The sequence below is a fragment of the Leptodactylus fuscus genome, chromosome 3 (assembly GCF_031893055.1).
Source record: "Leptodactylus fuscus isolate aLepFus1 chromosome 3, aLepFus1.hap2, whole genome shotgun sequence".
Taxonomy (NCBI): domain Eukaryota; kingdom Metazoa; phylum Chordata; class Amphibia; order Anura; family Leptodactylidae; genus Leptodactylus; species Leptodactylus fuscus.
This window is the reverse complement of record NC_134267.1, coordinates 108,568,909-108,713,087: the sequence shown is the minus strand read 5'-3', so window position 1 is coordinate 108,713,087 and position 144,179 is coordinate 108,568,909. Positions and strand designations below refer to the sequence as shown.

The 144,179-nt window shown below is 43.5% G+C and overlaps 2 protein-coding genes across 2 annotated transcripts in view; one reads left to right on the top strand and one right to left on the bottom strand.

Moving 5' to 3' along the window:
- SNX3 (sorting nexin 3) overlaps positions 1 to 8,352 on the bottom strand; it is a 23,703-nt gene extending 15,351 nt beyond the window's left edge. The window contains exon 1 of the mRNA XM_075268115.1: positions 8,113 to 8,352. Coding sequence (XP_075124216.1) covers positions 8,113 to 8,274 — 162 coding nt within the window. The 5' untranslated portion in view covers positions 8,275 to 8,352. The remainder of the gene's footprint in view (positions 1 to 8,112) is intronic.
- A 21,206-nt stretch (positions 8,353 to 29,558) lies between these two features.
- Positions 29,559 to 122,113, top strand: AFG1L (AFG1 like ATPase). The gene is made up of 13 exons (XM_075268156.1): positions 29,559 to 29,697; positions 34,397 to 34,620; positions 49,981 to 50,032; positions 51,078 to 51,179; positions 60,016 to 60,146; positions 83,846 to 83,945; positions 87,898 to 87,956; positions 96,105 to 96,187; positions 100,958 to 101,028; positions 101,285 to 101,385; positions 103,721 to 103,861; positions 120,594 to 120,707; positions 121,879 to 122,113. Exons 1-13 carry the CDS (start codon positions 29,559 to 29,561, stop codon positions 122,002 to 122,004), a joined length of 1,443 nt encoding a protein of 480 aa, XP_075124257.1. The 3' UTR covers positions 122,005 to 122,113.
- Positions 122,114 to 144,179: the final 22,066 nt, after the last annotated feature.

Genomic DNA, 144,179 nt, shown 5'->3' with positions numbered 1-144,179 from the left:
CACTTCATTAAAAGCAACAGCGGGAGAGAGGCATGCAGAGATGAAAGCAGCAGTGACAATCGTTTCGTCCTCTCAGGTGCTTCTTCAAGCTTAGTATGAAAAATTATGGACAAACAAGTCCTACAACACGCGACGGTATGTTCACTAAAATAATGGACATGTGACGGATTTGGTGAAGACTTACACTACTGGACAACAAATCAATTCCCATTGAAATCAATTAGATTTTTAATGGATTTATGACAGACCTGTTCGTGTTCATTTTTAACATTGTGTAACGGATGCTAGCAACAGACGCTTCTAACGGTAGTGTGGTCTCCTCCTAAGAAAACTAAACCATTTAGACTTCCAGACAGCTCACTGGGTTTTTACATCCAGAAGGTGGTTGCTTTTTTTTGCAAGGAAGCATCAGTGCATCCAAGCAGATTTCAGCAGTTGCACGAAATCTACAAGACCAAGATAAGTTCTATAGCAACGGGAAGGAGGCTGTATTACTCCTGCAACTGGGGCTAAATGTTCGAGCCTCACCAACCTTAAAAAAAAAAAAAAGGGATCAGATGTCCTCAAAGGTCTATTATGACCTTATGGAGACACAATATGTGTGTGTGTGTGTGTGTGTGTGTGTGTGTGTGTGTGTGTGTGTGTGTGTGTGTGTGTGTGTAAATAAAATATGTCTATACGAAGCGCTTATTGAAGGTTCTAGACACACCCCTGACAACACCATACAAAATAAAAATTACCATAATGGAGTAAAAACTATTTCAAGAAGTTTTCTTTAGTAGCACTTTGTGTTATTAAATTTAAAAAAAATTAAAAGTGAAAAACCAACACCTTTTCCATCCTCTTTTTAGATTTTGCCAGATAAAAAAAAAATGTAAAAATACATGCAAAAATAAAAATATAAAAATAAAGCCCTATGTGTCACTGAAAAAAGACGCAAAAAATAGTTGAACAACACAAATGATAAAAATGTTACAGCCCTCAAAATCACAAAAAAACAAACAAAACAAACAAAACAAAAACGTGTCTGGTCGAACTAGAAATCAGCCTGGTACTAAAGTGGTTTAAAAAAATAAATAAATAAATAATAATAATTTGTATGTTTTTCCTATATCTGAACACGAAAATATAAAATAAAAACCCGGGATATCTATAGAGCGCTACTGTGTGACAGTAAAACAAGAAGCCAATTGCATGCAAAAGTAAAACCAAATAATTGAGTCTTTATTGATTCCAATTGACAGTAGAAAAATAGGCGAAATGTAGGCCCAGTAGAAAAATAGGCGAAATGTAGGCACAGTAGTTTTCTACTGTCAATTGGAATCAATAAAGACTCAATTATTTGGTTTTACTTTTGCATGCAATTGGCTTCTGTTTTACTGTCACACAGTAGCGCTCTATAGATATCCTGGGTTTTTATTTTGTATTTTCGTGTTCATTAACCTCCACCACCTCACTGGTTGGTGTCCGGGTAACTGCTGCAACTGTTTATCTTCAGCCCCCCTCTGGGGGTTTTTATATACGGGCGCCAGGTAACTTTTTTTCTTCTTGTGGCTTCCTATGTGTGGGTTGATTTCGGGTACTCTGGTTTCCTCCCAAACTCCAAAGACATACTGATAGGGAATTATACTGTGTGCCCTATATGGGACAGTGATTGACTATATCTGACTATATATTTGACTATAACATTAAAAATGTAAACAAAATATTGTACAGAATTCCGCTAGGTTGACATTAGTATTTGCGCCATACAGAATTCCACTTAAAATGGCAGAGAGAAAAGTCCTGCAAGCATTCTTGAATGGTTGTTCATTGTCTGTTTTTTGCGGGAGGGTTTAAGTGTAGATTGTGAGCCCCATATAGAGCTCACAATGTACATTTTATCTATCAGTATGTCTTTGGAATATGGAAGAAAATCCACGCAAACACGTGGAGAACATACAAACTCCTTGCAGATGTTGTCCTTGGTAGGATTTGAACCCAGGACTCCAGCGCTGCAAGGCTGCAGTGCTAACCACTGAGCCACGGTGTTGCCCCCATTGTCTGTTATTTCTCTATATAAACACAGACAGTCAATTTATTGCAAGCCATCTCTCCGTCCTGGAGCATGTAGATTTTTTCCTCTCCAAACCTGTGTAATGTAATATACATTTACTATGTATATTATTTCATCTGCATTTATATTAAATATCTAATAATAATAATAATAACAATAGCAAATAATAATCTTTAATGGTAAAGTCAATGTTTTATCTAGCAAGGCACTTCATAATGTCCTGTCTATCAGTCAAAAAACACCCACTAGCTTGCTGAAGAATCCAGGAAGTGAAATGAAGAAAACAGGTAATTGGTGAGTGGGAGAGATGGGGAAACGTTGGCCACTTTCAGATCAATATTCAAAAGACAAATCTTATTATTTGTCTAATTAAAAGATTGTACAATTTTCCAATATACTTCCTGGATCAATTCCTCACGGTTTTCTAAGTCCATGCTTGCTTTCATTCATTCTTTTTATTCCCAGTGAATAAAAATCAGTCCATGGTCATATGATATACAGTCCATGGACAGAAAAATCACATGACCATGGATGGATTTTTATCCACTGGGAGTAAGAAGAATGAATGACAGCAGGCAAAATCCTAAAAAAAAACGTGAGGAATTGATACAGAAAGTATATTGCAAAATTGTACAACTTTTTATTAGACAAATTAAGACCAACATTGGTCTCTCACTATTAGTCTTAAAGTGGCCAACCCATTTAATGTGCAATCCAGGCAAAAACATAATGTTCCAATTCTGTATGGATCTTACTCACACCATTGGATTGCCAGAAGGTAGGTATAAGGCATGGGAGAAATGGCAGTCCTAACAAACAGAGGAAGAGCAAATCATAGTGTCGGAATCTTTCTGTATTACTGTCAATCACAGTGAAATCACTAAAATGGCCAGTGATAAGTGGGTCATGTATGTGTCGTTTTGGTGACCTCGGATAGCGGCAGTGACAGACGTGCTGATTTCTGCAGAGTGTTTCAGTAGTCACTGATAGGTTACAGCTGAGGACGGCAAATCAGTTTCCTGCAGGTCATGTTTTACAAAGGCTTCTGCAGTCAGGAAATAGTGATCACTTGAGTCAGACTATAAGGGATATATACTCCTTGACAAAAACATAACGCACCAGGGATTTGTTGGGATGTAATGAAGCTGTATGTGAAGGTAATAATTACAATATTAGAATGTGAGGTTGAATGAAAATTGGAGAAAGCTGTACAACTGAAAAGACGCTCTAGTACTGTTGGGCCACCTCCAACATGGATAGAAGACAAGATAGGAAGTATACAGGTTCTGTATAGTATCCTGTGGAACATCTGCACAGTTGCAGCTGCGCCTGTAGAACCTGCACACTGATAGGTTGCCAAAGCTGGTCCCATAAATGCTCCATTGGCAATAAGTCTGGCAACTGCCGAGGCCAAGGATGTTTTGCCACCTGGCAGAGACATTACTGAGAAACTCCTGCCGTGTATGGGAGAACATAATCCTTCTTTAAAATGCCAGTTGTAAGCTGTCATCAGACGCAACATTTGTGGCTGCAGGATGGCCTGTACATATCCCTGAGCAGATAGGCTAAGTTCACATGAGGTTTTTTGGACCGGATTCAGCCACGGAATCCGTGGCAAAATAGGGCAGCTGGCGTCTTTTTCCGTAAGTGGCAAAAAAAATGCTAAGGGAAAAAAAGAAGTGAACGGCTCCAGAAGGGAGGCGTTTTTTTTTTGGAGCCTGATTCCACGTCAAAATCCAGTCCAAAAAATCTCTGTTTGAACGCATCTATCCAACTCATTAGTGTCCCAAATATCATTACTAGCGGTGGCTGAGTGTCTCTCCACAGAAGGAAGGATTGAACCACTCACTACAAAGTTTTGTAGCAATCCAACATTTCTTTTTCAGTGCATTATTTTCTTGTCAATGAGCGTATAATATACATAATAAGGGCATAAATCTATACTAAGTGGAAATCAATGATGTAATAAGTGCTGCTGAGGGGGCCACAAAAAACCCCCAAAAAACAACATTATTCACAGGTCTCGGGCCATTTGTGCCAGGAAATCACAGATCCCCACGGTGACCTTTTTATATCCAATAGTAATTCTTTTCGTATACTTCTCCTGTAGGAACCATAGCAACAACCCTTCCCTTAAGGAAGCATGGAAAACCATGGCAAAACTCCACTAGCCAACCCCATAGACTATAATGGGGTTCGCTGGGTTTCCACCAGAAAAAGGTGGAAAAATTCAGAGGGAGAAGTCGTGTTCACAGGACTTTTTTCTCGGCATTTTTATAGCGGACTGAGCGGAGACCAAGCGGTAGTGTGAACCTAGCCTTAAAGTGACTCCAGCATCAGAATAAAATTATTATATATTGTACAGTTTGTTGCTATTGTAGTTAAAGGGTTGTTCCCTTTCCAATATTGATGGCATTGGCTATACATATTGCAGTACCCCTCTATAGACTTCAATGGGGCATGTAAACATTACAGGAAACCATGGTGTCCCAGAGCAAGTCATCTGCGGGGGTCCAAGCTGTCAAACCACCCAGTTCTAATATGGATGGCCAAACCATCAATATTAGAAAGTGGATAATCCCTTTAATTAGATGCACAGCTGGTTACATTTACTTTCATAGGAATTAAATCACACTTTTTTTTTTCTTTCCTGAATTAGATGAACTTTATGCTAAGGTCACTGAGGAAATTTGGAGGAGATTTGAGGCAGATTCCACTTGAAACCTGCTTTTCATTGTTTTAAATGGGAGGCAGTTAAGGAGGTGTGCTGAAAAAAGAAGAGTCGTGGCTCAATCTTGCTGCAGTTTCCATGGCTGAATTAGGGCAGCGTAAGGCTCATACTCAATAAATCCCATTGTAAATGAGGCAATTCGTCATGCAAACCTGTAGTGGCTTCCACAGGGCTGTTTTATGGAGTGAAATTTGAGAAAAAATAGTCTCAATTTTCACCTATTGCTTCTGTTTGACCATGGCCGTCAGCCATTATGAAGTTGCTGAAGCCGTGCTGTAGATAAACAGAGGAGTCAGAGGTTTGGCCTACGGACTCCACAACTCCTGTTATCCCCGGACATACATTTACCATTTAGCCACAGCTATTGGTGGAGTGAGAAATGACTGCCCGGACACCCACCATCACTAGAAAAGGGATCCAGACACTGCACGTACCAATTTGAACTCAGTGGGGGTAATTTATCAAATGCACCTCTTTTTGGCAAAATTTTGTAGAGTAGCACCTTTTATGCGTCTTACAATTTCCAGTTTACTAATCGGGCATGAGCTGTTGATAAATACCATGCACAAGGGGGCAACAGGGTGGCTCAGTGGTTAGCACTGCAACCTTGCAGCGCTGGAGTCCTGGTTTGAATCCCGTTAGGAACAATATCTGCAAGGAGTTTGTATGTTCCCCCGTGTTCACGTGAATTTCCTCCCATTCTACAAAGACATACTGATAGGAAAAAACAAAACAAAAAAAAAGTACATTGTGATCCCTATATGGGGCTCACAATCTACATTGAAAAAAAAAAAACAAAAAAAAAAACAAAAACCATGTACATGTCGTTGCCGTGTGTTGCGCTTCCCCCACAGTTGCTTGCAATGCGCCAAATTTATCAAAAAGGCACAACTACATTATAAATATGGCAAAGACACAGAACGGAATGGTATCTAAAGAAGCAGAAACAAGTGACTTCTCTGAGTCTGCAAAGATGGTTTCAAATCCATTCCTTGTCAAATGAATAGAGTCTGAGAGCAAACTTTGCCCACAAAATCCAAAAATAAAAATAAACCTTAAAAGAAGAGTGTGGCCAGGTCTGCCGCACACTCTGCCCCCCGCTTACTACGCCTTTGCTCTGCCTTCTTGTTGCAGCCACTTGAGTTGGCAATGCATTTTAGGATTTGACACAAGTAATATACCCGTATTTTCCGGACTATAATGCGCACATAAAATCCTACGATTTCCTCAGAAATCGAAAGTGCGCTTTATAGTCCGGTGCGCCTTATATATGGATGGAAGCGGCGGCACGCGAGGAGTTAAGCGGCGGCCGCCGGCAAAGTCTCAATTGAAGTTAGAGATGAGCGAATACTATTCGAATAGAACGCTCCCATTGCGATGTATGGAAGCGGCATGGAGACTTTGCCGGCGGCCGCCGCTTAACTCCTCGCGTGCCGAGCGCTTTCATTCATTTCATGTGGGGGGTTAAGCGGCCGCCGGCAAAGTCTGCGTGCCGCAGCTTTCAATCACATATAAGGCGCACCGGACTATAAAGCGCAGGACCATAAGGCGCTCATGGGTAATGCTCCTTATAGTCCAGTGTGCCTTATAGTCCGAAAAATACGGTAATATGATTTATAAAATGGTTTTAAATTTTAAGTCTGTTAACTTTTCATAGTTTTGTGCGTGTATTATGCTTGTGCAATTATGGGCTGTAGCCTGCACTGTTTTTTTTTACATGTCTACTAGAGAAAGGTGGGTTTGCGCCTATTTATGTGCCTACTTTTCTCACTAAAATCAGAAAGCGCCAGATAGGGAATTCTCACATAGAAAAAAGGTGCAAAAACGTAATAAATCTGATGTACTGTTGAAAAAGGCGCAAACACGTTGATAAATTTGCCGCAGCGTCCATAAAAGGGTTCTAGGATAAAACAATACCTTTACACTAAACACCCTCCCCATGATTAACTTCTAACTTAAAGGAGTTTTCGGGGCAAACAAAAAAAATATTTTTTAAAAAGGTCTGTAAGGGTAAGTTCACACGTGTTTTTTGGACCAGAATTTGTCGCAGAGGCTGCCTCAGATTCCAGTTTAAAAAACGGTTAGCCATGATTGGATTGCAGTGCACCGGCATCCAGTTGCGGCATTCTGCTCCGGATTTGGCCGAAATGAATGGGCCTAATCGGGAGGGAGGTGTCGCAAGGTGGACTTCTGCAGCTAAATCAACCGCAGAATCCGCCTGAAGAAAGGGCAGGTCGCGTCTTTTTTTCTGCGAGTGGTTTGGAAATGACTGGCTCCCATTGATTTCCATAGGAGGTGGTTTTTGAGCCGGACTCTGACGCGGATTCCGAGTCAAAATCCGACCCAAAAAAACCCATATGAACCCGGCCTTAGTGTTACTAAAGGGGTTCTCCCATCACAGCCTTTCAGCCACATTTTCTAGTTTTATAGTGACATTAAGCTTCGGGAAACTGAATGTCACCAATAGTAACCCCCAGTTCCTGTCCGGATCTTTTGGGCACGAAACATCACTTCACTTCCTTCAGCAGTCGTCCTTCCTCAACAGGAGAAGTAGCCGGCTGCACAGAAGGAAGAGATCTCCGTGCCCAGATCCAAATAAGAAGGACAATAAGACATAAGTATGATGGGTTGGGATGGGCAGAGTTAGTTATTTGGGAAGGGCTAGCTAAGAAAACAGGGAGGGGGTATGAGAGAGGGATCCGAGTGAAGAGCAAGGCATCATGGTAGTTGTAGGATAAAAGAGCAGGAAGCTACACCAGTAAACAAGTGTAAAGGATGCCAGGAGCTGTCAGATCCATTACTCAGTCTTCAGCTGATGATTCTTGCTGCAGGGAGGCACAATCATTACAGCTGGGGCCTGCAGGCAAGGCCATGGGAAGAGGAGTATAAATTTGTCTTCTTGTTTTAATACAATATTGGTGACTGAGGTGGGGGATAATATAGGGAGCCATTTAAAGGCACATTAGATTGTGCATGTGGGTACTATAGTAGTATATATTGAGAAAGGTTCACTAATCTATTAAAACAGAATCGTCCTTCAATGTATAGGGGACTAATGGAAACAGCATTGGGCTAGTCAAATCTCACCATATATCATACAATGGCATAGAGTCCAGCTGTGAGGGTCTTCTGCAGGATCTTATATACTGACAGTGACAGAGCCAAGCCTACATGTGCCCTGTGCCCAGCTGGTAAGCTGCAGCTGTAATGAAGGCACACTAGGAGCAGGGTCACCAGCAGACCCCAGGGCAGTCACATGACCACACACATACCGATGCCCTCCGCCCACCAGCTCACACTGGTAACTCCATAGAGCTCTCCTCACCTTCAGCCGAACCTCGTATGTAGTGTAGCGATTCCGGCCCACCCCGATAGTCTGGGGGTTGCTCACTTCTATCTCCAGGAAATTGCTTGGCGGGCCGTAGGCGTCGTTTAGATTCTGCGGTTTGCTGTGCAGACGGCGGGTATCTGCCACGGTTTCTGCCATGTGTCACAGCCGACAACTAAACGACCAGAATGTAAATGAAACGTAGTCGGTGGCGTCCAGCGAGCTGCCGGAAGTGGCGATCAGGTGACTGAGACTCAGCAAGCACTGCCCCCCCACCTGCACACGTGATCGCGGAGTCACGTGGTTAGCGCGCAAGCGAGGCGGGGCTGAGATTTCTCGGATGAGTAATGTAATAACAGATTGCAGTGTATGTAGTGAGGGGCTGGGTAAAGGCAAGTGCAGCAGTTTTTCTAGGCAAACAGGAATAGATGTGTTTCTTGTCATGAGTTGTTAAAGAGAATTCCTGGATCCGCAGAGGGGCAAGAAAGATCTCAATGGAACAAGTTCCAGATCATCTTGGGACCAAATGGGACCTATTTCAGGACCATGGTCTGCCTTGGACTCCACAAAGTGGAATTTGCCCCTTTGTCTGCTTTAATTTCCTAATTTTGAATATTAGTTCATTAGCACTAGTGATCAGGTTTCCAAGCTGGTTCTGGCTCATGGTCATGTTATTGGGACCTGCACCCTAGTTAATCTGTGATGTCCCTCCTTTCCTGTGGTCAGCAGTATTAGGGCTCGTTCACACGTGGGCAAAGGGGCGGATTTCGCTTCAGAATCCGCCCCTTTACAATGGTGGTCTATGCTGACTGCCGGGCTTCTTTTTTCCGCTAGCGGCGGGCTGCTGCTAGCGGAGAAAAGAAGCGACATGTCCTTTCTTCAGGCGGAAGCCGCGGCGTGCTGGGCCGCGGCTTCCGCCTAGCGGCAGCACGCTCCTGTGTCGGCTCATTCATTTGAGCCAACATAGGAGGGGAAAGCCGCGATGGTCGCGGCAGGCGGGTTTTGACCAGAGAGAAACGCGGCTTGCCGCGTCTCTCTCTGTGTCAAAATCCGCGCGGACCCCCCAACGTGTGAACTAACCCTTAGGGTGCATTCACATGGAGTTTTGTGGCACTGTTTTTGCCACAATAACGGTCCATTCACACGTAGTTTTGTGGCGCCGATTTGGCCACAGAACTTCTGTAAAAAAGCGTCGTAAAGCTGAAACTCATTGAGTTCAATGGGTTCCGTCTTACGCGCGATACGCATTGAAGTCAATGGGAGGCTGTTTTAACCCATTGATTTCGTTCACATTAACACATTGAAAGCAATAGGTAAAAAAGCCTCCCATTGAGTTCAATGAGCAGCGTGCATAAGATGGAACCCATTCAACTCAGTGGGTTTCAGTTTCTTTTTTACACGAGTTTTGTGGCCAAATCAGCTCCACAAAACTCTGTGTGAATGGATCCTTACTCGTGTAAAGAATCAGCGCTGTAAAACAGAATCCCATTGAGTTCAATGGGATCCATTTTACACGCAGTACACATTGAAATCAATGGGTAAAAAGCGTGTAAAACGGAACCCATTGAACTCAATGGAATTCTGTTTTGCAGCGCTGATTCTTTACAAGAGTGTCAAAAATAGAACCATGTGAATGCACCCTTACCTGTACTACAGTGGTCCCTCAAGTTACCTTGTTAGAGGGGTTTTACAACTCATTTATTTATTACTTAAACGGGTTATCTAGAATATATTAAAATTCTAAATATGAGCTCACAAGTTCTGCTCACCTTCTCACCTTACTTCCTTTACCAAAAATAACTACTTTTCTGTATCAATGGGGTAGTCTATGTTCCGTTGACGTTATAGGGATCTTGAAACTCCCCTTCCGGGCACGGAACGTAAGCTACTTCTACCTATACCCCACCCCATCATATGCGCCTCCACTTTTCCGCACACTCTACTGCAAATGGCAACGTTCCTGCTGTATTGCGCAATACAGTGGGCAGCTGCCAGGAGAATGTAGTGCAGTATACACAATCCATATTATACTGTGTGGGAGCCACTGTGGAGCATTGCATACTGTGCTGGGGATAGTGTGGAGCATATTATACTGTGGGGCATATTATACTGTGCAGGGTACACTGTGGAAAATTATACTGTGCAGGGCCACAGTAGAGCATTATATTATGCAGGGGCAACTATGGAGTATACTGCACTGTGTGTGGTCACTGTGCAGCATAGATATATATTATTTACCAAATGCCAACAAATAGTATCAAGAATTCATTGTTGTCCTGGTGCTTTCTCTGTGTGACTGTAATGATGATATATGGAGGTGATTATAATATTACAGCCAAAGTAGAAGGTTATTGAGTGAGTGAGAACTAGGAGTCTAAAGATAGCTGCTGAGGATGTAGTGAGGGGGATAGCTAGGGAAATAGGGAGGGGGAGTGAGTCAGCTCTGAGTGCAGCCCAAAGAATAGAACAGGAAGATGCAGATGTAAAGGATGCCAGGAGCTCCCAGAAAACACAGAAATCACTCAAAACACTGCTAAAGGTATTTGGGTGCAATTATTAACCTAGTAATAGCACTACCAGACCTTTTTTGAAAATTCATTTTTTGCCCGGAAAACCCCTTTAATACTGCTGCTGAGGGACCCTCAAGCATAACAAACCAGTACGCACATCTCCCCACGTCTTTGTTTTGAAAAGCAGCTCTGTTCGTCTCTAGACGTCTGTGATGAAAGGAACTTGTGTATTACTGTATCATTACTCAATTCTATTGTTCATCTTCATTTTTAAGCTGAGGCCCCACGTTGTGAAAACACAGCTTTTTATTGTTACAGATTTTTCAGTGGTTTTTCAAGCCAAAACCAAAAGTGGCTCCGAAAGGAAGTTCTTGAACCTTCTGCTCAATCCACTCCTGGCTTTGGTTAAAAAAACTACAGCAAAATCTAAAACAAAAAAAGCTGAATCTTCGTAATGTGGGGCCTCAGCTGTAAAGTGTGTTTTACTGTTGAGAGACACGAGTATATGTGAGTGTGGTTTCTGCTAAGCCTAAAGTCAATAGTGCTGATGCAATGGCATGTATTTGGGATGCATGGACTGTGTTGGGGTGTGATTTATACTCCATTTTCAATCTGAATTAAGTGTGAGTGCAAGACTAAGTGAGTGGAATGAACTGGGCCATGACAACCACACCCACATCACCTGCTAGGACAGTCCATATACAACAATGTCTGTGACGTCTTGTTTGTGCCAGGTGATCAATACGATCAATTGCATGTTCAGCCATGACATCTTCACAAATCGCAAGTGACTTGAAGTGTCCTAAGTGAAAAGGTGAACACTGAGGCCAGTAATTACCTGCAGTGGTCACAGCCCATGGAACTGTATATAGACAAAAAAGCTGTCAATGCTAGAAACTGAGGCGTGGGGAGAGATGCATATTGGTTTATGTTTAAGGGCCTCATAGAGCAGTATTTAACAATAAAATATGAGTTGGAGCACCCCTTTGATTCTAGGACAACTTCTGTATGTTGAGTCCAAAATGTCACAAAAATATGAAAAAGTTAGACAATGCAACTGCACGGAAGACTTTTCAGTATAAAATTTGCAGAAACCCACTACCATGTTTTAGGCCCTGCATGTTTCTGTCCCTACCATTTTTGAGAGGTTGTGTAGGGCCGGTACTTCTAGGAAAGCTATGACTAAGAAACGATTTGTTTCGAAACACGTCAGCTGGTCAGTCTAAGTCTGTCGTTGACTCCTGTTGTGTTCTCAGTTATCCATACACTGAGACGCGCACTTTATATGGATATGGATATGCATGTATTTTTTAATATGGATTAAATAAAGCAAGAAGTTTTTATCCATGAGGATTTCGCTGGACTCCACATCTTTTTTTGTGCCATGTGTGTTCGTGTTCCAAGCCGGAGGAACCAAGGAGTTTCGTTGCGATTCCCCAGCACGCCTTTAATGAGTGAGTGACCTACTAATACGGACATTGTAATTGAATCTGATACAAAACATTTTTTCGGATTTCAAAATTTTATTTTCTGGCAGGCCAAGTAGGGCTGTGAATGTTCTCAATTTCTGACACACTTCTAGGAAAGCCCTGATTCCAGATATTTATTGTCTACTCTCCTCCGGAGGGATGCTCCACCGTGACCTGCAAATACAGCGTTGGCCAAAAGTATTGGCACCCCTGCAATTCTGTCAGCTATTACTCATTTTCTTCCAGAAAATGATTGCAATCACAAATTCTTTGGTATTATTATCTTCATTTAATTTGTCTTCAAAGCCAAATTAAAAACGGGGTGGACAAAAGTATTGGCACTGTTTGAAAAATCATGTGATGCTTCTCTAATTTGTGTAATTAACAGCACCTGTTACTTACCTAAGGCACCTAACAGGTGGTGGCAATAACTAAATCACACTTGCAGCCAGTTGAAATGGATTAAAGTTGACTCAACCTCTGTCCTGTGTCCTTGTGTGTACCACATGGAGCATGGACAAAAGAAAGAAGACCAAAGAACTGTCTGAGGACTTGAGAAGCAAAATTGTGAGGAAGCATGAGCAATCTCAAGGCTACAAGTCCATCTCCAAAGACCTGAATGTTCCTGTGTCTACCATGCGCAGTGTCATCAAGAAGTTTAAAGCCCATGGCACTGTGACTAACCTCCCTAGATGTGGACGGAAAATAAAAATTGACGAGAGATTTCAACGTAAGATTGTGCGGATGGTGGATAAAGAACCTCGACTAACATCCAAACAAGTTCAAGCTGCCCTGCAGTCAGAGGGTACAATAGTGTCAACCCGAATTATCCGTCGGCGTCTGAATGAAAAGGGACTGTATGGTAGGATACCCAGGAAGACCCCACTTCTTATCCAGAGACATAAAAAAGCCAGGCTGGAGTTTGCCAAAACTTACCTGAGAAAGACAAAAACCTTTTGGAGGATTGAGGGAGCCACACGGTGGCTCAGTGGTTAGCACTGCAGCCTTACAGCGCTGGAGTCCTAGTGTTCAAATCCCACCAAGGGCAAAAAACCATCTGCAAGGAGTTTGTATGTTCTCTCCGTGTTTGCATGGATTTCCATCCCATATTCCAAAGACATACTGATAGGGAAAAATGTACATTGTGAGCTCTATGTGGGGCTCACAATCTACATTAAAAAAAACAAAAAACCTTTTGGAAGAATGTTCTCTGGTCAGATGAGACAAAAGTAGAGCTTTTTGGGAAAAGGCATCAACATAGAGTTTACAGGAAAAAAAAAGAGGCCTTCAAAGAAAAGAACACGGTCCCTACAGTCAAACATGGCAGAGGTTCCCTGATGTTTTAGAGTTTCTTTGCTGCCTCTGGCACTGGACTGCTTGACCGTGTGCATGGCATTATGAAGTCTGAAGACTACCAACAAATTTTGCAGCATAATGTAGGGCCCAGTGTGAGAAAGCTGGGTCTCCCTCAGAGGTCATGGGTCTTCCAGCAGGACAATGACCCAAAACACACTTCAAAAAGCACTAGAAAATGGTTTGAGAGAAAGCACTGGAGACTTCTAAAGTGGCCAGCAATGAGTCCAGACCTGAATCCCATAGAACACCTGTGGAGAGATCTCTTGATGGCAGTTTGGAGAAGGCCCCCTTCACATCTCAGGGACCTGGAGCAGTTTGCCAAAGAAGAATGGTCTAAAATTCCAGCAGAGCATTGTAAGAAACTCATTGATGGTTACCAGAAGCGGTTGTTCGCAGTTATTTTATCTAAAGGTTGTGCTACCAAGTATTAGGCTGAGGGTGCCAATACTTTTGTCCGGACCATATTTGGGGTTTTGTGTAAAATGATCAATGATTTGACTTTTTTTTCATTCTCTTTTGTGTTTTTTCATTGCAAGCAAAATAAATGAAGATATTAATACTAAAGAGTTTGTGATTGCAATCATTTTCTGGAAGAAAATGAGTATTATCTGACAGAATTGCAGGGGTGGCCAACACTGTATATGACTTGTTGGATTGAGGCTTTGGGCAAGCAGATCTCACCCACTAAGTGGCAGATCATATGATCCCGTGCGACCAAGTCCTCTATCTGCATAACATTTCATAAGACTCAGTACAAGATCCAGATGCATTGATAGCACACCCTGGTTCTCCTGCACACTCTTAACCCAAGTGTTCATCCTTTTTGTTGCAGATGCCTTTCGGAGATGAGTAATATGTTCCACATTTTTTGGACCTGTCCCCTGATCCGACCTTTTTGGAGGGAAGTTAAGGCCATGACTAACACACTTTTTCTTCATGGGGTCATGTTAGATCCTTTAGTCTACCTTCTCAATTTGCCACCACGACTCCTTGGTAAAAAGACATCTAAGCTGTTTCTATATATCTTCATTGCAACTAAGATGCTGGTGGTTCTCCACTGAAGGAGTGTACAATCCTCCCAAGGGTCCTCACTTCCACTCTTGAAGCATGGTGGAGGCCTTTGAGTCCATATTGTCCCCTTGGGATATAAACTGTATACTTCAAGGTCTCTGATCTCTCCCACTCTCTGTTCTCCTTATGTTTTATCCTAATGTTCCCTCTTTGTCCTGTGTGTTTTATATCTCTACTAGCTGGTACCCGCGACTTCGTCTGTGGTGATTGTAGAAGTGGGTAAATACAGGCGCGGGTAAGGTTTTCGTAGTGTCTATAAGGTATGGGATATGAAATGTAAGTTTGTATCTTGTTTTTGTTTTAATTCAGAGAATACGTGAGACTTTTGTGTTGAAGTTAATTTGTATTTGAGCTGCTATATGGTGTTGTGAGAAACTTTACATAGTGACTTTGGGACAGAAGTATTTGAAGTTAACCCTTTCCCGCCGATGGCATTTTTTGATTTTCGTTTTTGACTCCCCTCCTTCTAAACCCCATAACTTTTTTATTTCTCTGCTCCCAGAGCCATATGAGGTCTTAATTTTTGCGGGACAAATTTTTCTTCATGATTCCACCATTAATTATTCTATATAATGTACTGGGAAGCAGGGGAAAAATTCAAAATGGGGTGGATTTCAAGAAAAAATGCATTTCTGCGACATTCTTACGGGCTTTAGTTTTACGGCGTTCACTGTGCAACCAAAATGACATGTCCCCTGTATTCTGTGTTTCGTTACGATTCCGGGGATACCAAATGTATATGGTTTTAGTTACATTTTGACCCCTTAAAAACAAATCCAAAACTGTTAAAAAAATTTTTTTTGAAAAGTCGCCATATTCCGACAGCCATAACTTTTTTATACGTGCATGTACGGGGATGTATATGGCATTTTTTTTTCCGGGACTGGATGTACTTTGTAGTTCTACCATTTTCGGGAAATGTTATTGCTTTGATCACTTTTTATTAAAATTTTTATCAGAATCAAAACAGTGAAAAAACGGCGGTTTGGCACTTTTGACCATTTTTCCCGCTACGGCGTTTACCGAACAGGAAAAATATTTGTATAGCTTTGTAGAGCGGGCGATTTTGGACGCGGGGATACCTAACATGTATGTGTTTCACAGTTTTTAACTACTTTTATATGTGTTCTAGGGAAAGGGGGGTGATTTGAATTTTTAATCCTTTTTTTGTTTAATATTTTTTTTACTTTTTTTAAACTTTTTTTTTGCATTTATTAGACCGCCTAGGGGTATTGACATGGGTGGGCGGTGCCGCGGATTGTCAGAGCGGTGGGGGTTGGCAAACATGGCTTCTCCGGAGCGTTAAAGAGAGCCTCCTGGAGTATCATTAAGGTGAGGGGCAAAGCGGTAAAATATATGTATATGAGATTGTGTGGGGTTAGGGGCGAGGCTGTAGAGGGCAATATGAATTTTGTGGCTTGCTATGGTCCAAAGTGTGTGAGATTGCAGAGATGGTGATGTGAGTTTGGGGTTTGTGGGGGTCCTGGGAAAAACGTATGTGCGCTATTGTGACGAAAAGTAGCCTATTGCGCAATCGGGTGTATTAACTATGTTTGTGGAAAATTTCAGTCAAATCGGTCAAGCGGGTTTTGCGTGATTGACTAACAAACATCCGAACACACAAACCCACAAACATCCAAACTCACAAACTTTCACATTTATAATATTAATAGGATGTTGGTTCTTTATTCACAAAGGTTTTGTTATTTTGCTCTGCTTATTGTAGTGTATTTTATTATGGTGTTCTATAATAATTGTAAAATTTCAAAAAAAAAATTACAGTTCCCAAAAAAAAAAAAAAAATGTAGAAACCTGATGGAAACCCAGCAGACCACATTATAGTCTAAGGCTAATGTACTGCTACTGTACATTGCAGCAGGTTAGCCTCTAATAATGTCACAGTGGTGGATCTGCTGTATGTACCTGATATATAATTGGGCTAAGAGAAAAACACTCTGTACTTTAATCTCTAACTACAAAAGAAAATCTTAAACAATGATAACTTATTTTGTAAAACTTTAACACAGTCTGTCACTGGTAGTTAACCCCTTAGAGACCCAAACTAGTTTGGTGCTCAGGCTATTGTCCCACAAGCTGCTTTTTTGTTGCAGATTTTGCAGCAGTTTTTTGCAACAAAACTAGAAGTGACTACAGAATGAATGGGAAATATATAGGAAGCACTTATACTTCTCCGTTCTGCTCTATCCACACCTGGCTTTGGCTCAAAAAAACGTAGTAAAATCCATAACAAACAAAGCAGATATTCAAGAATGTGATGCCTTAGCCTTAAAGGGGTTGTCTGGGGACTGTTAATTTACTTACCCATACCTCCCAACCGTTCCGAATTCCGCGGGACATTCACGGATCCGGTATCCTGTCCCGCGGTCCCGGTCAGCGGGGGGTATGTTCCCGTTTCAACTCATCGGTGTCTGGCTTCTGCATGTGTAGGCGCAGTGTGATGACGTCACATCGCGCCTACAACTATGTGAGTGACCACGGAGAGAGCGGCGAGGGAGCGTTGGAAGGTGAGTATAAGTGTGGTTTTTTGTGTTAAACATTGAGGGGAACATAATGAAGGGGGACCATGAAACTGGGGGCAGATGAAGGGGGGGGACAGCAAGAAACTGGGGGCAGAGATGCGGGGACATGAAACTGTGAGCAGATGAAGGGGGGAACGGCATGAAACTGGGCAGAAATGGGGGGATATGAAACTGTGGGCAGAGATGGGGGGACATGAATCTGGGGGCAGAGATGAGGGGGACATGAAACTGGGGACAGAGATGGAGGGGAGAAATGAAACTGGGGGCAGAGATGGAGGGGGGATATGAAACTGCGGGCAGAAATGGGGGGACATGAATCTGGGGGCAGAGATGGGGGGACATGAAACTGGGGACAGAGATGGAGGGGGGACATGAAACTGGGGACAGAGATGGAGGGGGGACATGAAACTGGGGACAGAGATGGAGGGGGGACGTGAAACTGGGGGCAGATGAAGGGGTTATATGAAACGGGGAGAGATCGAGGGGGGGACATATAATTTATAGGTGACTGTAGGAGAATTATACTGTGTGGGAGCACATGAAAAATGAACGAGAATGGGCGGAGTCAACATAAAAGTGGGCGGAACTAAACTTGCCGTGGCCTCTTTCTGCTCTTCATAAGTTGGGAGGTATGCTTACCTGTCCCAAGTTATTTCAGCTAATGGACCTGGGGGTTCTAGTCACATCACAACTAGAGATGGGTGAAACAGTTCGTAGCAAGAAAGGTTCATCCCAAATATTCCAAAATTTTCGATGAAACCGAACACATGACGATTTGCTTTGGACAAACAAAAATAGCTGAGCTATGAGAAAATGTCCACTGTCATGTGTTTGACCAGGAAATAAGGAGCAGACATGTGCAATGGATCACACATCTGTGATGTGTTAGCAGAAAAATCAGGAATTCCAGCAATACTGTAGAGCTAGGAGAGTTTAAAGAATCAAGCAATTATTACATAGGCAGATCAGCAATTGAATTCAATAGACATAGATAAGACAGGTTCATAGACAGTGACTGGGATCTGTGATGCTGCTGCTTAAACAGTTAACCCCTTCTTTGCCAATAATCCAATATTGTCTAACAGTACTTGCAATAGAGCAATTTCATCTCAATACACTTTGTTTAAACCCCGAGTTTCTTTTTTGACTCCGTTCTCCCAACCCCATATTTATTTATTTTTTTTCGTTCACAGAGCCATATGAGGGCTTAATTTGTGTGAGACAAATTCTTCTTCATAATGGTACCTTTTATTATTCTGTAAAATGTACTAGGAAGCTGGAAAAAAAAATCTGAATGGGGTGGAATTGGAGAAAAAATGCATTTGTGTGACTTTCTTATGGTGTTCACTCTGCAGACAAAATTACACGTCACCTGTATTCTATGTTTCGGTACAATTCCGGGGATACCGAATTTATATAGTTTTATTTTAATCCCTTAACAAAAATGTAAATCTTTGTAAAAATAAAACATTTTTCTAAAAGTCACCATATTCTGGCACCTGAACCATTTTATATTTCTGTGTATGAGGATGCATTGGATGACATTTTTTGTGATGCTTCATGTACTTCTTAGTAATACCATTTTGTGCAGCGTTTATTGCTTTGGCATTACCCCCCCCCCCCTATGGTGTTTACTGTATGGGAAAAAAAAATATATTTTTGTAGACCAGATGTTTTCAGACACAGGGATACCTAATGTTTTTCACAGTATTTTCTAACTTTTATATATGTTCTAGGGATGAAGGGTTATTTAGACTTTTTAGTTCTTTATATGTATATTTTTTTATATTGCATTTATAAAACCCCTTAAGGCAAAAAACCCTAAGAGGCTCATGCCAATTGCCCCATTTCAGGGGAAAAAAAATTCCTTCCCGACTCCAATCTGGCAGTCATTATAAAACCCTGGATCAATGTTTCCTTAAAATCTAGAACTCATAATATTGTTCTATTTGAAAAAGGCATCCAGGACCTCTTTGAACTAGTTTAATGAATCCACCATCACCATTTCCGGGGGCAGAGAGTTCCATAGCCTCGCTGTTCTTACTGTAAAGAATCTCCTTCTAGGTTTACGCACATGTCATGAGAAATTTTGGTCCACTCCTCTTTGCAGATCATCTCGAAATCATTAAAGGGATTCTATCATTAGAGTATCCTTTTTACTTTAAATACACGCAGGAATAGACTTAAGAAAGGCCATTCTTCTCTTACCTTTATTATTCTGATCCACACTGCCATAACTTAGAAATATCTTCTTTCTTCCTTATGTAAATGAGTTTTCTAGCAGCACTGGGGGAGTTTCCCATCGCTCAAACAGCACTGGAGGCATCCCCAGTGCTTTTTGAAAACTCTCCAGCGACGGCTTCTTTCTTCTTCACGGCCTTCTTCTCGCACGATCACCTTCTCTTCAATTACAGTATATCAGTGTTTCCATATGTGTAATTGACATGCTGTAATTTACAAAAACACTACGGTTTTGGAAATTGTAGCACTTCTGCTGCAGTATTTTTCTGCAATCCACTTTGCAGCGACTGTAACATGCTGTGGTTTTTGTTGCGGCATTTCCACCAAACCACGGCAGTTACGCCACATGGGGCTTGTCTCAAGTCTACTTTCCCTTTGCATATTTACTGTACTCTGTAGGAAAAGCTCATGGCACATATATAAAATCAATTTCATAGACCTCCCTTCACCTGATGCAGCAAACTGAAATACAACCAATAAAAAAATGATGCTGTATTCATTTTGTTGATTTTTGGGTGGGAGTCTGGGCGATGACTGCCACTATATGCCTGTATAGTGCTATCTGTTGGAGGTGCTGTCTATGTTGAGAACCCAACAATGGACGCTTCAGTAGAGTGTAGAGTAGCCTACTATATTAATAGATGAATTTGAAGATGCCCTTGTAATAAATTATCTGGTGAGAGGTAGCATAGCATGCAGTATAGGTAGCATACACCATTATTTATACATAGATTTTCTTAATATGGTTGGTGAAGGGATATGTTGGAAAGTTACTGTCATAAATATTTTCCTACAGGATATTTTTGAGCAGCCTGTAAAGTATTGTGCATTTCACTGACAACATCATCATAAAATACTGATGAATGAGGGAGACTGTGTCATTGTCTCTCCTTTTCACAGTGATATCATGAATAACCATTTGATAATATACATGTTCAAAATTATTTATATAGAGACTGAAGAGGAAGAAAGAGTGCACATATTTGGCTACAATCTTGAATGTCACATCATAGTTTGCATTGTTAGGCAGAAGGAAACTAAGACGGTTTCAGAAATCAGATGTTTCCATGGAAGATTACTCTGTGATTTGCTTTAATTATTCATGACATCTCACCCTTCCATATTGTAAACTGCTTTAATAGTAGAAGTAGGAATAAACTGTCTCCTTGCGCGCTCATTGTTCTCAAGGAGACAAGCTCTTTATAGAGAAAAGTTATTTGTTATTTAAATCATTTTACTGAAGTTGTTTATTTCCCTATTTGTGTGTTCTAAAAATACTCCCACAATTGTAAGGCATTTAAGAGAAGTTTTTTGTTTTTTTTCCTTCAAATCACTGCAATCTGTATTAAAATTCATTGCTAAATAGGCACAGGTGTTGATATAAGTCCTAATAGCAAGCAGACAGCTTTACAGTGCACTCAAGTTTTCTTACATTTTTGGCAGAGAGACTTGATGTCTTATTGATTTTTACATTTAGGTGGTCTTGGTGCACTATGAAATAGCTGAAATATCAGAATAGTCTTAAACATGGTCTGTCAGTAAAGTGAAGTAGAATCCACAGCACTTGTCAATAATATGCAGTCAAGTATTTATTAGGAGAAACGTATCAAGGGACGTAACGGTGATGGCATATGCCTCTAGTGTAAGTGTGAGCAGCACTCTCCAGGAGAGTGGGAGCACGATTTCTATAGGGGGCTGATCGAAACCCACCTGATCAATACAATGTTTATAGGAAATGATGGACAGGACTCCATACAGATATTTGAGCTTCCTTGTTAAGTTTATTAATAGTACACATATTCCATGATTTGACAGATGGTAAATTTGCATAATAGTAATACAAGATGTTATAGAAACGTGGGTTTCAAGTGCAACGTTTTGGGTTTAGTAGCCCTTCTTCAGGCTGAAAAATACATAATATGGGTCTTAGTCTATTTGTATCAATGGACCTAAAAACAGAGTGCAACAAGGGGAAGCCCATTCAAAAGAAGAAAAGGCGGAGAGGGGGTTAAAAAAAGGGGGAAGGGATGGGGAGACAAATACAGGGGGTACATTCATATCAGTAGGATATATATAGTGAGGAGACTGCTGAACAGAGGGAAAGTGATGAAGGGCCCAGAAAAGATAGTCCTGGTAAGGAAGCTGGAAGAGAATGAGAAAGAAGAAGCAAAAATGATGAGACTGATGAGGATAATTGAAAATAAGAGTATATAGAGAGTGTGGAAGGATGTCATAGGTAATATCTAGGTAAAATCATAATAAAGGAAATATTAAAGTAAATCATGTAGCAAGGGAAGGCTGAACGTGAGAAGGTGAACCCCATTAATGATTGTATAAAGTATAACGCTGGGTTCACACCAGCGTTCGGTCTCCATACTCAGGTTTCCGTCTTCTGCAAGCAGAAGACGGAAACCTGTCAGACAATGTCAGGCTGTGAGTGCCGGTGAGCATTTTATGCTGTCTGCGGCTAAACCGTTTTTTTTAAACCGGACACAAAGTCCTGCATGTCCTACTTTGTGCCCGGTTAAAAAAAGGTTTCACCGCAGAGAGGCACAAGACGCTCACGGCCGGACACTTTTCAAACCCATTCAAATTACTGGGTTTGAAAAATGCCTGCAGGTTTCCGTCTCCTGCCCAATTTCAGGAAGGAAACGGAAACCTGTATAAACGGAGACTGGGCGTAGATGTGAACGAGCCCTTACAGGTGCAGTAGAGAAGGGGGATACAATGGCACTATTGTACTTAGAGGGAGGGGGATAGTGGGGAAGGGCAGAGAAAAAGACACTGCGTTGGTGGAGGGGTGGCAAACTATAAAGGGAAGATTTCACTGGCATTTTTCACTGGTCTAAAGATAAATAAAATAAAACTTAACTTTTATTAGCAAGCCGATAAAACTAGTAAATCAAACAAAGTAAGTGTTCAGAAAGAGTGTAAGCTAAAATAAACCAACATAGCAAGTTTTATTCCAAAAAAATGCATGAATGAATCAAGACTCGATGCAATAAGCAGGGCATAAATGCATACCTCCCAACCGTCCCGATTTCCGCGGGACAGTCCCGATTTGGGTGACATGTCCCGCGGTCCCGGTTGGAGGGAGGTATGTCCCTATTTCAACTCAGATCTGCGTCCAGAGGACGCAGATCTGAGTTGAACACACATGCGGCTGAAGGAAGGAGCTGACACGGGTCAGCTCCTCGCTTCGCCGCTGCCCGCCTCTCTCCCTGACACACGCGGCTGAAGCTGCTCGCGTGCTCGCTGCGTCTCTCTCTCTCGCTGACACATGCGGCTGAAGCGAGGAGCTGACCTGTGTCAGCTCCTCGCTTCGCTGCTGCCGCCGGCTCCTGGCTTGTAGACGCGATGTACACGCCAGGAGCCGGCGGCAGCGCGTCTGAGCGCTGGGGACCGCCCCCAGTGCTGCAAGAGAACTCATTTGCATACCGAAGAAAAGCCGGATTTCTACTGAACGGCGGTGCGGAGAAGACATCTAAAGATAGGAGAATAGCCTTTCTTAAGGCTATTCCTTCGTGTTTGTGGGAAAAAATAGCATTTTAATGATAGAATTTTTTTAAATTATTGTTTTGTTTTCACACTAGGGATCCTTTGTAGTGTATGGGTACATAAGTGTACAATATGGAGACATTGTACTGTTTAAGGGCCTGTTATATGGAGGCATTAGGGGCCGTTCACACGAAGGAATTTGACCAGTGGCGTAACTACCGCCATAGCAGCAGAGGCAGCTGCCACAGGGCCCGGGACATTAGGAACCCGGTGACAGCCGCTACGGCTGCTATCATTATACTCGGGGGTCTTTTCGGACCCCCGAGTATAATGATTGGCGGACCGGGAGAGGTAAGAAACATAAAAAACACTGTTACTTACCTCTCCACGATCCTGGCCAGGCCTCCTTCCTTGTTGTCTGACGTCTCTGACGTCACATGAACCCGGCCTGTGTCCCGGGTCATGTGACGTCCGACGTCATTGCAGAAGGACGGCAGCGGAGGCCGACAGCATAAGAGCTGGGGGACAGGTAAGAAACAGTAGTTTTTTATGTTTTTATTCCCCTGGGTCTCCGATTATTATACTCTGGGGTCTGAAAAGACCCCAGAGTATAATAATTGTTTATGTGTGTCCACAGTGGGACATAATACTGGGTGCAGGAGCCACTATGGGGGATAATATAAGGTCTTCGGTGTCGGTCGTGGGGGGGGGGGGCATGTCAAAAGTCCGCCACGGGGCCTCGCCATTCCTAGTTACGCCACTGAATTTGACGCTGAATCAGCGGCAGATTCCACCAATATTCTGCCTCCAATTGTTTTTAATAGGAGGCAGAGATGCAGCAGACTGCTAAGCGTCCTGCTTGATCTTGCCATGGATGCTTGAGACTTCTCACTATTTAGTTCCAATCACATGGAGCTAATCAGTGGGGTAAAAGTCACAGGTAGATAGTGGACAGAAAATGAAGAGGAATTCCTTTTCATTTCCCCTGGTGTGAACGGCCCCTAAGGGGGCTATTGTACTGTATGGGAAATAAAGCAGGAAATATAAGGGGGCATTGTACGGTATAGGGGGCCGTTATATGGAGGCATTAAGAGGCAATGATAAGGGGCCATTGTACCGTATGGGGACATAAGGGGCCATTACATGGAGCTAAAAGACATTATTGTACTTTATGGGAACATAATGAGGGCATTATTCTGTTGAGGTATAAGGGGGACATTATACTGTTTGGGCCACAACTACCCAATTTCAGGTGTAGTTTGCTGTGGAGGCTTTTAGAGAGAAACCTTTTACTGCATGAATTGCATCATAAAGGGGCCCATTGACGTTCTCTCAACCAAGTGCCCACACACACCTGGAGCCGGGCCTGTCCTTAGTGGAGTGTTCTAAGGTGGTTAGACATCATGGCAAGGTCTTCCTTGCACTGGAGGAGGTAGGGGAAAGCTTTGATTAGGTCAGTGTTGCTGGAAAGGTTATTGAGCTGGAGGAAGCTCTTGCAGTGATGCGCAGCTGCCCTAGAACATGTCCCCATTGTAAGAGTGCTAACAGCCTGTAGTTATGTAGGTAGTCTTGCCTGGTGAGAGAAGTCTTATGTGTGAGCTCGATTCATTTTGGGATATGACTAATACTATTGATAAATCACATATGGAAGGATAGGAGCATGTCCTATATCAACATGAATGTATAAGGAATACAGTCCTATGAAAAAGTTTGGGCACCCCTACTAATCTTAATCATTTTTACTTCTAAATATTTTGGTGTTTGCAACAGCCATTTCAGTTTGATATATCTAATAACTGATGGACACAGTAATATTTCAGGATTGAAATGAGGTTTATTGTACTAACAGAAAATGTGCACTATGCATTAAACCAAAATTTGACCGATGCAAAAGTATGGGCACCTCATCAGAAAAGTGACATTAATATTTAGTAGATCCTCCTTTTGCAAAGATAACAGCCTCTAGTCGCTTCCTGTAGCTTTTAATCAGTTCCTGGATCCTGGATGAAGGTATTTTGGACCATTCCTCTTTACAGAACAATTCAAGTTCAGTTAAGTTTGATGGTCGCCCCATGGACATTTTCGCTCTGCGCGCCGCAACAAAATTTAGCCACGCCTACTTTTCTGTTGACTCCGCCCATTCTCATTCATTTTTCATGTGCTCCCACACAGTATAATCCTCCTACAGTCACCCGTAAATTATATGCCTCCCCTCCATCTCTCCCCCAGTTTCATATACACCCTTCCTCTGCCCCAGTTTCATGTCCCCCCCTCCATCTCTGTCCCCAGTTTCATGCTGTTCTCCCCCTTTCAACTGCACAGTTTCATGTCCCCCCGTCTCTGCCCCATTGTCATGCCGTTCCCCCCCCTCATCTGCCCCAGTGTCATGCCATTCTCCCCCCTTCATCTTCCTCAGTGTCATGCCATTCTGCCCCAGTGTTATGCCATGTTCCCCCCCTTCATCTGCCCCAATGTCGTGCCATTCCCCCCTTCATCTGCCCCAGTGTCATGCCGTTCCCCCTCTTCATCTGCCCCAGTGTCATGCCGTTCTCTCCCCACCCCCTTCATCTGCCCCAGTGTCATGCTGTTCTCTCCCCACCCCCTTCATCTGCCTCAGTGTCATGCCGTTCTCTCCCCACCCCCTTCATCTGCCCCAGTGTCATGCCGTTCTCTCCCCACCCCCTTCATCTGCCCCAGTGTCATGCCGTTCTCTCCCCACCCCCTTCATCTGCCCCAGTGTCATGCCATTCTCCCCCCCTTCATCTGCCAGTGTCATGCTATTCTCCCCCCCCTTCATCTGCCCCAGTGTCATGCCGTTCTCCCCCCCTTCATCTGCCCCAGTGTCATGCCGTTCTCTCCCCACCCCCTTCATCTGCCCCAGTGTCATGCCATTCTCTCCCCACCCACTTCATCTTCCACAGTGTCATGCCGTTCTCTCCCCACCCCCTTCATCTGCCCCAGTGTCATGCCATTCTCCCCCCCCTTCATCTGCCCCAGTGTCATGCCATTCTCTCCCCCTTCATCTGCCCCAGTGTCATGCTATTCTCCTCCCCCCTTCATCTTCCACAGTGTCATGCCGTTCCCCCCCTCCCCTTCATTTGCCCCCCAGTTTCATGGGCCCCTTCATTATGTTCCATCTTAATGTTAAACACAAAACAAACACTTACACTTACCTCTTCCATCACTCCCCCGACGCTCCTCTCTCTGCTCACTCTACTGACATAATTGTAGGCGTGATGTGATGACGTCATCGCGCCCACACACGCCAAAGCCGGGCATCAGCATTTAAAGCAGGAGCTGAGCTGTCACAGCTCCTGCTTTAATCGCGTATGTATTCAGCTCATCGGCGTCCTATGGACGCCGATGAGCTGAAATCGGGACCGGCAAGTGCTGGGGCGGGCAAGTGCCGGGGGGCCCCCAGAGGCTCTGAGGGCCCCGGCACTTGCCCGACTATGCCCTGTGCTGACGCCGGCCCTGAATGACTGCTGCGGGCGCAAGGGGGCCGGCACACGGTGGCAGGCCAAAACCGGGCCTCCTCCATTTTTCAATTTTGCCGGGCCCCTGACGCCAGTACCAGTAGTACTGGCCTATGGACGTCAGCATTTGCGTGCACAAAAGAGCCTGCTTTGTGCAGGCACTCCCCTATCCCCTGGGGAGTGCCTGTTCCTGTAAGGCATTTACGTTGTTATCATCATTATGGGTATGTTTTCATTATAACTTCACTTTACCTTAGATGGTTTACTTATGTATACCCATTGTGGTCACATCACCCTGCTATGATATATGTCAGACTTGGTTATTTAGTGGTTGATATGTTTATACACTATAACCTGTCACTTATTTAATCCCTGCTTAAGCTTTATAGCAGTTACTCTTTTTTTTTTTATGTGCTCATATATGATACACTATGTGATCAAAAGTATCCAGACACCTGGCTGAAAATGACTTACAAGTTTGTGGCGCCCTCCATCGGTAATGCTGGAATTCAATATGGTGTTGGCCCACCCTTAGCCTTGATGACAGCTTCCACTCTCACAGGCATACGTTCAAACAGGTGCTTGAAGGTTTCTTGGGGAATGGCAGCCCATTCTTCACGGAGTGCTGCACTGAGGAGAGGTATCGATGTAGGTCGGTGAGGCCTGGCACGAAGTCGGCGTTCCAAAACATCCCAAAGGTATTCTATATGATTCAAGTCAGGACTCTGTGCAGGCCAGTCCATTACAGAGATGCTATTGTCGTGTAACCGCTCCGCCACAGGCCATGCAGTATGGACAGGTGCTCGATCGTGTTGAAAGATGCAATCGCCATCCCCGAATTGCTCTGCAACAGTGGGAAGCAAGAAGGTGTTTAAAACATCAAGTAGGCCTGTGCTGTGATAGTGCCACGCAAAACAACAAGGGGTGCAAGCCCCTTCCATGAAAAACACGACTACACCATAACACCACCGCCTCCGAATTTTACTGTTGGCACTACACACGCTGGCAGATAATGTTCACCGGGCATTCGCCATACCCACACCCTGCCATCGGATAGCCACATTCTGTACCATGATTCATCACTCCACACGTTTTTTCACTGTTCAATCGTCCAAGTAAGGCGTCGTTTGGCATTGACCTGTGTGATGTGTGGCACCCAATCACCTGACCACATTCAAAGTCCGTGAGTTCCGCGGAGCGCCCCATTCTGCTCTCTCATGATGTCTGTCTACTGAGGTTGCCGATATGGAGTACCTGGCAGTAGGTGGCAGCACAATGCACCTAATATGAAAAACGTATGTTTTTGGGGGTGTCTGGATACTTTTGATCACATAGTGTATATGCATTTAGCGCCATATGCTAATATTTACATGATATGCATGACATCTTTATATCTTGGCTGCTGTACCCTCTTTTTATACTTTGTCACATTGTCTGCCTCCGGATTCACAACTCCCCCTGGTTTTGTCTGCTGTTCATTTGATTTTCATCATTATTTGTACTATATTTATTAATAAACTTAGTGTATCCTTTTAGCTACTAGTGTCATTTTGAGTACTCCTACTCCTTTCTTTCTTTTTTGTTTTCTTCAGACCATACAGGGACTAGGACTAGGAAAAGGGTTGGAATCCTGTAAAAATGCGTTCGCATCCTGGCAATCAGCTCTGGCCGCTGGACGTAGACCATGTCATTACCGCCTGCGTGGATTACTAACATCACCGCCTGGGTGGTTCTACTAGCATTGACGACCTCCAGGAAGACTTGTTCCCACTTCGTGCCCTGTATGCCGAGCCACTGCACTTGGACATCTCTGAAACCCAGCTGGAGGCCCATCGGCCAGACTGCTGCTCGCTTTGTGGCCCAAAAGACATAGAAATGTCCAATGATCCAAACCACAGTGGAAGACCCTGTAAACTACAATATAAGTTAAAAACAAATGAAGCATCATGGGATTACTAGCTTTTGGGCGTTCCCCCCCCCCCTTTTTTTTTTTAAACTGATAATTAAACCAGGCCTGATTTAACGCCATCGTCCGATGTGCTTCAACCCTTCCACCGCCAAGCCTGCCGCATCGGCTGCTGTTACGGCCCCAATGCAGAAAGAGTGGGTACCAAATTCTGCTGGCAACATGAATCTGGGGGCAGAGATGGGGAGACATGAAACTGTGGGAAGAGATGGGGAGACATGAAACTGTGGGCAGAGATAGCGGGACATGAATCTGAGGGAAGAGATGGGGGGACAGGAAACTGGGGGAAGAGATGGGGAGACAGGATACTGGAGGAAGAGATGGGGGGACATGAATCTGGGGGCAGAGATGGGGGGGACATGAATCTGGGGGAAGAGATGGGGGGGACATGAATCTGGGGGCAGAGATCGGGGGACATGAAACTGTGGGCAGAGATGGGGGGACATGAAACTGGGCAGAGATGGGGGGACATGAAACTGTGGGCAGAGATGGGGGGACATGAAACTGGGGGCAGAGATGGGGGGACATGAAACTGGGGGCAGAGATGAGGGGACATGAAACTGGGGGAGAGATGGAGGGGGGCATATAATTTACGGGATACTGTAGGAGGATTATACTGTGTGGGGGAACATGAAAAATGAATGAGAATAGGCAGAGTCAACATAAAAGTGGGTGGATATAAATTTGCCACGGCACGCTGTGCGCGCCACACGTTTTGTCCCCCTTTCAGTTCTTCAAAAGTTGGGAGGCATGCTTTACGGGTGCGGGCTGCTCCACGTGTGGGGGCTCTAACCAGCTGCAGATAGGAGGGAGACTTATGGATTGCCGGGCTGGTGGCCTGGCCATCCTTGCTGGACTGTTAGTGTGCTCCACTGGCTGCAGAAGGGGGGGGGGGGGCTGGGCTGAATCTCCACTCTCCTGGAGCAGGGACTGTATCCATGCTGTCCCTTTTTGACTTACTCGGTGTAGCAGCTGCTCTAAGAGCCGCTGGTGGTGCTGCTGCTCCTGACCTTGCTCCATAACATGTAGTTGGAAGGTGGCAAGGAGAGGGTTAAGCAAGGAGAGAGAAATTGAAAGCAGAAGTTGCTTTGTCTTCCCCGCCCTCACTGCCCTGGATAAGCCTGTGGGCCGCCCCCTCCCCCGAGCCACCAATGAATGGTAAACCAGCTGATGGGAAGGGGGAAGGGACTGCCATGCACACACAGCCTCTCAATATCCAGCTCAGCTTATGCAGCCAGCCGGCTTGCAGTAACTGTGTCAACTTTTGTCTCCCTTTGACTCTCTGAATAAAGTTATTGAAACCTGCCTTTTCCAACATGGCGACTCCCATTGTGCCCTTGGTTCCTTTTCGCTGTCTGCTGACTGTTTATCGAAGTTGGCAAAGGCTGCAGTATAAAGCTCCATGTTCTCAGCTGACACGTCATACGGTGCCCTGTATATGGGGTGCTGCAACAGGTAAATGGCTCCAGAATCTTTAAATGGCTGTAAGAAAGCTAGTGGGATCAGCAGCTGATCCAATGAATGAGGGACACTAAATGACTGTCTTCCGGGTCACAGGGTTTTCTATTAAATGCCCAGTTTACTGTCTCTGGACTGTATGCAGTTTGGTATAAGGGACGAGCATGTAATATGTAAATATAGTTTATTGAAATGAGCACATACTGTGCATGTACCTGCAAGATATGTTCGTGTTACTCTTCGCAACCAATCATATAACAACTTTCATTTTTATAGTGATGTGGAAACTAAAAGCAGAGATGTGATTGGTAGAGATGGCACATGGTTTGTAAATGGCGTTCTTATATGTGGTGCTAGTGGTCTGTTTATGGAACTAGGTGCAAAAACGAAAGTATCAGTGCATACTACAATAACCAGGCTAGATTCCTGCATTTTGCATTGTTTATAAGTGAACTAATTTGTTGCTGTGAAATTTCTTGGTTTCATGCACGAGACCCTCTGTTTCAGCATGTCTCCCTACTATCAAAGGAAAAATGGAGGGACAGAATGTACAGTGTGCTTTACCTTAAAGAGGACCTTTCATGGATTTGGGCACATGCGGTGTTATATACCGCTGGAAAGCCAACAGTGCGCTGAATTCAGTTCACTGTCGGCTTTCCCGATCTGTGCCCCGGGTGAAGAGCTATCGGTACCGGTACCGTAGCTCTTCATTGTCAGAAAGGCGTTTGTGACAGTCTGTCAGGAACGTCCTTCTGCGCAGCAGCGCCTATAGTGCTGTACTCTGAGACCTGGGAGCAGCGCCCTCCCTGGTCTCACAGTACAGCACTATAAGCGCTGCTGTGCAGAAGGACGTTCCTGACAGACTGTCATAAACGCCTTTCTGACAATGAAGAGCTACGGTACCGATAGCTCTTCACCTGGGGCACAGATCGGGAAAGCCGGCTGTGATATGTGATATACCCCACAGTATAAAGTATAATGTCCCCCCAACAGCTATCCTCACAATTGATTGCCCCTCCCCCTCCTCATGTGACCGCCCCATGGACATTTTCTGATTATCTGGTGACTATCTGTTTCTGGAAACGGAACGTCGTTACTACTCCATCCACCCCATCATACTTACCTATCTTCTTCCTGTCCAGGCTTCCTTCTGCAGGGAACCGCTCCTCCTCCCTCTGTGACGTCAGCCTGTTCGTGCGCAAAAAAGCCAAAGTCCTGGCTTTACACTGAAGCAGGCACTCAATCTCTATTGTGCAAGTGTGGGAGCCCAAAGTAGCTGCCCACACCTGCACAGAAGAGATGGAGTGAAGGCTACAAGCACACTACTGGGACTGCTGTGTACTGGCATACTCACAAAAGAGGAGAAGCCGTTCCCCGCAGAAGGAAGAAGACAGGTAAAGTATAATGAGGTGAGTTGGGAAGGCATAGTATTGGGCAGAATAGCCTGGGAGACAGGAAACTGGTGTTAGATATGGAGGTGGGAGGATTGAGAGGGAAATAGAGCCTACAACTACCAGAATACATTGCATTACCTAAGACAGCAGGAAGATACACAAAGTAAACAAATGCAGAAGAAGCTAGGTGTCCCCAGAGAAACCCATAAATCACTCAATACACTTCTAAAGGTATTTGGGTGCACTTACTAACCCATTAATAGCACTAACCGACTTTAGAAAGATAAAAAAAAGATTTTTTTTGCCTGGAAAACCCCTTTAATGCCTTCCTGCAGCTGCTCCCACAGTTTAAAGGGGCATTTCCATCTCAAGGATCCTTTCTATACTGCTAGCTTATGTAAATTCAATGCTGCTTCGTTTGCCTGTTATGTTAGATTCCTCCCAGCGTTTACACTTCATTTCCTTGGTCCCCCTCAAGTTACCTCGTTGTTATGTACAGCTCTGCGGTCAGGACAATCAGTTCAGATAATTTTAGTTTGCTGATAAAGGCTTGAACAGCGTTGTCTCTCTATGTAAACACAGAGATAACACTGAGTATACTGCAAGAGTATACTTCTCTGTAGAAGAATGGTAAGTGTGCTATACAAACCTGTGGAACGTCATATACATTTACTGTGCATATTATTTGATCTTTCTTTATATTAGACTTATAGTAACAATAAATAATTTCTCATGGTATAGGCAATGTCTGTATATATAGTGAGGTGCTTCATAGTGTCCTGTTCATCAAACAGTCAAAGACCATGCAACAGCTTGCTAAGGAATACAGGAAGTGAGAAAGAGACACTAGGCAAAACTGCTGAGAGAGATAGGGAAACCGCTTTAATGTGCCCCTCCAGCTGGCCCCACAGTTTATTGTTTCCCTGTAGCTGTCCCCACAATTTGATCCTGGAACTAAACATGCATTAAACAAAAACCCTAATACTCACCTGGTCCCCTGATTCCCTGCTGTTCTGTCTGTCTGTCTGTCTCTGGTTCCAGTGGCTTCAGGGAGCTACAGGGGCAATGTCAGTGACATTTCTACATCGCACCTACTACTTCCGTAGCAGAGATAGAGGTTTAATGGTGAAGTAAGGAGCAGACAGCTCATGGCTTCACCATTTCAATTTATCTATGACTTCCAAAGGCAGATGAGTTTAAACTGATATATACCGCCCATCAACTGGGAAAGTGGGACAGGACAAGAAATCTGGTATTGTCCCATTGAATCCAGGGTGTTTGGGAGATATGATTTCAGTTCTTCACTGTTTTCAAAATCTCTCTTTGAATGACTGGGTTATTTGCAGCTAAGCCTAGATTCACACAACTGTGAAACTCAGCCCATGTGAGTTCCAGATTTCCAGACATGAACAGTGCAGGAAGAGGGACTCCTAGAATCATAGATAACTATTTTGCTAGGAGTCCCTCTCCCTGTACAATACCTGAGAAATCTGGCGCACACACTATTGAAACCTGACTGTTTGTTCAAATTGTATGGTTCTCAAACACAGAATTTTTTAGTTTTTTCCAAAGTCAAGAATGGATTTAGCAGAAGAGAGAAGTTTTAAGTGCTTCATTTATATTTTCCATTTCTCTTGAAGCCACTGTTGGCTTTGGCTCAAAAAATAACAGTAAAATTTGTAACAAAAATGATGCATGTGTCTCTAGCCCAGGTCTCATGCCAGTGTGTCGGCCAAGGGCAGGGGTGATTTTACAGTGCGATGCACTTGGAGTGCTTTCCATGATGCATTCTATTCTGTGGGGTCTTACGATCTGTTATGTTCCAATGATAGAGAGCATGACAGGACCTGCTCTATATTCATCAGAACAGAGCATCGCACATAGCCTGCACATTCGGTCTTATGCATTAGGCCTAAGACTAAGGCCCCATGTAGTGAGCCGTGGCATAAATGCACCACATTTTTTCTGCAGCGTTATGCACAGAGTTTTCCTCTGCGGACTTTCTGTTTCCGTTATACCTATACAGAAATTGCTGACGTTTGTGTAGAAATAATTGACATGCTGTGATTTGCATAAATGAAAGTGTTTTAGAAATCACAGCATTTCCGCTGCAGATTTTTTTTCTGCAATGTTAGGGTGCATTCACACTACGGAACGCCAGCGTGTATCACAGCCGTACACGCCGGCGTTACAGCAGGGCTGCCGGACACTTCCCATTCATTTCTATGGGAGCCGGCATGCGAGCGCTCCCCATAGAAATGAATAGAAAAAAGCAGTCTATTCATTTCTATTGGGAGCGCTCGCATGCCAGCTCCCATAGAAATGAATGGGAAATGTCCGGCAGCCCTGCTGTAACGCCGGCGTGTACGGCTGTGATACACGCTGGCGTTCCGTAGTGTGAATGCACCCTTAGATATGATTAGCCAGAATCCCATCCACTTTGTAGGTGCTGTAAAACGCGGCATTTTTTGCCATGCCATTTCTGCTACGGCCAAAAAACAGTTTTTTGTCCGCAGTGTTGGGCTCTGCCGAAAGGTGTTTTTTTTTTACTAATATATTGACTACTGTTTTTTTAGGGTTAGGTTGTTAAATGTTAGTTCAGCAGGGGTTGTGCCACATGAAAACCCCACAGAGAACATGACTGTAGCAATTGCTGAATTCTGGTGATCACTGCTTCTATGTCATGCTCATCAGCCACATGGCCTGTTTGCAACTCAGTCCAATTCAACTGAATAGGTTTAAGCTGTGAAGTGTAGTCACTATGCAATGTGCAGTATTGTGCAAGGTAAGAAGAGGCCACAATGCTCATCTGAATGTTGTGATCTCTTCAAATATTGGTTGGGGTGTTGGGTGTGGGACCCCCACTTATCTGATGTCTGAGTCTATGGACCAGTCATAAGTATTGCAGTTCCACAAAACAGAGAGGTGCGGTGAAATCTCATTCACCAGTACTATAAGTAGCAGGGAGTAAGCAAGCATCTAACTCACTGTGAGTACACCTATTGTGTCCCTAGGCTTAGGGTGCTATTACCTGAGCATTAACAACAGTGACTAATACACAATATTTACAGCTAACTGCTGGGTTGCACATGGTCTTGCCTTTGTTACAGTGGCGTAACTAAGGATGGCAGGGCCCCGTGTGGCCCCTGAACACAGTATTATGCCCCATAGTGGCCCCTGAACATACTATTATGCTACTGCTAAGAACTAAAGTTGGTGGAGGTGGTGAAAGGTCTAATTTAAACTATAGACATGTATTGATTGGAATCTTTAGTAATATTTGTCATCTTTTTTCATTTCAGCTTCTATTAGTCAACTAGCGGAGTCTTCTATATCCAACATTGAAATAAACACAAATTCCAAAGTATTGAAAGACTGTACTGGGCCTCTTCAACATTATGATCTTCTAGTGAAGGACGGTGTATTAAGGAGAGATGAGCACCAGAGAACAGTTATGCAACACTTGCAGAGTCTCCATGAGACTCTCCATGGGTACAGGAAGGAATCCAAAGGAGTTTTCTCAAAGGTCAGGCATAGAAACATACATTTGTTCATTTTTGTATGCTTTTTGCATATATATTTCTTATTCTCCCTGATCTTATTACCTTAGGAACATCAGTGAATGCAACAAATTTGTATTCTATCATCAATGTACTATCCATGCAATGAAATATACAAAGTATAAATTTACAAGCCTTACACTTCAATATGTTCAGAAATGGTTGAACTAGAAGATCCTGTAGGGAACCTGTTACCAAGATAGAGGCCATTAACATTAAAAAAGGCCATTGTATGTCCCTGTCCTTTAAAGGGGGTTGCTCACTTATTTCCAGTATACTTTCTGTGTTACTTCCCCACATCTCTGCTTGCTGTCATTCATTCTGCTTACTACTAGACCATGATCATGTGATGGACACAGGTGCACAGCTCGTTACCAGGCAAATGTCTCATTACTGTGACCATAACGAGCTGTGTACCTGTGTGTCCATCACATGACCATGGTCTAGAAGTAAGCAGAATGAATGACAGCAAGCAGAGATCTAGAAAACCGTGCAGAATGGACACATAAATTATAATGGAAAATTGTACAACTTTTCAATATACAAACAATAACTTTTGTCTGTCAATATTGATCTGAAACCCCTTTAATGAGCTTTTCTGTTTTGGACAATCCCTACTGGTATAATATACTGATCATGAAGTGTTCCCCTGCTAGGGCTCCCCGTTATCACTGTATTTTGAGGTAAATCATGCAGTAATTGCTAAATTCCACCATGGAATCAGTGGAGTAAATCTATGGAAACCTCTTACTCTGCTCCATTAGATTAATTATTAAGATGTAAAACAGGAATTTTTTTACCAGGCCATTTAGTCCATTTGTGAGAAAACATTAACAGTGTAATGTATGTTTGTCAAAATATGTACAATCATCAGAAAATGAAAGCGCACCCTTTTTGCATATTGTGTAATAATATCTGTGTTTCTGGTGAACTTACATTTTATAAGTTGTAGCGATCACAATATTGATGTGATCCTAGTATCTGATGTATATACCGGTATGTGCTGTGGGATGTGCATAGGGAAACTGTAAGTCAGCAGGAAGGTGGGGGATTGCAGCTGACTCGAGACTCATAGTGTTCACAAAAATACCGTACTGTGAATACGTCTACTAATAATATTGTATATTCATTAGCTGCTTGCTCGGATCCTCTTTCCTTTTGACATCTTTCTCTCTCTGCATAGAATGAGTGAGAAGGCTGTCAATCAGTGGGTATATGAGGAAGTCTACAGCTAATGAATACACTGGGCTCTAGGCTCTCGGTAATGGTGTTTATGCTATGACTAATACAATTCAAATTCACCAATAACAATGCAGTTTTACCAGGGAAACCTTTTTGAGCCAACAATCTAAATTTCCTGGGGGTCTTTAATAGGGGTGTGGGCCTCTCAATGAAAAGTATACATAATGCAGGATAAAGTGTCTAATCGATTTAGACACTTCGCATACAGTCCTCTAATTTGATGAAAATTCTGTAATTTCTTCTTCGCATCACATTAGTATTTTACACAAGACCAGACCTATACTGGGACAACACAAGTTACTCCAACCCACACACACAATAATTGTTCTGTTTTAGTTCCCTGACCAATTACATATTACCTAGTTCAGGATGGTACCTGTCTATATCTCGGTACCTAGCATTTCCTCTATACACCCCAGCACAATATCCCTTTAAATGTTGGTCCTCAGCATTGTTCCTATACATCAGTATGACTTCCCTTCTTATTCCTAGTTTCTAGCATGGCTACACTTCCAATCTTAGACCCAACATGGCTACATTTTTCCCTTTCACTGCTAACTTTGACCACAGTTGCTAATGTTTCATCTGAACTCTACAGTCTGGACTTAAAGAATGCTCATTTTGGTTCACATAAAATCTGCCCCACTATTGGCCTAGTTCCCTGACTTGTCCTGGTAAAATTGGGACCATTTGCATGTATGGTTGTGGATTATGGTCTCCAATGTAGGGGGCTTCTGAGGAAGTTGCGCTGTAGTTTAAATTATGGGCTTATAACTACCTTATGCTGTTCTCAGAGAAGGCATTGGGAACCAGGAGACAGATTCACTTTCATTGTTGCACTTCATATTCCAGGATGGCTGTGTTGTGAAATACCACTCTGGTCAGGTGAACCAAATTGGTGTAAGCATTTTACACAAAAAAGGTAAAAGTCAAGGTAAACTATTAGAAATTCCTTCCAGAAACCTTTAGTCTTGCATAGCATTTCTAGTCTTGGTAGCTGTCTGCCTCCTAGGATCTGTCATTAGTCCCATTGTCTCATCTCATTCAGACAGCGTATTGTATGCATATTTAATTGTTTCTATTCCAGATTTAACACCCAGACGACCCACAACACTACTGGTCTGGACTTTTCGCATTATAAATCCCTTCTATAAGTTACTACACTACTGGTCTGGACTTTTCACATTATAAATCCCTTCTATAAGTTACTTTGGCAAAGCCATGGGGGAGGGAGTATGCGTATTACATGTATGTATGCAATATACTATCTGAATGATGTTTTACTGTAATGGTGTTTTTCTGAAAAAAAATTTGTATACATTTTGTAAAAATCAATTGAGACAGTAACGAATGGCTTTCGCGTCACATTAATTTGTCAGTGGTGGATGGATTGGCAAGGTCATTTGTGTTTTGCTTTGCCATGCTGCTTGACCCGCTCTGGAAATAAATGACCAAATCTTCCAATTTTACAGTATATCAGTAAAATAAGATTCTTTACACCGCTCCAATACTCCGACTCTTCATCTTAAACCTTTGTGGAATCTTTAGTAAATGCTCTCATTTAGTATTCACTCAGAAAAAAGTTACATTCAGTGAAGTTTGATAGAATCATTGCAATTTCCATTGCTTGGGCAGTTCAATTCTTAATTCTAAAGAAAATGTTCTTAGGCGATGAAGTGGTCTACTTTAACACAGAAGTGTTCCTTGTGGAAAGTGATATAATGCTAGGGCTTTTTCAGGAAATAATTATAGAGCAAATTCTGGCTAGAATCATCTGTTCCTGATTCTTTAAGAAGATAATGATGGATCTAAGAAAAGGAAATCTTACATTTTAAAAAAACTACTGGCCAGTTAAAGTTAAAACATGTAGGGCTTCTTATACATGTATGGGGATAAATCGTTCCGACACTGAGCTCTTGTCTAAAAATATAATAGGGTTGTTTGCAGTCATTTAAGATTTTGGAGACTGCTTGTAACCTTAGGTGATCATTAAAAACTTCATAATAATTCATCATACATTTTAATGATAGATTATCAATAAGATTTAAGTGGGGATCTGACCCCTGGGACCTCAGCTGATCAGCTGATTGAATGAACTGTGGCAATCGTATGATTGGCTTGAACTATTAATCGGTTACATTGCAGACGGTTTGTTTCAAAGCTTCATTCCATTCACTTCTATGAGATGAAGCTGTAATTACATTGCACGGCCACTATGAAACAGGTGGCATATAAGATATACAGTGAAGAGGTGAACAGCTGATCACTAATTGCCGACTTAATGAAGATAAATCAATTAAAAAGGAACTGGACAACCCCTTTAATAAATCATCCTCATAACTAGGATCTAAACTTTAGGTAAGGGTCACTTAGATGAAAGAACATCTTGTTTAACCTTCATTTAAAGGGGTTTTCCAAGCTAAAAATATTGTGGAATTGGATTGGTGTTCTAAAGGCCGCTTAGCACAGCAGTTTGAATGGTGAAAAGAAGCCAACAGGTTCCCTTTAAGCGTGTGACTTTATTAGTCAAATTCCTTTCATTTATGTAAAAAAGTTTTATTCTCCTCTGAAGACTACCAGGACATGTACATCGTCGCTGACTGATTACTTTGCAATGAACATATTGTAATATTTTTACAGAGTGACCTGAGCTCTTTTGTTTTTTCCTCTTGATTAAGCGAAATTATGCACATGCATTTTTTCCCCTTCCTGTGATTTTGCTCATGACTGAACATTTGCATGATGCATATCTATAAATTCTTCTATAAATAAGTTAAATGATTATTTGTGATTGTGTTACTGACCAAAGACAAATTACCTTTACTTGTGCTATCGAAGGGTTAAAGGAGTTTTCTGGGCAAATTATAATGATGACCTATTCTATCCGCGGTCATCAATATAAGTCACCCCCATCAATTAGCTGACATATGTTCTCCATATAGGGTTTTTGCTGAGTTATCGCAACTCAGATGTAAAGGCGCGAAAAAGGGGAAATAATACGACTAGAAATAGTTAAATAATGTAAACGGGTTCTCTGCCCCTTCAGCCGGGAAAGCTAAATGGCACAAATGGTTTATTGCCGCTTGTCTATGTCATGCTATTTTCTGACAAACAGACTGACTTGTATATACTCATATATGACTCGGGTTTGATGAGTCTCGAAGGGGAAAAGGGCATACTTAATATATAAGTATCATAGCTATATACCGTGTATACTCGAGTATAAGCCGACCCGAATATAAGCTGAGGCCCCTAATTTAACCACAAAAAACTGGGAAATCTTATTGACTTGAGTATAAGCCGAGGGGGGAAAATGCAGCAGCTACTGGAAAATTTCAGCAATTAAAATAGATATCAATAAAATTACATTATCTGATTACCGATCTTTACATTAAAAATGAATTGATAGGGCTGCAAATGCACACACATATAGGAGCTGCTCCATAAATTGCAGCTTTTCAATTTGGCCAGGACACACAGCGGCAAAAGCGACGGCATCTATGTGTACGGGCCCATTGAAATGTAATAGTTCATAATTTTATCCACCATTGCAGATAAAAAGTCTGGCCATGTGTATTACGGTTTAGTAACTCCATGTGCCTCAGGTTAATAGCAGTTAACCCCATCAGGTACCTCACATTAACCCCCTGTGTACCTCACATAAGGGTTACTGATATGTGAGAGACATGGAAGTAATAATTACATTAAACATTATTAAGGCACTTTATTACCGTCACATGTCTCATATATTAGTAACCCTTATATGGGGCACACAGGGGTTAATGTTAGGGACATGATGGGGTTAACTGCTATTAATGTGAGGAACCCCAAATGCCTGACATTAATAGGAATAGTAACCGCATTATATACCTGTGTGTTTTACTTTCACTTCACTCTCCTCTTCCTCTCCTCGATGCAGACACAGGAGCAGGGACCTGCTGCCTCCTGGGCACAGGACTGCAAGGACCTGCATAAATTAAGTGAAGGGGGAGTGTCCTATATCATTACTGTAGCACCCACTGAAGGACACTCCCCCTTCATTTAATTTATGCAGGTCCTTGCAGCTCTGTGCTGCCTGACTCGAGTATAAGCTGAGAGGGGGGGGGGCTTTTTCAGCATAAAAACTGTGCTGAAAAAGTCGGCTTATATCGCTCCCTTTCAGAGTTCTACACAATGTTGGTTTCCCCTTCTCCGGACCACAGACCTTCTTTCTTGTCCAAGTATGAGTTGGATCTCTCCTTCTCGGATGCGGACTGCTCTAGGATCTTGGAACTTGCCCATAAGAGCTCCATGGCCTGCAAATACCAAGAGGCGGGTTACAAGATCCTGACTAGAGGGTACCATGTCCCTTCCCTGTTACACAGGGTTTTTCCATCTACCTCTCCCTTTTGTTGGCGCTGTGGTCTGGAGGAAGGGACACTCCTTCACATCTTCTGGAGCTGCTCGGCTTTGCGGGATTTTTGGGACGGTGTCCACCGCCTGACGACCCAGATTTTTCAAACTTCTCTTCCTAATTCTCCGGAGTGTTTTCTCCTGCATTTGTCTGGGATTCCTCGCAAGGCTTACCGTAAATCTGCAATCCGACATCTGATAAATGCTGCTAGGGCCTGCATCCCGGCCCTGTGGAAGTCCCCCAACCCCCCGTCTCTCCTCCACTGGGTCCGTAAGGTAGAGGACATTCAATCCATGGAGGACCTCACGGCGTCCCTCCGTGATGCTCATGAGGCTTTCCTGAAGGCCTGGACTCCCTGGATCCTTTTCCAGGGCTCTGGGCCATACAGAGAGGTTATGGGTTAGGCAGAGTCTTATGTTCCTGGTGGGTTCCCGGGGGTCCCCCCCCCCTCTCTCGCTGGCAGTTGCTTGCTTCTTTTCCCTCCCCTTTTTTCTTGGTCCTTTTCTCTTTCTTTCCCCGTCCTCCTCCCCCTGCCCCTCCCCTTGTCTTAATGTTGTTGGCACCTCTCTTGGTTTGTTGGTTCTGGAGAGAGCCCATGTGTAGTATTTTCTGGGTTTTGTTTGCAGGGCCCTGTTTGTAACCTGGCCCCTTTTGTTATGTCATTTAATTGCTCGCTGTTATGAACTGCTTTTTCTTCTCCCTGCTGTTCAACTCGGTTTTCATAAATAAAGAATTTATAAAAAAAAAAAAAAAAAAATTCGGCTTATACTCAAGTATATACGGTAAATGCATATATATACATGTTTTAATCAACACTTCTCTTTACAAGTACAAGTGATGTACAATTGCCCAGAATCTAATAGTTAAAACCTCTCAAACTGGGGACACACTTGGTTAGTTCGCAGCTAGTTAGCTGCAGGGAAATTACCAGCGGCTAACCGACTGAGAAGTCTGTGCAAGCTTTTAGATCCTTGTCTTCTATGAGAAAAAAAACAAAGGTTCCCGTCCACTTGGAGAATAAGAGTTAATTTACATGTAACCTTCCAGGGCTGTATCTTTTGAATGGGTGGATGGATTTTAAAAATCTAAAAATGGCAGTTTGATGAAGAGAGAATCGAATGATGTGTATGGCATTTATCATTTTGTTCTTGGTGACGGATCCTCTTAAAAGAAATCCCATACTCTGTAGAAAATACACACAGAACAGTGTCTTCCACTTCTGGTTTTGAACCCCCAGCAAGTCAGTTCATAGCAGTGTGTTTCAACCTTTGCAAAGTTTAAAGAGGATCTGTTACTATGCACAAAATTGTAAAGTCCGTCTACCCTTTCAAAAGATAGGGTCCCTGGAAATCGGCTCTAATTCCTCCAGTGGGTGGGAACCTTTTGTTTTTTTTGCCACAACCAGGTCAACTGCTGGTTGTCTACTATGGGCATCCCACAGTGGACCCCTCCTGTGTTGTCTTAGCCTCCCATGGGACAGGTCAGCAGCATGTTTTACCTGAATTCCACTTCCATAAAAAAAATGCTCAAATTGCTGCTGTATTCTCCTGCTTTTATACTTTATTGAGACTTGGTTAAAGGGGTCATGCAAGGAGAAGCTCACGAGTGCATTTCTTACTCTGCATAAAGGTTTTTTTTTTTGTTTGTTTGTTTGTTTTTTATTATTATTTTTTACTATGTAACCAGGCTGCTCAGAGACCCAATGATGAACTTTGCAGAGAACAGCGGGTACTGGCAGTTTCTTTGTTCTGCTTTCTCTACTCTTCCTTTGGCTCTGTGATGTCACTGACTCCATTCTACACCAACTGCAGGTCCATGGAGTTGAGGCGCAAGACTTCTGACCCCCTCCACTGTAATCTGCAAACCTAATAATCAGGACTCCAGGGGAACGGGTTATATACTTGTAATAAGCCTTATTCCATGCCAGGAATTCACTATGAAGTTTTATTTATCTCTTCATAACCTCATTTGCTTTGCTGCTACTGTACATTGCAATGGGACAGAGAGATTGTTAAAAGGGTTGTCCAGATTTTAGGAATTTATGGCTCATGCTTAGGAATAGGCCATAACTATCTGCTCTCTGGGGGCCTGACAGCCAGCGTCTGCACCAATCAGCTTTCTGTAGCCACTTACAGAGCCCTTACCTTACACAATACAGGGCTGGAAGCAGTTAGTTCTGTTCCCTGTGTAGTGGCTAAGTAACAATACTGCAGTTCCCATTGTGGTCCAGTACTTATGCCTGGCCAGTATAGAGGGACCAGAGTTATCTGCTTCCAGCTCTGTATTGTTTTTAGTATAAAGCATCAGAAGCGGATGACTACAACTGCCATCAGATATTAATGTCCTAAACCTATGTATAGGCCATTGAATCCTAAAATGTAGACAACCCCTTGTGCAATTTGTGTCCAATTTGTACAGCTGCAGCACTGAATGAGACTTGAAGCATTTCAGACAACTTTTCTTTTATCTGGCAATATTTGTCATTAATACATTTTGTAATATACTTTATTAACAAAATTTGGCTCCTTTCTGTGAGATCCTGCATTTATTATTTCCCTTGCTTCTGTGGTGAGAGCCGTTCTTGCCTCTCGCTTTATATGGAATATGGGGCTGTGGTAAGATTGCACCCCTGAATCACAGAGTCAGAGTGATTGCCATGGCAGCCAGGAGCCTGAGCCACAGCCTCCTGACTGCATATGCACATTTCACATAGTAAGCCTATGTGCATTGCACTGGGGATCAGAGATCTCAGGGTGAAGTCCCCTTGAGCTCCTCCTATCTGCATTCATTGTGTGAAGAGAGAAAACCTTCAGCTCTAACGTCACTGTCTTCCTATCTTGCTTCTAGGGACATACTTCCCTAGTAACATTGGAATGAAAGAAATTTTTTGAGAGAAGTCCTCAGTAGTTGATACCTTTTTTAATGGCTAACTCAAAGTTTTTTGATGACATATTTCGAGCTTTCGGGACTACTATAAAGGTCCCTTCATCAGGATGGTATAACACAATGTCTGAAGGTAGGCATATATATACAGAGAAATGGAGTGTTAGATGCAAAATAGATGAAAAACAGAACATAAACAGTTTTTAAAAAAAAACACATATATATCAGTTCGCAGGAAAGTTCTCTGGGTTTATGGCTTCTTCTATCTATTTTGCATCTAACACTCCATTTCTCTGTATATATATATGCCTACCTTCAGACATTGTGTTATACCATCCTGATGAAGGGACCTTTATAGTAGTCCCGAAAGCTCGAAATATGTCATCAAAAAACTTTTTGAGTTAGCCATTAAAAAAGGTATCAACTACTGAGGACTTCTCTCAGAAAATTTCTTTCATTTCATATCCACTGGATATATATTTTTTCTAGTAACATTGGAGTCAACTTTAAATTAGCTAGAAGGGTGACACCTAGTGGCAGGAACTTTAGGAAGGTTTTTGAGGGAAAGAGTAGCAACATTTTTAATTAAATTACATCACATTTTGGTCCAGAATCGCATGTTTTATTAAATGAGACTAAGTTGTCTGAAAAGTTAGTGACCATTTAGGCCTAGTTCATAAGGAGCACGGATTGGCGGAATTTGGTACTGATTGTGATGCGACTTCCAACAGTCGCGGCTTCCCCCTCCGGATTAGGCTCAAATGAATGGGTGAGTCTGGAGGGTGCTGCCGCGAGGTGGACACCAAGGCAAAATCAGCCATGGAATCCGCCTGAAGAAAGGGCAGCTCGCTTCTTTTTTTCTGTGAGCAGGAACATGCGGTCTAAGTTAGCGGTCTACATAGATCTCTATTGTGAGGGGGCAGATTATGATGTGGATTTAGCGCCAAAATCCGCCCCCTCTTGCCCTGTGTGAACGAGCCCTTAAGGTGTTTTTTGGCTGTGTCATTAAGGGGATAAAACAGAGCAGTTTGGGCACTAAACCATAAGGGCCTATGGATGGTTTAGTGTCCCCAATTGACCTAACAGGTTCTCTAAGTCTCACAAGAGCTACATCCTTAGGGGTTAACTTAAAGTAAATTTCTCACTTTATATTTCTAAGGAATTTAGAGAAATATTGTTTGATATAGTTCAAGTATATATTTAAATATGTGTCACTATTGTGTGCCTGTCTTTAAAAAAAGTGTCCAGGAGAAAATTGTCCCTGCGCTTGGACTAGATGAATTGTAATCCAGTGCAGTAAATCTTATAATCACAGAAACAAGAATAGTTTGAAAATCATAGCTTTTTTGGAACTAACACCTAAAAAAAGGCAGCAAATTAGCAACACAATGTCTCCAGCTGCAGCGTAAAGCAGATGTGGCACATTTAGAGCAATGATGTCTGCTGAACACTTATAATTTCACATCTGGCATATTATAGGAAGATCGTTTTTCTTAAGTGAATGGAGCATCTATATATACTTTGTCCACCTTCTACATCACAGATTATGTTCTGGTTGCACATAGTTAAAATAAAAAGGTATATGAAATGTTATTCAGATGCCAGGCAGCACTGCATGAGTTGGATACAGAAATCACAACAATATTGAGATGATGAATTCAGTTTCAGGTTGACAAATTGGGACAAAATCTTCATGTGTAACATGAATATTACGATTTGGCTATCACTTTTGGAGGTGCAAAGAATGAGAAGTGAAGTATGAAACTTCCTTAATAACCATCATAAATGTTTCATACGTTTGTATAAGAGAGTTGTAAAGGGAAGTCATGGATAAAAGGGTATAAGAGCACAGCTAGTTTGCTGTATTTTACTTTTGCCAAAAATGGTTCCTTGCATTGTGATCAAATACCACCATTTTATCTTGACAACCCTTTCAAACGAGCCATATTCAGTGTCGGGCTGAAGGGCCTAGGGTCCACCAGTGGAACTTGTTCTGAAGGCCCACCCAACATTTTCCTGCTAATAGCCTTCACCATGGCTCCTTTACTGAAATCTTACTTATGTGCTGACTATCCAGCATTACTGGGTATGTTTCCAGTATAGAAATCCCTCTTAGTACTGTGCAGGCCCCAATAGCTCCATGGCTCGTTTATGCACAGTACTGTATGGAAATTACACAGCCATGGAGCACTACATGTATGTGTAAGATTACAGTGTGAGAGTTGTGATGCAAACATAGTAGACCGGGCTACCAGCAGGAATTTTGAGCTCCCTTCCCCCACAGTATAATGCTCCATATGCTATATAATGCACTACAGCGCTATCCACAGTATAAAATGTTACCCTGAGCCCCCCTCACAGTCATCACATGATATATAATACTTCACAGTGTCCCTATGCAGTATAAAATGCTCCCCTGAGCATCTATTGTGGCCTCACATAGCCTGCCCCCATCAGAGTATAATGCCCCCCAGTGGCCCCACACAGTATAATATACTTCCCAGAGACTTGAACCTCTTCAGGCGAACCCCTCAAAATTCATTTCAGTCTCCACAGTTTAATAATTGGAGGCCCAGGGGAAGTGAGGGAAAATAACAAACCGTTATTCTCAACTTGCCTTACCTCTCCTGGGCACCCAGGCTCTGGATCACAGGTTGCCCCTTTAAGGACAGGGAGCCCCCTTTTCCCCTGAGCCTGGCCATATTTGTTGAATATTTACAATGAGTAACTTAGGGCTGTAGTTTCTAAGACCTTGTTCACATCTGTGTTGGTATTCCTTCCGGGGAAGTCTGCATGAGGACCCCCCGAACAGAATACCGAACGCAACTGCAAGCGGTGTGCCAGTGAAAGCACATAGACCTCATAGACTATAATGGGGTCCGTGTGCTTGCCACCAGATCTCCGCAGGGATCATGCAGACAGGAAAGTAGTTCACAATCTACTTTCCTGTTCGCATGATTTGTTCGAGCAGTGTGCGGCAAGCACACGGCACCCATTATAGTCTATGGGGTCAGTGTGCTTTCACTGCACAGTGCTTGCCTTGGCGTTTGGTATTCCGTTTGGGGGGGGAGGGGTCCCATGGCAGATATGAACCAAGCATTAGATGTAGCTTTTTTTTTTTTTTTTCTTTTTCTTGCAGATTCTCTGAGCATTTCATAGTACATCCTGTGTCACAATTGTGCACAAAAACAGATTGGGGGCACTTGCATACGGTCCGTTTAAAAACCCATTAATTTCAATGGGTTTTTAAAGGAAACCGTCGGTGTCCGTATGCAGCCTCTCCACCTTTAAACCATTTTTTTTTGCACAAACACAGTTGGATATGCAAGACTAATGTGTGGGGGCAAAGAAAGTGATTTCACGACGGAGAGGCTGCATAGGGACACCTGCAGTTTGAATTAAAAACCCATGGATTTTTAACTTGACCGTATGCAAGCCATTCCTAATCTGTTTTTGTACAATTGCAGCAGAATCACGGCGGGCGGACTGCAGGCGCAAGTGTGAACGCCTCCTTATAGGTTAAAACATTGTTTCTTCATGGTATGCATACATTTATATGTTTTATCAAGTTACGGTTGCCCTTAAATGATAAAAAAAATTTCCGTTACAAAGAAAGATATTAATTTTCTCTTTGTTCATTTTAATGACCACTTCCAGCTGGACTGATCTCAGATGTGTATGTATTAATGCAGTTCATTATTATAATATGTTCCGATTCATTAAGGTTTGATCCAAACATTGTTTTTTTAGACATCTAAACAAAAGTAATCTTGCTTGGCAATTGTGCTGCCACTGAGGAATCTTTTTTAATTTGGATCGTCTTATGTTGTAGCACATCTTCCATGAAGCTATAAGTTTGAAGGATTTATTAATATCTGAGCAAGGGCCCTTATAGCAGTTGTCAATCTTTTGTTTTACATCCTGATCAGCCTTTTGTTTTTCAGTTTTTATCATTAAGACCTGATTTTTGTATGCAATAGCAAACAGAAGTGACTCAAAATGAGGAGAGGGAACCACTTAAAGAAAGAATTGCCACTGAAGAATATCAATTACGGAAGAATGTAACTTGACAATCCAGATAGATGATTCATTGTAGAGCGAACAGCAAATGATCGAAGTTTTAATTCCCAACAAACTTTTTGTTATAATGTTCAGTTTAAAGGGGTTGTCTAGAAATAGAAACATTTTAGCTATTTTATCCCCCTCTTAAACAGCAGTAACTTTGTTTCAGCCTATGCCTGGAATTGTAGTGCAGCCTCATTGACTAGAATAGGAAAGACCTGCAATACCAGACTCATCCAGTAAACCTAAATGTATGTAGAAAAATAGGTTGAGGGGTACTGTTGTGGAAATCACATAGGGAGACATGATGGCTATGTAATGCTTCCCTAGGAATTTTGGGAAAATGTAAACAATTTGGTTCCCCTTACTGTAAAAAAGGGGAACTTGAGCATCTATCACAAAGTAGGTACTTTATGGCTGAGGCCCAACGGTGCAGAAACGCAGCTTCTTTTGTTGCAGATTTTGTTGCGTTTTTTTGAGCCAAACTCAGGAGTGGATTGAGCAGAAGGGAGAAGTATAAGAACGTCCTATACCGTGTTTTCCCGAAAATAAGACAGTGTCTTATATTAAAAGTATCACCCTAAAATAGGACCTGTCTTATTTTCGGGGGATGTCTTATTTCAACCGGCAGTCATGCCGGCACTTCCTTAGCGGAGCGTCAGCGTGACTGCCGGTTGTAGGTAGTGTAGGGGAGGGGGGAAGGAATCCTACTTACCTTTCCCACCTTCCTAGCAGCGCTGATGCTGCTGTTCGTCCCGGCAGTGGTGGGCGGGGCTTAAGTGGCTTCGGGGGCGGGGCTTAGTGGAGGGATTTTTTTTTGTGGGCGGGGCTTAGTGATCCCCACTTCACTGACACAGCAGCCGTGCTGTGCTCCTTGTGCACAGTAAAGCCGGCTGCTGTCTTTTCTGTATGGCGGCTGCTGCCTCTGGGATGAGCTGGGAGAGCTCATCCTACAGCAGCAGGGACAGTGGACACAACAGCAGAGGTAGCAGCCGCCATACAGAAGAGACAGCAGTCGGCTTTGCTGTGCACACAGAGCTCAGCTCGGCTGCTGTGTCAGTGAAGTGGGGATCGCTAAGCCCCGCCCACAAAAGCTCTGCGAAGCCCCGCCCACCACTGCCAGGCATGCCTTATTTTCGGGGGGTGCCTTATATTTGGCAAATCAGCAGAAACCCCCCGCATGCCTTACTTTCGGGGGTGTCCTACTTTGGGGGAAACACAATATATTCTCTGCTCCCTCTGTAGCCATTTTTGGCTTTGGCTCAAAAAACCGCAACAAAAGTAGCTGCGTTTCTGCAACGTGGGGCTTCAGCCTATAAGAGGTATTGGTTTGGGAAGCACTAGTGATCTGACAAACTTAAACAGCTCTTCCATCATAACTTCAGATATAGGCCAAACCACAAAATCTCCGCTAAAAGGAAAAGACACCCAGGGGTGTAGCTCTAGGGGGTCGAGAAGTAGCACACTACTGGGTCTTGGAGCTTGAGGGGGTCCTAAAGTTCCCTCTGCCCAATGAAATATTCTAAATGTAACAAGGTAGTCAGATTTTGCATTGTGGGGCCAAGTGTTTCAAGTTACGCCTCTGAAGACACCCATCTGCAGAGAGCTGTTTTGGATTTTTTTCTCTTTGTCAATCCAAGAGTACTCAGTGAAATGTTGATATAATTCAGGACGGGTATTATTTCTCTTTGTAGAGTCTGTCGTGTAGGCATAGGGAAACAAAAGCTATACAATGTCCCCCTGAGCAAACACTACCTTCAGTGCCCCCCAGTTAAAAAGTAGCTACTGTGTAAGTCAATATTCAGATCTAGAATAGGTCTTGCAACATGACTTGGGATATAAGCTAGAACAGAAAGAAAACAATCTTTAAAAAGGAAAATACACCCTTTCTCAGAAAACCTTTTTTTGAGGCCCTTGCCCATTGTTACTGCAGAGCAGAATAGTGGATGGTAAAAAAACAAAAAAAGCAGATCATTTTTTACAACCAGCAAACGTCCACACACTCACATCAGTTTGGCTACTATTTCCTCTGTAAGAATAATATACAGTCAATCTAAAGTGCTAGTTGTATTACCTCCTACTGTTTCAGAAAGGTCCTAAATTGCACACAGAGGTCACCATATTCAGTAATGTCGCTAACATTTTTCTTATCCTTATCCTAGTAGGCAGCAGTGACCCGAGACCTCCAACCGATCAAAAGTGGCAGCAGTGCTCAGTAGAGAAACTCTCAGTTGACCAGTTACTTTACCTTATTTTTCATGCAGCCTTTTTGGAGCTCTGGGCCATTCAAGTGAATGCAGCACTGGAAATCCTGCCTTATATTGAATCTCAAAAGAAAAATAGTAAAGCTCCTCACTAGACCTGGTATACTCAGGCTAGGTTCACATCTGAGTTGGAGTCTCCTTACGAGACTCCACTGCAGATGCCTCTTAAAAACAGCAGGGAGAAAGACCTCCAAGGAGGACTTTTCTTTCCGCCAGTTTAAGTATAAAAATGACAGAAATCATGTGGAAACGGTGCAACCCATTATAGCATTATAATCTCTAGAGTCTGTGAGCTTCCGCAGGTAACTGCTTTTTAAGCATACAGGGTCTGTTGTTCTGGTTGCCATGCAAATCCAAATGACAGAGATCCGAATGCTAGTGTGAATCTAGCATAACATGTTGTTGGTAAAGAATATATATACACATAACACATGCTGGTGCCTACATTTATCTTATGTTCTTTTTTCTTTTTTTCATTTTAGCTTTTCACTCAACGGAAACCCCCAAAAGGGTTGTATGTCTTTGGAGATGTTGGTAAGTGGTTCAAATTTTTTTTCTGAAATGCAATAAACCAATTACAGTATACATATCTTTGAAGGGGTATTCCCATCTGAAGGATCCTATCTCTACTGCTAGCTTATGTAAATTCAAGAAGTTTCCTAAATACATTGCTCTAGCAATACTGCTTTGTTTGCCTGCTATGTGAAATATTAAAGATTGTTGTCAAGGTTCCCGGCCTGTATCTGATTTTGGTAACTTATACTAACAGTGGAACTGCACACTCTTAGAAAATTTTTTGGTGGTGCTAAGCAAAAAATGGTTCTCCAACCCGGTTACAGATAGTAGTAATCCTTTAATTTGTGACTTTATAACAAGAAGTTTTTGTACAAAAAAATTGCACACCATGTAAAGCATTAGGACAAAGAATGACCAAGCTGTACATCAAAATTATGCTGCAGCGTTTCGGCCAGATGACCTTTGTCTGGCTAGATCAGTAACAGCTAGGTAGCAGGAGTGAACTATAAGACGTTTACTTCTTTAACCTCAAGCTAAAACGTGTGTGTGCAACTAAGTTACTACTTTCTGTATCTGATTTTGGGTCAGATGCCGTGACTTACTCACTTCTATCTGGAGCTGTCATTTACTGCGCTTTTGTCAGGACAATCAATTTAGCTAATTTCAGTTTGCTGATAAAGGCTTCCACAGTGTGTGTTCCCTACACAATACACTAATACATGGACAGTGTAAACTTAGACTGGTAGTCTGAAAATGTGGACATCCTGGTGATGCTGAGGAAAAAGGCAAGTGAAGGGCTAAGACTGTATTCATTTGGTTGCCAATCAGTAAGGCCTTTCTATAGTCTGGTACTTGTCAGAAACGGGCACTGTCCCTGCTTGTTTTTGTCTTCCCACATGAAAAGATACACATCACCATAATGAAGAACTCAGGTACTCATGGAATTGTCATAAAAGCTGTGTTAAAAAGTTTTAGGATAATGGTAAATTATTATTTTTGCAAATTCATTATTGCAAATTCAATGACAATACATATACATTCTTATTATCTTATATCATTTAAGGTACTGGCAAGACTATGGTAATGGACATGTTTTTTGAACATGTTGAAGTTGAGCAGAAAAAGCGAGTTCATTTCCATGGATTTATGCTTGATGTACATGAAAGTAAGTCTTCTGTTTTTTTCTGTTTAAGATATTCCTTTTCTTTTTATTATGTGAGATGTTCATTGTGTCTTACAAGGAAAAGTATTCCTCATTGATTATGTTGAAGCACAGGGAATTTATACCAAAGTAGTATTCTATTGTAGTATTGCAGTGTATAAATGAGATGATCAATGTGTGTGTGTGTGTGTGTGTGTGTGTGTGTGTGTATATATATATATATATATATGTGTGTATATATATATATATATATATATATATATATATATATATATATATATATATATATATATATAAAATCTCCTGGAAGAGTCCACCACTGGATGAATCACGTATTTGGATACCAATTGCAATCTAAAACTGTATTTGACAGCAATAAAAATTAGAAAAAGACATAAGAATATAAGAGCATAAGAATAAGAGAGAGGCATAAAAAGACAAAAGTAGAGGGATCAGTATATATCTTTTTGTTGGATTTTCAAACACCATCATAATGTCAAAGCTGTCAGTACATTATGAATTTCTGAACAACTTCTTGGCCTGTGAAAAAGTTAAGGTGATTTTCTGGCCCTTAGACAATTGTTCATACTGGTTGATTTATTTATTTTTTTTTTTTTTTTGAAGGAGTGTGTGTGTGTGTGTGTGTGTGTGGGGGGGGGGGTCATACAATATACTGCAATACCACTGTTTAGATGCTACATTCATTGATCACCGATTATAAAGGGGTTTACAGCCGTGAATAGTGCAAACACCATTCATGGCTGTTAGTGGCAGTTTCCAGCTGTATTATAAAGGCAGCACCCACATTGCATGGGGAAAGTTCAGCTCTCAAGCGCTTTCCATACAGCTGCTTATAACCAATGACATACAGGTATGTCATTGATCACTAAAGGGGTATTTCCATCTCCAGGATCATATTCATACGTATAGCTTAAGTTAACTGAAGCATTTTACCAAATACATTGGTTTATCCATCTTACTCCATTTACCAGATACTGCTAAATATTCCTCCACAGTTTGGACACAGATTGCCTAGGTCACAAACCATTTCTCTGGTGAGACTGACAAAATGATACCTTCTCCAAGTCATCTGTATTCTCTCTCTCTCGCTCTCTCCCTCACCACACATATTGCTCTCAGTTGCTGATGCTAAGTTCACATCTGTGTTTGGGTTTCCCTTTTTCGGGTCCACTTGGGGACCCAATAAACGGAAAACCAACCTGCTTAAAAAGAACTGAAAACCAGGAAGTGGAGGGCAAAACAGACAGAAAGGCGGATGCCGGGTGTTTAGACATGGCGGTCGCTCGTTAGCTGGGCAGCCGCTATAGCCGCCGAGTGTCTACTGTTTTATACAGTAGACAACCAGTGCTAATGCCCGCGATTAGTGCCCGCACCGATCAAAGGCATTAACCCCTCCGGCACCTCGGTCAAAGCTGACAGAGGTGCCATTTTACATTGGCGACACCATTTTCCCAGCAATCGCCGGCACCCAGAGCAAGCTCTGAGTCTGGATCCCATTGCCATGACAGTGGGGAGCTTTATGAAGGCTCCCTGGCCTGTCATTCACTGGATTCTGTTGCAGGCTGCTCTATGTAGCCCGCACTAGAAGCCACAGTATTTTGCAATGCATTCTTCTCAAATCTTGATCCTTTTTCTTTTTTCTTTTTTTTTTTTAAAATCACGTAGAAAGGTATTGTATGTTTAAAGTACTTTCATTACACACATAGGTAACTACAGTTTGTAGAACTCCCACCAACAATGTAAAGCACCATGGAATTAGTGGTGCTATATAAATAAACAATAATAATAACAATCGTATTTACAGGAAATGTATCCAGAATTTAATAAAATTTCTAGGTATTAATCAGAAAGTATATGTTGCTGTGTTTTTTTAATTTATTGTTTTGTTTTTTTTCTTCTTGTCTTGAAATTTAGAAAAATATTTGTTTAATGTGTATTAGTAGAGATGAGCGAACAGTGTTCTATCGAACACATGTTCGATCGGATATCAGGGTGTTCGCAATGTTCGAATCGAATCGAACACCACGTGGTAAAGTGCGCCAAAATTCGATTCCCCTCCCACCTTCCCTGGCGCCTTTTTTGCACCAATAACAGCGCAGGGGAGGTGGGACAGGAACTACGACACTGGGGGCATTGAAAAAAATTGGAAAAAGTCATTGGCTGCCGAAATCAGGTGACCTCCATTTTAGACGAATAGTGGATTTCAAATCCGGGTCATATGAGAATGTGAACTTTGTGACTATGAGACAGGGATAGCTGTACAGGCAGGGATAGCAAGGGATAACCTTTATTTAGGGGGGAATGTTATTAAAAATAACTTTTTGGGGCTCTATCGGGTGTGTAATTGTGATTTTTGTGAGATAAACTTTTTCCCATAGGGATGCATTGGCCAGCGCTGATTGGCCGAATTCCGTACTCTGGCCAATCAGTGCTGGCCAATGCATTCTATTAGCTTGATGAAGCAGAGTGTGCACAAGGGTTCAAGCGCACCCTCGGCTCTGATGTAGCAGAGCCGAGGCTGCACAAGGGTTCAAGCGCACCCTCGGCTCTGATGTAGGAGAGCCGAGGGTGCACTTGAACCCTTGTGCACCCTCAGCTCTGCTACATCAGAGCCGAGGGTGCGCTTGAACCCTTGTGCACACTCTGCTTCATCAAGCTAATAGAATGCATTGGCCAGCGCTGATTGGCCAATGTATTCTATTAGCCTGGCTAATGCTGGAGGAGGCGGAGTCTAAGGTCGGACCTGAATGGAGACTGGTGTGGAGCGATCTTAGACTCCGCCTCCTCCAGCAGAGCCAGCGCTGATTGGTCGAGTTCCGTACTCTGGCCAATCAGCGCTGGCCAATGCATTCTATTAGCCCGATGAAGTAGAGCTGAATGTGTGTGCTTAGCACACACATTCAGCTCTACTTCATCAGGCTAATAGAATACATTGGCCAATCAGCGCTGGCCAATGCATTCTATTAGCTTGATGAAGCAGAGTGTGCACAAGGGTTCAAGCGCACCCTCGGCTCTGATGTAGCAGAGCTGAGGGTGCACAAGGGTTCAAGTGCACCCTCGGCTCTCCTACATCAGAGCCGAGGGTGCGCTTGAACCCTTGTGCAGCCTCGGCTCTGCTACATCAGAGCCGAGGGTGCGCTTGAACCCTTGTGCACACTCTGCTTCATCAAGCTAATAGAATGCATTGGCCAGCACTGATTGGCCAGAGTACGGAATTCGGCCAATCAGCGCTGGCCAATGCATTCTATTAGCGTGAACTGAGTTTGCACAGGGGTTCTAGTGCACCCTCGGCTCTGCTACATCAGATTGCTACATCTGATGTAGCAGTGCCGAGTGTGCATCAGATGTGTAGTTGAGCAAAACTGACTCAGCACTGCTAAGTCTGCATTCGCATAGGAATGCATTGGCCAGCCTTCGGCCAATCAGCGCTGGCTCTGCCGGAGGAGGCGGAGTCTAAGGTCGGACCTGAATGGAGACTGGTGTGGAGCGACCTTAGACTCCGCCTCCTCCAGCAGAGCCAGCGCTGATTGGCCGAGTTCCGTACTCTGGCCAATCAGCACTGGCTAATGCATTGTATTGGCTTGATGAAGCAGTGCTGAATGTGTGTGCTTAGCACACACATTCAGCTCTACTTCATCGGGCTAATAGAATGCATTGGCCAATCAGCGCTGGCCAATGCATTCTATTAGCGTGAACTGAGTTTGCACAGGGGTTCTAGTGCACCCTCGGCTCTGCTACATCAGATTGCTACATCTGATGTAGCAGTGCCGAGTGTGCATCAGATGTGTAGTTGAGCAAAACTGACTCAGCACTGCTAAGTCTGCATTCGCATAGGAATGCATTGGCCAGCCTTCGGCCAATCAGCGCTGGCTCTGCCGGAGGAGGCGGAGTCTAAGGTCGGACCTGAATGGAGACTGGTGTGGAGCGACCTTAGACTCCGCCTCCTCCAGCAGAGCCAGCGCTGATTGGCCGAGTTCCGTACTCTGGCCAATCAGCACTGGCTAATGCATTGTATTGGCTTGATGAAGCAGTGCTGAATGTGTGTGCTTAGCACACACATTCAGCTCTACTTCATCGGGCTAATAGAATGCATTGGCCAATCAGCGCTGGCCAATGCATTCTATTAGCGTGAACTGAGTTTGCACAGGGGTTCTAGTGCACCCTCGGCTCTGCTACATCAGATTGCTACATCTGATGTAGCAGTGCCGAGTGTGCATCAGATGTGTAGTTGAGCAAAACTGACTCAGCACTGCTAAGTCTGCATTCGCATAGGAATGCATTGGCCAGCCTTCGGCCAATCAGCGCTGGCTCTGCCGGAGGAGGCGGAGTCTAAGGTCGGACCTGAATGGAGACTGGTGTGGAGCGACCTTAGACTCCGCCTCCTCCAGCAGAGCCAGCGCTGATTGGCCGAGTTCCGTACTCTGGCCAATCAGCACTGGCTAATGCATTGTATTGGCTTGATGAAGCAGTGCTGAATGTGTGTGCTTAGCACACACATTCAGCTCTACTTCATCGGGCTAATAGAATGCATTGGCCAATCAGCGCTGGCCAATGCATTCTATTAGCGTGAACTGAGTTTGCACAGGGGTTCTAGTGCACCCTCGGCTCTGCTACATCAGATTGCTACATCTGATGTAGCAGTGCCGAGTGTGCATCAGATGTGTAGTTGAGCAAAACTGACTCAGCACTGCTAAGTCTGCATTCGCATAGGAATGCATTGGCCAGCCTTCGGCCAATCAGCGCTGGCTCTGCCGGAGGAGGCGGAGTCTAAGGTCGGACCTGAATGGAGACTGGTGTGGAGCGACCTTAGACTCCGCCTCCTCCAGCAGAGCCAGCGCTGATTGGCCGAGTTCCGTACTCTGGCCAATCAGCACTGGCTAATGCATTGTATTGGCTTGATGAAGCAGTGCTGAATGTGTGTGCTTAGCACACACATTCAGCTCTACTTCATCGGGCTAATAGAATGCATTGGCCAATCAGCGCTGGCCAATGCATTCTATTAGCGTGAACTGAGTTTGCACAGGGGTTCTAGTGCACCCTCGGCTCTGCTACATCAGATTGCTACATCTGATGTAGCAGTGCCGAGTGTGCATCAGATGTGTAGTTGAGCAAAACTGACTCAGCACTGCTAAGTCTGCATTCGCATAGGAATGCATTGGCCAGCCTTCGGCCAATCAGCGCTGGCTCTGCCGGAGGAGGCGGAGTCTAAGGTCGGACCTGAATGGAGACTGGTGTGGAGCGACCTTAGACTCCGCCTCCTCCAGCAGAGCCAGCGCTGATTGGCCGAGTTCCGTACTCTGGCCAATCAGCACTGGCTAATGCATTGTATTGGCTTGATGAAGCAGTGCTGAATGTGTGTGCTTAGCACACACATTCAGCTCTACTTCATCGGGCTAATAGAATGCATTGGCCAATCAGCGCTGGCCAATGCATTCTATTAGCGTGAACTGAGTTTGCACAGGGGTTCTAGTGCACCCTCGGCTCTGCTACATCAGATTGCTACATCTGATGTAGCAGTGCCGAGTGTGCATCAGATGTGTAGTTGAGCAAAACTGACTCAGCACTGCTAAGTCTGCATTCGCATAGGAATGCATTGGCCAGCCTTCGGCCAATCAGCGCTGGCTCTGCCGGAGGAGGCGGAGTCTAAGGTCGGACCTGAATGGAGACTGGTGTGGAGCGACCTTAGACTCCGCCTCCTCCAGCAGAGCCAGCGCTGATTGGCCGAGTTCCGTACTCTGGCCAATCAGCACTGGCTAATGCATTGTATTGGCTTGATGAAGCAGTGCTGAATGTGTGTGCTTAGCACACACATTCAGCTCTACTTCATCGGGCTAATAGAATGCATTGGCCAATCAGCGCTGGCCAATGCATTCTATTAGCGTGAACTGAGTTTGCACAGGGGTTCTAGTGCACCCTCGGCTCTGCTACATCAGATTGCTACATCTGATGTAGCAGTGCCGAGTGTGCATCAGATGTGTAGTTGAGCAAAACTGACTCAGCACTGCTAAGTCTGCATTCGCATAGGAATGCATTGGCCAGCCTTCGGCCAATCAGCGCTGGCTCTGCCGGAGGAGGCGGAGTCTAAGGTCGGACCTGAATGGAGACTGGTGTGGAGCGACCTTAGACTCCGCCTCCTCCAGCAGAGCCAGCGCTGATTGGCCGAGTTCCGTACTCTGGCCAATCAGCACTGGCTAATGCATTGTATTGGCTTGATGAAGCAGTGCTGAATGTGTGTGCTTAGCACACACATTCAGCTCTACTTCATCGGGCTAATAGAATGCATTGGCCAATCAGCGCTGGCCAATGCATTCTATTAGCGTGAACTGAGTTTGCACAGGGGTTCTAGTGCACCCTCGGCTCTGCTACATCAGATTGCTACATCTGATGTAGCAGTGCCGAGTGTGCATCAGATGTGTAGTTGAGCAAAACTGACTCAGCACTGCTAAGTCTGCATTCGCATAGGAATGCATTGGCCAGCCTTCGGCCAATCAGCGCTGGCTCTGCCGGAGGAGGCGGAGTCTAAGGTCGGACCTGAATGGAGACTGGTGTGGAGCTATCTTAGACTCCGCCTCCTCCAGCAGAGCCAGCGCTGATTGGTCGAGTTCCGTACTCTGGCCAATCAGCACTGGCCAATGCATTTCTATGGGGAAAAGTTAGCTTGCGAAAATCGCAAACTGACAGGGATTTCCATGAAATAAAGTGACTTTTATGCCCCCAGACATGCTTCCCCTGCTGTCCCAGTGTCATTCCAGGGTGTTGGTATCATTTCCTGGGGTGTCATAGTGGACTTGGTGACCCTCCAGACACGAATTTGGGTTTCCCCCTTAACGAGTTTATGTTCCCCATAGACTATAATGGGGTTCGAAACCCATTCGAACACTCGAACAGTGAGCGGCTGTTCGAATCGAATTTCGAACCTCGAACATTTTAGTGTTCGCTCATCTCTATGTATTAGAAATATGTCTATTTATCTGTATTTAAGTATTTGTTTATATGTGAAAGATATCAAAGACACACCGCTGCACTGCACGTATGCAATTATGTTTGAGAACCACCTGGTTGCACGGAAGCCCCCTGACTGTGTAGGGGTAATAATCACAGTGGTAAAAAAAAAAAGGTTTTCTCCAGCAACCAATTTCATAAAACTTAAAGGGGCTCTATCACTGGGAAAATTCATTTTTATCTAATCACATGCTTGCCTAGGCTTTAGAAAGGCTATTCCACACTTACCTTTTGTATGTAGATTGCTTCAGTGGTGTCTGAATAAGTCCGTTTTTATTGATATGCTAATGAGCCTCCAGCCAGCTCAGGAAGTTCCCAGCAGCCTCCTCTCTCCCATTATCTTCTATGTGTGTGAAGCAAACAGGAGTCATCATCAGCCCCAGCAGCCTCGCATAGAAAACAGCAGAGAGAGGTGTGCACGATCTATCGTGCACTATGTTAGGAGTATTTAGGTTCTTTAATTTCTATTTTTCTTACCTGGGGAGTTTTTGGCTGCGCAGTGTCTGGGGTGGCATCCTGGCGCTGCGGGGTTGTCCTGTCGTGAGTATTGGTGCACACCTTCTGACTTGCACGTGCGCACTGATGGTAGGCAGCTTTATCTCCTGGTTGATTAGTCTGTCCTCCCATTTGCACCTGGGAGGAGTGGTCTCTACTCTGTATTTAAACCCATGCCTCCCATGGTTCTGTGCTGAGTGTCGCTTTTACAGAGCTAGGCCTTAGCAGGAGGAGTAGGTGGTGTTCTGGGATAGAGGAAGTTCCGTGGTTGATTTTTGGGAGGTTTGGGTGAACGAGTTGGTTTGTGTGTTTTCCCTTCTGTGTTCACCAATCCTCCCTCTGTGTATAATTGACTGTGTGAGTGAATTGCCTTATCCTTTGATTTCTACTCAGTTTCCCTGTGTTTGTTTCCTAGTGTATGGTTCCTTCCCATATTGGTTTGGGGGAATCCTTTCCCACATTTTTCCTGTGTGCTGCTTGTGTTGTTAGTCAGTGCACACCCTTGTCAGTCCCTGTCAGTAGCAGCTTCACTTGTTCGTTAGGGGTGACCCCCTTTAGTCTCCAGTCCCTAGAGGTCTTATAGGGCATTCCTTCTCCCACTTCCCTCTAGGCCTACGGAATCAGTGAGAGAGGAGCTGTCGGGGTCAGGCTTAGCCTGAGTACAGCCGACCCACACCCGTGAGGCAGGGACCGGGATAGCTAGTGGGAGTAGTGCAGGGCGAGATTCCCTACTGCTATCCCTTAGCCCCGTTGCAGCTACCTGGACTGACATAACACACTAGTCTAATTAGCATATGAATATAAACGGACTTATTCAGAAACCACTGAGACAATCTACATACAAAAGGTAGGTGTGAAATAGACTTTCTAAAGACTATGCAAAGGTGTGATTAGTTAAAAATGACTTTTCCTAGTGATAGAGCCCCTTTAACTTTTACTGTACAATCATAAAAAAATGGGAATTACATCACCATATGAAGAACACGAACATTGATAAGCAGCTGACGCGTTTCAAGACTTGTATATCATCATCCCTTACTCATAGCTTTCCAAAGCTATGAGTAAGGGACGATGATATACAAGTCCTGAAACGCGTCAGCTGCTTATCAATGTTCGTGTTCTTCATATGGTGATGTAATTCCCATTTTTTTATGATTGTACAGTAAAAGTTAAGTTTTATGAAATTGGTTGCTGGAGAAAACCTTTTTTTTTACTATTTGTTTATATGTATTTTAAATTGATATGTATTAATAATTTATATGTTTTTATAGTTGAATATAGATACATGTATGTATTTAAATATTTATCTGTATTTATTTAGGAATACACAGACTTAAAAAATCCTTGCCGAAAAGGAAAGCGGGATTCATGGCTAAAACTTATGATCCAATTGCCCCAATAGCTGAAGAAATAAGTGAAGAAGCATGTCTTCTTTGCTTTGATGAGTTTCAAGTAAGTGGAAATAAACTGCTTGATGCTTCTTAACCTAATGTGATGATGGTCAGCCTAACATATTTTGACACCTCATATGCAGCCATGAGCTTCACTTAAGGGACTTTAAAAAAAAACAAAAACCTAAATCATATTCTTTTAAAGGGGTTTTCCATCTCAGTGTTTCAGCCGTCTGCCTGCAGTTTCTGCTTCTCACTTCCTGTATTTCTCCTCTTCCCCCTCCTCCGAACGGGGGACACAGTCCTTCTGCAGATCAGAAAATATGCACATTCTTGTAGAGAAAAGACTCAGTGTTATCTGTGTGTTTACATAGAAAGATAACAGACTCGCTCTATCAGCAAACTGCAATTAGCTGAACGGATTGTCCTGCCGGCACTGAGTAAGTGACATCACTTGTCCTATCTCCCAGGTCTGTGGTTATAGCAACGCAGTGTAAACAATGGGAGGAATAAGGTCACATTGCAGGCAAAGAAAGCAGAATTTCTAAAGCAATATATTTAGGAAAAATCTTCAATTTACATAAGCTACCAGTATACATAGGATCCTTGAGATGGGACAACCCCTTTAATTAATTCCCAGATGCTCCCATTTAAAAATTCCAAGTTCAGCAACAATTTCTTTTTTGGACTGGTCCCTCTTGTCCCTTAGCAAATCACCTCTCTTTTAACCCCAAGCTTTGGTAGGTCACCGATATGTGTCAGGGGGGACTAGATACTGGGCATTGGTTGATTTACTATTTATCTAATTATATCTAAGAAAAACAAATGTAACAGCACCAACATTCCTGTAAATTTTCCCAAAGATGCACAGCAGTGCCCCTTTTACAGATTAGGGCAATTAAATAGAAAATGGAATCCAATCCGCCAGCATCTTACAATCGTACATGTTAATGGAAAATGTCCTTTAGTACACCAATACTACTTCCAAATAAAGGATATTTTCCATCAACGTGCAAGATGCTGGCGGAATGTGGGTGTATGAAAATACATACATATATATACAGTTCTGACCCAAATCATTTATCAGCTGGATAACCTGTTCAGGTACTTGAACATAATAGATTAGCTCAAAGCTCTACACATGGTTTTATGTGATTCTAGATGCCATACACCACATGAAATATACCATACCTTCCATGGGAAATTGCTTAAGGCAATTACTTTTTTAAATACATAAGATATACCTTAAAATTTAAAAAATTTTTAAACCGAATTAAAATTTAAATTTCTAACAAGATGCGCATGCTTTGTGCCAACACTAATTACTGGTTATATATGCTTATATTTGCTATTCATTATGTAGCTCTGTACCAATCAGCCGATGACTGAGTCCCAGGCACTTACACATGTAAATTAACTATTAGATTTTTCTTTTCCCTTTTTTTCTTAGTTAAGTGAGTCATAATAGAAAGCAACTCTAGGTCATAATAAATCTTTTCTCTTAAATGCTAATGAAATTTCTCCATTCTCTTCATTAGTAGACTGCCATTAGTGGTAATTTGTAGCCTTCTCTTTTGTTCTACAGTATAATGAATGCGAGATACTAGAAAAAAAATAAAAAATAAAAAAAAAGACTATTACAAGAATACGTTGCCCATTGTTTTTCTGCTTACTTCTCCAGCTCTGAAACAGAGCTGTAATTTTACAGTATAAGTAAGGGGACAAGATCAAAAGAGAGTAAATTGGCAAGCAAGCACATCAAGTGACTCTTGCTTTATTAATTAGATAGCTTTTACAAATCAATTTATTCTCCCAAGGCAAAAGGCATCTGAATCGTGCGGCATCAAAACACTACATTATAGCCCCAGGCAGAACTATTCAATGGTTTTTTTCTTTATCTATCAGACGGGTTTGGTATATTTCTGTTGCTTGTACAATCCAAATGTTATTACAGAGCTTTCCAAACGCTAGTTCAGAAGTAATGTTTGTCTCTGTAAAAGGGAAATCGTTACAACTGTAACAAGACATAAAGAGGAGAGTTAAATACACGTAAATTGCATGCCAATTATCTGAAGCTGCTCCATAATGCTCTTGTGCAAACATGGATTTCGTCACTCAAGTCAAGCATCTGATGTGGAGTAGCATTTTGTAATGACACCAGTGACTTGTTTATCTGCCTGCTATATGTGACTGTTGCCCAGGAGCTTGGTAGCTGATGTGCACATACAATTGGAGTGGTATAACTTTTTTGTCCATCCTTATTGTAAGAAAAAAAATTCAAAATTTTGAGTCCTTCTTGAAGGGGTTGTTCTTGTGAAGACAAACCAGTCAGACAGAAGTTTTCATAGCTATCAACTTCTCTGGTATTTTCTAAATAAATGTAGTTCTGACTCTTAAAGAGGAACCAAAGTAGGGTAGCCCTCCTCTTGCGGTCTTAGGAGATAACGTTTTATATCGTATCTTATTATTATTATTATTTATTTATATAGCACCATTAATTCCATGGTGCTTTACATTTGGGGGTTACATACAATACACAAAATATACAGGTAGATATAATACTAACAATGACTGACTGGCACAGGGGGGTAGAGGGCCCTGCCCGCAAGGGCTTACAATCTATGAGGGAAGGGGGTAGAGACAGAAGGAGAGGGGGAGACTGTCCAGATGGCAGTGCGGTGATAGTGTTATTGGAGGTTGTAGGCCTTCCTGAATAGGTGAGTCTTCAGGGCCTTCTTGAAGCCTGTGATTGTGGGGGTCAGTCTTATGTGTCTTGGTAAGGAGTTCCAGAGTATGAGGGATGCACCGAGAAATCTTGGAGACAGTTGTGTGAGGAGCGGATGAGAGCAGAGCGGAGCAGGAGGTCATTGGAGGATCTGAGGTTACATGTGGGCGGGTAGCGGGAGATTAGTTCAGAGATATATGGAGGGGACAGGTTGTGGATGGCTTTGTATGTTAAAGCGTTAGTAGCTTGAACTCAATTCACTGGGCTATAGGTAGCCAGTGGAGGGACTGGCAGAGGGGAGCAGCCGATGAAGATCGGGGAGTGAGGTGGATTAAACGAGCAGCGCAGTTTAAGGTGGACTGGAGGGGGGCGAGGGTGTTAGCTGGGAGTCCATGGAGAAGGGTGTTGCAGTAGTCTAGGCGGGAGATTATGAGGGCCTGGACGAGCATCTTGGTAGTTTCCTGGGTGAGGAAGGGGCGGATTCGGTGGATGTTCTTGAGCTGGAGGCGGCAAGAGGTGTTGAGGGTTTGAATATGTGGCTTGAAGGATAGGTCAGAGTCCAGAGTTACCCCAAGTCATCGGGCCTGTGGGACAGGGGTAAGAGGGGTTCCATTAACTTTGATAGATGGGTCAGGTGGAGGGGCCATACAGGATGGGCTGAAGATGATAAACTGTTTTCTCCATGTTGAGTTTGAGAAAGCGGGAGGAGAGGAAGGAGGCTACAGCTGCTAAACAATCTGGAACTCTGGCCAGCAGGGAGGTAATGTCTGGTCCAGAGATGTAGATTTGGGTGTCATCGGCATAGCAGTGGTACTGAAAGCCATGAGATTCTATGAGTTGGCCCAGGCCAAGGGTGTAGATGGAGAACAGGAGGGGTCCTAGGACGGAGCCTTGGGGGACACCTACAGAGAGAGGGCGAGGTGAGGAGGTGGTGTGCGAGTGGGAGACGCTGAATGTGTGTTCGGTGAGGTATGAGGAGAAAAAAAGAAAATCTAACCGTGCCGTTGAATTAGGACATACTCCAGTTTCTTCATTTTAAACTAGGCAATCTTTTACAACTGATACATTCTACCATAGTTTTTTGTTTGTATTCTAGCCACCCAGGCAATACTTCTCTTTTTCACATTGAAGCTATGAATCTTACTACATAAATGTAACGCAGGATACAAAGCTTTGGTTTGAAGTTAAAGAGGTTTGTTCAGGCTAAACTTTTATGTATTAGTTAGGTGTGGGAGGTAAAAAAGAAACAAAACATACTCACCTGTCCTGATGCTCTGGTCCCCCCTCACATGGTCTGGTCTTGAAGTTTCGTTGTTGTCTTCCGGTGGAAGTAACACTGCATGTGACTGCTGAGGCCAGTCAGTGTCCTCACATCCGGCGAGGAATTCCACAGCAAGAAGATAGTCGAGCAACAGGACTGGAGCACCATGGGAAGACATCGGAACATCGGGGACAGGTTTGGGTTTTTCTGCTTCCCCCGGCCTAATTTAAAAAAATTATGTTTTCGCAAACATGACGACCTTCAACAGGCCTGAAGAAGAACAGAAGTAGCACCAAAGCCCGGGGGGGGGGGGGGGGGGGGGGGGGGGGGAGTAGTAACACTAAACTTTATGTTTGCTCACCTCCCCTGAACAATATATACTCTGAGGTCTCTTCAGATCTATAATAGTAGTTCTGGTTTTAATGAGTTCAGTCCGAGCGAAGCCAATGGGCGAACCTTGCCATTAATTGTAGTTGAGGTGAAATGCGTGATTAATCGTGATTTTGCCAGAAAGGCAATCCTCCCAATGTCAGTCAAGAAATCAGTAAAGAGGACCTTTAATTACTTCATGCATATGTGGTTTTATCTACCTCTAGAAAGCCATCAGTGTGCATGAAAGGTACTCTTTAAACTAGTGGTTGTACAAGGGAGTACCCTGGAATGCAGAACCACTCATTGTGATAACAACACAAAGAAGTTCGTGGGATTGACTGAATTTGGAAAGCATTACAGAGGATCTTCTCCAGAATCATCATGTAAAAATTTACTTTGACAATTCCATGGCAGTAGTGTTCTTAGGAAACCAAGGAACAAATTACTCCATTCTCTGTCAGACAACATCTTCCATTGGGCAGAAGTCAGTGTCTTTTTAGTCTCAGCCGTCCATCTGATGGGAGAATAGAACAGAATGGCATATTTTTTGAGCAAAAACCAATTTGGATCCTGACGAGAATGGTCTCTAAACAAGGAAGTTTTTTCTCTTCTAATCCAGAGTTTACCAAACGCCTCAAAACCAAGAGTTTACTAAATCCTTCCAGAGATATAGAAAGGAAGACGGTACCCTTGTGGTCAAAACAGTTGGTTCAGTCTTCTGAAAATTCTTGGTAAAGCATCCTTTTCCTCTCCCTGCAAGGAGGTTGGAGGTTGAGTCGGTCTTGGCTGTAAAAAGGTCTTTATGCTAAAGCATGTATGAACCATTTGAGCATATACATGAGGCAATTTCTCAAGTGGTTGTTACATTTGTTTGCATGCTAGGAGTGTTGCAGGCCCTTTCCATCAACAATGTATGTTATCAAAACTCCTCTGCTACCAGCAGCCCATTTTAAGTACTGAGACAACACATGCATGTGATGTAACTGCTCCACTGTGGACTCCCTACCAGTGTTACTACTCCTCCGCACTGCAGCTATCATCAGTTCTCCGGGCCAGTTTCCTCTGCCTCCGGGATCCCTCTTTGACTCATGCCAGCGGTATGAGAGGTGTCAGTACAGCTCTCTGTCGCCTTCCGTCCTGTACTATGTACAGATTCAGATGATCCTCCATTTTCTATTATCCTTTGCTGACATTCCTGCTGTCAATTCTCTTTGCTGACAGTGTATGGATACACTGTCATCATAGCCATAGCACTCCTGTAGTGCTTCTTTATTGCTAGACGTTATCCTTGAACTTGTTGCTTTTCTACTGTTGCCAGCAATTTTTTCCAGCTCTATAGACAGCTTCCCTGAATGCCGGGTGGACTACATGCTATACTCCCTTCTAAAGCTGTGGCATGCTACCATGGACCTTTGAGCCTATCTCTGATTCCTGACCTGGCCCAGTTCCATAGATGATGTCTGGTTAACGTCTCAACTCTCTGCCATGGCTGACAAACCCGTATTAAATTCTTGATTTAGCTCCACTTTTCTCCCTTCCACCCGCTTTTCTTACAAGATGTCTACATGTTTTGAAATGCTGAAAACCCGTAAAACCAAAGATCACTCAGATGCTTGGCATAATCTACCGGATTTATTCAGATCATTGTGCCCGTCTGGCTTGGTCAGCAGAGGCTCTCCCCATGGCATCACTACCTCCCTAGCCACTTCTGAACAGGAGCCCATGGCTGACACTGGGCCAACTGACCTGGACCCCATATCTCTCTTTGCAAAAATTAGACAACTGTTCGCCACTGTACTCCAAAGTTAGCTACTATCAACCTGTAGAGGGACTAAATTCCTAACTAATACAGAAACTACAATAGCTATAATACTTGAATACTTGCTCTTAGATTGATTAGGCACATGGTCAACAAGAGTATAGCAAGAGTGAAAAAAACTTAAGATATGAGGTGGCAGTTAAATTGGACTCCTGGATACAGAGGATATCAGGGTGTAGTTTCTCATATTATAGGAACAGCTTATGACATTTTTGAGGGGAATTGAATCCCCTCACGTTATAGGAGATAATCTTTGGCTTTTCTTCCATAAGCGCTCTGCAATCCGCAAGACGCGTCTCAGTTTTTTAGTCAGGTCAGTGTGCCAGGGTTACCTATTGATCAGTCGGGCTCTGATGTTTGTGAAGGCCAGGGAGTCAAGGGCTGAATTCTCGGACCTCAAACTTAAAGATGACTTTTCATATCCTCATCGATGTATGATATTTTAATTTCTGCACCGATATCTCTCCACTGTCAGAAAGGCAGGCCTTAAAGGGGTTTTCCGGGCAAAATATAGGTTTGTTAGTGCTATTAATGGGTTAATAAGTGCACCCAAAAACCTTTAGCAGTCTTTTGAGTGATTTCTGGGTTTCTCTGGGAGCTCCTGGCATCTTCTATATTTGTTTACATGTTCTTTTACCCTACAACTACCATGATGCATCCCTCCTCTCACTCTCTCCTCCTCCCTCTCCCATGCCTGACACCCCCTCCCTGTTTCCCTAGCAAGCCCACCCACTACTAGCCCTTATTAACTAACTCAGCCCTCCCTATCATACTTACGTGTATTCCTGTCTGGATCTACTGAGCACATGAAATGACTTCTTTCTGCGGGGTCGGCTCCTCCTCCTCTTGCCATCTAGTGGCACCTGAGTTGGCAGCCAGCACTCCAGCTCTATTGCGTTGGCTTGGGAGTACCACAGATGTGAAGAGTAGGATCCAGCCTCCCAGAAGAAGTGATGTTCTGTGCCCAGAAGTTCTGGAAGACAGGTAAGTATGATGGGGTGGTGTGGTGTAGTATTGGTGATGTTCCAGAAATGTACCAGAACTTCCACAGATAATTTGAAAATGTGCCTGTGGCACAATATACATTTTTAGTAAAGTGAGTAAGTTAGAAGGAATAGTACAATCGGGAGAGGAGGTCTTCCTCACTGCCCAGCAATGATACTGAGCTGTAAGGCTCGCCCTTCTAACAGTGGGAAGATATCAGTGATGAAATTAATGGCACCAATATCTCCAGTACTAAGGCACAAAGATGAAGGCAGCGAGACTGGTTCGATACAAGATAGCCCTAATGTTTCATCAGCCTTGCTATCTTCATCTCGGAACGTGTGGAGGTCATGTCTCTGCTCAACTCATGGAAGAGAGTTGTGGAAGGAATGTCCCTTAATGTTTCACCCTACTCAGAAGATATCTTCCATGAATCCATTGTATGCGCTTGAAAAAGGGATATTTACCCGGAAACGTGTTGTATAGAGATGAGCGAACACTAAAATGTTCGAGGTTCGAAATTCGATTCGAACAGCCGCTCAATGTTCGTGTGTTCGAACGGGTTTCGAACCCCATTATAGTCTATGGGGAACAGATACTCGTTAAGGGGGAAACCCAAATCCGTGTCTGGAGGGTCACCAAGTCCACTATGACACCCCAGGAAATGATGCCAACACCTCTGGAATGACACTGGGACAGCAGGGGAAGCATGTCTGGGGGCATCTAACACACCAAAGACCCTCTATTACCCCAACATCACAGCCTAACAACTACACACTTTACACACTCAATACCACCTCTCTGACAGTAGGAAAACACCTTGAAACATGTGTATTTGGCACTTGCAGTGAGGAGAGCTTGTCACCAGCAGTGAATTTGGCCCTTGTAGTAAGTTGAGGTTGGCACCAACATTTGTTTTGAAAATCAGGGTGGATTGAGCCTCTAACCAGCAGAGTTTGGGCAAATTCATGGTGGAGGGAGCCTCTAAAAACCCCAGTTTGGACCAATTCATGGTGGAGGGAGCCTCTAACCAGCCCAGTTTGGGCAAATTCATGGTGGAGGGAGCCTCTAAAAAACCCAGTTTGGACCAATTCATGGTGGAGGGAGCCTCTAACCAGCCCAGTTTGGGCAAATTCATGGTGGAGGGAGCCTCTAACCAGCCCAGTTTGGACCAATTAATGGTGGAGGGAGCCTCTAACCAGCCCAGTTTGGACCAATTAATGGTGGAGGGAGCCTCTAAAAAACCCAGTTTGGACCAATTCATGGTGGAGGGAGCCTCTAAACAGCCCAGTTTGGGCAAATTCATGGTGGAGGGAGCCTCTAAAAAACCCAGTTTGGACCAATTCATGGTGGAGGGAGCCTCTAACCAGCCCAGTTTGGACCAATTAATGGTGGAGGGAGCCTCTAAACAGCCAAGTTTGGACCAATTCATGGTGGAGGGAGCCTCTAAAAAACCCAGTTTGGACCAATTCATGGTGGAGGGAGCCTCTAAACAGCCCAGTTTGGGCAAATTCATGGTGGAGGGAGCCTCTAAAAAACCCAGTTTGGACCAATTCATGGTGGAGGGAGCCTCTAACCAGCCCAGTTTGGACCAATTAATGGTGGAGGGAGCCTCTAAACAGCCAAGTTTGGACCAATTCATGGTGGAGGGAGCCTCTAAAAACCCCAGTTTGGACCAATTCATGGTGGAGGGAGCCTCTAACCAGCCCAGTTTGGACCAATTAATGGTGGAGGGAGCCTCTAACCACCCCAGTTTGGACCAATTCATGGTGGAGGGAGCCTTTAACAAGCCCAGTTTGGGCAAATTCATGGTGGAGGGAGCCTCTAAACAGCCCAGTTTGGGCAAATTCATGGTGGAGGGAGCCTCTAACCAGCCCAGTTTGGACCAATTAATGGTGGAGGGAGCCTCTAACCAGCCCAGTTTGGACCAATTAATGGTGGAGGGAGCCTCTAACCACCCCAGTTTGGACCAATTCATGGTGGAGGGAGCCTCTAAACAGCCAAGTTTGGACCAATTCATGGTGGAGGGAGCCTCTAAAAACCCCAGTTTGGACCAATTCATGGTGGAGGGAGCCTCTAACCAGCCCAGTTTGGGCAAATTCATGGTGGAGGGAGCCTCTAAACAGCCCAGTTTGGGCAAATTCATGGTGGAGGGAGCCTCTAACCAGCCCAGTTTGGACCAATTAATGGTGGAGGGAGCCTCTAACCAGCCCAGTTTGGACCAATTAATGGTGGAGGGAGCCTCTAACCACCCCAGTTTGGACCAATTCATGGTGGAGGGAGCCTCTAAAAACCCCAGTTTGGACCAATTCATGGTGGAGGGAGCCTCTAACCAGCCCAGTTTGGGCAAATTCATGGTGGAGGGAGCCTCTAAACAGCCCAGTTTGGGCAAATTCATGGTGGAGGGAGCCTCTAACCAGCCCAGTTTGGACCAATTAATGGTGGAGGGAGCCTCTAACCAGCCCAGTTTGGACCAATTAATGGTGGAGGGAGCCTCTAACCACCCCAGTTTGGACCAATTCATGGTGGAGGGAGCCTCTAAACAGCCAAGTTTGGACCAATTCATGGTGGAGGGAGCCTCTAAAAACCCCAGTTTGGACCAATTCATGGTGGAGGGAGCCTCTAACCAGCCCAGTTTGGGCAAATTCATGGTGGAGGGAGCCTCTAAACAGCCCAGTTTGGGCAAATTCATGGTGGAGGGAGCCTCTAACCAGCCCAGTTTGGACCAATTAATGGTGGAGGGAGCCTCTAACCAGCCCAGTTTGGACCAATTAATGGTGGAGGGAGCCTCTAACCACCCCAGTTTGGACCAATTCATGGTGGAGGGAGCCTCTAAAAACCCCAGTTTGGACCAATTCATGGTGGAGGGAGCCTCTAACCAGCCCAGTTTGGGCAAATTCATGGTGGAGGGAGCCTCTAAACAGCCCAGTTTGGGCAAATTCATGGTGGAGGGAGCCTCTAACCAGCCCAGTTTGGACCAATTAATGGTGGAGGGAGCCTCTAACCAGCCCAGTTTGGACCAATTAATGGTGGAGGGAGCCTCTAACCACCCCAGTTTGGACCAATTCATGGTGGAGGGAGCCTCTAAACAGCCAAGTTTGGACCAATTCATGGTGGAGGGAGCCTCTAAAAACCCCAGTTTGGACCAATTCATGGTGGAGGGAGCCTCTAACCAGCCCAGTTTGGGCAAATTCATGGTGGAGGGAGCCTCTAAACAGCCCAGTTTGGGCAAATTCATGGTGGAGGGAGCCTCTAACCAGCCCAGTTTGGACCAATTAATGGTGGAGGGAGCCTCTAACCAGCCCAGTTTGGACCAATTAATGGTGGAGGGAGCCTCTAACCAGCCCAGTTTGGACCAATTAATGGTGGAGGGAGCCTCTAACCACCCCAGTTTGGACAAATTCATGGTGGAGGGAGCCTCTAAAAAACCCAGTTTGGACCAATTCATGGTGGAGGGAGCCTCTAAACAGCCCAGTTTGGGCAAATTCATGGTGGAGGGAGCCTCTAAACAGCCCAGTTTGGGCAAATTCATGGTGGAGGGAGCCTCTAACCAGCCCAGTTTGGACCAATTAATGGTGGAGGGAGCCTCTAACCAGCCCAGTTTGGACCAATTAATGGTGGAGGGAGCCTCTAACCACCCCAGTTTGGACCAATTCATGGTGGAGGGAGCCTCTAAAAACCCCAGTTTGGACCAATTCATGGTGGAGGGAGCCTCTAACCAGCCCAGTTTGGGCAAATTCATGGTGGAGGGAGCCTCTAAACAGCCCAGTTTGGGCAAATTCATGGTGGAGGGAGCCTCTAACCAGCCCAGTTTGGACCAATTAATGGTGGAGGGAGCCTCTAACCAGCCCAGTTTGGACCAATTAATGGTGGAGGGAGCCTCTAAAAACCCCAGTTTGGACCAATTCATGGTGGAGGGAGCCTCTAACCAGCCCAGTTTGGGCAAATTCATGGTGGAGGGAGCCTCTAAACAGCCCAGTTTGGGCAAATTCATGGTGGAGGGAGCCTCTAACCAGCCCAGTTTGGACCAATTAATGGTGGAGGGAGCCTCTAACCAGCCCAGTTTGGACCAATTAATGGTGGAGGGAGCCTCTAACCAGCCCAGTTTGGACCAATTAATGGTGGAGGGAGCCTCTAACCACCCCAGTTTGGACAAATTCATGGTGGAGGGAGCCTCTAAAAAACCCAGTTTGGACCAATTCATGGTGGAGGGAGCCTCTAAACAGCCCAGTTTGGGCAAATTCATGGTGGAGGGAGCCTCTAAACAGCCCAGTTTGGGCAAATTCATGGTGGAGGGAGCCTCTAACCAGCCCAGTTTGGACCAATTAATGGTGGAGGGAGCCTCTAACCAGCCCAGTTTGGACCAATTCATGGTGGAGGGAGCCTCTAAACAGCCCAGTTTGGGCAAATTCATGGTGGAAGGAGCCTCTAACCAGCAGAGTTGTGGGAAAGCAGGGTGGAGGGAGCCTCTAACCAGCAGAGTTGGTGGAAATCAGGGTGGAGGGAGCCTCTAACCAGCAGAGTTGGGGGAAATCATGTTGGAGGGAGCCTAGTATTAGCAGAATTGTGCAACGCTTATGGTGGATGAGTATGAGGATGCGGAGGAATTGGAGAGGTTGAGTACAGACATGGAGTTTCATGTTGGGGTGCTTTACACAGGTGGGCACAAAAATGAAGGCTCTATCCAGTGGTGGTTCATTTTTATCAAAGTGAGCCGGTCGGCACTCTCAGCTGACAGACGGGTGCGCTTGTCAGTGATGATGCCACCGGCTGCACTGAACACCCTCTCAGATAGGACGCTGGCGGCAGGACAGGACAGCACCTCCAAGGCATATAGGGCAAGTTCAAGCCACAGGTCCAACTTCGACACCCAATACGTGTAGGGCGCAGAGGGGTCGGAGAGGACAGGGCTGTGGTCGGAAAGGTATTCCCGCAACATGCGCCTATACTTCTCACGCCTGGTGACACTAGGACCCTCCGTGGCGGCACTTTGGCGAGGGGGTGCCATCAAGGTGTCCCAGACCTTAGACAGTGTGCCCCTCGTTTGTGTGGACCGGTGAGAACTTGGTTGCCTACTGGAGGAACTGCCCTCCCTGCCGCCACTGTCACATGCTGGAAACATCTCCATCATATTCTGCACCAATTGCCTGTGGCAAGCATTGATGCGATTGGCCCTCCCCTCTACCGGAATAAAAGACGAGATGTTGTTTTTATACCGGGGGTCAAGGATAGCAAAGATCCAGTACTGGTTGTCCTCCATGATTTTGACAATACGCTTGTCGGTTGTAAAGCACCCCAACATGAACTCAGCCATGTCTGCCACAGTGTTAGTTGGCATGACTCCTCTGGCCCCACCGGAAAGTTCAATCTCCATTTCCTCCTCATCCTCCATGTCTACCCATCCGCGCTGCAACAATGGGACGATTCGAAGTTGCCCGGAAGCCTCCTGTATCACCATCACATCATCGGACAACTCTTCTTCCTCCTCCTCCTCCTCCTCCTCCTCCTCCATTAAACGCAGTGAAGCGGACAGATGTGTGGACCTACTCTCCAGCTGTGACGGATCGGATGCTATCCCTAACTCCTCTGTGTGATCTGAGTTATCCCTGATGTCAATCAGGGATTCTCTCAGAACACACAAGAGCGGGATTGTAAGGCTCACCATCGCATCCTCAGAGCTCACCCTCCTTGTGGACTCCTCAAAGACCCGTAGGATGTCACAAAGGTCTCTCATCCATGGCCACTCATGGATGTGAAACTGAGGCAGCTGACTTTGTGGCACCCTAGGGTTTTGTAGCTGGTATTCCATCAAAGGTCTCTGCTGCTCAACCACTCTATTCAACATCTGAAACGTTGAGTTCCAGCGTGTGGGGACGTCGCACAAAAGCCGGTGTTGTGGCACATGCAGGCGTTGCTGGAGAGATTTTAAGCTAGCAGCGGCTACTGTCGACTTGCGAAAGTGGGCGCACATGCGCCGCACTTTCACCAGTAGCTCTGGAACATTGGGGTAGCTCTTTAGGAAACGTTGCACCACTAGGTTGAAGACGTGGGCCAGGCATGGAACATGTTGGAGTCCGGCAAGCTCCAGAGCTGCTACCAGGTTCCGGCCGTTATCACAAACGACCATGCCTGGGCCCAGGTGCAGCGGCTCAAACCATATTGCCGTCTCATCGAGGAGGGCATCCCTCACCTCGGAGGCAGTGTGCTGTCTGTCCCCCAAGCTGATCAGCTTCAGCACAGCCTGCTGACGTCTACCAACGCCAGTGCTGCAACGTTTCCAACTCGTAGCTGGGGTCAATCTAACAGCGGAGGAGGAGGCGGTGGCGGAGGAGGAGGCGGTGGCGGAGGAGGAGGCGGTAGAGGAGGAGGAGGAGGGGGGTGTTCTTCTCGTGTCCCTGCCAGGAATGTTAGGCGGGGAGACGAGGTACACCGGGCCAGTTTGGGAAGCAGTCCCAGCCTCAACTACATTCACCCAGTGTGCCGTCAGTGAAATGTAGCGTCCCTGTCCGCATGCACTTGTCCACGCGTCGGTGGTCAAGTGGACCTTTGTGCAAAGCGCGGAACTAAGGGCCCGCCTGATGTTGAGTGACACGTGCTGGTGCAAGGCGGGGACGGCACACCGGGAGAAGTAGTGACGGCTAGGGACGGCATAGCGAGGTGCCGCAGTTGCCATCAGGTCCAGGAAGGCGGGAGTTTCAACAAGCCGGAACGCCAACATCTCCTGGGCCAGCAGTTTAGCGATGTTGGCGTTCAAGGCTTGCGCGTGTGGGTGGTTAGCAGTGTATTTCTGCCGCCGCTCCAATGTCTGAGAGATGGTGGGTTGTTGTAAAGAAACGCCTGATGGTGCCTTTGATGGTGCAGGAGAAGGAGATAAGACAGGACCAGGGGAGGATGAGGTAGAAGTCAACAAAGTGGCGGAGGCAGATGAAGTGGTGTCCTGGCTCGTCCTCTGGAGTGCATCGCCAGCACAGTCAGCAGTGGCAGTGGCAGAGGCAGAGGCAGTGGCAGTGGCGTGAACGGCAGGCGGCCTTTGTCCTGCCGTTGCTGCCTGCCACTGATTCCAGTGCTTGGATTCCAAATGACGGCGCATTGAAGTGGTGGACAGGTTGCTCTTCTCAGAGCCCCTAATCAATTTCGAGAGGCAAATTGTGCAGACAACACTATATCTGTCCTCGGCGCATTCCTTGAAAAAACTCCACACCTTCGAGAAACGTGCCCTCGAGGTGGGAGTTTTTCGGGGCTGGGTACGAACTGGAACATCTTGGGAGATTCCGGGTGTGGCCTGGCTTCGCCTAAGCTGCTGACCTCTGCCTCTGCCTCTAGCTACCCTTTTTGGTGCTGCACCTGCCTCAACATCCACACTACTTTCCCCGCTTGACATCCCCCCTGTCCAGGTCGGGTCAGTGTCCTCATCATCCACCACTTCCTCTTCCAACTCCTGTCTCATCTCCTCCTCCCGCACAATGCGCCAGTCAACTGGATGCCCTGACGGCAACTGCGTCACATCATCGTCGATGAGGGTGGGTTGCTGGTCATCCACCACCAAATCGAACGGAGATGGAGGAGACTCTAGTGTTTGAGCATCTGGACACAGATGCTCCTCTGTTAGGTTCGTGGAATCGTGACGTGGAGAGGCAGGTTGAGGGACAATGAAAGGAGCGGAGAACAGCTCTGGGGAGCAGGGACAGTTTGGGTTATTGTTCTGTAAAGCTTCGGAATTTTGGGAGGAAGGAAGACAAGACTGTTGGGTAATAGGAGGAGAGGAGGCAGAGTCTGACTGGCTGCTGGACAATGTGCTGTAAGCGTTCTCTGACAGCCATTGCAAGACCTGTTCCTGGTTCTCGGGCCTACTAAGGTTTGTACCCTGCAGTTTAGTTAATGTGGCAAGCAACCCTGGCACTGTGGAGTGGCGCAATGCTTGCTGCCCCACAGGAGTAGGCACGGGACGCCCTGTGGCTTCACTGCTACCTTGCTCCCCAGAACCATTCCCCCGACCTCGCCCACGGCCTCGTCCACGTCCCTTTCCGGGAGCCTTGCGCATTTTGAATTCCTAGTTAGAAATTGGCACTGTATACCAGTAGTAAAAATTGTGGGTGCACGTAACCCCAATATATTCTTTGAATTCCCAGTCAGACACTGGCACTATATGGCAGTAGCAAGAAATGAGGGTATTTGTATTCCCAATATACTCTTTGAATTCCCAGTCAGACAATGGCACTGTATACCAGTAGTAAAAATTGTGGGTGCACGTAACCCCAATATATTCTTTGAATTACCAGTCAGAAACTGGCACTATATGGCAGTAGCAAGAAATGAGGGTATTTGTATTCCCAATATATTCTTTGAATTCCCAGTCAGACAATGGCACTGTATACCAGTAGTAAAAATTGAGGGTGCACGTAACCCCAATATATTCTTTGAATTACCAGTCAGAAACTGGCACTATATGGCAGTAGCAAGAAATGAGGGTATTTATAACCCCAATATATTCTTTGAATTCCCAGTCAGACAATGGCACTGTATACCAGTAGTAAAAATTGTGGGTGCACGTAACCCCAATATATTCTTTGAATTCCCAGTCAGACACTGGCACTATATGGCAGTAGCAAGAAATGAGGGTATTTGTATTCCCAATATACTCTTTGAATTCCCAGTCAGACAATGGCACTGTATACCAGTAGTAAAAATTGTGGGTGCACGTAACCCCAATATATTCTTTGAATTACCAGTCAGAAACTGGCACTATATGGCAGTAGCAAGAAATGAGGGTATTTATAACCCCAATATATTCTTTGAATTCCCAGTCAGACAATGGCACTGTATACCAGTAGTAAAAATTGTGGGTGCACGTAACCCCAATATATTCTTTGAATTCCCAGTCAGACACTGGCACTATATGGCAGTAGCAAGAAATGAGGGTATTTGTATTCCCAATATATTCTTTGAATTCCCAGTCAGACAATGGCACTGTATACCAGTAGTAAAAATTGTGGGTGCACGTAACCCCAATATATTCTTTGAATTACCAGTCAGAAACTGGCACTATATGGCAGTAGCAAGAAATGAGGGTATTTGTATTCCCAATATATTCTTTGAATTCCCAGTCAGACAATGGCACTGTATACCAGTAGTAAAAATTGTGGGTGCACGTAACCCCAATATATTCTTTGAATTCCCAGTCAGAAACTGGCACTATATGGCAGTAGCAAGAAATGAGGGTATTTGTATTCCCAATATATTCTTTGAATTCCCAGTCAGACAATGGCACTGTATACCAGTAGTAAAAATTGTGGGTGCACGTAACCCCAATATATTCTTTGAATTACCAGTCAGAAACTGGCACTATATGGCAGTAGCAAGAAATGAGGGTATTTATAACCCCAATATATTCTTTGAATTCCCAGTCAGACAATGGCACTGTATACCAGTAGTAAAAATTGTGGGTGCACGTAACCCCAATATATTCTTTGAATTACCAGTCAGAAACTGGCACTATATGGCAGTAGCAAGAAATGAGGGTATTTATAACCCCAATATATTCTTTGAATTCCCAGTCAGACAATGGCACTGTATACCAGTAGTAAAAATTGTGGGTGCACGTAACCCCAATATATTCTTTGAATTACCAGTCAGAAACTGGCACTATATGGCAGTAGCAAGAAATGAGGGTATTTGTATTCCCAATATACTCTTTGAATTCCCAGTCAGACAATGGCACTGTATACCAGTAGTAAAAATTGTGGGTGCACGTAACCCCAATATATTCTTTGAATTCCAAGTCAGAAACTGGCACTATATGGCAGTAGCAAGAAATGAGGGTATTTGTATTCCCAATATATTCTTTGAATTCCCAGTCAGACAATGGCACTGTATACCAGTAGTAAAAATTGTGGGTGCACGTAACCCCAATATATTCTTTGAATTACCAGTCAGACACTGGCACTATATGGCAGTAGCAAGAAATGAGGGTATTTGTATTCCCAATATATTCTTTGAATTCCCAGTCAGACAATGGCACTGTATACCAGTAGTAAAAATTGTGGGTGCACGTAACCCCAATATATTCTTTGAATTCCCAGTCAGACAATGGCACTGTATACCAGTAGTAAAAATTGTGGGTGCACGTAACCCCAATATATTCTTTGAATTACCAGTCAGAAACTGGCACTATATGGCAGTAGCAAGAAATGAGGGTATTTATAACCCCAATATATTCTTTGAATTCCCAGTCAGACAATGGCACTGTATACCAGTAGTAAAAATTGTGGGTGCACGTAACCCCAATATATTCTTTGAATTACCAGTCAGAAACTGGCACTATATGGCAGTAGCAAGAAATGAGGGTATTTATAACCCCAATATATTCTTTGAATTCCCAGTCAGACAATGGCACTGTATACCAGTAGTAAAAATTGTGGGTGCACGTAACCCCAATATATTCTTTGAATTACCAGTCAGAAACTGGCACTATATGGCAGTAGCAAGAAATGAGGGTATTTGTATTCCCAATATACTCTTTGAATTCCCAGTCAGACAATGGCACTGTATACCAGTAGTAAAAATTGTGGGTGCACGTAACCCCAATATATTCTTTGAATTCCCAGTCAGAAACTGGCACTATATGGCAGTAGCAAGAAATGAGGGTATTTGTATTCCCAATATATTCTTTGAATTCCCAGTCAGACAATGGCACTGTATACCAGTAGTAAAAATTGTGGGTGCACGTAACCCCAATATATTCTTTGAATTCCCAGTCAGAAACTGGCACTATATGGCAGTAGCAAGAAATGAGGGTATTTGTATTCCCAATATATTCTTTGAATTCCCAGTCAGACAATGGCACTGTATACCAGTAGTAAAAATTGTGGGTGCACGTAACCCCAATATATTCTTTGAATTACCAGTCAGAAACTGGCACTATATGGCAGTAGCAAGAAATGAGGGTATTTATAACCCCAATATATTCTTTGAATTCCCAGTCAGACAATGGCACTGTATACCAGTAGTAAAAATTGTGGGTGCACGTAACCCCAATATATTCTTTGAATTACCAGTCAGAAACTGGCACTATATGGCAGTAGCAAGAAATGAGGGTATTTATAACCCCAATATATTCTTTGAATTCCCAGTCAGACAATGGCACTGTATACCAGTAGTAAAAATTGTGGGTGCACGTAACCCCAATATATTCTTTGAATTACCAGTCAGAAACTGGCACTATATGGCAGTAGCAAGAAATGAGGGTATTTGTATTCCCAATATACTCTTTGAATTCCCAGTCAGACAATGGCACTGTATACCAGTAGTAAAAATTGTGGGTGCACGTAACCCCAATATATTCTTTGAATTCCCAGTCAGAAACTGGCACTATATGGCAGTAGCAAGAAATGAGGGTATTTGTATTCCCAATATATTCTTTGAATTCCCAGTCAGACAATGGCACTGTATACCAGTAGTAAAAATTGTGGGTGCACGTAACCCCAATATATTCTTTGAATTACCAGTCAGAAACTGGCACTATATGGCAGTAGCAAGAAATGAGGGTATTTATAACCCCAATATATTCTTTGAATTCTCAGTCAGACAATGGCACTGTATACCAGTAGTAAAAATTGTGGGTGCACGTAACCCCAATATATTCTTTGAATTCCCAGTCAGAAACTGGCACTATATGGCAGTAGCAAGAAATGAGGGTATTTGTATTCCCAATATATTCTTTGAATTCCCAGTCAGACAATGGCACTGTATACCAGTAGTAAAAATTGTGGGTGCACGTAACCCCAATATATTCTTTGAATTACCAGTCAGAAACTGGCACTATATGGCAGTAGCAAGAAATGAGGGTATTTATAACCCCAATATATTCTTTGAATTCCCAGTCAGACAATGGCACTGTATACCAGTAGTAAAAATTGTGGGTGCACGTAACCCCAATATATTCTTTGAATTACCAGTCAGAAACTGGCACTATATGGCAGTAGCAAGAAATGAGGGTATTTGTATTCCCAATATACTCTTTGAATTCCCAGTCAGACAATGGCACTGTATACCAGTAGTAAAAATTGTGGGTGCACGTAACCCCAATATATTCTTTGAATTCCCAGTCAGAAACTGGCACTATATGGCAGTAGCAAGAAATGAGGGTATTTGTATTCCCAATATATTCTTTGAATTCCCAGTCAGACAATGGCACTGTATACCAGTAGTAAAAATTGTGGGTGCACGTAACCCCAATATATTCTTTGAATTACCAGTCAGAAACTGGCACTATATGGCAGTAGCAAGAAATGAGGGTATTTATAACCCCAATATATTCTTTGAATTCCCAGTCAGACAATGGCACTGTATACCAGTAGTAAAAATTGTGGGTGCACGTAACCCCAATATATTCTTTGAATTACCAGTCAGAAACTGGCACTATATGGCAGTAGCAAGAAATGAGGGTATTTGTATTCCCAATATACTCTTTGAATTCCCAGTCAGACAATGGCACTGTATACCAGTAGTAAAAATTGTGGGTGCACGTAACCCCAATATATTCTTTGAATTCCAAGTCAGAAACTGGCACTATATGGCAGTAGCAAGAAATGAGGGTATTTGTATTCCCAATATATTCTTTGAATTCCCAGTCAGACAATGGCACTGTATACCAGTAGTAAAAATTGTGGGTGCACGTAACCCCAATATATTCTTTGAATTACCAGTCAGACACTGGCACTATATGGCAGTAGCAAGAAATGAGGGTATTTGTATTCCCAATATATTCTTTGAATTCCCAGTCAGACAATGGCACTGTATACCAGTAGTAAAAATTGTGGGTGCACGTAACCCCAATATATTCTTTGAATTACCAGTCAGAAACTGGCACTATATGGCAGTAGCAAGAAATGAGGGTATTTGTATTCCCAATATATTCTTTGAATTCCCAGTCAGACAATGGCACTGTATACCAGTAGTAAAAATTGTGGGTGTATATAGCCCCAATTCTATTGCTAGGGGACTTGCAGGGTATTTCTGGGGTGAAGGTGGGGGGGCACACCGTTGGAACGGGTATCGGGGTATATATCGGGTATACGGGAATACACTGACAGTGTATTCTATTCAGGATCCTGGGAAAGCTGGGTTGCGGCGATTGAGCCCGTCAGTGCCACGTTACACTGACAAGCTTCTCCCTGGAATTTAGCTCTTACAAGAGCTGTTGGTTGTCTTCTCCTTCCTATCCTAGCCTGTCCCTGCCTACCCAGAATCTAAGCCCTAGCTAGCTGGACGGAAACCTCCGTCCTCGGTGAATTGCAAGCTCAGAATGACGCGAAGCTGGGCGTCGCTGTTCTTTTAAATTAGAGGTCACATGTTTTCGGCAGCCAATGGGTTTTGCCTACTTTTTTCAACGTCACCGGTGTCGTAGTTCCTGTCCCACCTACCCTGCGCTGTTATTGGAGCAAAAAAGGCGCCAGGGAAGGTGGGAGGGGAATCGAGTAATGGCGCACTTTACCACGCGGTGTTCGATTCGATTCGAACATGCCGAACAGCCTAATATCCGATCGAACATGAGTTCGATAGAACACTGTTCGCTCATCTCTAGTGTTGTACATTTTTACAAATAGAAAAACCTTTTCACACATAAAACATTTTCTTGTACTTACAAAGTTCCTAGCACATCCTAACAATCTAGATTCTCTCTGTTTTACTTAAATTTCGCTTTGCAGCTTTTTAGGTGGGCCTCCAAGGGTATGTAGAGGAACTTGCAGGAGAATGTACGAAGTAAATAGTCATTGCAAAATATTGCAAGACAAGTGGTAAGTGCTAGATGTAGACTAGCCCCAGTCTTTGATGGAAAAAGATATCCCTTTCTGAAATTCGAGGAGGCAGATATAACTAAATGCAGCAAAATTTTAGAGGAATTACGAGGTTTTCTGCTTACGTGACTCGTACAGAGTAGAAGCGTAAGTGGCATACATTTTCATGTTCCTTTACTTATTCCCTTCGGCCTGTGGTAGCTTGGATTTGTAAAAATATTTTTTTATTTTTATGTTTTTGACTCTCTTATAAATCAGTCCATAGAACTGAATTCACATTTAGTAATTGATATAAATCCTTTTGAAGATAATGAGATATTGTAGTGGTTGTGAAAGGGGACTAAGCACCTTCACACTCTAAATACTTGTGTATAACCTTCCCAACTTTATCCCATCACTCCTATGTGAATAATAAGTATACAAACACTAAGAAGAAAACCAGTCCAACCAGGTGTACACACATAATAGTATACTTGTCCACATTTTGTACATCACAGACACATTGATACAATTAATCAGTGTAAATGCTCTAATGACTGTGTCTTCATTTAGTAAAGAAAATGGTGCGCTTGGTGTTTGTTTGAAGTGCGCTTCCTTTGTGCAGCATATTGGGCTGTTGGGAGGTTACAGGTTAAGGTCTATTGAGGAAGTGACTATGAACAATTGTTTCAGACAATAATAATAATAAAGCTGGCTCACTATGAAGCTACATGGATTTCAGATAGGCCATCTGCTGAATTGTGTTGTTCAGTTGTCCTATAATAGTATCTGTATCATTTGATTCCACTCAACAGCAGAGGACAAGTAGCTGACTAAAGTGCTGTAACCTAGTATCGTCTCATCTTTCACCATTTAGACCTAGAGAACAATGAGAATGTAAAATAACATTCATGTTGTGTGGTGTTCATTATGTTGGCTCTAATTAAACGGATCACCCTAATGTTTACGCCGACTTTGTGAAGGAAACACTTGTATTCTTTGAATTAAATTGTATTATTTGAGCCTGCACCATATGAGGGTATAAGCATAGCAGAATTTTTCATTGATTTATTTTGGTTTTATAAATATCCACTATAAAAGAAAAAATCATGTTTTCAGCAGAAATAATTGACTGCTTGTTCAATTGTGAAGACTTATTTGACTGCTATATCTTTTACAGTAGTCTGCTGTTAGGATGCAGACAGCTTAATGATAACAGGAAATTTCTTAATTTGCTCTTTACCATTTTTGGGAAATTAGCTTTTACCCTTTTGCTAATAGTCCATTTATCTTAGGCCATGGCTAAACAAATACTTTGACCAGTACATGCAACATGCAGCCATAGATTAGTGTTTCCCTGCCTACACCACATAAAAATAAACTATAACACATGATGTTGTAACTGGTAACTTACAGCATCCATGATATAATGGTTGCAAAAATCCATCAGTGTTGGATATATTGCAAAACTCATGCCCTGGTTGTAGCACTATATTACAACCATCATGCCCTGGTCGTAGCACTATATTACAACCATCATGCCCTGGTTGTAGCACTATATTGCAACCATCATGCCCTGGTCGTAGCACTATATTGCAACCATCATGCCCTGGTCGTAGCACTATATTGCAACCATCATGCCCTGGTCGTAGCACTATATTGCAACCATCATGCCCTGGTTGCAGCAACTTGCAAGTACCAAGACAGCCACATTTACTTTCTTTTGATGAAACGTAGGCAGCACAAAACTGCAATCTTTAACTGTGTGACATGTTGCCTAGCCTGAAAGAGGATATTTCACCACCAACTCCAAATCTCTCAATAGGTGCTGCTCCAGTGATTCTGGTATAGTAAGAATTTTTATTCTAGCCCCTACCATTCTCGGGCAATCTACTCTCAACTATGTTTGACTGGACTGAAGCAGACTGCTTGGGACTGCCCGCTTGACAATAGAGAGCCTAAATAACATACAGGACAGGGAGTTGGAAGGATGCAAAAAACTAGAGCTGGTGGCAATGGTGAAATGCCATCTTTAAAGGATTTTCCAATTTGATGCAATAAAGCTCAATCACTAAAAAAAATAAAGTCTGCAACTTTTGCTATAAATTGCATTTCTGTTTCTTAATACGCATTCATATGGTCTCAACTGAGAAGTTACTATAATTGTGTCTAGTATAGGCAATCCTCTCCAAACTATTGGAAAGATTTGTACAACTGCTCCTGATGTATTTATCTCAGAAACCAAACTGAAAAATATAATTTTTTCCATACCCCAACACTGTAGGCAAAAAAGACATTGACATTATATCCACATGTTATACAATAATTGTATCGCTGCTATATAAATTTAGAAAAAAAGAACATGAGATTCTTGGTACACATTTTGAGTAAATTGTATAAACCCACCAGCCACTTGTCAAGATACCCTATTTGGTGGATGGCCACCGCAGCACAGCATCCACAGGGGTAGTGACCCTGGAGCCCAACAATACCACTGCTGCCAGACTAAACTGCCTTGGCTATGGTCCACAATACTCCACAAGCATGGCAACAACAGCCACCATGCGGTAACGATTATTTTTACTTAATGTGTGGTTTGATTTAATGTCATTTGTGAGAATTCCAGTCACTGCAGCCAATTTTTTTTATGGTTTATAGTTATTTCTTACACATTTTGCTATATATAAGAGTATAAACTTTTCATCTTAGGTCCACCTTCATAGTGTGTAATATTTATGGCACAATTGTGCATTCTATTTTGCAAATGTCACCATATCAGATGTTATTTTATGACATTGAAGTTGACTTTGTTGTGTTTCTCCAGGTGACAGATATTGCTGATGCCATGATCCTAAAGCAACTTTTTGAAAATCTCTTTCAAAATGGAGTAGTTGTCGTTGCAACATCTAACAGACAACCAGATGGTAAATACATTTATATAGTTCATTTTGAAACCATGTAGAGAACTAATGTAGAGTACTGTATTATGCTCATAGAGTTAACAACCAGAATGTACTTTTATTTCCCCCAAAAAAATTTTTTAAAAAATTTGCATTAGTAGGACAACTACCATCCTATGTGATACGTGTTTTCATACCCAGGATTCAATGCAGACAGCCTATATGTGAGAGTAATGTTCACTTACGCTCTTGGATCAACTTTCAACTCTGTTAATTGTAATAGTTTTAACAAATGAAAGACCATACACACAAAAATATGGCAAAGATAACATTTTTTGATGGTCTATGTAGATAAAGCATTGTTTTATGAGTGTAGTCTCTAGATTGTTTACCGTTCCAGCCAAGGTTACACATAGACTACAGAGAGCTCCCAAACGGGAACAGTATATGGGCTACATGACAGACCACAAATAATTGGGCAAATCATTGACTTAAAGAGAATTCATCTCTTCACCATTACGAAAAATTCACTGAATTCAGTAGAGGGAGATTCTAATCAAGTAGATTTTAAAACTTCACTTTTAATGATAATATTTTGATATAAATAAGAACACAAAACAAGGGCTAATACATAGCGGTCATATTGATGGTGCCAAAACCATACAGTTTATCATCAAAATATAGGGATCAGTCCACAGCTTAGGGCCAATCCAAATATCTCCTCATCAGTCCTATCCAACTGAATGACTTAGTCTGACTCCTTATATAAAAGATAGGCGGTATATTCTGAAAGGGCAGTTCTAGACCATCAATATGAGAACCCAGACTTACACACTTCTCCTTATATCCTGAGGTTACTGACCTCACGGCACGCCAACAGGACACAAGGGACTGCTGGGTACTTAACAGAGCAATTCCCTACAGTACCATATACTTCACGTACTAACTCAAATTGCTAATATCATCCGCCCAATGAGTTTCATCATTCAGACTCTTTAGCGGCTAACATGACAGCAGAAAGCAGCAGTAACATATGCTATTGAAAACATCAATATAATGGCAGTAAGAGTATAACCGCAGGCATCAGAGTCTGCCTCTATTCAATTCAGTGAATTTTTCACAAAGAATTGTGGGCTATTATTATTAGCTCAGTCCTTTTACATGCAGAGTGATTTTCTATAGATTACTGATGGATTTTAAGAAGGGAACAGGACCAGGCTGACAATCTGTTGATCTGTTTGTTTCCAGAAGGGACACTTTGAATAACTGGCATAAATCTTCCAGTGATATATAGCAGTGGGATGAAATCCTGCTCGTGACTCCTAAATGCCAACACCCAAATACCACTGGAGGTGCAGAGACCATGAGCCAAGAGACTTTCTATTATTCTTCTAAATGTATTTTTATGTAATCTATCCATCTACTTGTATACATGTGTAGGCTGTTATATCAACTAACTAACTTCTTCCCAGCCTGGTTCTCTTCTCTAGTGACTGCTCCTTAGATTGCATTAAGGCCTCGTTCACATCTGCATTCGGTATTCTGTCTGGGTGAGTCCGCATGAGGACCCCCCCCCCCCCCCCCGAATGGAATACCGAATGCAACTGCAAACTGTGTGCAAGTGAAAGCACACAGACTCATAGACTATAATGGGGTCTGTGTGCTTGCCGCCAGATCTCCGCAGGGATCATGCGGACAGGAAAGTAGTTCACAATCTATTTTTCTGTCCGCATGATTCATGCGGGCAGCGCACGGCAAGCACACAGACCCCATTATAGTCTATGGGTCCCTGTGCTTTCACTGTACACCGCTTGCAGTTGCGTTCGGTATTCCGTTGAGAGGGTCTTCATCCAGACTCCCCAAACTCAGATGTGAACGAAGGGTTACTGTACAAGTATTAGACAACCGCTGTAAACCATAAATTACGCTGCAAACTGTCTCCATGTAACCAAGGCCTTATAATTTTCGCAGGCCCCTATACCTACTGAAAGTGTAAGCAGGGTTGTGAATATTAAAAAGCTTCCATTTTTCTAAGGAGACTTTGTAGCTAATATCATTTTCTGTAAAATGGTATTCTCCAGTGCAGAGTTTTAAGGTTCTCAGTCCCATAGTGATGATGCTAGTGCTTGCAGATATAAACACTCTGTCTCCTGTGACAGTATTTGGCTACTATCATTTAGAAAACACACTTAAAAGAGCAAGTTACCATGTGGTGCACCCTGATCTTTCATAGTATTCATTAAACAATAGGATTTGCATAGGTGCTGTATGAAAACACCACAAATTTTAAGGTTTTTTTTTTCTTATTTTTATTCTTCCGATTTTCAAAGAAAAGCTTTGAAAGCCTTGCAGATAAGATATTCTTGATAGTTGGAGACTGGAAGAGAATGGTGTACTTCATTACCTTTCTCATTAGCATCGTATTTAAATGATAGTAAAAATCTCCTCTTAAGATTAATCAATACAGTGTACTTAAGTGTCATACAGTACGGTGGCCTCTCATGCTGAAACACCGAATACATTATGTTGGTGGGGTTATTTTTAACAGATAAAAAAGTTAGTTTGGATTCTACTTTAATGTAATCAACATCAATCTATACATATGGCACTTGGGTCTACTAAAATTGTAGAAAGACACCCAAATTATTTTCCTTGAACCGAGGATGTTTTTTACTAGACACTGCTTTTAGAGGGTTATTCTAGTCTTGGCCAATTACTGAGGTGGGAGCCTCCTATGGCCTGCAAAAGAAAAAAAATAAGAATTTTTTTTTTCTCTAAACGTGTCAATATTCTGACATTTATAACTTTTTCTTATATTTCTGTATACGGGGAGTGTCTCTTTTTTTTGCGGGGCTAGGTGTATTTTTTTAGTTATGTCATTTTGGGGAATGTCTATGGCGGTTTGGCAGTTTTGATTTCATTGAGCCTACTCTAGAGGAGAAAGCCGCGACTGTCGGAAGCCGCAACAGTCGTGGCAGGTGGAATTTGGCCCGAGAGTGACTCTGTGCCAAAATCCGCCCTTCCCTTCCTTTAGCTTATATATATATATATATATTAGTTAAAACTTTTTTTATTTATTTTTTACTATTTTATTTTCCCCCAAGGGGCTTGAACCTGCATTCATTTGATTGAAAGTCCCATAGGCTACAATATATCTGTACTGAAATCTATGAGAGATGCGCTTCATAGCTATTATAGCTTGTCATAGACCAGCCTCAATAGCTATAATGCAATTACAAACTTGGCAGCCTTCATAAGGAACCCGGCTTTCAGAGGAACATGTCTCGCTGCGTGGGTGTAGGCCTGTAACGATAAAGGTACAGGGCCGGTGGGGATGGGAGGGGGTCTTAGCCGGTAGCTATGGTGGCTGTGCAGCAGAGCAGCCGTCATCGTTAAAGAACCAGCATACGCCATAATAGTATGTCAGGGAAGGGGTTAAATTTGTTAACAATTAAAAGTAAAATATTTTTGCAAATATAAATAGTTAAAAATGTTGTAGAATTTTAAAGATTATCTGTAACTATTTTACTAGTAACAGTCTGTTGGCCTAGTTGGCAGTAGGTATGACCTTGAATGCTGGACCTTTCTATGGTCCAACAGTTGTCAGAAACCCAGCCAAGATTTCCTTTTTGTGAACAGGTTATCTTGTTGTGCATGTCATGTTCCTGACTGATAACTTGTTCCCAATAATGAAATCATGGCTGGGTTTCTGACAGGAGCCGATCCATAGAACCATCCACTGACCTATCAAGACAAAAGATTTTCACCACTGTGGTGGTTAAGGAAAATCTTTAAAACTGCAAAGTTTTAATTGTGTTAAAATGTTTTCCCAGGAATATAGCCATGTTTATATTTAACATCTTTCAAGTAGTAGATCTTCATTGTGATCCTTGGACATGACATGTCTCTTGGTATAGACTAAGTAGTATTGTTAATGGAACTAAATAGATATGTTAATCATTTCTGTCTTTTTCAGACCTTTACAAGAATGGACTTCAGAGAGTTAATTTTGTGCCTTTCATTGCTGTTTTAAAGGTAAGGTACTGATAATACATCCTTGTGTATGGCCCTCAAATTTCTCTCCAGTGTTTTGTTGAAGATTTAAGATGGAAGATTCCGTTTTCCTAACAATTATACATCCTTCATGTAGACTAGTCTTTTGCAAATATTTTCCTTAAAGAAGTTTTCTGGGAAAAAATAATGCTTAAATAACAATATTTTTAACATACATACCTTTTGGAATTTGAAATGTAGTTCAAGAGAAAACCGTACATAGAACGTCTCCACTCTTTCCCAGCTCACTATGTGTAGAAGCTGCAATAGCCAAACAGGATCAGCTGGGTGCAAGGAAGTGCCAGCAGCACATGGAGGAGTCAGTAACAGGAGAGTCCAGCACACTCTTTATCAAATAAAAACGGAGCATATATTTAAGGCAATTTAAACCAGGTACGCACAGGAATTGACGCGTTTCAGACAGAAACGACCTTTAGTCACAGCATAAATAACGTATACAGTACAGCTTCAATAGTTTTTAACAAAAAACTTGCACCACCGGAGAAACGCCACCAATCAATCAATAACAAACAGCTGGTATATGCCACACAATTTATTATTTGTTTATTTTTCTTATATACTGCCATCATATTCTGCAGTGCTTTACACACGTCAATCAATGTCCCATATAATTTAGAATACTTGCTGAGTCTAGTTAAATATACATCCAAAATATACTGCATGTCTAATAAACACAATCAATACATAAATATCAATAAATATATAAACACTAAAGTTGATGTACACAGTCACACACACAAAAAAGTAAAAAATCAAGAGTGAAGTGCAATACTATGTACGACATGATGATATTTTCGCCATATATTAACCTATATAGCTATCCATAGAGTGATCCAGAGGGGAAAAAAGGGGTATACTAGACTAAGGGTGGTGTCTTCCTGAAAGGCGTCAGTGTTCCTGCGTGTAAGTGGTTTTAATTGCCTCAAATAAGTGCTCCATTTATATTGGCTTTAAACTGTTGCACACAACCATGTGCTGACTGGCTGCCGTTAATGAACGACATGGGTGGCGCGGGCGTACATGGATGTCACCCTTGTGCCACTCATGCAATGGCCGTGCTTCTGCGGGTCCTTTCATTTACTAAATAGGAGCCACCGAAGCAGGATCGCAAAATCGGACAGGAATAGGACCTGTCCCATATTTTGGGGCCCAGACTTTCTGCCCTCACACGTGACCATGTATTCACGGTCATGTGTACGGGCCCATAGAAATGAATGGATCAGTGAGCTATCCGGGAAAAACCCAGATAGCACACTGACCATTTATACGGTCGTGTATAAGGGGGCCTACTGTGTTCTGAACTCACCTCCTGTTACTGTTATTTCAAGAGGAAGGGACAAATCTGCAGTACCCTGAGCAGCCCTCTAAGCTTACCTATATGCTGCAAGACTAAACTAGTTTGCTTATCAGGATATTACATAAACATATATATTGATACACCAAAAAACTGTGCTTGGGATCTTTGAAATAATTCTAGAAGCATCACCATAGTCACAGTTCCTTCTTTCCTATATGTACTGCGTACTATATTTTAAAAGAATGGAACAAGAGCTGCTGCTGTACATATATGCACATAAAGACATTGTATTCTCAATAGCGGTCTGACAGTAGTGTCTGGGTTTGGACTCCTACTGATTTGATATTGATGACCTATTGTAAAGGACAGGCCACCAATATTATGACTTTGGGAATTTCACAACCAACTCCAACTCTTTGCATCCTAAATAGGCATTGCTCCACTGATTCTAGTGCAAGTTGATTCTTTTCCGTAGGACTCACTGTTACTTAACAATCATTTCTGTTACTTTCAGCACAGTTATGTACTATGACAGGTAGGCGGTCCAGGACTGGAGTAGAGCAATAGGGAACACCCACCTGACAGTAGAGCACAACATTGTCCTGAACACTAATGATTGCTCGGGAACAGTGGGGACTGAAGAAGAAATTCCAACTGCACCAGTGGTGTGGAACATAAGGATGCAAAGAGTTGCAGTAGATGTGGGTGATGGGTTCTCTTTTATGTGTTGCTATAACTAGTTAACAGATAAACTTGAAAAGATGACACCTTGAAAGATGACAATATATAATCATTCCAGACTTGCAACAGATACATTTATAGATTTGGGGCAAACCTGGAAAAGCTTGAATTCTAAGATTTAATATTTGTTTTTGTATTGTTCATTTCATTGATATGCCCCATTCATTAATGTACAGTAAATTGTATTCAGTAAAATGGAGTACTGATGTAATGTGAAACTCTTCTTCTTTCCTGCCTTCTCCTTAATGTTAATCACATCCCAGAAAGGACTGTAAGCCTGTTAAAAGGACTTTTTAAGTTCTTTATCACAAGCCATCATGGAGGTCTGGAGAGAGAGTCTTTAATCCAATAAACATTTCATTGAGTTCATGAATAGAAAGCCAAGGGAGAAGCTACAACAAGAGTGTGTTGAGGGTCATTTTAACCAGGTGGAGCTCCCCGGGATTTGACAAATGTACCAAGAAATTCCTATTCATGTCTAGCAATGTTTATGGGGGCCATAATTAGTTTACCTGGACAAACTTCATATTAGCCATAGACCAGAAGCCACTAAAATAATCCAGTGTCAAGCAGGATGGACAGGGCATGCAGAGGCTGTGAGAAATTCACATAGCTAAAAGCTTTGTCCAGAGCGGCTCGTACAAGGGAACAGATAATTAGATGTAATTAGGGTGTATGAATTGTTGTCTCTTTGCCCTCAGCTTGAATAATTTTGGAAGCAAAAACTGCTCATGGTGTAAATGCTTTGATGTATGAAGAGTCATTGTGGCTTGGCAGTATAAAGGCAGTGTTTTATTCTTTTAGCATAATGGCTGCAGTACATAAAGAGTGAATGGGCATTGCAACCCCCAAATCTGCTCAACGGCAAGGACCTCTGGGTTTTCTCGAAACAGAATGTGGAAGAAGTTTTTTTTTTTTTTTTTTTCTTCTAGGTAATGAGGGAATGAATGTAAACTCTGATGTGATTTTTTTTTTTTTTTTCCCCCTTGCTTTTAGATGCTTTGTGTTCCTCCTTTAAATGTAACTGCTTTTGCCCTGTAAAGTCTAACTAAAACAATTCGTGGAACTAAAAAACCCCTAAAACATAGATGTAGAAGTAGGTTCATAGAAGAATTTATTTCATGTTCTACGTAAATAGCATAAAATGACTTTTCAGCTCTTAAACACAAATGTGCACTTATCAAGAATACATAAATTAAAGGGATTATACCATTAAAACACTTTTTTTTTCTCGTTAACATGTCGGAATAGCCTTAAGAAAGGCTATTCTTCTCCTACCTTTAGAAGTTGTCTCTGCCCTGCCGTTCGGTTAAAATCCCAGTTTTTGTCGGTATGCAAATGTGTTTTCTCGCAGCACTGGGGGCGTGCCCCAGCGCTCAAACAGCACTGAGAGCGTCTCCAATGCTGCAAGAGAACTCTCTCCAGCGATGCCTCCATCATCTTCAGCAACTGCCTCTTTACTCGTCTTCTTCTGGCTGGGGTCACACTTGCCAAGCGGCCATTTTTTTGTGGCCGCTTACGCAAGCATGCGCAGTACACTCCTGTAGCTCAACAGAGTACAGAGTGTACTGCGCATGCTCGCATAAGCGTCCATTTCCAGTCGGCTCTGCGTGAGGCCCGATAGCAGAGTCGACTGCGTAGGCATTGAAGTGTGACCCCAGCCGGCAGAAGACGAGTGAATAGGCAGTTGCTGAAGAAGATGAAAGCGTCGCTGGAGAGAGTTCTCTCACAGCATTGGAGACGCCCCCAGTGCTGTTTGAGCGCTGTGGCCCGCTCTCAGTGCTGCGAGAGTACTCATTTGCATACCGACAAAAACCGGGATTTTAACCGAACGGCGTGGCGGAGACGACTTCTAAAGGTAGGAGAAGAATAGCCTTTCTTAAGGCTATTCCGACATGTTAACGAGAAAAGAAAGTGTTTTAATGGTAGAATCGTTTTAAAACGTTGTTTAAAGGCTGAGGCCACACCTTATGGAATTGATCCTTTTTAATTTTTATTCATTTATTTTTTTTTAAGCCAAATCTCCTTCCACATGCCAAAAATGCACTGATAGGTAAATTGGCTACTTAGCCTTGTGGATATTGGGGATGAGCACCTGTACTAACTTTCCTACTCCACAACTCTTCCTGTGATTTGAGTTCCTTGTGTGATAAAAGTGCATTATATTAGTTGTGAACTGCAGCTTTTCCACAGTGTGTGACCGCAGAAGTCAGTGACTGGTGGCAGAAATTGCAGGGACCTTATTGCTGCAGCCAAGTAAACAGAGACTGACTAATGGAAAGGGTGAGAGCATTAGAATTGGAGTGACAGGGGATTAAACACAATGGACTTATTCCATGACTTCTGTAATTTATATACAGTAGCATAATAACATGTTGGTGGTTCTGTGTCCTAGAATCTAGTGACACATTCCCTTTTAAAGCGTCCTTGTCATTTATAGCAGAATTAACCGATGCACCTGACTGGTGACCCTATAACATCTTGGTGATTGCATTGATAAGACAATGCATTTCAGTATTTCATGAACCGGAGATATTACTGCAGTAGCAGAAAAAGGTAAAGAAATGATATTACTGGCTGACCCTTCTGTTGATATATTTCTGTTGAAATTAAGTAGCATTTGTTCGCAAATTCAGCATGAGAAATGTTTGACAGTGTTAGAACATTACAGCAAATGGGATAATTGTGGATGATTGTGCTTCAGATATGAGTCACATACAGACTCCCCTGTAGTACAGCCTGGAAAACTGTGCGTTACTGTTAAAAGCCTTTAAAAGCTATTTACAGCTAATACTTGCATGAAGGTTAGAAAGGTTGATGAAGTGATACCAAGTTGTGCCTTTCTATTCTCTTCATGTCAGAATGTAATTACCATTGATTCATAAAACTGTCTCGGAGAAGAGCTGCGGTTTATTAATCTCCTGATCAAGACAAGGGCTGACAAATAAAGAACATTGCATTTTATGTCGTGTTGCTACTGAATGATTGCTAATTACCCTTGAGGTCATGAGCGATTCTTCGCATTGATTCATTGACATTTTTTATTGTAAATGGAGTTCAGATTGACACGATGATAGCATGGCGATTTGTGAATGTCAAACACTTCTGTTTCTTTTGGACCACCTTCAGATTAGTTGCATTTTTTATGGTACTTTTTGCTGGTTTTTTTAGATAGCATCGATACATACTGTGTTCGCTACCTGTTTAGTTGGGGTCACTTGTTTTGTAGTAAGGCGTGAATATATTGGCCTACTCAGCATTTACAGTTACGTGAAAAAACAAGGTTAGGGGGATATCGTCACTCCTTGGGGAGAGACCACCATATAGGTGTGTGGAGACTTTTTAAGCCTTTAGCACTCCACTTTGCAAGGGACCATGGGAAGAATATGCAAATCTGTCTTCCATGATGTAATTAGGAAGTCAGGTGCCTCAGTGTTGCAAACCAATAGAGGGCGCTCTCTGGAATGTGCAAGCCTGTCTTCCCTGATGTAATTCACATCAGGGGAGACAGGCTTGCACATTCCAGTGAGCGCCCTCTATTGGTTTGCAACACTGAGGCACCTGACTTCCTAATTACATCATGGAAGACAGATTTGCATATCCTTCCCGTGAAAAATCAAAATATGCTCTTTTGAATTCCGAATTGAATTTGAATTGAATATTGCATATCAAAAAAAAAATAAATAATAAATAATAATAATAATAATAAAATACATATATATATATGTGTGTGTGTGTGTGTGTAAATCTAGTCCATTTCATTATTTATTCAACAAGAGGAAGCAAGAATGGAATAAGCCATGTTAGGTTGGGGCCCCACACAGAAACACAGCTTTTGTTACATTTTTTTGAGCCAAAGCCAAGAGTGTCTACAAAAGGAATGGGAAATATATAGGAAGATCTACTTCTACCTTCTGCCTTATTCACTCCTGGCTGTGGCTCAAAAAAAAAAACACAACAAAATCTGCAACAAAAAAGCAGCTTTTCTGCAAAGTGGGGCCTCGGCCTAAAAAAAAAAAAAAGTAGACCCCATGATGTACAGAAAAATGTATGGTTATGCAAAGCAGCTTGTAAGTTCATATAGGGAGGATCTGACTTGCCAGATTTGCCTACAAACATCTACAAGTGCTTTGATTCTTCTCTGGAATAGTAGCCCAATAATGAAAAACAAAAAGATAAAGAGGCTGGAAGGCTTGTTGATATATAAATGTACAGTATGTAAATGGATAGACAAAGATAAATGTAAAGAACCAATGGGTTAGAGGTTGAGGGTTGGATAAGGTAATAGAGAGATGGATGGGGACTGGTCCGAGGGCATGAGTGTGTGACAGACAGTGACACAGCAATGAGTAGTACATGTTACTTAATGATCAGGTGAAAAACTCTAAAGGGGCAACAGAGAGAAAAATACTGGTAATAATGCAATATAGCAAAGCATGCAGGTAGGATGGGAGTTGGAGTACAAATTTCTGAAGGTGGAGATCTATTAAATGTGAGAGTTTCCTATACAGATAGCTAATGCTGGAGATAATTGGTTGGCATTGGTGAATGACTTGTGCACCTTCTAATCTGTAGAAACATATAAATTCAAATGGGTGTTTTTTTTTCTCATGACTGGATTTACTTTTTTTTTTTTTTCCAGCACCATTTCCTTTTTCTGCTGTGTTTCTTTACTTGAATGCAGTGAGTTGTGTTTGGATGTATGATGTCCGTGCTAGAGCCAGTCACTGGACTTAGTGATTATGTATAGCAGGGGTGCTCACACTTTTTCAGCGTGTGAGCTACTTTATTAGCTGACCAAGGCAAAAGATCTACTAGGGCGGGCCTGTGGGCGGGACCGGGCAGGCTTGTGGTCGGGACGGGTCTGTCTGTGGGCGGGGCCAGGCTTGTGGGCGGGGCTGAGCAGATCGTGAGAGCAGGAGATAGCGGCATTCTGTGGCCGCCCAGGGATCCCCGGTGTCTGTCTGTTCACAGCGCAGGCTGAGAGTTATCTCTGGACACTGGCAGGCTGGGGTTGCAGCAGCCCCACCTGCCAGTGTCCGGAGATGACTCTCAGCCTGCACTGTGAACAAACAGACACCGAGGATCCCTGCATCCCGCAATCGACCCATACGTCCTTTGCGATCTACCAGTAGATCGCGATCGACGTATTGGGCACCCCTGATGTACAGTATATCACTGAGGCCAGGGATTGGTTGTGTTATACCCTTTTCCGGATATTTCTCTTTTTGGGTATTACCAGTTAAGGGTATGTTCACACGAAATTTTTTGCAGGCGGATTTTGACGCAGAATCTGCCTCAAAATCTGACTGCAAAAAAGGCTTGTAACACAGTCTCGTTGTTACCCCTTGTTCACATCTGCATTTGGTAATCTGTTCGGGGGGAGTCTGCATGGGGAGCCCTCCGAACGGAATATCAAATGCATTGCCAAATGGTGTGCAGTAAAAGCACACGGAGCCCATAGACTATAATGGGGTCCGTGTGGTCTCCGCACAGAACATGCGGACAGAAAAGTACTTTGTGATCTACTTTCATGTCCGCATGATTAGTGTGGGCAGCATGCGGAAAGGACACGGACCCCAATATAGTCTTGCCAGTGCGTTCGGGGGGCCCCATGCGGACTCCCCGAACGGATTACCAAACACAGATGTGAACGAGGGGGTAGACCTCAAGATGCTGGGAATTTATTTCTCTGACAGCTCTCATCCTCTAGCTATAGACTGTTCCTTTTCTACCAATAAACAAAATGCCAATATTTCCTATAATCCTACTGCTGAAGATGGATCTCATTAACAGTCTAATGCCTATGCCTGGCAGGAAGGCATCTACATTGCTATACTGAAATAACAATGAGTGTAATAATATTACAAGTTATGGCCGCTAGAACATTGGAAATGGGTCTTTCCAAGGCAATTGGCTTTTAACTTGTGCCTTCCTCTGGATCAGTATTACAGGACTATAGGTTGAATTGCACGTATTATTTTATTTTTATTTTTCTAACCTTACTATATGTTACTATGCACCTAACGCTTTAGACATTTGTTTCACTGTATTTTTATATGTTTTTCTAGAAATATTGTAACACTGTTCAACTGGACTCAGGCATAGACTACAGGAAACGCGTTCTCTCTTCTGCTGGTAAAATATATTTTCTGTAAGTTCTAATACTAGTACTTTATGTTGGCAAACATTTTTCCTAAAATAATCATTGTTGGTGTTTCAATACTTTAGGACCTGGATTGTAAGTATTAATCTGCTTTCTCTTTGCACAATCAGTGAGCATATTACAGAGTCTGAGCTCTCTCCATGTGCTGTGTCAGACAATCATTGTTTGACCCTACGAGATAAGATGACAGATAGAACTACTCTTGGTGATGATAGTTATCTGACTTAATATCACAGGAGAAGTAGCTTATATCAACTGGTGTTGGTCATAGTAAATGCATCTTGAAGAAGACTAGTGTCAGCTTGGATGTTGGCTGCTTTGTCATTTTAGAGTAAATTGGTTTAACTGTATGGATGTTCCACAATAATGCTGTCTGTCACTACCAATCATGTACATTGTCCTAGATGCTTTAAAGAGGTTCTCCAGTCAAATGTAACTGAGCGGAGAATAATGTTAAATCATTACATAAATCTAGTAATGTGCCTCTTTATTTCACCCAGGAGACAATTGGGGGTGGTTTGGGCTTCCACGATCTTTTGAAAACTTCTAGTTAGAAGACAACAGATGGCTGTTTTACTAATGCTAGGTTCACTCTATTATTGTATCTCTGTTGTTCTGGTCTGCTAAAATAGTAGCAACACATAGAGTTCGATGGACCCCATTGACTATAATGGGGTCCATCAGGTGTCCCACCAAACAGGAGAACGATCAGTGGTATTAATAAAGCAGCTGGCGAAACATACAAGTCTACTGCTTTCTTACTACTTACCGTATTTTTCGGAATATAAGACGCACCTAGGTTTTAGAGGAGGAAAATAGGGAAAAAAATTTTTGAAGCAAAAAATGGTAAAATATTTAATATATGGGAGTTGTAGTTTTGCAACAGCTGCAAGGCCACATTGACAGGTGACCCTGCAGCTGTACGGGGACGCATAGAGTGTTTTTTTTTGCGGGGCCAGAAGTACTTTTCAGTTATACCATTTTGGGGAATATCTATTGCTTAGATCACCTTGTATTGAAAAAAAACCCGGTGGTTTATGATATATGATTTTCTACTTTTATATATATATTCTAGGGACAGGAGGTGATTTAGAACTTTTATTTATTTCATATTTTTATTATATATTTTTAAAGCTTTTTTTTTTTTTTTTTTTTTTTTTACTATTTTATTCCCCCCCGGTCCCTTGATTGCAAGTCCCATAGACAGCAATACAACTGTATTGCCGTCTATGGGACATTCTGTCTATTAGTATTACGACTGGTCATAGACCGAGCCGCGATACTAATATAGCCGTGACAGGCCCGGGAGCCTCATTAGGCTCCCGGCTGTCACCCGAACAGGTCGGCTCTTGCGATATCGCCGCGCAGGAGCCGGCCTGCAACTTCACAGGTACGGGGCCGGTCCCCAGAAGGGGAGAAGGGGCCACCGATACTGACCCGGCATCCGCTGTACTAGAGAGGCGGATGCCGGCGAGGGATAGACGCTGGCACAGGTGCCGGGGCCTGAGACATTGCTGCGCTCCTCTGCCCTGCATGAAGCCAGCGGCGGGGGGACGGAGGAGCGAAATAGCATCACTCCTCCCGCTGCATACTATACTATATTTTAGTACGGATTTTGGATTAAGCATTTTGTTTATATAACATCCCAATCATTCATTCTTAAACTTTTATTACCCATTTTGCATCAATTCCATGTCCATTTGTCCATTTATGATACCATTTGTGATCCATTTTGCATTAGTTTTTTAATGGTTGTCACTTGCATGCAAATACATTTTAAAGGCTTTTAAAAACTGACCAGAAGACTTCAATGGGGCTGTGTGGCTGTCAAAACTACTCTGTCCATCTTAAAATGGCAATGTGAATGCACTCCTTTACTTACATTTTTTTTCTCACATTGCCATGTGACAGCCGTTTTTCATGGTCATGTGAAGAAGACATTACTGCTTCCATAGTAATTAAAGGAAGAAGTAGTAGCCAAGTCTGATTAACTGATCATCATTAACTGTGACATCTACAGTGATCTAAGACCAGCATTTTTTGCTACTCATCAAATCTGGGAAGGATTTTAAAGCAATTTCCAAACAATTTGAAGTCCATCATCCTACAGTGAGAAACATTATTCACAATCGGAAAACATTCAAGACCATTGAGTCTTTCTAGGAATGGACATCCAAGCAAATTCACCCTAAAGTCAGACTTTGCAATTCTCAGAGAAATTGCAAAAAAAAACCAAAAAACGCTATATATATAAGATCTACAGGCCATACTTAGAATGTTAAATGTTTAAGTTCATGACAGTATAGTTGAAAAAAGGCTGAATAAGTATGCCTTGCTTGGAAGCGTTGCCAGGAGAAAGACGCCTCTTACTAAAAGAACATGGTAAAATGGCCTAAGTTTACAAAGTTGTATAAAGGCGGTTGTACAAGCTATTGATATATGGGTTTGACTCAGTTTTTCACAAATAGCATTTCCATTTTGGAACACTCCAATCATGGGTATTAACCCATTCATTTAGGCCCCCAAAATAAAAACAAAAAAATAAAACCCAAAAATCTGCCCTACCATAGCTGTCCCCCCCCCCAGCCTGATCGTCATGGCAGCTGGGGCCTGTCTTTACAATGTGACTAATGAGGCTTGCCAATACCATAATCTTGCAGTCTGTGAGACAAGCAATCTACAGATTGACGGTTCAAAGTTTTTAAAAAATATTGAAAAAATTCAAATTATCTCCCCCCTTTTCATAGATTTCAAATAAAGATAAACACATATTAACTTAGGAGAGATGCATTTCCATGTCCAAAAATGACCAGTCTACAAGCCTAAAAATATTTCCTGATATGGTGAAATCGTTTTTGTTTTTTTTTTCTTTCACCATTTCACTTCTCATAAAAAAAAATATATTAAAAAAAGCAATGGACATTCTCCAAAATGGTATATCTTAAAGTACTTCGTCATACACGTAAATATAAAAAAGTGTATGGTATATATGGTGTATGGTGACTCCCAGAAATTTATTTATTTTTTGCAGAGTTTAGCATTTTTTTAATGGGTTAGAATGTAAAATATATATTACCAAGCCTTAGAATACAAGCTGCAAGTAAACACTGTAAAAATTAAGCCTGAAGGAAAGTTGTGTATTTTTTTTTTCTTCAATTCCAACCCATTCTGATTTTTTTTCCATCTTCCTAGTGCATCATATGGAATATTAAATGATACCATTACAAAGTACAACTTGTCCCACAAACATCAAGCCCTCATATGACTCTGTGAATGAAAAAATTAAGTTATGGCTTCTAGAAAGCAGGGAGTCAAAATCAAAAATTGAAAAGTGTATGCGGGGGGGGAAGGGGTTTAATACCTTCTAAGAACCAGATTTTTTTTCCTTATCACCAAATATTTAAAACAATAGAATTTAAATGTATCTTGTTTTTCTCATGACTGTAGATATAAATAATAATAAATGGTATTTCTGTCTTATAAAGTATTGGTATATTGGGGGACGGAGGTTACAAAGGTACTCTCTGATTGTAGATTGAAAATGTAAAAAAAAAAAAAAAAAAAAAAAAAGGTGCCACTGTTGTTCATGGGACTGTCTTGTATGTGTCAGCAGCTCAGTCGCTTTTCCTGCAACAGCATAGAAATCCCATTCAAAAGATTGACATTGATTCTGGGTAAAACAGACATTCTAAGGGAGCATTCACACGGTGTAACGTCCCGCGAGATTTGGCACGTGTACGCCGCGTGACCCTTTGCGTGCCGTACACGCTCCCATTGAGTTCAATGGGAGCGGGCAGCGTATGCGCCGCGCTAGTTTGCGGCCGTGAATAAATGCACGGCCGCAAACTAGCGCGGCGCATACGCTCCCCGCTCCCATTGAAATGAATGGGAGCGTGTACGGCACGCAAAGGGTCACGCGGCGTACACGTGCCAAATCTCGCGGGACGTTACGCCGTGTGAATGCTCCCTTAGTTTGTGTTTGTTTTGTTTTTTTTTGGGGGGGGGGGGAGTCAACTTTTTTAAAGACATATTATGGATTAACATGTCTGTGTTGCCCTTGGAGAAAGCTGTCCCCAGCTCTGGTTGCACCAACCTTACTTATGAGCATGTAAACCTGTGTGAGGATCAACTTCTCTGTGTGCACCAAAGTGCTTGTAGACACTATACTGAAGGTCTTCAGGGAACAGAAAAAGGAGCAAATAAGTGCTGCTGAGCCCACCTGTCCTGGGTTGACCTGATCTAGCTCCTGAATGGGACCCCATAACAAGTTACTTTAATAAACTGTTCTCTGACTATAGTACTGTTCATATACTAGCACAACTTTCACTAGTATCTTCAAGATTCCCAACGCAACAATAGACATGGCGCGAACGAAAGAAATGGAATAAGATATTTGCCATTCCTTAATGTTTGCTTTTGCTTTGCATGCAAGAGTAAGCTAACATGGTCCTCTCTCTGTGTACACAGAGCCTTACCAGCTTTGTTGTGCCTGCGCGGCCTCATTACTAGACGTTCGCAGAATCACATGAGTCTTTTCAATGTATGCAAATAAGGCGAAATCATCTCCATGCAAGTTAATATTCCCCATCTTGAATTGTATTGTACAAGTAGTGTTTGTGTTTAGAGCACAACATCCTTTGGTGCTCCTGAATCTAGAGGTATAGGTGTATGGGCAAGAAGCTAAGCAGTGGCAGGCAGCTGTTAGATGCTGGCTTTGAGGGTTATTAATCTCACATGCTATTCTTCTTTTCTCTGCAGCACAAGTGAAGCTGATGTGGAGGCTGTCATGGATAAGTTGTTTGATGAGCTGGCTCAGAAACAAAATGATGGTACGTAAGTTAATTTCTCTTGAAAGAGAACACATTTAAAACACAATGCCCAATCTCTACTGACCAATTAATAAGTTCCATTGCTGTCTATGGGTTGATGCCACACTCAAGTGGCAGTCATTGTATCAGCATTTTGTCTAATTTCTGTGTTGAATCATGTGCTATTATTCATCAAGCTATGCATTTCCTAGCTGTAAGGGATGAATTTTAGGGTAATTATCCAGACAAGACTGAGCTTTTGTTCCTGTTTCCATAGTAACAAGACCAAGGATTCTGAAAGTGCAGGGCAGGGAGCTGAAGCTGAGCAAAGCCTGTGGATCCATTGCTGACTGCACATTTGAGGAACTCTGTGACCGTGTAAGTGCCCCAGCAACTATAAACAAGTTAATACACCTTGGGTGTTTATTTTTTTTTATTTTTTTTTTGAGAGTTTTGTTTTTGTAAACCCCAATTCATGTTTCTTACACACCGGACAAAAACTTGTTTTTGTGGAAAATCACCCAGATTATTCAGGCTTTTGTATCACTTTCACATGACAACATTCTTTTTATTAAAGTGAATACATGGCTCTGCTTCTCCAGTTATTAAGCTTGTACAAAGATAGATCAGAGCGATACAAAGATTCTGTTCATATACAATAACCGGTATTTGCAGCTGGTATTGTGCTGCTATAGTTCAGTGCAGTCTGATTTTATTCAATTGTTTCTTGCGTCCAATTACTATACCACTTTTTTATATATATACTGAACTGGGATGGAACAGTGAAGTCAGATCATACAGTAGGTTCACACCGGTATTTGGCTTTCCTTTCTTTGGGAAAAACGGAAAGCTAATGTACTTAAAGGGATTCTTTAAGTACATTAAAACAACTTTTTTTCTAATTACCATGTCGGAATAGCCTTAAGAAAGGCTATTCGTCTCCTACCTTTAGATGTGGTCTCCGTCGCGCCGTTCCTTAGAAATACTGGTACTTACCGGTATGCTAATGAGGTCTCGGCAGCAATGGGGGCGTCCTTCTTCTTCATCTGCCTCCTCCCCTTGTCTGTCGTCTTCTTTCTTCGTCATGTCTGACGCCTGCGCAGTCGGCTCTGACAGTAGAGACCCTGTTTGAGCCGACTGCGCATGCTCAGTAAGATCCGTACAGCCCTCCAATGCGCAAGTGAACTCATCCAGGCGTCGGAGGGCTGTACAGTGTAGAATTATGAATATAGGTCATCCTTATACATTATAAGTCATCGATAAAGAGTTTGCCTGTCTACTCGAGATGACTATAATTTATAAGACTGCTGAATTAAATGGACTTGGACATGGTGTAACTAAAAATTAGTAGAAGATCACTTACGACAATTATTTGTAAAGCTTTTTAATACATTTTGTATGTGCTTAATGTACTATCCCTCCATCAATTACTATACATCTAAAAAGTTGCCTTGGTAAGGGCTATACATATGAATATCATTGATGAAGAAGCTGGTAAATGGTAATGTGAACACTCATTGTTGCATATTGGCAACAATATTACATAACCCTATACATAAATGTGTAAAAGCACTTATCTTTCCATTCCCAGTCTGTGATGATGGGTATTCTCTCTTCCACCCTAGAAGGTTCAGTTGGTTGAAGTGTGCAGCAGTGTAACAGAATACGGAATGTCTTAATTGTCTGTGTACTAGGACATAATTAATGTAAGCAGATGCATCAAGTATTAAGTGATTTCTTTAGAATTGCTCTCATAGAAAATGTGGAATGTGATAATTGTCATAAGATGAAAAACAAACATCAAAGTACGGAAGTGTGTGTATATACATATATACTAATGTGTATATACATACATAACTAATGTCCCTGTCGCCTATTCCCAACTGCAGCCAATAGACCCCAGTTGGAATCTGTCTGCTGCAGTTGGGAATAGGCGGCAGGGACATTAGTTACAAAACAAGTATATTATTACCTCCTTCTGTCCATGATTCCTCTGGTTGACAGCTAAAATGCTTTCATTAAATTACTGTTGATTATATCAAGTTTTGTCAATTTCACGGATGGGAAAGGTTTTTTTCTTCTTCACTAAATTACTAATTGCTATTGTTCATTTTATCTACTATAGGGGAATGGGTGGCTATTACAGATTTGACTTTATTACAAATTATATTGTAAACAGTCATGTAGCTATGAGGGTACAGCGGTAGCTTCTATTTCCAGAGTCTGCTTTGGACCCAGGGCTTCACCTTATCATTAATGGAAAACTTGCTTACTGCAGTACAGCAGAGCGTCGGCGCCCAGCGGAGCCACTTCAGTAGTATTTACTAACCCCAGTGAATGCTAATGAAGGGACGGCAATGGACTCATCCCAAATTCTCTAAAAGTTTTGGGCTTGAACGAACCCAAGAACCCTTGGTGCTCAATGGCTGTGTCATTCCCCATACAGTACTATATACTATATAGGGGAAATACTCAGTAATGTTCAGCACTGGTTGCAGGGCAGTCAGCACATATGCAAGATTTCAGTGAAGTAGTCGTGATGTAGGCTATTACCAGCAGGCTGTTAGATTGGTCACTATAGCAATTTCCTCTGGTAGGCCCTGGACATATCGACACTGCTCAGAGTTGTGGAGGGACACTTGTGTCAGTTTTTTAGTAATGTAATTATTTTAGCCCAAACTCTTAATATACAAATAAATATTCTTTATTGCAGCCTCTGGGTGCCAGCGATTATCTGGAGATGTGCAAGAAATTTGACACTGTTTTTATACGAAGAATCCCGCAGCTTGATGTAACAAAGCGCTCTCAGGCTCGCAGGTTCATTACTCTCATAGATGCCTTTTATGATCATAAGGTAATATTATTAGAATTTAAATATCCTACTATATGTATTTATCCATTCCTATATTTATTTTCTTTGCAGAATTCACTAATATAGTATTTATCCTACTCACGTAATGTGATATATGAACTGTAGAGATATTACGTTATTGAAATGTATTTATAAACCTATGTCCCACAACCACATGTCATTTTTCAAACTATATTACACAAAAGTTTGCATTTGTAAAAAATTTTGGCTATGGGTAATTTTGGCTTGCTGCTATTTTAGCTTTTGCGACACTAGCCATACTCTTCTTCTAAGAGAGGCTAAATTCACTCAACGAATGACATAATACATACAACGAATACAACGAATGACACCCTATGCATTTCTGATAGGGGGAATGTGTTTGTCTTATGAGCCCCACTCAGAGCTGAATGTAATAAGATTCCTTAAAATATGGTGCTTACTGGCCAACAATCCTGCCAGTCCATCAAAGTGACAAACCATAATAGAAACTATCTGGTAGTCCTATCCTTCTACAATCTGGTGATCTTACATTCATGTGTAAATGTGAGCACATCCCTGTATATTACTGATAGAATTGGCATGTGTATGTTGTATTTGCCGTCTGAAAAGCAAGGACTATGAAACCTAATTGACAGAATGCTGGGATTGCCGTCAGGTAAACATACAGGTATACGCCCATTGTGAGCGCACATGTGTGTGTGTGTGTGTGTGTGTGTGTATGTATAAATATATGTATCAGAAAGTGTCCTATTGTAATTGATCAAATGGGACTGACCTTACTATTAATGGTTGTATCATGGCTGTCACACACTTAGCAGTACGCTAATACATTCAAGCACAGCGTCTTTTCACGTCATGTTTTTTTCATCTGTTTTTTTTGCATCTATTAACGGATGCAAAAAAAATTGATGCAAAAGAATGGTTATCTGGTTACATAGAAATGAGATAATACTATATTTTTGTGTCTTTGTTTTTGTGTTCCTGTTTTTTGCATCAGATATGCTAAATGGATATAAAAAACATGATGTGAGTAGAGCCATACAATCATATATCTACCGTATATATGAAAGAATCTCCCCTGTAATGCACAATTCCACCAGTCTCCATATTTATCCATTTTCATTACTGTCGTTGCCACTGATTCCTGTGTGATATTGTTTTTCCTGAACTAGTATGGATGTTCAAATGTCATTTAACCTTGTGCCTGAAAAGAAAACATAACAAAAGTGGAATTTTAAAGCAGCATCTATTTATAAAGCACTGAATAATACATACATTGATAATTGTCATAGTGATTAGATATGCTTACATAAGCAGTGAATAAGATGCTTACACGCATCACATGTGCCATTGAAAAAAAAATGGAGTATGAGGCTTGCTTATGCTTTGTATTTATCTTTGACATGTTAACCATTTCTGCTCTTTGCTAAACCTTTTGCACAGCCATCGTCAAGGTTCCCATATACCTTTTTTTAATAGCTGTCAGCTGAATGGTTATTCCTCCCTCCTCCCCATATACATGCATGAACATTTTGTCTGAACATGTGTATGTGTATTTTTAATGGAAATAAATCACTAAGGGTCCATTTACACGGAGGAAGTTGGCGCTGATTCTGGCGCGGAATCCATGTCAGCATCAGCACTGAAAAAAAGACTCCCATTGACTTCAATGGGTTCTGTTTTCCGCGCGGAACTCATTGAAATCAATGGGAGGCGCTTTTTTCCCATTGATTTCAATGGGTTCCGACACGGATTCCGGATTCCAGATGCCACTGATCGTGGCGTATATACTGGCAAAATATGGTTATGGTTGTGATGCAATTAATCATTCCCATTCTTTTTTTCCTTCAACATCCTCTTTTAGGATTCTCTAGGCATATCAGATAGTTGACCGGTTCCTCTGGGACCTTTAATTGTTCTTTATCCTGCAGTGGATCCAATCATGAAGGCCATAGTTTCTTCCAAGAATACATATTATGTTATAGTTGTAAGAACAGATTTTATTTTTATATGATCTTTACAAGTCATATATCACATGTGCCAAATCTCTGACACTGCAGCATGTGTCTTTATATAGTGATTAGAGATGAGCGAACACTAAAATGTTCGAGGTTCGAAATTCGATTCGAACAGCCGCTCAATGTTCGTGTGTTCGAACGGGTTTCGAACCCCATTATAATCTATGGGGAACAGATACTCGTTAAGGGGGAAACCCAAATCCGTGTCTGGAGGGTCACCAAGTCCACTATGACACCCCAGGAAATGATGCCAACACCTCTGGAATGACACTGGGACAGCAGGGGAAGCATGTCTGGGGGCATCTAACACACCAAAGACCCTCTATTACCCCAACATCACTGCCTAACAACTACACACTTTCCACATTCAAAAAAACCTCTATCAAAGTGGGAAAATACCTGGAAACCTTCTTTACTCCCCAAATGGATGGACACAAACCCCAATTTAAGCTCAACAAACAGTAACAACCACCCCTTTAAATCACGTTCCCCATGACAACCACAAATGGAATAGGCAATGGGAATTCCAAAAGCCCTCACCCTTAACTGTCATTTTGAGTGTGTGTGTGTGTGTGTGTGTGTGTGATGTGGTAAGACCTTCCAAAATTCAATTTTCTAGCCCTTAACATGAGCCCTTCCAAACAAAGTTACAAGACCTTAAGCTGAGCTACCAGCAGAGATTGAGGCCCTTGGCATGAGTAGAGCCTTGCACCAGCAGTGTTTTTGGCACTTAGGGTGAGTTGAGCCTTGTACCAGCGTGTGTCCCTTAACATCAAGCGGGCCCTAAGTTCTGCGCTTTGCACAAAAGTTCCACATTAACTAGGCTGAATGGTACAAAGATTAGTAGGCCCGAGAACCAGGAACAGGTCTTGCAATGGCTGTCGGATAACGCTTAAAGCACATTGTCCACCAGCCAGTCAGCCTCTACCTCCTCTTACCCAACAGTCTTGTCCTCCTTCCACCCAAAATTCCCAATCTTCCCAGAACAATAACCCCAACTGTCCCTGCTCCCCAGAGCTGTTCTCCCTTCCTTTGACTGTACCGCAACCTGCCCCTCCATTTCGCGATTCCACGGACCTAACAGACGAGTATCTGTGTCCAGATGCTCAAACACTAGAGTCTCCTCCATTCCATCTCCGGTCGATTTGGTGGCGGATGACCAGCAACCCACCCTCATCGACGACGATGAGACGCAGTTGCTGTCAGGGCAGCCAGTTGACATGCGCATTGTGCAGGAGGAGGAGGCGAGACAGGAGTTGGAAGAGGAGGTGGTGGACGACGAGGACACCGACCCCACCTGGACAAGGCGGATGTCAAGCTGGGAAAGTAGTGTGGATGTTGAGGCAGGTGCAGCACCAAAAAGGGTAGCTAGAGGCAGAGACATGTCCAGAGGCAGAGGTCAGCTGCTTTGCTGAAGCCAGGCCAGACCCGGAATGTCCGAAGATGTTCCCTTTTGTACCCAGCCCAGAAAAACTCCCCCATCGAGGGCACGTTTCTTGAAGGTGTAGAGTTTTTTCAAGGAATGCGCCGAGGACAGATATAGTGTCGTCTACACAATTTGCCTCTCGAAATCGAGTAGGGGCCCTGAGAAGAGCAACCTGTCCACCACTTCAATGCACCATCATTTGGAATCCAAGCAATGGAATCAGTGGCAGGCAGCAACGGCAGGACAAACGTCGCCCGCCGTTCATGCCACTGCCTCTGCTCACAGTGCTGGCGATGCACTCCAGAGGACGAGCCAGGACATCACTTCATCTGCCTCCGCCACTTTGTTGACTTCTCCCTCATCCTCCCCTGTTTCTGTCTTATCTCCTTCTCCTGCACCATCAAAGGCACCATCAGGCGCTTCTTTACAACAACCCGCCATCTCTCAGACATTGGAGCGCCGGCAGAAATACACCGCTAACCACCCACCCACGCAAGCCTAGAACGCCAACATCGCTAAACTGCTGGCCCAGGAGAGGTTGGCGTTCCGGCTTGTTGAAACTCCCGCCTTCCTGGACCTGATGGCAACTGTGGCACCTCACTATGCCGTCCCTAGCCGTCTCAACTTCTCCCGGTGTGGCGTCCCCGCCTTGCACCAGCACGTGTCACTCAACATCAGGTGGGCCCTTAGTTCCGCGCTTTGCTGCAAGGTCCACTTGACCACCGACACTTGGACAAGCGCCTGTGGTCAGGGATGCTGCAGTGCTTATCTTTAATGACAGGCAGGGTGAATGTGGTGGAGTCTGTTCCCCGGGTGCAAACTGGGGTGGCCTATCTCCTCTCCCAGGCCAAAATTCATGGCAGGAGTAGACTGAAACCCTACGACGCTGCAACCTCCACCACAGCTACTAGCGGCAAACGCTAAAACACTGGTGTGGGGAGACGTCAGCAGGCGGTGCTGAAGCTCATCAGCTTGGGGGACAGACAGCACAGTGCCTCCGAGGTCAGGGATGCCATCCTGGCTGAGATGGCATTTTTTTTTCCCTGCTACACCTGGGGCCTGGCATTTTTACGCCTGTGATAATGGCTGGAACCTGGTAGCGGCTCTGGAGCTTGCCAGCCTCCAACACGTTCCATGTTTGGCCCACGTCTAACCTAGTGGTGCAAAGTTTTTTAAAAACATACCCAAATGTACCGAAGCTACTGTTGAAAATGCGGCGCTTGTGCGCCCACTTTTGCAAGTGCACAGGAGTCGCTGCTAGCCTAAAAACACTCTAGCAAGGCCTACATCTGTCCAAACACAGGCTGTTGTCCGTCATTCACACACGCTGAAACCCTACAATACCATATCTTGAGCAGGGTGTGTGAGCTGCACAGACCTTTGATGGAGTTCCATCTACACAACCCAAGGGTTCCTCAAAGTCAGCTCCCAAAGTTTCTGCACCATGAGTTTCCAGGGGTGGCAGAGTTATGGCTAGGGGCAGAGGCATGGATAGGGATGATGTCTAGGGGCAAAAGCAGTGTGGATGTGGAGGCAAGCTAAGCAGGAAAAACTGGGGGTACAAGCTAAGGCATGGACTGGGGTGATGTCTAGGGGCAAAAGCAGTGTGGATGTGGAGGCAAGCTAAGCAGGAAAAACTGGGGGTACAAGCTAAGGCATGGACTGGGGTGATGTCTGGGGCAAAAGCAGTGTGGATGTGGAGGCAAGCTAAGCAGGAAAAACTGGGGGTACAAGCTAAGGCATGGACTGGGGTGATGTCTAGGGGCAAAAGCAGTGTGGATGTGGAGGCAAGCAAAGCAGGGAAAATGGTGGCTAGAGGCAAAGGGATGTCCATAGGCAGCAAGGGCAAAGATGCAAAACTCTCCCGTTTCAAGAATTTTCCTGACTTGTCTCCCCACAAAACATTCCTGGGAGGAGGGCTGAAACACCACCCTCCTCCTCCTCCGCTGTTAGATTTACCCCAGCTACGAGCTGAAAACGCTGCAACACTGGTGTGGGGAGACGTCAGCAGGCTGGGCTGAAGCTCATCAGCTTGGGAGACGGACAGTACACTGCCTCTGAGGTCAGGGATGCCATCCTGGATGAGATGGCAATTTGTTTATCCCCGCTGCCCCTGGGGCCAGGCTTTTTTGTCTTGTTGGAGGGCTCTGGAGCTTGCCAGCCTCCAACACGTTCCATGCCTGGCCCACGTGTTCAATGTAGTGGTGCAATGATTTTTAAAAACATACCCCAAATTAGCTGAGCTAAGGGTGAAAGTGCGGCACTTGGACACCCACTTTCCCAAGTCTACAGTACCTGGAGCTAGCCGCAATACACTCCAGCAAGGCCTACATCTGCCTGAAGCACCTACTGTTGTGCGAGGTCACCACACGCTCTAACCCTAGATACCGTATGTTCAGCAGGGTGTGTGAGCAGCAGAGACCTTTGATGGAGTACCAGATACAAAACCCAAGGGTTCCTCAGAGTCAGCTCCCTCACTTTCTGCACCATGAGTTTCCATGGGTGGCAGACTTATGGCTAGAGGCACAGGCATGGATAGGGGTGATGTGTAGGGGCAAAAGCAGTGTGGATGTGGAGGCAAGCTAAGCAGCAAAAACTGGGGGTACAAGCAGCCGGTGGCATCATCACTGACAAGCACAGCTGTCTGTCAGCTGACAGGCTGACTTTCACCAAAATGAACAGACAATGGATAGACTCATCATATACATGTCAGTTACATGACAAATTTAGTGCAATTTGCAAGTCCAAGATGGTTTGGAGATCTGCGGAGAGGAATCTCACCACCTCTTGCGGGTGCCATCATTTGGAAGGCAAGCCCTGGGCTCAGTGGGTGAGAGCAAGCGCAGGATAATCGTCGTTTGGCCTGGCGGCCACCTTTCTCTCCCACTGTTGACAGGGCTGGCGCTGCAGTCCAGACCAGCAGCCAGGACACCTCCACATCTGCCTCTGACACTTTGGGGAGTTCACCCTTATCCTCACCTTTTCCTGCCATTTCTCCTTTTGCCCGCGCCATCATGCGCCTCTTCCCAGCAACTCCCCATCTCCCAAGCCTTTCATTTCATGCTAAAGTACAGCGCCACCCACCCACATGCCCAAGGCTTCAACGGCCTCATCTCAAGAAATCTGGCCCAGGAGATGTTGGAATCCCGGCTGGGGGACACTCTGCCCTTTTTGGGCAGAGTGTCTACTGCGCCACCGCACTGTGCCGTCCACACCAGCACTTTCCCCCAAACATGAGGCGGTCCCTAAATTCAGCGCTTAGCCCTAAAGTTCCATGTGACCAGTTACAAATGGACAAGTGCATGCGGACAGGGACGCTACCTTTCAATTTGGGCACAGTGGTTGAATGTAGTTGAGGCGTGGACCGGGTCGCAAAATGTGGTGGCCTGACTTGTCTCCCCACACAACATTCCTGGGAGGAGGGCTGAAACACCACCCTCCTCCGCTGTTAAATTGACCCCAGCTACGAGCTGGAAACGCTGCAACACTGGTGTGGGGAGACGTCAGCGGGCCGTGCTGAAGCTCATCAGCTTGGGGGCCAGACAGCACACTGCCTACAAAGTGAGTCATGCCATCCTCGATGAGACGGCAATGTGGTTTTTGCCACTGCACCTGGGCCCAGGCATGTTGTCATGTGTGATAATGGCCGTAACCTGGGATTGGCTCTGTAGCTTGGCAGCCTGCAACATATTCCATGCCTGGGCCACGTTTTTAACTCATTGCTGCTAATCTTTTGAAAAAGGTACCCCAATGTTCCTGAGCTACTGGTGAAAGTGTGGCGCTTGTGCGGATAGTTTTTAAAGTCTATAGTTGCCGCTGCTAGCCTCTATGCACTCCTACAACGCCTGTACCTGCTGGAACAACGGCTGTTGTGCGACGTCTCCACACTGCTGGCACTAAACATATCATGTGTTGAGCAGAGTGTGTGAGCAGCACAGACCTTTGATGTAGTTCCAACTCCAAAACCCTCGGGTTCGTCAAAGTCAACTCCCTCAGTTGCTCAACCATGAGTGGCCATGGGTGGCAGACTTATGTGAAATCCCTTCCCATCCATTGCACTGGACACGAAACATTAGCATGCGCTCAGCACAACTTCGGATATGGCAGCTGCGTTAAGCATTGTGTAGGGTACAACACAGACCAGGCCCGAGCACCAGGAACAGGTGTTAGAAATACTGCAGCATCCGCCATTTCCTTCCAATTTTGGGGTTTTGGACCCGCCACCGACTTGTCTGGACCTAAGTGGGGATCATGAGACACAGTTGCCATCAGGGCAAGCTGTGGTCATGTACGGTTTGCAGTAAGGGGCCAGTGCGCAATTGGAAGAGGAGTTGGTGGATGACGAGGCCACCGACCCCACATGGACAGGGGTGATGTCTAGGGGCTAAAGCAGTGTAGATGTAGAGGGAAGCTAAATCAACAAAAAACCTGGGTAGAAGCAAAGGCATAAACTGGGGTGATGTTTAGGGGCTAAAGCAGTGTAGATGTGGAGGGAAGCTAATTCAACAAAAAAAACAGGGTAGAAGCAAAGGCATAAACTGGGGTGATGTTTAGGGGCTAAAGCAGTGTAGATGTGGAGGGAAGCTAATTCAACAAAAAAAAACAGGGTAGAAACAAAGGCATAAACTGGGGTGATGTTTAGGGGTGAAAGCAGTGTAGATGTGGAGGGAAGCTAAGCAGCAAAAACAGTGGGTAGAAGCAAAGGCATGCAAAACTCTACCCTGTTGGAAGACTTATTCCTAGGTCTGGAACACGTTAATGGCCCCCCTGGACAAATTACTGCCACTCAGGGGCCTAGTGTCACCAGGAGGGACAAGTATAGGTGCATGTTGTGGGAATACCTGGCCGACACCAGCTCTGTCCTCTCCGATCCCTCTGTGCTCTACAGCCTACACTTATTTTCTCATCTTTTTTTCTGCACTGCACATCTCTTGCCTGCTTCCTTTGGGATCTTACAAGTGGTGGTCCACTTCCAAAGATGGTAATTTCACTAGACAGTGTAACGGGAGTAGCTGAGGGATCGCTGTCTTAACCACTTTTTGGCACAAAATTAACTTCCAAAGCCAAATATGGTGCAAGTATATGATGCAAGGACACCTACACACCTATCTCTGACACATTGGGGAGTTCACCCTCATGCGCCCTTTTGGCCTGCACCATCATGCGCCTCTTCCCAGCCACTCCACATTTCCCAAGCTTTTCATTGCAGGCAGAAGTACAACACAACCCACCCCCATGCCCAAGCCTTTAACAGCCTCATCGATAAACTGCTGGCCCTGGAGATGTTGGTGTTTGTTTATGCTTCTGGAGACCCAGGCCTTCCGTCAGCAGATGGCAGCTGGGGCACCTCCCTATGCTGGGCCTAGCCTTTACTACTTCTCTTGGTGTGCTGTCCCTGCCTTGCGCCTGCATGTGTCCCATAACATCAGTCGGGCCCAGAGCTCTGCGCTTTGCTGCAAGGTCCACTTGACCACCGACACATGGACAAGAGCCTGTGGTCAGGGATGCTGCAGTGCTTATCTTTAATGACAGGCAGGGTGAATGTGGTGAAGTCTGTTCCCCGGGTGCAAACTGGGGTGACCTATCTCCTCTCCCAGGCCAAAATTCATGGCAGGAGTAGACTGAAACCCTACGATGCTGCAACCTCCACCCCAGCTACTAGCGGAAAACACTGTAACACTGGCATGGGGAGATGTCAGCAGGCCGTGCTGAAACTGATCAGCTTGGGGGACAGACAGCACAGTGCCTCCGAGGTCAGGGATGCCATCCTGGCTGAGATGGCATTTTTTTTTCCCTGCTACACCTGGGGCCTGGCATTTTTGCGTCTGTGATAATGGCTGGAACCTGGTAGCAGATCTGGAGCTTGCCAGACTCAAACACGGTCCACGCATGGCCCACGTTTTCCAACTTGTTGGTGCCATGTTTCTTTGAAACCTACACCATTGTGCCTGATATACAGGTCAAAGTGGGGCCATTTTCGTAAGTGAGAACTAGCCTCTGCTAGGCAGAAAACATTCAGAGCACACTCCTCTCATCTTCGCACCGTTGGCTGGCGGAGGAAGACGAGGGGGTTGGAGTGGCATCTGATGTCCCTGTCCCACACGAGGCTAGAGGGTGCACTTCAGTGCATCCCATTGCTTCACCACAAATGGTGTGAAGGGGAGTGGAAAATGGAGGAAATGGAGAGTGACCCTTACAGTTGGGGCCAGCAAAGGCATGCCAAGTAACACACTGGCACACATGGCTGACTTCATCTTAAATTGCTTTTCAACACATATTTCACATCATGAAGAACAAATAATACTGGATTTTTACAAGCCTCGAACCCCGGTCTAGGTCTAATGTCTGTTCCTTTCTTATATTAGGGGAGAGGGAAAAAAAATTACTTCAGTGATACGTTTAGCGTACATAGACTGACTATTAATGTGTATCCCACTTAGTGTTGTTAGGGTTACACACCGTCACAACCTGGCTAAAGCTTCTATAGCTGTTAATGAAGTCAACATAACTTTACGGTATCCAAAAAGACAGCTGGTACCGACAGAGAGCAAGACAAATGTCAACCAAAGCTGTGAGCTCTGAACACCCACAGTGACTTTGGCGTCATCATCATTATAAGGGAGCGGGTGGTAATAAATAACTTGGCAGTGCCTAAAACCCAAAAAGCTTATACAACTATATTTACATTAAGATACACAAATGACACTTTTCAGTAGCATGTCATGAGACAAGCTGATAAGCTCTTCCTTTGTGCAGTGCTATTTGAAAGTTAAACGCTGCCTTTATTTTAATTCTGGAGAAGGTGCAGACATTAGATTTAGAACATGTTGTCTTCATTGTCCAAATCCTCTATATAGGTAACGTGTTTTTCGGGCCGAGCTGTCTGGGAACGAGCTGGTGCAGCACTGACAACCTGGGTGAATATGGCAAGAGCCTGAGATGTAGGGTGAATGAATCCCCAAATTATTTGTGGAATTCCCAGTGAGACAATGGCACTGTATAGCAGTAGCAAAAATTGTGGGTGCACGTAACCCCCATATATTCTTTGAATTCCCAGTCAGACAATGGCACTATATACCAGTAGTAAAAATTGTGGGTGCACGTAACCCCCGTATATTCTTTGAATTCCCAGTCAGAAACTGGCACTATATAGCAGTAGCAAAAATTGTGGGTGCACATAACTCCAATATAATCTTTGAATTCCCAGTGAGACAATGGCACTGTATAGCAGTAGCAAAAATTGTGGGTGCACGTAACCCCCATATATTCTTTGAATTCCCAGTCAGACAATGGCACTATATACCAGTAGTAAAAATTGTGGGTGCACATAACCCCAATATATTCTTTGAATTCCCAGTGAGACAATGGCACTGTATAGCAGTAGCAAAAATTGTGGGTGCACGTAACCCCCATATATTCTTTGAATTCCCAGTCAGACAATGGCACTATATACCAGTAGCAAAAATTGTGGGTGCACGTAACCCCAATATATTCTTTGAATTACCAGTCAGAAACTGGCACTATATAGCAGTAGCAAAAATTGTGGGTGCACATAACCCCAATATAATCTTTGAATTCCCAGTGAGACAATGGCACTGTATAGCAGTAGCAAAAATTGTGGGTGCACGTAACCCCCATATATTCTTTGAATTCCCAGTCAGACAATGGCACTATATACCAGTAGTAAAAATTGTGGGTGCACGTAACCCCAATATATTCTTTGAATTCCCAGTGAGACAATGGCACTGTATAGCAGTAGCAAAAATTTAGGGTGCACGTAACCCCCATATATTCTTTGAATTCCCAGTCAGACAATGGCACTATATACCAGTAGTAAAAATTGTGGGTGCACGTAACCCCAATATATTCTTTGAATTCCCAGTGAGACAATGGCACTGTATAGCAGTAGCAAAAATTGTGGGTGCACGTAACCCCCATATATTCTTTGAATTCCCAGTCAGACAATGGCACTATATACCAGTAGCAAAAATTGTGGGTGCACGTAACCCCAATATATTCTTTGAATTACCAGTCAGAAACTGGCACTATATAGCAGTAGCAAAAATTGTGGGTGCACATAACCCCAATATAATCTTTGAATTCCCAGTGAGACAATGGCACTGTATAGCAGTAGCAAAAATTGTGGGTGCACGTAACCCCCATATATTCTTTGAATTCCCAGTCAGACAATGGCACTATATACCAGTAGTAAAAATTGTGGGTGCACATAACCCCAATATATTCTTTGAATTCCCAGTGAGACAATGGCACTGTATAGCAGTAGCAAAAATTGTGGGTGCACGTAACCCCCATATATTCTTTGAATTCCCAGTCAGACAATGGCACTATATACCAGTAGTAAAAATTGTGGGTGCACATAACCCCAATATATTCTTTGAATTCCCAGTGAGACAATGGCACTGTATAGCAGTAGCAAAAATTGTGGGTGCACGTAACCCCAATATATTCTTTGAATTCCCAGTCAGACAATGGCACTATATACCAGTAGTAAAAATTGTGGGTGCACATAACCCCAATATATTCTTTGAATTCCCAGTGAGACAATGGCACTGTATAGCAGTAGCAAAAATTGTGGGTGCACGTAACCCCCATATATTCTTTGAATTCCCAGTCAGACAATGGCACTATATACCAGTAGCAAAAATTGTGGGTGCACGTAACCCCAATATATTCTTTGAATTACCAGTCAGAAATTGGCACTATATAGCAGTAGCAAAAATTGTGGGTGCACATAACCCCAATATAATCTTTGAATTCCCAGTGAGACAATGGCACTGTATAGCAGTAGCAAAAATTGTGGGTGCACGTAACCCCCATATATTCTTTGAATTCCCAGTCAGACAATGGCACTATATACCAGTAGCAAAAATTGTGGGTGCACGTAACCCCAATATATTCTTTGAATTACCAGTCAGAAACTGGCACTATATAGCAGTAGCAAAAATTGTGGGTGCACATAACCCCAATATATTCTTTGAATTCCCAGTGAGACAATGGCACTGTATAGCAGTAGCAAAAATTGTGGGTGCACGTAACCCCCATATATTCTTTGAATTCCCAGTCAGACAATGGCACTATATACCAGTAGCAAAATTTGTGGGTGCACGTAACTCCAATATATTCTTTGAATTCCCAGTCAGACAATGGCACTATATACCAGTAGCAAAAATTGTGGGTGCACGTAACCCCAATATATTCTTTGAATTACCAGTCAGAAACTGGCACTATATAGCAGTAGCAAAAATTGTGGGTGCACATAACCCCAATATAATCTTTGAATTCCCAGTGAGACAATGGCACTGTATAGCAGTAGCAAAAATTGTGGGTGCACGTAACCCCCATATATTCTTTGAATTCCCAGTCAGACAATGGCACTATATACCAGTAGTAAAAATTGTGGGTGCACATAACCCCAATATATTCTTTGAATTCCCAGTGAGACAATGGCACTGTATAGCAGTAGCAAAAATTGTGGGTGCACGTAACCCCCATATATTCTTTGAATTCCCAGTCAGACAATGGCACTATATACCAGTAGCAAAAATTGTGGATGCACGTAACCCCAATATATTCTTTGAATTACCAGTCAGAAACTGGCACTATATAGCAGTAGCAAAAATTGTGGGTGCACATAACCCCAATATAATCTTTGAATTCCCAGTGAGACAATGGCACTGTATAGCAGTAGCAAAAATTGTGGGTGCACGTAACCCCCATATATTCTTTGAATTCCCAGTCAGACAATGGCACTATATACCAGTAGCAAAAATTGTGGGTGCACGTAACCCCAATATATTCTTTGAATTCCCAGTGAGACAATGGCACTATATACCAGTAGCAAAAATTGTGGGTGCACATATCCCCCATATATTCTTTGAATTCCCAGTGAGACAATGGCACTATATACCAGTAGCAAAAATTGTGGGTGCACATATCCCCCATATATTCTTTGAATTCCCAGTGAGACAATGGCACTGTATAGCAGTAGCAAAAATTGTGGGTGCACGTAACCCCCATATATTCTTTGAATTCCCAGTGAGACAATGGCACTGTATAGCAGTAGCAAAAATTGTGGGTGCACATAACCCCCATATATTCTTTGAATTCCCAGTGAGACAATGGCACTATATACCAGTAGCAAAATTTGTGGGTGCACGTAACCCCAATATATTCTTTGAATTCCCAGTCAGACAATGGCACTATATACCAGTAGCAAAAATTGTGGGTGTATATAGCCCCAATTCTATTGCTAGGGGACTTGCAGGGTATTTCTGAGGTGAAGGTGGGGGGGCACACCGTTGGAACGGGGATTTGGGGTGTATATATGGGGTATACGGGAATACACTGTCAGTGTGTTCCATTCAGGATCCTGGGAAAGCTGGGTTGCGGCGATTGAGCCCGTCAGTGCCACGTTACACTGACAAGCTTCTCCCTGGAATTGAAGTTATATGTAAGCCCAATATATTCTTTGAATTCCCAGTGAGACAATGGCACTATATGGCAGTAGCAAAAATAGTGGGTGTATATAGCCCCAATTCTTTTGCTAGGGGACTTGCAGGGTATTTCTGGGGTGAAGGTGGGGGGGCACACCGTTGGAACGGGTATCGGAGGTATATATCGGGTATACGGGAATACACTGACAGTGTATTCCATTCAGGATCCGCGGAAAGCTGGGTTGCGGCGATTGAGCCCGTCAGTGCCACGTTACACTGACAAGCTTCTCCCTGGAATTTAGCTCTTATAAGAGCTGTTGGTTGTCTTCTCCTTCCTATCCTAGCCTGTCCCTGCCTACCCAGAATCTAAGCCCTAGCTAACTGGACGGAAACCTCCGTCCTCGGTGAATTGCAAGCTCAGAATGACGCGAAGCTGGGCGTCGCTGTTCTTTTAAATTAGAGGTCACATGTTTTCGGCAGCCAATGGGTTTTGCCTACTTTTTTCAACGTCACCGGTGTCGTAGTTCCTGTCCCACCTACCCTGCGCTGTTATTGGAGCAAAAAAGGCGCCAGGGAAGGTGGGAGGGGAATCGAGTAATGGCGCACTTTACCACGCGGTGTTCGATTCGATTCGAACATGCCGAACAGCCTAATATCCGATCGAACATGAGTTCGATAGAACACTGTTCGCTCATCTCTAATAGTGATCCTAAATGGCTTCTCCAAGTTAATGGCAGGCTCTTTCTAGAATTTATTACTTACCCTGTACACAGCTTGGATCTTTGCTTACTGTAAGTCTAACAAACTGTGCAAATTGTTGAGATTATCAGTTGTCAGGTTTTTTTATTTGTTTTTTGCTGTGACTTTTTTTTTCAGCTAATTTGAATGATATGTTGTTTACACTGACATTATATGTCATGAAGGACTGGGTGACTTTCAATCACAATTCTCAGTTTTCAATGCAGTAAGAAGAATAGGTATGCCAGGATATACTGCCCGAACATATGACAGAATGGATACTTTTGAGAGAATATATTTATATATATATAGCTAATTATTAGAGATGAGCAAACAGTGTTCTATCGGATATCAGGCTGTTCGATGTGTTCGATTTGAATCGAACATCACGTGGCAAACTCCAAAAAAATTCGATTCCCCTCCCACCTTCCCTGGCGCTTTTTTTGCACCAATAACAGCGCAGGGGAGGTGGGACAGGAACTACGACACCGGAGGCATCGAAAAAAATCGGAAAAAGTCATTGGCTGCCGAAATCAGGTGACCTCCATTTTAGACGAATAGTGGATTTCAAATCCGGGTCATATGAGAATGTGAACTTTGTGACTAAGAGACAGGGATAGCTGTACAGGCAGGGATAGCTAGGGATAACCTTTATTTAGGTAGGAATGTTATTAAAAATAACTTTTTGGGGCTCTATCGGGTGTGTAATTGTGATTTTTGTGACATAAACTTTTTCCCATAGGAATGCATTGGACAGCGCTGATTGGCCAGAGTACGGAATTCGACCAATCAGCGCTGGCTCTGCTGGAGGAGGCGGAGTCTAAGATCACTCCACACCAGTCTCCATTCAGGTCCGACCTTAGACTCCGCCTCCTCCGGCAGAGCCAGCGCTGATTGGCCGAAGGCTGGCCAATGCATTCCTATGGGTATGCACAGACTTAGCAGTGCTGAGCCAGTTCTGCTCAACTACACCGTGTGCCGGTCAGCCCATCTGATATAGCAGAGCCGAGTGTGCACACTCGGCTCTGCTACATCAGATGTAGCAGAGCTGAGGGTGCACTAGAACCCTTATGCACACTCGGCTCTGCTACATCAGATGTAGCAGAGCCGAGGGTGCACTGGAACCCTTATGCACACTCGGCTCTCCTACATCAGATGTAGCAGAGCCGAGGGTGCACTAGAACCCTTATGCACACTCGGCTCTGCTACATCTGATGGGCTGACCGGCACACGGTGTAGTTGAACAGAACTGGCTGAACACTGCTAAATCTCTGCATTCCCATAGGAATTCATTGGCCAGCGCTGATTGGCCAAAGTACGGAATTCGACCAATCAGCGCTGGCTCTGCTGGAGGAGGCGGAGTCTAAGATCGCTCCACACCAGTCTCCATTCAGGTCCGACTGCTCTGGCTCGGCTCTGCTATATCAGATGGGCTGACCGACACACGGTGTAGTTGAGCAGAACTGGCTCAGCACTGCTAAGTCTGTGCATACCCATAGGAATGCATTGGCCAGCCTTCGGCCAATCAGCGCTGGCTCTGCCGGAGGAGGCGGAGTCTAAGGTCGGACCTGAATGGAGACTGGTGTGGAGCGATCTTAGACTCCGCCTCCTCCAGCAGAGCCAGCGCTGATTGGTCGAATTCCGTACTCTGGCCAATCAGCGCTGTCCAATGCATTCCTATGGGGAAAAGTTAGCTTGCGAAAATCGCAAGCTGACAGGGATTTCCATGAAATAAAGTGACTTTTATGCCCCCAGACATGCTTCCCCTGCTGTCCCAGTGTCATTCCAGGGTGTTGGTATTTCCTGGGGTGTCATAGTGGACTTGGTGACCCTCCAGACACGGATTTGGGTTTCCCCCTTAACGAGTATATGTTCCCCATAGACTATAATGGGGTTCGAAACCCGTTCGAACACTCGAACAGTGAGCGGCTGTTCGAATCGAATTTCGAACCTCGAACATTTTAGTGTTCGCTCATCTCTATTAATTATATTTCTGCCTTTTAAAGGGTATACTTCACTTTACTTAGAAAATCTTCAATAAAGTTAGAATGTGATTAAAAAAAATAATGGAGTTGTTTTTTTGTTTTTTTTTTAAGGTGCGTGTTGTTTGCTCTGCAGAATCACCTTTACAAAGCTTGTTTATGCAGAAGCTTCAAGATACTGAGGATGTGGAGTCTCGAATACTCCTTGATGACCTTGAAATCAGTCAGGTACATGGACACTAAACCAACCACAATATCCACTACTAGTCATGTGGTATTTCTACTGTGCTATCTTGTGTTATTTATACTGTGGTATACAGTTGCTACTTCTATAAAGCAGTAGCTTAATATGCAGGAATGTCTATTATGGTGACTGTTGTTACAATCATTATGTGCATCATGCAGGATGCATAGACAACCTACTACAACTTTTGGCTCTCCAGGTTTTGTGAAACTAAAACTCCCAGCATGCTTACTTGCTTGGCTGTTCTTAGGGCTCCCGTGTAAGTAAGTCAATTGTGCTGGCAGTTGTGCTTTCACAGCAGCTGTTCTACTGAAGGTTGCTGATCCTCCTGATCTAATGTCTTTGGGTCTCAACATAGACTTGAATGGTTTATGGACTGTTTCAGATGACTTTGTCCTGGCCTTGACTGTTGAGGCTATGAATCTAAACTCAAGTTACTAAATGTAACTTTCACACTAACCCCTCTCACCTCACCCCCCCTTACTTTCTCCCTCCCTCCCATACACCCCCTACCTGTCTATCTAGCTGTCCCATCCCCTACTAGCGCTCCCCAACCTACTCAGCCTAACCCCCCAACCTCATTATATACTTACCTCTCTTCCTTCCAGGATTCTTTCTGTGGAACAGCTGTTCCTTCTTATCTGACTGCTGACTTGCGCCCTTGTCCCAGCGTGTCTGAGCGCTTCTCTGTGCTCTGCAACAATGATCCACCTCTACTGTGCAAGCGTGGGAGGTGTGCAGAAGAGGTAGATTACTGGCAGCAGAGTAGCACTGGGACAAACGCCGGCAGTCAGAAAAGAGGGAGGAGCGCAGGAAGAAACCTAGAAGGTAAGTATGATGGAGTGGATGGGGTAGGGGGAGTAGTAGTGACCATTCTGCTTCTGGAAATGGGGAAACGGATCGTCACCAGATAACCAGCAAATGGGTAAATATAAAAAAATATATACATTTTTGATTATTATGTTATTTAAAAAAGTAGGAGGGTGTTTAGATTAGTGTTGGCATTTCGGTTTATCCCGTACAACCCCTTTAAATAGTACAGGTTAAATCAGTGGAGACAGATATTAACAAAACAGTTGTTTGTTTCAGCTGGCTGAGCTTTACTTCTTGTTGACTGATTATAAACAGTTCTTTTTTTGTCTTTCTTCTGGTTAGGATACATCTGGATTGTCCATGTTTACAGGTGAAGAGGAGGTTTTTGCATTTCATCGCACTATATCCCGGCTTACCCAAATGCAAACAGAGCAATACTGGAGAGATGGCGACAGAAGTGAGAACTAGTGCCAAACATGTAAATCATGCACGCGGCATCACTTTATATGAGGTCACATTTCTTTTGACTTGTACCTTCTTACTGGGACTGCCTACTGTTCTCAGGACCATAATTTTCCATAAAACTCTTTTATTTTCTTATTGAAGGATGTATATCCAAGCTGTTTTTATTTCCTTATAATGGCTACTTCTTCCAGTGATTACCCAGAAACTTATATTTTTGCATTTTAGTTTTGTCATCCTGGGTATCAAGGTGGTCAGTGTTACTGTACTAAAGCACAATCTGAAAATGCTACCTGCACCTTTACTTACAGACTATCTGTAGTAGAAATTTAAGAAATGGAGTATGTAAGATCTCTATTGTGTGCAATCAAGGGCTTCTCTTAGAGGCAAATTTTTTTTTTTTTAAATAGGTCAGGGGAGGTGGAAAAAAAAAATCACATTCATGTGTTCTCGGTGCTCCAGTGTCCTCCCAGCGTGGTCCGGTCCTGCTGCTCTGGTGTTTCCTAACAACTGAAACTCCTCACCGGCTGTGACGTCCCAGATCCCTTCCATTGAAGCTGCTAATTGGACTCAACAGTCACTTGCTGCAGGACTACACCTCCCCCGGCCTATTTAAAATTTAACATTTTTGCCCGGACAGCCCCTTTAAGTAAAGTAAAGCTGCACTATTTAGGTGGGAGTTATGAAAACGCTAGCAATATATTGTATTTATCTTTCAAGTCTCTTTACTGGGCTATGTCACAGTCCTGAGCGTTCCAGTTCGATCAGCCAGGAAAGGGTTAACTGTGAGCACTGTTAGCAAAAAGGAATGCTTAAAGAGGTTTTTCCATGAAAGACATTTAGGGCATATCCACAAGATGTCTGATAGATAAGTGTCCCACCTCGAGGACCCACACCTCTCTCGAAAATACCAACAAAAATGGATGGGCATCCATTTGTGTCAATTTTTTTTTGCATCCATTAAGTGATTCAGCTAAATGGATGTAAAAATTATGATCTGAGTCACGCATTACTTATATGTGCTGAGTGGGAATGTGTTATTTTAGGTCAGTAGCTTATTACCATATAACAATGTAATATTGTTTGGTTGTTTTAATACAAAGTGCAATATTTTATGACTGATTTTCCCATACAGAGATGGCATAGACTCTGGATGTCAAGTTCCCTGATGTTGTTTTCATCCTCCAGTTCATATAAATGTTGATGTGATGATATATGAACAAGTTTTGTTACTTCCAGTTATCTGCCTCTGTGCAAGCCACACTAATAGATGTATTCTACATAACAGGCTGCTATATTTATTTTTAGCTTTAGTAAACTAAAATTAACGGGGTTATGCCATGAAAAATATATTTTTCTCTGTCCATAAGAGAGAGTACAAATAGCTGAGAGGTCAGACACCCACTGATCCTAAGAATGGTGTTTTACCCAAATAGTGACTGCAGCCACAGAGAAAGAGGCAGAGCCCCTGGCGTACTGGTGCTTCTACTGAAGTGAATGGAAGTGATGGTGCATTTACATCCACCAGTGATTTGGCTGTTTTTCCAGCAGCTATGTTCACAATGGGTGTAAATTACCCCCATTTTCATAAATGGGTAAGGTCTCAGCAGTTCGGCCCCCACTGATCAACCGTTTATTCGTTATTAGAGATGAGCGAACAGTGTTCTATCGAACTCATGTTCGATCGGATATTAGGCTGTTCGGCATGTTCGAATCGAATCGAACACCGCGTGGTAAAGTGCGCCATTACTCGATTCCCCTCCCACCTTCCCTGGCGCCTTTTTTGCTCCAATAACAGCGCTGGGTAGGTGGGACAGGAACTACGACACCGGTGACGTTGAAAAAAGTAGGCAAAACCCATTGGCTGCCGAAAACATGTGACCTCTAATTTAAAAGAACAGCGACGCCCAGCTTCGCGTCATTCTGAGCTTGCAATTCACCGAGGACGGAGGTTTCCGTCCAGCTAGCTAGGGCTTAGATTCTGGGTAGGCAGGGACAGGCTAGGATAGGAAGGAGAAGACAACCAACAGCTCTTGTAAGAGCTAAATTCCAGGGAGAAGCTTGTCAGTGTAACGTGGCACTGACGGGCTCAATCGCCGCAACCCAGCTTTCCCAGGATCCTGAATGGAATACACTGTCAGTGTATTCCCGTATACCCGATATATACCCCGATACCCGTTCCAACGGTGTGCCCCCCCACCTTCACCCCAGAAATACCCTGCAAGTCCCCTAGCAATAGAATTGGGGCTATATACACCCACAATTTTTACTACTGGTATACAGTGCCATTGTCTGACTGGGAATTCAAAGAATATATTGGGAATACAAATACCCTCATTTCTTGCTACTGCCATATAGTGCCAGTGTCTGACTGGGAATTCAAAGAATATATTGGGGTTACGTGCACCCACAATTTTTACTACTGGTATACAGTGCCATTGTCTGACTGGGAATTCAAAGAGTATATTGGGAATACAAATACCCTCATTTCTTGCTACTGCCATATAGTGCCAGTTTCTGACTGGGAATTCAAAGAATATATTGGGGTTACGTGCACCCACAATTTTTACTACTGGTATACAGTGCCATTGTCTGACTGGGAATTCAAAGAATATATTGGGGTTATAAATACCCTCATTTCTTGCTACTGCCATATAGTGCCAGTTTCTGACTGGTAATTCAAAGAATATATTGGGGTTACGTGCACCCACAATTTTTACTACTGGTATACAGTGCCATTGTCTGACTGGGAACTCAAAGAGTATATTGGGAATACAAATACCCTCATTTCTTGCTACTGCCATATAGTGCCAGTTTCTGACTGGGAATTCAAAGAATATATTGGGGTTACGTGCACCCACAATTTTTACTACTGGTATACAGTGCCATTGTCTGACTGGGAATTCAAAGAATATATTGGGGTTATAAATACCCTCATTTCTTGCTACTGCCATATAGTGCCAGTTTCTGACTGGTAATTCAAAGAATATATTGGGGTTACGTGCACCCACAATTTTTACTACTGGTATACAGTGCCATTGTCTGACTGGGAATTCAAAGAATATATTGGGGTTATAAATACCCTCATTTCTTGCTACTGCCATATAGTGCCAGTTTCTGACTGGTAATTCAAAGAATATATTGGGGTTACGTGCACCCACAATTTTTACTACTGGTATACAGTGCCATTGTCTGACTGGGAATTCAAAGAGTATATTGGGAATACAAATACCCTCATTTCTTGCTACTGCCATATAGTGCCAGTTTCTGACTGGGAATTCAAAGAATATATTGGGGTTACGTGCACCCACAATTTTTACTACTGGTATACAGTGCCATTGTCTGACTGGGAATTCAAAGAGTATATTGGGAATACAAATACCCTCATTTCTTGCTACTGCCATATAGTGCCAGTTTCTGACTGGGAATTCAAAGAATATATTGGGGTTACGTGCACCCACAATTTTTACTACTGGTATACAGTGCCAATTTCTAACTAGGAATTCAAAATGCGCAAGGCTCCCGGAAAGGGACGTGGACGAGGCCGTGGGCGAGGTCGGGGGAATGGTTCTGGGGAGCAAGGTAGCAGTGAAGCCACAGGGCGTCCCGTGCCTACTCCTGTGGGGCAGCAAGCATTGCGCCACTCCACAGTGCCAGGGTTGCTTGCCACATTAACTAAACTGCAGGGTACAAACCTTAGTAGGCCCGAGAACCAGGAACAGGTCTTGCAATGGCTGTCAGAGAACGCTTACAGCACATTGTCCAGCAGCCAGTCAGACTCTGCCTCCTCTCCTCCTATTACCCAACAGTCTTGTCTTCCTTCCTCCCAAAATTCCGAAGCTTTACAGAACAATAACCCAAACTGTCCCTGCTCCCCAGAGCTGTTCTCCGCTCCTTTCATTGTCCCTCAACCTGCCTCTCCACGTCACGATTCCACGAACCTAACAGAGGAGCATCTGTATCCAGATGCTCAAACACTAGAGTCTCCTCCATCTCCGTTCGATTTGGTGGTGGATGACCAGCAACCCACCCTCATCGACGATGATGTGACGCAGTTGCCGTCAGGGCATCCAGTTGACCGGCGCATTGTGCGGGAGGAGGAGATGAGACAGGAGTTGGAAGAGGAAGTGGTGGATGATGAGGACACTGACCCGACCTGGACAGGGGGGATGTCAAGCGGGGAAAGTAGTGTGGATGTTGAGGCAGGTGCAGCACCAAAAAGGGTAGCTAGAGGCAGAGGCAGAGGTCAGCAGCTTAGGCGAAGCCAGGCCACACCCGGAATCTCCCAAGATGTTCCAGTTCGTACCCAGCCCCGAAAAACTCCCACCTCGAGGGCACGTTTCTCGAAGGTGTGGAGTTTTTTCAAGGAATGCGCCGAGGACAGATATAGTGTTGTCTGCACAATTTGCCTCTCGAAATTGATTAGGGGCTCTGAGAAGAGCAACCTGTCCACCACTTCAATGCGCCGTCATTTGGAATCCAAGCACTGGAATCAGTGGCAGGCAGCAACGGCAGGACAAAGGCCGACTGCCGTTCACGCCACTGCCACTGCCACTGCCTCTGCCTCTGCCACTGCCACTGCTGACTGTGCTGGCGATGCACTCCAGAGGACGAGCCAGGACACCACTTCATCTGCCTCCGCCACTTTGTTGACTTCTACCTCATCCTCCCCTGGTCCTGTCTTATCTCCTTCTCCTGCACCATCAAAGGCACCATCAGGCGTTTCTTTACAACAACCCACCATCTCTCAGACATTGGAGCGGCGGCAGAAATACACTGCTAACCACCCACACGCGCAAGCCTTGAACGCCAACATCGCTAAACTGCTGGCCCAGGAGATGTTGGCGTTCCGGCTTGTTGAAACTCCCGCCTTCCTGGACCTGATGGCAACTGCGGCACCTCGCTATGCCGTCCCTAGCCGTCACTACTTCTCCCGGTGTGCCGTCCCCGCCTTGCACCAGCACGTGTCACTCAACATCAGGCGGGCCCTTAGTTCCGCGCTTTGCACAAAGGTCCACTTGACCACCGACGCGTGGACAAGTGCATGCGGACAGGGACGCTACATTTCACTGACGGCACACTGGGTGAATGTAGTTGAGGCTGGGACTGCTTCCCAAACTGGCCCGGTGTACCTCGTCTCCCCGCCTAACATTCCTGGCAGGGACACGAGAAGAACACCCCCCTCCTCCTCCTCCTCTACCGCCTCCTCCTCCGCCACCGCCTCCTCCTCCGCCACCGCCTCCTCCTCCGCTGTTAGATTGACCCCAGCTACGAGTTGGAAACGTTGCAGCACTGGCGTTGGTAGACGTCAGCAGGCTGTGCTGAAGCTGATCAGCTTGGGGGACAGACAGCACACTGCCTCCGAGGTGAGGGATGCCCTCCTCGATGAGACGGCAATATGGTTTGAGCCGCTGCACCTGGGCCCAGGCATGGTCGTTTGTGATAACGGCCGGAACCTGGTAGCAGCTCTGGAGCTTGCCGGACTCCAACATGTTCCATGCCTGGCCCACGTCTTCAACCTAGTGGTGCAACGTTTCCTAAAGAGCTACCCCAATGTTCCAGAGCTACTGGTGAAAGTGCGGCGCATGTGCGCCCACTTTCGCAAGTCGACAGTAGCCGCTGCTAGCTTAAAATCTCTCCAGCAACGCCTGCATGTGCCACAACACCGGCTTTTGTGCGACGTCCCCACACGCTGGAACTCAACGTTTCAGATGTTGAATAGAGTGGTTGAGCAGCAGAGACCTTTGATGGAATACCAGCTACAAAACCCTAGGGTGCCACAAAGTCAGCTGCCTCAGTTTCACATCCATGAGTGGCCATGGATGAGAGACCTTTGTGACATCCTACGGGTCTTTGAGGAGTCCACAAGGAGGGTGAGCTCTGAGGATGCGATGGTGAGCCTTACAATCCCGCTCTTGTGTGTTCTGAGAGAATCCCTGATTGACATCAGGGATAACTCAGATCACACAGAGGAGTTAGGGATAGCATCCGATCCGTCACAGCTGGAGAGTAGGTCCACACATCTGTCCGCTTCACTGCGTTTAATGGAGGAGGAGGAGGAGGAGGAAGAAGAGTTGTCCGATGATGTGATGGTGATACAGGAGGCTTCCGGGCAACTTCGAATCGTCCCATTGTTGCAGCGCGGATGGGTAGACATGGAGGATGAGGAGGAAATGGAGATTGAACTTTCCGGTGGGGCCAGAGGAGTCATGCCAACTAACACTGTGGCAGACATGGCTGAGTTCATGTTGGGGTGCTTTACAACCGACAAGCGTATTGTCAAAATCATGGAGGACAACCAGTACTGGATCTTTGCTATCCTTGACCCCCGGTATAAAAACAACATCTCGTCTTTTATTCCGGTAGAGGGGAGGGCCAATCGCATCAATGCTTGCCACAGGCAATTGGTGCAGAATATGATGGAGATGTTTCCAGCATGTGACGTTGGCGGCAGGGAGGGCAGTTCCTCCAGTAGGCAACCAAGTTCTCACCGGTCCACACAAACGAGGGGCACACTGTCTAAGGTCTGGGACACCTTGATGGCACCCCCTCGCCAAAGTGCCGCCACGGAGGGTCCTAGTGTCACCAGGCGTGAGAAGTATAGGCGCATGTTGCGGGAATACCTTTCCGACCACAGCCCTGTCCTCTCCGACCCCTCTGCGCCCTACACGTATTGGGTGTCGAAGTTGGACCTGTGGCTTGAACTTGCCCTATATGCCTTGGAGGTGCTGTCCTGTCCTGCCGCCAGCGTCCTATCTGAGAGGGTGTTCAGTGCAGCCGGTGGCATCATCACTGACAAGCGCACCCGTCTGTCAGCTGAGAGTGCCGACCGGCTCACTTTGATAAAAATGAACCACCACTGGGTAGAGCCGTAATTTTTGTGCCCACCTGTGTAAAGCACCCCAACATGAAACTCCATGTCTGTACTCAACCTCTCCAATTCCTCCGCATCCTCATACTCATCCACCATAAGCGTTGCACAATTCTGCTAATACTAGGCTCCCTCCACCCTGATTTCCCCCAACTCTGCTGGTTAGAGGCTCCCTCCACCCTGATTTCCACCAACTCTGCTGGTTAGAGGCTCCCTCCACCATGAATTTGCCCAAACTGGGCTGTTTAGAGGCTCCCTCCACCATGAATTGGTCCAAACTGGGGTGGTTAGAGGCTCCCTCCACCATGAATTGGTCCAAACTGGGGTGGTTAGAGGCTCCCTCCACCATTAATTGGTCCAAACTGGGCTGGTTAGAGGCTCCCTCCACAATTAATTGGTCCAAACTGGGCTAATTAGAGGCTCCCTCCACCATGAATTGGTCCAAACTGGGTTTTTTAGAGGCTCCCTCCACCATTAATTGGTCCAAACTGGGCTGGTTAGAGGCTCCCTCCACAATTAATTGGTCCAAACTGGGCTAATTAGAGGCTCCCTCCACCATGAATTGGTCCAAACTGGGTTTTTTAGAGGCTCCCTCCACCATGAATTTGCCCAAACTGGGCTGTTTAGAGGCTCCCTCCACCATGAATTGGTCCAAACTGGGCTGGTTAGAGGCTCCCTCCACCATGAATTTCCCAAAACTTGGCTGTTTAGAGGCTCCCTCCACCATGAATTTGCCCAAACTGGGCTGTTTAGAGGCTCCCTCCACCATTAATTGGTCCAAACTGGGCTGGTTAGAGGCTCCCTCCACCATGAATTTGCCCAAACTGGGGTGGTTAGAGGCTCCCTCCACCATTAATTGGTCCAAACTGGGCTGGTTAGAGGCTCCCTCCACCATGAATTTCCCAAAACTTGGCTGTTTAGAGGCTCCCTCCACCATTAATTGGTCCAAACTGGGCTGGTTAGAGGCTCCCTCCACCATGAATTTGCCCAAACTGGGCTGTTTAGAGGCTCCCTCCACCATTAATTGGTCCAAACTGGGCTGGTTAGAGGCTCCCTCCACCATGAATTTGCCCAAACTGGGCTGTTTAGAGGCTCCCTCCACCATGAATTGGTCCAAACTGGGGTGGTTAGAGGCTCCCTCCACCATGAATTGGTCCAAACTGGGGTGGTTAGAGGCTCCCTCCACCATTAATTGGTCCAAACTGGGCTGGTTAGAGGCTCCCTCCACAATTAATTGGTCCAAACTGGGCTAATTAGAGGCTCCCTCCACCATGAATTGGTCCAAACTGGGTTTTTTAGAGGCTCCCTCCACCATTAATTGGTCCAAACTGGGCTGGTTAGAGGCTCCCTCCACAATTAATTGGTCCAAACTGGGCTAATTAGAGGCTCCCTCCACCATGAATTGGTCCAAACTGGGTTTTTTAGAGGCTCCCTCCACCATGAATTTGCCCAAACTGGGCTGTTTAGAGGCTCCCTCCACCATGAATTGGTCCAAACTGGGCTGGTTAGAGGCTCCCTCCACCATGAATTTCCCAAAACTTGGCTGTTTAGAGGCTCCCTCCACCATTAATTGGTCCAAACTGGGCTGGTTAGAGGCTCCCTCCACCATTAATTGGTCCAAACTGGGCTGGTTAGAGGCTCCCTCCACCATTAATTGGTCCAAACTGGGCTGGTTAGAGGCTCCCTCCACCATGAATTTCCCAAAACTTGGCTGTTTAGAGGCTCCCTCCACCATTAATTGGTCCAAACTGGGCTGGTTAGAGGCTCCCTCCACCATGAATTTGCCCAAACTGGGCTGTTTAGAGGCTCCCTCCACCATGAATTTGCCCAAACTGGGCTGTTTAGAGGCTCCCTCCACCATGAATTGGTCCAAACTGGGCTGGTTAGAGGCTCCCTCCACCATGAATTTCCCAAAACTTGGCTGTTTAGAGGCTCCCTCCACCATTAATTGGTCCAAACTGGGCTGGTTAGAGGCTCCCTCCACCATGAATTTGCCCAAACTGGGGTGGTTAGAGGCTCCCTCCACCATTAATTGGTCCAAACTGGGCTGGTTAGAGGCTCCCTCCACAATTAATTGGTCCAAACTGGGCTAATTAGAGGCTCCCTCCACCATGAATTGGTCCAAACTGGGTTTTTTAGAGGCTCCCTCCACCATGAATTTCCCAAAACTTGGCTGTTTAGAGGCTCCCTCCACCATGAATTGGTCCAAACTGGGCTGGTTAGAGGCTCCCTCCACCATGAATTTCCCAAAACTTGGCTGTTTAGAGGCTCCCTCCACCATTAATTGGTCCAAACTGGGCTGGTTAGAGGCTCCCTCCACCATGAATTTGCCCAAACTGGGCTGTTTAGAGGCTCCCTCCACCATGAATTGGTCCAAACTGGGCTGGTTAGAGGCTCCCTCCACCATGAATTTCCCAAAACTTGGCTGTTTAGAGGCTCCCTCCACCATTAATTGGTCCAAACTGGGCTGGTTAGAGGCTCCCTCCACCATGAATTGGTCCAAACTGGGGTGGTTAGAGGCTCCCTCCACCATTAATTGGTCCAAACTGGGCTGGTTAGAGGCTCCCTCCACAATTAATTGGTCCAAACTGGGCTAATTAGAGGCTCCCTCCACCATGAATTGGTCCAAACTGGGTTTTTTAGAGGCTCCCTCCACCATGAATTTGCCCAAACTGGGCTGTTTAGAGGCTCCCTCCACCATGAATTGGTCCAAACTGGGCTGGTTAGAGGCTCCCTCCACCATGAATTTCCCAAAACTTGGCTGTTTAGAGGCTCCCTCCACCATTAATTGGTCCAAACTGGGCTGGTTAGAGGCTCCCTCCACCATGAATTGGTCCAAACTGGGGTTTTTAGAGGCTCCCTCCACCATGAATTGGTCCAAACTGGGGTTTTTAGAGTCTCCCTCCACCATGAATTGGTCCAAACTGGGGTTTTTAGAGTCTCCCTCCACCATGAATTGGTCCAAACTGGGGTTTTTAGAGGCTCCCTCCACCATGAATTTGCCCAAACTCTGCTGGTTAGAGGCTCAATCCACCCTGATTTTCAAAACAAATGTTGGTGCCAACCTCAACTTACTACAAGGGCCAAATTCACTGCTGGTGACAAGCTCTCCTCACTGCAAGTGCCAAATACACATGTTTCAAGGTGTTTTCCTACTGTCAGAGAGGTGGTATTGAGTGTGTAAAGTGTGTAGTTGTTAGGCTGTGATGTTGGGGTAATAGAGGGTCTTTGGTGTGTTAGATGCCCCCAGACATGCTTCCCCTGCTGTCCCAGTGTCATTCCAGAGGTGTTGGCATCATTTCCTGGGGTGTCATAGTGGACTTGGTGACCCTCCAGACACGGATTTGGGTTTCCCCCTTAACGAGTATCTGTTCCCCATAGACTATAATGGGGTTCGAAACCCGTTCGAACACACGAACATTGAGCGGCTGTTCGAATCGAATTTCGAACCTCGAACATTTTAGTGTTCGCTCATCTCTATTCGTTATCTTATGATAAATACTTTCTATGGCACAATCCCTTTTAAGAATAGTCTAAACAATGTCAACCTTTTACTCAAAGCATAACTAAATTTCCAGACATGTTTTGGTAGTATTTGTGTCATAAATAGATTTTGTAATTTATTTAAAAGAAATTTTGCCTTCTTTTTATGAAATCCTGACTTTTTTTTTCACTTTTCCCTTTACTTCTGTATTGAGAGTTGTACCAGCTCTCATTCAATGTTACTGTATACGGGAGTACGGGGCTGTGTAAAATGAGGTAGCGTAGGGTTACTTCAGTTTGTATCTCAGACATTATAAAACATACAAACTTGCCTTTAGTATCACGTGAAAGAGGAGACTCTCAATTATTTCCAGCGCTATTACTGGTTGAAAGACAATGGGATATTTATAAGCAGCTGTATAATATTTATTATATAAAAATCCCAATCTGAATGTATTTTCAACCAGTGATATCTCTGGAAATAATTTACTTAGCAAGTTTATACATTTTATAATGTCCGAGTTCTAACTGTTTGAAGTGACCCTCTCCTAGTCTAATTTTCTCTACATTTTACACAGCCCATACTGTACACAGTAACATTCAGGGAGAGGCAGAAACAGCTCTCAATATCGAAACAAGGGAAAGAGTGAAAAAATTTGAAAAAGTTAAATCTAAAAAAAATTAAACATTTTTTAATAAAATATATTACAAAATTTATTAATGACACACATACTGCCAGAAAATCAAAAGTTGTCCGAAAGTTTAGTTACACTTAAAATATACAGTAATACTAAGACAATTATTGAGATTTTGGGAAATCATGTTTATTTTAACCTTCTACAAATATTGAAAAGCATATGCAACTTATTCCCATATATATATACAGTCCTATGAAAAAGTTTGGGCACCCCTATTAATCTTAATCATTTTTAGTTCTAAATATTTTGGTGTTTGCAGCAGCCATTTCAGTTTGATATATCTAATAACTGATGGACACAGTAATATTTCAGGATTGAAATGAGGTTTATTGTACTAACAGAAAATTTGCAATATGCATTAAAACCAAAATTTGACCGATGCAAAAGTATTGGGCACCTTAACAGAAAAGTGACATTAATATTTAGTAGATCCTCCTTTTGCAAAGATAACAGCCTCTAGTCGCTTCCTGTAGCTTTTAATCAGTTCCTGGATCCTGGATGAAGGTATTTTGGACCATTCCTCTTTACAAAACAATTCAAGTTCAGTTAAGTTTGATGGTCACTGAACATGGACAGCTCGCTTCAAATCATCCCACAGATGTTCAATGATATTCAGGTCTGGGGACTAAGATGGCCATTCCAGAACATTGTAATTGTTCCTCTGCATGAATGCCTGAGGATTTGGAGCGGTGTTTTGGATCATTGTCTTGCTGAAATATCCATCCCCGGCGTAACTTCAACTTCGTCACTGATTCTTGAACATTATTCTCAAGAATCTGCTGATACTGAATGGAATCCATGCGACCCTCAACTTTAACAAGATTCCCGGTGCCGGCATTGGCCACACAGCCCCAAAGCATGATGGAACCTCCACCAAATTTTACAGTAGGTAGCAAGTGTTTTTCTTGGAATGCTGTTTTTTTTGGATGCCATGCATAACGCCTTTTTGTATGACCAAACAACTCAATCTTTGTTTCATCAGTCCACAGGACCTTCTTCCAAAATGAAGCTGGCTTGTCCATATGTGCTTTTGCATACCTCAGGCGACTCTGTTTGTGGCGTGCTTGCAGAAACGGCTTCTTTCTCATCACTCTCCCATACAGCTTCACCTTGTGCAAAGTGTGCTGTATTGTTGACCGATGCACAGTGACACCATCTGCAGCAAGATGATGCTGCAGCTCTTTGGAGGTGGTCTGTGGATTGTCCTTGACTGTTCTCACCATTCTTCTTCTCTGCCTTTCTGATATTTTTCTTGGCCTGCCACTTCTGGGCTTAACAAGAACTGTCCCTGTGGTTTTCCATTTCCTTACTATGTTCCTCACAGTGGAAACTGACAGATTAAATCTCTGAGAAAACTTTTGTATCCTTCCCCTGAACAACTATGTTGAACAATCTTTGTTTTCAGATCATTTGAGGGCCGGCTGTCCATGCTCAGCGACCATCAAACTTAACTGAACTTGAATTGTTTTGTAAAGAGGAATGGTCCAAAATCCAGGAACTGATTAAAAGCTACGGGAAGCGACTAGAGGCTGTTATCTTTGCAAAAGGAGGATGTACTAAATATTAATGTCACTTTTCTGTTGAGGTGCCCATACTTTTGCACCGGTCAAATTTTGGTTCAATGCATATTTCACACTTTCTGTTAGTACAATAAACCTCATTATATATATATATATTATATATATATATAAATTTTGTTTCCTTCCTAAATGCAAAATAAAAACAACTTTCTAAATGACCTTTATTAAATTTATTAAGTCTATATAATATGTATCCTCTACAAAGTTTTGTAAGATACTTTATTAACACATTTTGTCTCTTTTCTGTGAATGTCCAAACAAATTGTTGTTTTAAAATAATGCTGACCATTGAAACTGTGGGATGGTAATACTCCTTTGTAATGCTAAAGCGTATATGATCCTCCCTCCCTCCGCAGAGTTTGCTATGGGTGCTAATCTCTCGATCCACATTGATAACTCCTTAAAGACTGATATTTTTTTCTTTCTTACCTACCAAGTACCACTTCTTTCTATACTGGTTACCTCTTGAAGCATAACTAAACTTTCAGACCACTTTTGTTTTTCTGGCTGCATTTGTGTCATGAATACATGTTATAACATACCTTTTATTAACAAATTTTCAAATTTTGACTCCTTTCTGTGAAATCCTGCATCTCTTTATTCTTCTTCTTCCATATGTATTGAGAGCTGTTCCTGTCTCTCACTGAATTATGGAGTACAGGCTTGGAGTACAGAGCTGTGTTAGATGTAGAGAAAATGAGGGTGGAGGAGGGTCATTTCAAGCAGTTACACACAAGGATAAAATTGTTGGTACCCCTCTTTTAATGAAAGAAAAACACACAATGTTCACAGAAATAAGTTAAATCTGATCAAAGTAATAATAAATAATGAAGTAACGAAAGTCAGACATTGCTTTTTGCTTCAACAGAATGTTTTTAAAATTAAAACTCATGAAACAGTCCTGGACAGAAATGATGGTTTTCTTAACTTAATATCTTGTTGCGCATCCTTTTGAGGCAATCACTGCAATCACACGATTCCTGTAACGGTCAATGAGAATTCTGCACCTCTTAGCAGGTATTTTGGCATACTCCTCATGAGCAAATTACTTCAGTTGTCTCGGGTTGACGGGTGCCTTTTCCAGACGGCGTGTTTCAGCTCCTTCCAAAAATGCTCAATAGGATTTATGTCAGGGCTCATAGAAGGCCACTTCAGAATAGTCCAATGTTTTACTCTTAGCTATTCTTGGGTGTTTTTAGCTGTGTTTTTTGGGTCATTATCCTGTTGCCAGACCCATGACCTGCGACTGAGACCAAGCTTTCTGACACTGGGCAACACATTTCTCTCTAGAATCCCTTGATAGTCTTGAGATTTCCTTGTACCCTGCACAGATTAAAGACACCCTGTGCCAAATGCAGCAAAGCAGCCCCAGAACATAACAGAGCCTCCTCCATGTTTCACAGTAGGGACAGTGTTCTTTTCAAGATAAGATATCCAAGTTATTTCCATGACCATTGTGAGTTTTCCTTTCATTAAACGAGGGGTCCCAACAATTTTGTCCACGTGTGTATATCTCGGACATTATAAAACCTACAAACTTGCTTTTGGTGTCCTATGAAAGATGAGATTCTCTATGTTTTATAATGTCCAAGATATATCTGTTAAAAGTGACCCTTTAAACACCACAAAGAATATAGTATATATTCAGCGCCATAGCTATAGAGGTAGCAATTGCTACAGGGCCCTGGATGCTGAAGAGGCCCAAAGGCCTCTTCACAGTATAAAAAGGCACCAGTATTATGGATGGCACATGGTAATTGGGGTGCAATTACATATACTGCATTGAGGCCAAGGGGCTTCAAGTTGCACCTTTGTATATTTTCCTTTCCTTATCACCACAAAGGATAACATATGACCTGTCTTATCCATGTGACCTACTGTATCTATATCCCTGTCTATACCTGGTCTCTCTCCTATCTCAGGTACTGTAATGTTATGTTTGTTCTCAACTCCTATCAAGATAAACTAAAATGTAGTATTATCCCCTGCACTGACTAGCAAATTGCTCTGCACTCTCCCTGTCATGACTCTCCTTCAATGATGATGACAAAACTGAGCATTGCTAACCATTGCTGGAATATAGCAGCGGATCGTATTACACTGTCTGACAGAGAACAGACCTGAGAAGAAAAGTTTGTATATCTTGATAGGAGGTGAGAACTAGTACATAGCATCTAAATAAATACAAAGTAACAAGCAGCACAAGATGGCTCTGTGTTCCTGTAGTTGTCCTGTACACTAGATTACAGCTGTCAGGTGGACAGGCAGCAAACTGAGAAGATAGGTGTGCAGGTGCAGCCACCACTGTCAAAACACCGTGGTGGCCGTATCCATTGACAACAGGGAGAAAATACAGATAGGGGCCACATCTGAATACAGGTAAATTTTTGAAAAATAAATGCATTTGACATGCACCTTATTTTGAAATTCTCTATCGTATTATCTGACATTCCTGAGATAGGATTATCCCCTTAATGTCTATCAACATAACTAGGAAGAGATTCCTCATGAGCTAGAAGGGGAAAGCGGTAGAAGAATGAAATGTTGTTAATACATGAGAACTTTTCACTGCAGCGGCATTTTGAAGTTAATGGAGAGAGGCATTCCAAAAATAAAGAGGAGAGGGGCAGCAATACAAAATAAATAAGTTTGGAGTCCTGATATCACATGTGGAGAAATGAAAAAGATATATTCACAAATAACTGTATCTTTAAAAATAATACATTTTCTGAAAAATAATCATAGCATACAAAAAGTCAGACACTAAGGCCGGGTACACATGGGTTTTTTTTGTCCGAAACTTGAGGCAGCGGCCACTTCAGGTTCCAGACCAAAAACCGGGTAGCCGCGACTGATAGCCGGTGCACTGCATCGGCATCCAGTCGCGCACTCCGCTCCGGATTAGGCCCAATGAATGGGCCTAGTCGGGAGGAGAGAGTGTCTCCAGGCCGAATCGCAAGGCAACTCCGCCTGAAGAATAAGCATTTTGCTTCTTTTTCCGGGAGCCGGAGCAAACCCAATACATCTGTTGGTAGATTCTTGAGAACAAATTATTGACCATGTTAAAATTCAACATGCCAATCTTTTTCTCTTCGACATCTGCTATTTATGGCCACCTTTAGTTTACCATCGTACAAGAAAATGTATTGGACCCACAGACAACCCTAAAATTACTTGTACCTATTCGTACTGTATACAGTGCTTGTTGGAAAGTTGTATAGTGCTGGATAATCCTCTTGTGCATAACTTTAATATACGTGCCAATATAATGTGCCAGAGCAGGATTCAGATATATCTGTAATGATGGAGCATATGGTTTGTGAACACTCCAAGGTATGGCGTTGCAGTATATTTGCAATTGAACCTCTGCAGAACATGTCAATCTTTCCAAAAGGTTAAAAAAAGTCAAATGTTGGCCAGATAACGCACTCCTCATCTACACTCATGGTATCCTATGCTGAAAATGTATCCAAAGAGTTAGGTATGCCTTAAACTATGCAAAGTGAGTTAAAGAAATGGTTTACAACAATATTATTTAATAATATTTGGTAGGTAATTTCATTTTTTAGTTTGCATTTCTTGACTGTGTGATGTATGTGTTACCAACTGGTAAAAAAAATTGTCTAGCCAAATCTTTCTGATATATACAAGGTGCCTTATGGAGAACATTTTGAGCACATGCAACTACCCGCATTTCTCCGAAAATAAGACAGGGTAATAATAAGGGTCTTATATTATTTTTTGCTCTGAAAGATGGCTTAGATGGACCTCCAAACTTTTTGCAAAGAGGGCCAGATTTGGTGAGGTGAAAATGTGTGGGGGCCGAACTTTAGCCTGACATTCTTTTACCCATTCACATTAAAAGCAAATTAACTATTTTGTGAATTTTTTTTATTGCAAATAGCATGCTATTCATTTCTTTTTCAAAATCCCTCTGCCTTTCATATTTGAAGACCAAAATCAATTCAATGAGGTTTTAGAATTTATTCACCTCAGAAAGCTAAACAAATAACTTGCCTGCACTAATGTGAAGGATGATACTGCGATCTGGTCTACACAATATAATAGCCACATCACTGGCCCCAATACAGTCCAATGGACCAAAGAAGGGGCCACTGTATGGGCCATGTAGTGGCACCTTCACTGGTCCCCCTTATAGCATCAATGGTCATTACTTTTATGTCTGCTCCTCAATCCCATCATGTGCGCTCGGATCAGGAAGAAGCGAGCCTCCTCTTCATTCTTCAATGGGCCCTTTGCGCTGCACATCAGGTCACGGTGATGTAATGTGTGGCGCGTGGGGGCCTTCTGGAGGATGAAGAAGAAGCTGCGAGCAGGAGTGGGGATAGGTAACTTAAAAGGGGCCATTACTGAACTTCGACTGCCTATTAAACAAAGCAGTGGGAGTCCAGTAGGCCCCCCTAAAAGCATAGGAATCCCACTGGGGGTTTCGCGGCTACATCGGTGGGCTAGTCTAAGCCTGCTGTAGTCAACAGTGCTGGTGGGCCATATATTATAGCTTTTATGACAGAGCCTGTGACTGGTGGAAATTTGAACGTAGGCTGCAATTGGCCCCCAGGCCGGACTTTGGGTATGCCTGGGTTAAGACTTATTTTCAGGGGATGTCTTATTTTTTTTCTATGAACAACAGTCCACTCACCAAATCCCCTTTGATCCAAAACAATTAATCTGCAAGTGCCAATGGTTAATGTGCTCTTACACACAGGTCTGCGTCACTTCTATCAAAGGATGTCAGATCCCGTGCCATTGCAGCAGCAATTCACTGCAGCCAAGTGTAGCAATTGGCTCCCCCTGTTGATCAGAATCTGCAGGACTGCCTGATCTATGTATGAGAAACCAGCTCTACTGGTAGTCAACCATTATTGTTGTGGAGAACTCTCTCACTAGTGCCTTCTTGTACAGATTGATCCCTTAAAGTCAATGTCTAATTCTTTTAGGGGTGCGATTCTTTTGGGGGTGTCTGTTTTATTTTATGAAGGGTCTACTGTATCTGTCCTTCTGTATTTTATTTACTTTTTTATTTGTATAGCTGCTTGGGCACTTTTTTTTTAATGTGCTGTAACTAGGGCTTAGTTACGGAGTGGGGCCTATATTTCAAACATACTGCAAAAATCCTGAAAAAAATCACATTAGGGCTTATTTTCGGGGTTAGGTCTTATTTTCGGAGAAACACGATATGTATAGTAAATTTCTCCTAAATTAAATCTTTTGGATTCTTGGTTAGTCATAGAAAAGTGCATAAAAGTTATATATATATATATATATATATATATATATATATGTATGTATTACATATATATCAGAGGTTCAATCGCTTACATCCGTGTTGGGCCGTGTTTTCAAGATGGGAGGCCCTCATTTAAATACTTTATGATGTTTCATGTTTTTCTCCATTGTAACTTTCATATAGGTTTCTTTTATGTTATTTTTATGGATCACCCTATTGCATTATATGGTAGACTGTCATCATGGTGCCAATGACAAACTACAGATAAGAAGATAGCTGCTGACCTGCTGTAGATTTACACTATATACACAGGCAAATCACAAATGTAATAAAAATACAGCGTCAGTTCATTATAGACCACACTCCACAAACATTACAAACAGCCCCTCCCCCAAACATTGTAAAGAAGCCCTAAATTAACTAATCATAAACTTCCATAATTAGTACAATTACCAGCATAACGTTCATTTGGTTTTGGTTTTATCTCCTTATTATTTGCCATGAGATATTGTATTGTTATGTCTGTACTCGAGTGTCAATGTATTTTAAAATATTTATAAATTAGAATGTATATACCGGTATGTAAAAACTGACTGATGGCCGCACAATAAATGTGACATATTGGATTATATTATTGCTTTGTGGTGCTTTGTTTTTCTATACTTTTTTTTATTACTAACCCAACTAAGGATGGAATTACTGGATATAGTGAAACAGGTTGTGCTGAACTTTAAGCTAGTTTTGATTGATGTATAGTAGTAAGAACTTTCAAGTGTTTTTTTTCCAGCAAAGATATTAATCTTCTATTCACAAGAAAGGTAATAAACATGAGATCACTGTGACTGTAACATCATACATTCCTTCAGTCTCTTCCCCACTGCTTTTTGTGAACTTGCCATCTGTCGAGCCCCAAGTCACCAAGTATTTATCAATGTGGACAGAAGGTAATACATAAATATAGTGGAAACCCTGCTATGTAAAATAACTAAATTGGTTTTACTTTGGGTGTTCCTAAATATTATGTCAGTTCTCTATAAATTAATACTCTTGAGGTTTGCACAAGGTTGAGCTGATCCACAAAATCATCCTGTTAGGCCAAGGCTTTGACAAGATCTTGGGGTCCAGCCACAGCAGGATCTGGGTGTTAAATGGATTCTCCCATTAAAATCGATTTTTATTTTTTTTTTCTCATTGACACGTAGGAATAGCTTTAAGAAAGGCTATTCTTCTCTTACCTTTCGATGTCTTCTCCGCACCACCGTTCAGTATAAATCACGGTTTTCGTCGGTATGCAAATGAGTTCTCTCGCAGCACTGTGGGCGTCCCCAATGCTGCGAGAGTACTCTCCAGTGCCGCCTACATCTTTTTCAGGAACAGTCTCTTCTTGGGTCTTCTTCTGGAAGAAGGCCACAAGAAAATGGCCGCTTACTTACTGTGTAATTTAAAACATTAAAAAGCTTTCCCAGAATAATTTTTTTTTTTTTTTTTTTTTTAATCTACCCAGAAGAGGTAATAAATGTTAAGTTATAGACACCCCTGAATGGTTTCATTAGAAAATGCATCTCATTCTGAAAAAATAAGCCTTTAAGTGGCTACATCACAAATAAATTCTGCCCTTTATAAATTCAGTGAGTGCTGTAATTTCTAAAACAATGTCAGTTTTGGGGGTTTTCCATTATATTGGTACTTTGGTCCCCAACCTATTTTCCACCAGGGACCAGTTTCAGCAAGACAATATTTCTATGGCCCAGTGGGGGCGGGAAGGGGTGTGGATGGGGGCAGGGAAGGGGTGTGGTTGGGGGCGGGGTTAAGCATGGTGGTGTAGATTAGAATCATGTACATATTAAAACACAAGAGAGTGCAAATTATGTAATTTTTATTATATTTAATGTGACTCAAGTCACCATAAGGCAGAATAAGTGCTATTAACTTCACTACAGCCTCACTACAGCTACATTACACGTCACAGGGACACGTGACGTGTAATGTAGTTGCCCAACGTTTGGTAGGCGAGTGCGGGGTGGAGCCAAGACCCGCTGCATGTCCTGCATAGTACTAGAATCCCGGACCCTGCACTTTGCTCACCTTATCCCGATGAGCAACAACCAAGCGTCAGCAGGGCCAGTTTTTGACAAAATGGGGCCCTGGGCAAAATTAAAAGTGCGGCCCCATTCGTACACACATTAACATTCTGTTAATTTAATGTGCCGCAGTGCCCATCACTGGTACTTACAGGGATGTTCTTAATGTAAATTTGTAAGTTTTTTGCCTAGGCAAACTAGTTGCTTCTGTGCCTTATCTTTAAAGATCAGGTGCAGAAGCAACAAGGCATATGCCCTTCCCCAGACTAAAAATATTTATACATATATATACAGAGTTATCAAATAGGACCGCTATACCAGGACTAAATACTGTCACATCAGCCGCTGACCATTATACCAGGACTAAATACTGTCACGTCAGCCGCTGACCATATACCAGGACTAAATACTGTCACATCAGCCACTGACCACTATACCAGGACTAAATACTGTCACATCACCCACTGACCACTATACCAGGACTAAATACTGTCACATCACCCACTTACCGCTATACCAGGACTAAATACTGTCACGTCAGCCACTGATCACTATGCCAGGACTAAATACTGTCACATCACCCACTGACCGCTACAGCAGGACTAAATTCTGTCACATCCCACACTGAGCACTATACCAGGACTAAATACTGTCACATCACCCCGCTGACCTCTATACCAAGACTAAATATACCAGGACCAAATACTGTTACATCAGCCACTGACCATTATACCAGGACTAAATCCTGTTACGTCACCCACTGACCGCTACACCAGGACTAAATACTGTCACGTCACCCACTGACCGCTACACCAGGACTAAATACTATCACATCACCCACTGACTGCTATACCAGGACTAAATACTGTCACGTCACCCACTGACTGCTATACCAGGACTAAATACTGTCACATTAGCCACTTACTACCAGATTCTGCTCTGCCCCCATAATACAATCCACAAATAGCTGTTTTTACTGTATAATGTTCCCCTTCCCGACTTCTAAAGGTAGGAGACGAAAAGCCTTTCTTAAGGCTATTCCGACGTTTGAACTAGAGAAAAATTATTTTTAATAGTAGAATTACTTTAAAGAGAACCTTTCATGTCCTTAAAGATGTGCGGTATTATATACTGTTAGAAAGCCGACTGAATTCAGTGCTGTGCCAACTCTGCCGGTATTCGCCATGATGGAGATATTGGTGCAGTTAGTTTTGGTATCTCTCCACTGTTGGAAATGTGAGCTTTCTAGCCTAGCGGCATCACTGGGCGGTAGAAAACACCTCTCTGACAGTACAAGGCTATGGAAGAGTACAGTCAGGAGGGCGATCCTCACAGCCCAGAAATGACGCTGAGCTATAAGACCCGCTCTTCTGACAGTGGAAAAGATTTTGCTGCCAAAATTAATAGCACCAATATCTCCAGCACTGGGGCACATACCGTGAAAGCTGGCAGTGCAGTGAATTCAGTGCACTGTCATCTTTCCATTGGTATATAATACCACCCGTCTCTGAGGACATGAAAGGTCTAGGTATAGGACAGCTATGGGACCTGCTCCATAACTTGCAGTTCTTCAATTTGGCCTGGACACACAGTCGCAAAACAACAGCTGTATGTACGGGACCATTGAAGTATAATAGTCCATAATTTTATCCACAATTGAGGATAAAAAGTACAGTCGTGTGCATTACAGTTTAGTAACTCCATGTGCCTCATTGTAATAGCAGTTAACCCCATCATGTCCCTCACATTTAACCCCCTGTGTACTTCATATAAGTTACTGATATGTGAGAGACTTGGAGGTAATAATAAGTATATTCATTATTAGTACCCTCATATATCTCACACATCAGTAACCCTTATGTGAAGCATAAAAGGGTTAATGTGAGGGCATGATGGGGTTAATTGCCATTAATGTGAGGCACATAGAGTTACTAAAACTAAATTAATAACCTCAAATGCCTGACATTAATAGGCAGAGTAACCTCATGTACCTGGTGGTTTCTTTTTTTTACTTTCACTTTGATGAGCCCTCCTTTCCTCCTTCTCTTCTGTGCAGGATGTACTGGTTGGAGCTCGGCAGGGTCCATCTTCTGTGTAGAGATAAGCCCCGCCTCCTGGGCTCTCCTCACCCTCTCATTGGTGGTAAGCGGACAGCCAGAGAAGGGGGGGTGAAGCCTCCTGAGCGCGCTGAATAGAGCTTCCTCTATCATAGCTGCAGCT

What these genes read in the sequence shown, in the direction of transcription:
- AFG1L (XM_075268156.1), top strand. Translation starts at nt 29,559, where the DNA reads ATGGCGACTCCCATTGTGCCCTTGGTTCCTTTTCGCTGTCTGCTGACT. An exon ending in TATATGGGGTGCTGCAACAG is followed by an intron (nt 29,698 to 34,396) that starts GTAAATGGCTCC and finishes TTTTCATTTCAG; the next exon opens with CTTCTATTAGTCAACTAGCG. An exon ending in ATCTAACAGACAACCAGATG is followed by an intron (nt 83,946 to 87,897) that starts GTAAATACATTT and finishes TGTCTTTTTCAG; the next exon opens with ACCTTTACAAGAATGGACTT.